The sequence below is a fragment of the Piliocolobus tephrosceles genome, chromosome 6 (genome assembly GCF_002776525.5).
Source record: "Piliocolobus tephrosceles isolate RC106 chromosome 6, ASM277652v3, whole genome shotgun sequence".
Taxonomy (NCBI): Eukaryota; Metazoa; Chordata; class Mammalia; order Primates; family Cercopithecidae; genus Piliocolobus; species Piliocolobus tephrosceles.
In genome coordinates, this window is record NC_045439.1 from 18,448,980 (window position 1) to 18,593,158 (window position 144,179).

Below are 144,179 nucleotides of genomic sequence, written 5' to 3' on the forward strand. Positions count from 1 at the left end.
AGTGATGTATTAGAGTATTCTGAGCCACAGTTGAAATAAAATCCAAATTACAGTGGCTTAAAGAACAAGAAGTTATTATAATAGGATTTGGATTGATGGCAGCTCTCTTCCACAGTCACTTAGTGGTCACTATAGAGCCATTTGGGGACAGCTCTGCCATCCTCAGTATGTGGCATCTAGAATTTTTACAAAGCTTTGCCACACCAATCAACCAGTAGAAAGAAAGGACATATTGGGATAGGTGTGAGGTTTGAGTGGCCCAAATGTAGAGGTGGCATATGTCACTGCAATCATATTTCACTGAAGAAAACTTGGTCACTTCACTGCAAGGGAGGTTGAGAAGTGCAGTTTAGCTCTGCACCAGAAATAAGGGGAGAATGGATTTTTAGTAGGTAGTTAGCAACCTCTATCATAGTTAGCCCCTTTTGCTGCTATCATCCTTTACATAAAACATATGTACATACTACTCTGGGGAGAAAACCCAAAATTTTGACCAATTATTGAATTTATCTCAAGGTCTGGGATCACCAAATGATGCTCTGGCCTCTTCTAAAGTCCAGATACAGTTCCTTAAAGTTCAGCATCCTTTGAACTAAAAGACAAGTTATCTTTGCTCCATCTGCCTATTCAATACACAAAAGTGGACTGGCTAACCACAATAAAAATGCCTAAAGAATTCCCTGGTCCAGAGCAATGATGGAATCCTGTAGGGTAGGTATTGCAAAGATCCCCAAGCCCTAGAAGAAAATGTTTTGATAGACCCTGGGTCTGTCCTCTGCAAGGAATTTTCTTCCTCATTTTCCTCTGTCTCTTGGCTCTGCCCTCCTGGAGAATATTTTTGCCCATTAGCCTCCATGGAGCCTTACATGGTGAATATTGAGGAAAATGTTACTAGGAGTTGCACATCTTCCAGAGCCCACTTTCTGCTGTTACTTAGGGTAATTTTACAGATTCAAGCTTGTGGTTTCTTGGGCATTACAGTTTTCTCAAAAACGTGATAGGTATCTGACCTACTTGTTCCAGTCAGTTTCATGTGCTTGTAAATAACCCCCAAATTCTTTTCTAGACCTGATCTAAGGTTTGTCTTCCTGGATCAGACTATCTACTCCACCGTCATGAAATCCGCAGTGAAGTCTAACATAGCCTGTGTGGCAAAGCAACTTTATTGATATTATCTTTGCCACTTGGCTGGATCTCTCTCTCTCTCTCTCTTTTTGTCTGCAAATCTTATCTTTTAGTGTTTGAGGTATAGAACCCAAGAGTTTTTTCAGCCCCAAAGAAGCTTTGTATTTTTTTTTCCACTTCCACTTTTGCTGGCAAACTAGCCAATTCTTGCTTGAGTTTATCTGTTTCCTGTAGCACTTGACTAAAAACAACAAATAGCAGTTGACTTACGCTAATATTCCCACTCTTTTCAGCTGCTTTCCCTAAAGCCACAGACTCAATAGGTTCTTGGTCTACCTTCCAAGTAATCACAGATGATAATTTTTAAAGTATTTCATCCATGGATAACATGAGGCTTTCACTGTCTAACCTCTCATAACCATTTTATTCCTGCCTTCAGTCTGAATCTAAGCTAATATCTTCTATTTTAGATGTCTGTTATGGTGCTTACTTTTAGGTATTAGTTCTCATACGAAATAAGGAAGATGCCAAACACAGGGACCCCTAACATCCAGTAGCTTACGAAAGATGTATTCCTCTCTCAAGGAGGAGGTTTAATCAGCAGCAACAGTGATACTGGTTTTCACAGATTCAGGTGTGCTAGTGAGTCTGCCATTTTCGACACCTGGCTGCCAACATTGCCTCATGGTCATCATCCCACACAGCCCAGAAAGAGGAGGAGGAGGAGGAGGAGGAGGAGCATAAGTGGGACGTTTTGATGGGCTAGGCCTGGAAGTGGTGCATTTTATTTCTGTTCACATTCCATTAGTGAGAGCTTAGTCACATGGAATAATTTGCAAGGGCAATAGGAAAACCTGCTCCAGCCATGGGTCCAGGAAGGAAGAAACAGTGGATGTTGCACCCAGCTGGTGGTTTCTATCACACACAATAATAAAGGGTGAGAACAAATTAAGGACACCAATTTTTCCTATAGGATGGCTTAATATCTCTGAAGTGTCTTCATTATATTAGAAGAATTAGAGGAAGTTGTAAGATTTATAGATGGAACCAAGGGCTGAATGAAAGGGATTTTAAAAAATCAGTGACTGGTGTCAGTTATAAGTGCTCAAGAAAGAGAAAAATTAGGATTAGATTTGATTTGCAGCAGTAGGTGAAGACGGGGAACAACTATCTTTTGGAGGTTGTTGGAGTTTTCCATTTTTAGAAGTTGAGATTTCCTTTGTTTTGAGAAAACTCATTTAAGATTTGAGAGAGAAAAAGTCCCAATAGGGAAGCTATTTTAAAGGAGAAAACAGTGCACCATTCATCTTAATATACATTTCAGAAAAAAAAGGTAATACGGTAGTGATGACATGAATTAAGATGAGTTTTAACCCAAATATACTTCTGAATGAAGAAATAATTTTTCCTTAAATATATCATTGGACTCAAATGATAGCATCCCTTATGTACTGTTACTTGTATTGAATAGTCCAGACTGTGATTCTTTTTCTGAGGTCCTGAGGTCAGATTATACCCCGTGAATGAAGGTGGGAATTTCCATGAAAGGAAATGGATACTCCCACTCTCAATCATTCTTGTGTAGAGGCAAATGAATGTGCTTTATTCTTGGGAAGGGGCCGACTTCCCTCTCTCACTAATGTGAAAGAGGGGGAGAAGTAAGGTTAAGAGGCTGAGGGATTTGGCTGTATGGGATTTGAACTAGTATTTCTTTCCTAGAACTCAGCAGGAGCTGGATGGAAATGCCAAGATTAAATTTTGGCCTGTGATCCCCGAAAGAAATTACTTTTAGTAGCACTTAGTAATGTTTTGAATATTATTTCTTAAGCATCCAATAAAGATTTTTTAGAAAACCTCTTTTATTGTAAAATGAAACACAGATACAGAAAATTCCATAATACAAAATTACAGTTTAATGAATTACTGTAGAACAAGAACTCATATAAATACCACCGGGTCAAGAAATAGACTTTATGAGCTACCCAAGAAGCCCTCCACATACTTGGTTCCTCTTCCCTAAAATAAACCGCTATCTTGGTTTTTTATTGCAACCAATTCCCTTTTTAAAGAAATAGTTTGACCACCCAATTGTGCATTCATAAATGCTATGGTTTAATTTGGTCTCCTTTTAAAATTTGTCTTGTGTCTTTTCATCTAAAATTTCACCCCATGATCCTTTTTATCCTTTGTAAAGTATTTGTCGAAGAGTTTTTTTTTTTTTTTTTTTTTTACCTATGGAGATTCTCATGATCTGGGTTTTGCTGATTATATCATTATGGTATAGTTTAACATGTTCCTCTGCCCTCTATGTTTCCTGTAAATTGGTAGTTTGATCAGATTCAGATTTATTTTGGCAAGACCATGGGTGATTGTGTTTTCTTCAGGAGGCACAGACTGTCTAGTTGCCTCCCTTTGTGTTAGCAGCTATTGCTGCTCAAGGCTTAGATATGTGAATTGATTATGAGCTGCAAAGTGGAGATTTCATTTCTTCTTAGTTTATTATCTGGAATCTTTCTATGAAGAGTCACTTCTCATCTACCATTTGATATCTGAGATAAAATTCATATAGAAAAGACAGGATGAATGCTTAATTCATTCTCCTTTGTTAGTTTTAAAGATAAAGAGTTGTTTTCCCAAATCCTTCCCCAATCATTTTTAAGGATCACTATACTAATGGATTTAAATATATTATATATGTAGCAATCCTTGGCAGTTAATATTCTCAGAAAACTCAAATTGCTCATTTTTGGCCACAGGGAGCCTCTTCTAATTGATTCCTTTTGACGTGATGCTTATAGTATGAAAACACATTTCAGGATCATCCTGTGTATTTCCTACCACTGTCCTGAAATTAGTCATATCTCCAAGAAGCCCTCATTTAAAGGAATATACTGGGTGGTAAGGATGTTTCATGTTTCTGGATTGAGTTCTTGCTTCCAGAAATGTCCAGTTGGAAGGTGAAGGACCAATCCAATTTCCCTTGCATCCAGATTGTGATCTTGAAGTGAGGTGTCTTGAATTCAAATGAATACATATGTACTGATATGGTTTGGATATGTGTCCCTGCCCAAGACTCATGTTCAATTGTAATCGCCAGTGTTGGATGTGGGGCCTGGTGGGAGGTGATTGGATTGTGGGAGCAGTTTTCATGAAAGGTTTAGCATCATCCCCTTGGTACTGTGCTCATGATAGTGAATAAATTCTCGTGAGATCCAGTTGTTTAAAAGTATGCAGCACCTCCCCGCTGTTTGCCCTCACTCTGTTTGCTCCTGCTCCTACAATGTGAGACCCCTTGATCTCTCTTTGCCTTCTGCCATGATTGTAAGTTTCCTGAAGCAGAAGTTGCTATGCTTCCTGTACAGTCTGAAGAACTGTGAGCCAATTAAACCTCTTTTCTTTATAAATTACTCAGTCTCAGGTATTTCTTTATAGCAGTATGATAATGGACTAATACAGAAAACTGACACAGAAGAGTGGGACATTGTTATAAAGATACCTGAATATGAGGAAGGAACTATGGAACTGGGTAGCGAGCAAAGATTGGAAGAGTTTGGAGGGCTCAGAAGAAGACAGGACAATGAAGGAAAGTTTGAAGCTTCCTAGAGACTGGTTGAATGGTTATGACTGAAATGCTGATCACATAGTGACATGGACAGTGAAGCCAGGCTGAGGATATCTCAGATGGAAATGAGGAACTTATTGGCAACTGGAGTAAAGATCACTTTTGCTATGCTTAGTAAAGAGATAGCTGCCCTATGGATCAATGGAACTTTGAACTTGAGAGTAATGACTTAAGGTATCTGGTGGAAGAAATTTCTAAGCAGTAAAGCATTCAAGGTGTGACCTGGCTGCTTCTAAAAATGACATAAAACTTGAACTTATATTTAAAAGGGAAGGAGAGCATAAATGTTTGGAAATTTTGCAGCCTGGCCTTGTGGTAGGAAAGAAAAACTTGTTTTCAGGGGAGGAATTCAAGCAGGCTGCAGAAATTGGCATAAAAAGAAGCTAAGTGCTAATAGCCAAGACATTGAATGCATTTCAGAGACTTTTACGTCAGTCTCTCCCATCACAGGCCTGAAGGCCTAGGAGGACAGCATGGTTTTGTGGGGCAGGCCCAGGGCCTCACTGCTCTGTGCAGCCTCTAGACACTATTCCCTGCATTCCAGCCACTCTAGCTCCCACCATGGCTAAAAGGGGCCCAGGTACAGCTGTGGGCACTGCTTCAGAGGGTGCAAGCCATAAGACTTGTTGGATTCCACATGGTGTTAAGCCTTCGGGTGCACAGAATGCCAGAGTTAAGTCTTGGGAGCCTCTGCCTAGATTTCAGAGGATATGTGGAAGAGCTTGGATGTTCAGGCAAAAGCCTGCTGCAGGTGCAGAGCCCTCATGGAGAACCTCTACTAGGGCAGTGGAGAGGGGAAATGTGGGGTTGGAGCCCCCATATAGAGTCCCCACTGAGGCACTGCCTAGTGGAGCTGTGAGAAGAGGGCTGCCATCTTCCAGATCCCAGAATGATAGATCCACCAGCAGCTTGCACCCTCAGCCTGGAAAAGCCACAAGCACTTAACACCAGCCTGTGAGAGCAACTGTGAAGGTTGAACCTTGCAAAACCATAGGGGTGGAGATGCCCAAGGCCTTGGGAGCCCACCCCTCATGTCAGTGTGCCCTGGATGTGAGACATGGAGTTAAAGGAGATTATTTGGAGGTTTAAGCTTTAATGATTGCCCTGCTGGGCTTTGGACTTACATGGGGCCTGTAGCCCCTTTCTTTTGGCCAACTTCTCCCTTCTGGAATGGGAGTATTTACCCAATTTCTATACTCTCAGTGTGTCTTGGGAGTAACTAACTTGGTTTTGGTTTTACAGGTTCATAGGTGGAGGGGACTTCCCTTTTCTCAGATGAGACTTTGGACTTTTGAGTTAATGCTGGAATGAGTTAAGACTTTGGGGATTACTGGGAAGGCATGATTGTATTTTGCAATGCTGGAAGGACATAAGATTTGAGAGGGGGCAGACGTGGAATGATATGGTTTGCATATATGTCCCCACCCAAATCTCATGTTCGGTTGTTAACCTGGATATTGGAGGTGGGGCCTGGTGGACGGTGATTGGATCATGGGGTGGTTTCTCATGAATGGTTTAGCACCATCCCCTTGGTGCTGTTCTAATGATAATGAATGAATTATCATGAGATCTGGTTGGGGTTTGTTTTTTGTTTTTTTTTTTTGAGACAGAGTCTTGCTCTGCCACCCAGGCTGGAGTGCAGTGGTGCGATCTTGGCTCACTGCAACCTCGACCTCCCAAGTTCAAGCGATTCTCCTGCCTCAGCCTCCTGAGTAGCGGGGATTACAGGCACATGCAACCACACCCAGCTAATTTTTTGTATTTTTAGTAGAGACGGGGTTTCACCATGTTGTTCAGGGTGGTCTCAAACTCCTGACCTTGTGATCTGCCTGCCTCGGCCTCCTAAAGTGCTGGGATTACAGGAGTGAGCCACTGGGCCCAGCCTGATCTGGTTGTTTTAAAGTGTGCAGCGCCCTCATCAACTCTCTCTTGCTCCTGCAACCACAATGTGAGGCACCTCCCTTCCCCTTCACTTTCCGCCATGATTGTGAGTTTCCTGAGGCTTCCCCAGAAGCAGAAGCCACTATGCTTCCTGTACGGCCTGCAGAACCATAAGCCAATTAAACCTCTTGCTTTGTAAATTACTCAGTTTCCAGTATTTTTATAGCAGTGCAAAAAGGCATTAATACATATACATATATATTCAAAAATATAAATTTAAATAATAAATGTATCAAATTCAACTTTAGAAGAACTTAACCTCTTCTAGCTTAATGTATAGCTTCTTTTCTTCCATATTAAGAATTGTGATTTTCAAGAAAACAGTGGATGATAGAATTCGAATAGGACATAATCACTCGTTTGTTTTATCCTCCATTACATACACAATGATTATTTCACAATACTGCTATCAATACTAACCCACCATAAGATTACTGAAAACAACTTAAAAATTATGTTTATGCTCTTCCCAACTTTTCCCATTTTTTAGTTATACCATAACTATATTGTCATGGTGTATAACTATTGCACATCATAATCTTGCCTTTCATACTTTCATTTAGACTTCATTCTATAAGTAGTTATGTATTTAATGCTCACTACCAGTATTCATGTTGATGCCTCTTTACATGTTGAATGTCCAAAGTTTGTTCTCTAGTGGATTCTTCAGGAAAGGTTTAAGGGAAAAATATTCTTTGAATTCCCCGATGTTGGTAATAGCTTGCCTACAGCTTTTAACCTAATCTTGAAAGTCAGTTTGGCTGGGTATGAAAACTTCAGGTTGCATTCTTTTTTCCTTCAATATCTTAAATGTATCACTTAGTTATCTTCTGGCATAAAATGTTGTGCTTGAAAAATCTGATGACAGTCCCTTTTCTTTCCATTATAAGTCTACTTGAGCATCTTCTTTTGATGCTCACTGATGAGCTTTGTTAAATACAAGAGCCTGTTCTAACATTACCTTAGGATTTATGAAAGAGGATCATGTCCAAACTTGGAGGGAACCTGAGAAGTATATGAAATGCATTATGAGGTAGTGAGAGGGGATCTACACATGGCTTTGTAGAAACAGTGGTCCAGAGCATGGATGCAGGGGCAAGAGAAAGACACCACCAGCAGAAAGTAATTTACATACACACATTCCTTGGGAATTCTAAAAAATCCACTGGGAAACTCTGAAGAAATGTAGATTTCTGATAGTTCATGCAATAAGCTTAGCAATTCTCATATTTTGAATACAAAAGGAAATAAAATATTTTTCTGTTATATGCTGCCATGTCTGGTAATAGGCTGGGCACATTGGAAAGAGGTTAGAAATGTGACTGGAAATGAATGCAAATATGCCTTCCATACTAGTATTGATTAGCTAGAATATATAATAAAACAGAGGCTTCATTAACAGTAATGACCAAAAATTTTTTTCTTAAAGAAATAATCTAAAAAGAAAGAAATAATCCCAGATTTCTGATCCTAGAAAGCTAGTAAACCAAGTTAATACAAAGACTAGCATAACATGTAGAAATGCAGGATACAATCTATAATATATAGCAATTTTTTAAAAACATGCCTGCTGAATTCACATAAAAGAAAACCTACAGGTATAAAAAATAAATAAGGAATGGGAAAACAGAGCTATAGGTCCAGAGGGTGTTACAAGCAAGATCTAACAGTTCTTCAAACAGTAATTCTCTGGTTACAGAAACTGGTTCAATAAATAGAAAAAGGGGGAAAAATATCCATCTTATTTTATGCCATATAATCTCTATACATGTGGTGAAAGCATTTGGTAAAATCCAACACAAATTCATAATAGACACTTACAACAAATTTCTTTAGCCTGAGAAAGGAGATTACTGAAAAAAGCAAGAACAAATTTCATACTTAATAGTGAGAACTGACAAGGATGCCTTCCTTGGCAATTTCATTCAGTGCTATTATTCTGGAAGTTCTAATTGGCATAATAATACATGCAAACAGATAAAAGTTAAAGAGTTATGTAAAGAAAATCAAATTTTTATTGTCTGCAAATAAAATTAATATCTCTGTAAAAATCTAAGCAAAGTTAAAGACAAATGACTAGAATTAATAAGAGACTTCATCAAAGTTGCTAGATACTAGATTATCTTATAAAAATGAATTAATTTCTCTATACCACCAATAAACAATTAAAGCATAAATTTTTAAAAATACCATTTACAGTATGAAAAATCTATTAGTGACCCAGAAATAAATCTACTAGAGATGGCTAAGATCTTGATGGAGAAAATTGTAACTTCTTATTGAAGGGCATAAAAAATTTACATGAAATAGAAACATATGCTAACTTCCTGGATGGAAAGTCAAAAATATGTAAAATCTCTCAAAGTTTATCTATAAAGTTTAATGCAATTCCAATTAAAATTACCAGAGTTTCCTCACATAACTTGATAAACTTATTCTAACATTCTGATAGAAGTGTGAAAGGCCAAGAAAAATAAAGACAATATTGAAGAAAAACATTCATAAGGGAAAGTAGACTTTCTTTACCAGATACAGGGATTTATTATAATGCTATTTTATAACACTGTTATAACACTATTCACACAGTATAATTTCTGCACTATTATGGTGCAGAAATAGATACAAAAGACCAGTAAAAGAGAATACAAAGTGTAGATACAGACTTAGGTATATACCAGAATGAAGCAATATTAGGAAAGTGTTATTGCATAGAGAAGAGAGAGTGGTTATTCAATAAATAAGTGGTTCAAAAACATTGGCTTCCTGTATGGAAAAATATAACAATATAAACTGGATATAAATTGGATCATATAAACATATAAATTCAATTGTTACCCACAGCACTTGCTAAAATAAATTTGAGACAGTGCTCTGAGTGACTATCATAGGCTCTCCCACCTATAGAAGTGGCATGCCTATCACATACATGATGATTTATGTTTGACATGAGGAATAGGGGAAAGATGGTCCCTGGCTGAAGGACTAATGTTTGCCCTGATGAAGAAAGAAGCAAGCTGTGGATGAGGAGGCTGACATCACTGAAGCTTGGCTGGCCACAGTTGAAATGTGAAAAGCTTTTAGTAGGCCATGTTGAGTTTGCAATCTCTCCTAAGAGCAAATAGAAGCCAGAAGAGTTTTCAGTGGGACAAGCACTGATTCAATTTTTAAAATATCCCTCTAGCTGCTATGTAAAGGATGAATAAGAAGGTCAGGAGTGCATGTGGAAAGACCTATCAGTTGTCCAGAGACAGACTGTGGAGGTGGCTATGGCATTATGAGGAAGTTAGACATTTTAGAAGAATGGACCTAAAATGGGATATGGTTACATGAGCAGAAATGTACCACTATCTCTTTGTATCTATGGGAACTGGCTCCAGGACTCCCTGAGGATACCAAAATCTGTGGATGCTCAAGTCCCTGAAATATAATGATGCAGTATTGGCATATAGCCTGTGCTCATCCTCCTGTATACTTCAAATCATCTTTAAGGTTACTCATAATGCCTAATACAATGTAAGTGCTTTTAAATAGTTGTTATACTGTATTGTTTAGACAATAATGACAAAAAAAAAAAGTGTACGTGTTCAGGGCAGGGGCAAACATCCATTTCTTTTTAAAATATTTTTGATCTGAAGTTCTTTCAATCCTTGGATGCAGAACCCACGGATATGGAGGGCCAACTGTATTTTGTTACAGTTCTTCCCCAATTTCAGACAGCAAGGCTAAAGCCTCAAATGAAGAGACACTTTCAAAGGTTGCAAAAGACAACAAAAATTTTATTTTGGGTAAGAACTGTAACAAAAGATCAAGTAAAAAACTCAAGTAAGGGGTAGACTTTACGCTTGGGTGGAAAGATGGAGAGAATACCAGAATCACTGGAGAGCTTTGTTCAAATTATATATATTATGGACATATCAGGCCTCCAATTCAGGCATCAAAAATTCTGCTGGGGGAAAAATTAGATGGATTATTGAGAATTTAGTATCACAGCCACAGCATATGAAAATCCAACCGTAGAGTTGGCTTAGTACTTCTAAGAAAAGGCATACTAACAATTCCTAGGGAATGGTAGGAAATTGTTGCCTTTATAGACTGAGCTCTTCGCAATTCCCAGAAAAATATTTCCTTCATTGTTTGATCTCCAGTGATCCATAAGAAAGTAAAGGGCAAAAGGAAAGAAGGTGGTAAAACTCCAAGTCAGGGACAGCTGCAAGAATACTGGAGAGGACTGGCCAGGCATGAAGTGTTGCAGCCTTGGCCACCGTGGCCGACTGCATGAATATTGTAACTAGACACCCAAGTCAATATCACTAGCAATCTCATTTGGAAATGCAGGACCTGGACTCATCACCATTTTCCCAACATCCTGTAAGTCCAGGGAATTTGTATGGAGTAAGGGAGGGTGCCCTAGGAATGACTGATGCATCAAAAACTCACGGGGTGGGAAAACTTTCTCAAAGGAAGCACTGTGATATCCCTACACCCAGCCCCACTGAGAATCATGGCTGTAAAACCTCTGTAGCCTCTTTCCTAGGAAGGGCCCTGTTGTAGGTTTTGAGTTATCCAAGATTTTTTAGAGTAACATTGAAATAGCCTACATTCATTATTTTGTAGTTATCCAGGTACAAATAGATTCGATTTGGAAGGGACCTTCAGGACCATCTAAACGTCATTTTACAGATAAGAAAATTAAGAATTTGGCTAAGGTCACATAGCAAGAGTGTAGTGTGGTATCTTTGATACTAAAATTCAGGTCATCTGCCTCCCACCTCATTACAGCATCTATCACTCACACTTCTATTCAGTCAAGCTACCCTGACCTAAGAAATAGAGCACATTCTATTTCTAACCTCCTGCTGTGAAATGCCAACTGCTTTTTCAGTCTGCATTAAACTATGGAGCTGCATCATGAATGTGCCATTGGAGAAACACAACAGGATGAATTCTTAACTTTCAGGCTCCCTATTGTCCTCATATATATTACTCCAACTCTCCACAGGGAATTTGAGTTTCAAGGGGTGAGTGAAATACATCCTGCATAACTGTTACCTCATGTTAACAATAGCTTGGGAATAAACATCCATGGATTGCAGGATGCTTCTAGTAGCTACAGCAGCTTGTTTTTCACAAGGCTTATTTCTAGAAATGGACATGGAAAGGGAAAATAACTTACTGTTGTTTGTTTTTGATCGAAAAAGTGGGCAGATTTAAAATGCATTGGTATGTGTTCTTATACGTTTGTGTCTCCTAGTTATTTCTTGCAAAACATTCTATGTGGCACCAGTCATTCATACATAGACCTGCAGTAGTGTTTCCCAAAGTGACTCTTAAGGAATTCTGTTTCTTTGAGATATTTCATGAGAGTATGCAGAGAGAGCTGCAGTCTATATCTTGCCTCTAGAAACATCACCTTTCTCATTAGCAGATAAAAGGCCTTGGAAGTCCTTTTATTTAGCCGATTTTCCAAACTTCCTTGATCATGGAACTCATGTTGACTTTTTTCATGTACCCTCCTTAGAACTCAAGTTCCACGGGACACTCTTCGGAAGTCCTGGCTTATGAGTATCCTCCAGGAGTTTAACACCCTGGAGGGGGATTTTTGGTCACAATGGCTCTCTGTAGCACCTCATAAATGCAGTTCCAGCTGTAAGCCTGACACCAAGGTGACCACCGACATCAGCAAATTCTCTTTTGTCAAAATGTGACAGTATCTTTCAACTTTCCCCCTAGTCCTGAATGTTTGAAGAACTCTCAGTGCATATTAGCCATCACCATGGTTGAGACCGAGACCTCTGCAGAGACAATCTTGATCCTCCAGCTCCCGTTTCACATTGCCCATGTCACCCTCAGCACTGAAATCCTTACCTCAAGCACTGGGAATTCAGGCCATGGAAGATTAGGAGGTTCACAGCAGGCTGCTTTGCCTTTTTTTTCCCTATTCCTTTTTGCATTTTCTTCTGGGTCTCTCAAAGGCCATCTAATTCTTCTCTGTCATATGCATAGATTTTGGAAACTACTTTGTTTCCTAAGCATACCCCTGAGAGGACTCACCCCTTACCCCCAGCAGCTTATCAAAGTATTTCCATATTTCTGTCAAACTAGTGGAATGCTCCTCCAATAAGAATTCTGATTACATTTTCCCATGTCGTTGTTACGGAAGCTGTATCTATATAAAGTGGGAAGATGCCAATAAGGGTCCTTGCTCCTTGACTGTAAGCTCCCCTATCTTTTATCTCTCTGTTGGTCTAGACATGTGGTAATCAACCCTGGTTGCCCATAACAGCCTTCTGAGCAGCCTTCAAAATACAGATATCTGGGCCCCAATTTCTGAGATTCTGATTCAAATGGTGGAGTCCATGCATCGATTTTTTAAGCACCAAGGCATCCTATTGTGTGCATATCAGAGTACAATATGACTGATTGAGAACACGGAGTCAATGGAAGTTGAAAATGCCATTCATTGTCAAATCATCATAAAGATGAAACAACTATTCTGCTGATGATACACCTGATCACCCAAGTATCTACTCAGCTATTCTGATCACCCACAGCTCTTCAGGTACAGCTTTTCTTCCAGATGCTCAGAAAAGCGTGATAACATAGTCATTTATTCCTGCTCCTGCTCATTGATCTCCAAGCTTGTGAGAATGGGAAAATAAGGAATGTTTAGGCACTTTACTGATAGATGTCCTTGGTATAATGTTACACTTAAAATGTACAGCTGGGGATGGATTTTCAGCCAGCTCCTGTGTGCCCAGTCCAGGGCACTAGTGACCGGCTTGTTACTTGTAGGCAGTTGGTACAACTCGCTCATCTCAGAGGTGTGGGAAGGCAGAGTCTATCAGAGATTGTTAATGAAGGTAGCTGCAGTGGTACCCAAAGTGAGGTGCTGAACAGGAGTGATAGGGGTAAAGGCAGCTCAGTAAGACAGGGGCAAGCAGTCCCACATCTTGCCCCTAACTCACTGTTCTGAACTGCCATCCCATCTTCCACTTCTGCCTCAGGAGCAAGTTGTCCTTCAAGATTCAGGACAAATGTCACTTCCTCACTGAAGCCTTCTCTCCCTCCTTGGTGTCTCCATAACACTCTGATTAGACTTCACATGATATAATATGTTTTCCTACTAGATTCTGAACTCCCCAAGAGCAGCAACCCATATCTTAACTCTCTTTGCATCAACAGAGCCCAACACAATGCCTGGCACAGAGTGAGCCTCAATAAATATGTCTATGATATAAATTTGCTAATAAAATGTCTGTGGTATCTATTGTCGATCTCAGAGTGAATTTAAGAAATTCAACATCTCTTACAAATCTAGATCATTCACTTAATAGGATGGCGTTACCATATTATCAGCACGCACAGACAATAAACCTCAAGCTCTGCTTTGATAATACAACTCTAACTCTTATCTTACTTGGGAATGGGGGAAAATGATGACTGAATTGGAGGCCACTAAAAAATGGTAGGGAAGAGAACCAGCCAGGTACAACATCGTTTTGTTTAATCAGAATCAAGATGAAACCTCTTTCTGCATAAAGATACTTCAGTGCCTTCTCATCCCCTGAAAATGTTAAGCATTTTCTTAAAAAGAGATTGCTGCTGTTTCTAACATGTGCCCAGGGTTCTGGGAATCAACTAACTCTGTTGCTTTCCTGCTCGCCTGTGCTGGAAATCTCAAAGGAGCTGAGGGAATCTGGGCCTTTGCTCACTTGTTTTCAGGAGGCATGGGACATTCCTATCTGGAGACTGCTGAGAGTAACTCCTCTTGAAAATTTGCAGCTAGCTAAATCCACTATGCTTTCTTACTAGATGTAATCCTGACACCCGGAGATGCTAAGCCCAAATGGCCTCAGAAGTCAGGCAGGGAAGGAGAATACTGGAGTAACACTGTGATTGGTAGGAACTGCAGCAAATGGGAAAAATGAATGCTCTGCCTAAAGATATTTAAGTTCAGAATTTTTCCGGAAGTTGACCCTGCCAAACAAAATACATCTATAGGCCAATTTATTCAGAAGGCCTAAGTTTTCAATTTGCTTATGGCCATTTTGCTTTTCTGCATTCCTACCCCATACCTCTATGTAATTTTTTTTGCCCTTGACCTGAGAGTAATTGGGAGTGAGGTGCAGGCAGAAGATGTGGCACTGGGATATGTTGTAATTGAATGTTATGAGGGCAATGATAATTACACAAAATTTTGAGTGGGATGTTTCTTAACTGCATTGAAAGACTTGCACAAGAAAACGGGAAGCTCATGACAGCCAACTGCCAAGTAAAAAAAATCTTACAAAGTCAAAGAGTTCTATGGTGACCTTAAAGGAGACTCTTATTTCCTGCAGACTGCTGAAAAGCAGGCCCAGCATCTAGTTTTCAGTGTAGCAAAGCTGCACAGGTGACTCAAGGCATAGCCCAACAGATCTCATCTGTCAAAGTTAATGCCCTGATGGGAAAAGAGTGGGACCACTAACTTGTATTAGAGAGATTTGGGTATATTATCCTGAGAATTCTGAACTCCGACATGTCCCTGAACTCCCCAGGATGGCAGAAGCAACAGATTCCAACTTGCCTGAGGGGAACAGTCTCCCCTTTTCTGGAGTCAATGAAATAACACCACTTAAGGCAGGTGCTTTGCAATATGGCACTAGTTCTCTTCCAGATCCAGTTCTCATTAGTTCCAGGCCAATGACCAGAGTCAGGTCTCAGCACAGTCTGATCAAGGAAGTGCAATCTCTGCTCCAGGAGGAAAAGTCTATACTGAAAAGGATTTGCAGGACCTGGGACACATGTGGAAGCAGATCTAGAAGGCATCGTCCTGGAGTGGGAAGACAGATAAAAGGTTGCATAGGGAGCATTTTCAACAAGGGAGAGCTCATTCGTGACTTAGGTTTCAATGCTTTGGAAACATCTCAAGATGATTCTGAAAATCTGTTTGGATGGATCCTTAAAGCTTGTACAGTATGATGGCCTTCAGTAAATGAGGTAGAGATGCTAGGACTTTCTTGAATTACAGTATTGAAAAAAGGATCAGAAGGATCATAAAGATGGGGCCATTAGAATTAATTTATTTTGTAAGATCTAAAAATCTATCACCTGGCCGTGTTCACTCAGTGAACACAGAATATACTCCATTAACCAAAGAAATACGGAATGCTGTGGTCAGAGGGAACTGACAATTGTTTAGAAGTTTAATGGAAATTATCTTTGTAAAAAGGACTGATGGTTAGAGATGTTGCCATAAAATTGGGCTCTATATTATCAGTGGGGATGACAGGATTCCAGAGTGGCAGAGCTTGGAATTCTGATAGTTGAACTATCAGAGACATGGTGGACATAATGTCTATAATGAGCACCAAGGTCAGGATGTCAATCAAAATGCCTTAATGGGGATCTTTGGTGTTGGCTAATAGACCATGGTGTTCTTAGATGTGAGATAGCTAGACTGCTGACAAGGATTGCTGACTTGCACTATTTTATTTTTAAAAATGGAGAACTACAGAAGCGTAACATCAGTCACCACAATGAAATCTGCAATCTTTCTTCCAGTTTAAAAATTTGTTAATATGTAGACCTAGAACCCACTAATTGGAAGAGAGGCTGAGTTCCCTTAAGGAATAAGGGATTTGCAATGCTATTGCAAATTTATATACACGTATGAAATATTCCTTACAATCCTTCCCCAAAGGGACCTATGGCCATTGATAGACCATTGTACACTGGGGTAGGAAGTACACATTATTTGGTTTTGAGCACTGTTAAATATGGAATCTGAGCTTTCTGATGCTAGTGGACTCAAAACTTCATCATGGAATTCCAGTTAGAGTAGGTATATGGAAGCTAGGTGATAAGTGAAATGTTAGCTCAAGTTTATTTCAGTTATTTTTCTAGTCTCCAAATACACAGTTATTTTAAGCATCTGGCAGAACCCTCCCATTGTTTCTCCAACTTGTAGATTAAGGGCCATTATGGTAGAAAGGGCTCTATGGAAACCCCTGCAATTTCTGCAATTCCTTCTCCTCCTACACATACACACATACACAAATGCGCACGCGAGCACACGCACACACACACACACACACACCTACATACACATTCATGCCCTATATGGTAAATAAGATGCAATCTGCATCCTAAAAGGAATTACGCAGATTTTCACTACCATTAAAGATTTAAAAAATGAATGTGTGGTGGTCTCATCATATCCCTATTCAGTTGGTTTATCTGTATCTTGAAAAAAACGTATGGGTCATGGCAGACAAAATGTGGTACGTTTCATGAAAAAGATCAGCACAGTCTTTGGCATTTTATATGCAGCTACTAATCTGGAAAGCACTTTGTTTTTAAGTCAGGGGTAGGTAAACTACAGCTCATGGGCCAAATATGACCACAGACTACAAAAGCAGAGTTGAATAATTATAACAGAACCATGTGACTAAAAATATTTATTGTGTGACCCTTTACAGAAAATGTTTGTTGACTAGATTTCCATCAGCAAAAATGATCAAAAGGAATTTGTCTTTACATTTAGAGGGACAACTCTACATACTTACCGTTGTGTTAACTCTCCTGTTCCCTGTCACGATATAATAGCTAGGTATTTCCATAATCTTAACCTTCTGCAGAACGTCACAGTATCATACTTTTTACTGTATTGATGATGCCATGCTTACTGGAAATGTTAATACCCTAGGTGACCCAGTAAGATACATGCATATCAGAAAGTAGGCGATAAACCCAATGAAGATTCAGGTTCCCACGATATTGGTCAACTTAGTAGCTATCCAGCAATCCAGAATATGCTAGGATAATATTCCAAAGAAATAAGCACATTGTTCTACTTGCAACTCCTACCACTAAGAAAGAGGTACAGTGCTTGGTGAGCCTTTTTGAATTTTGGTGGGAGAATAGACTGCATTTAAAAATACTGCTTTGGTCTATATTCTGGGAGATATAGAAGTTTTGCCTGGGCCACAGTTAACAGAATGCTCTGCAAGCCAGATTATTGAACCATAAAACTCAGTAGATCTAATCATCATAGAGCTCTCCATGATGAAGGAACTGTAGGAAATGAGAATCCCCTTCAAATCTGACAAAGAGTTATCTGGCTTTTGCAAACTGCCATTTCTATTGCAGCTCCTGGCCTGCTACCAGATATTTGTAGAGATTTAATGCCGGGTTATAAAATCACAAGACACCAAGTGTGAGCTGTTTCTGAGTCCGTTTAGTGTTGCTATAAAGGAATACCTGAGGCTGCGTAATTTATAAAGAAAAGAAGTTTATTTGGCTCACTGTTCTGCAGACTGTACAAGAAGCATGGTGCCAGCTTCTGTTTCTGCAGAGGGGCCCAGGCTACTTCTACTCATGGTGGAAGGCTAAAGGGAGCCAGCATGTGCAGAGATCACATGGCAAGAGAGGAAGTGAGAGAGAGAGATAGAGAAGTAGAGGTGCCAGACTGTTTTTAACAACCAGCTCTCATGGAAACTAAAAGAGCAAGAATTCACTCACTAATGAGAGAATGATACCAAGCTATTCATGTGGGATCCACTCCTCATGACCCAAACACCTCCCACTAGGGCCCACCTCCAACACTGGAAATGAAATTTCAAGATAAGATTTGAAAGGAGCAAATATCTGAACTAGAGCAAGCTGTGTGTTATTAGATCCACTAAATCATACATTGGGTTAGCACAGCAGCAATCTACATTGTGGAATGTTGTGCCTGGAAATGGGCCTGAGGCAGGTCCAAAAGGCAAGAGTAAATTGCACGAAGAGGTGGCCCAAATTTGCATGTCATCTGTTTCTATCACTTTGATATCTTTTTATCTCATCTTGCACTTAATGGTTTATAGGGGATTCCCTATGACCAAATGATAGAAGATTGAAAAAACTTCAGACCTGGCTCACAAGTTGTGTCAACAGATGCTAGTCAAAAATACGCTGCTGACATATTATAGATCCACTTAGTGGCATCTCTAAAGAGCAGTGGTAAAAGTAAATTAGCCAGCAGGAAAGTGGTGAGCAGTAAATTGGTCATCTACTTTGCATGAATGACTGGTGAAGAGTCTGGAAGGAACCAAATTAGAAAACTGGGAAATGATGATGTCACAGGAAGAGGCATATAGATTGACCTATAAAAATGGACACAAATTTTGCAGCTATTACTACCTACCAGAGAACATCTACCACCAACAGGTATCTCAGCAACCAGTGGGGAAGGCTACCTCATCATGTATGTCATTTCATCTCTCTTTCATTGACTGCTTCTATGCTGTACAGTAAGCCCAAGAAAAGGGTGGTCGCATGGCAGAGATACAGGTTTGCATGAACTCCTTCTAGTCTAGCTAATGATACTCTTGAATGCTCAATTTGTCAACAGCAGAGATTGAGGAGATCAGTCAGGCTCTTGGTATCAGGTAGATTACAATTAGACATCTTCTACTCTAGGGGATTGAGGAGGACAGAAATTTGTCCTTATAGGAATTGATCCTTAATGTGAATAGACCCTGGGTTTGCCCTTCTCATCTGTAGTTCCTCCACTGGCTTACCATCCAAAACTTTTTAGAATGCTTGACTTATCAACGTATATCTCACACAGCACTGCCATACACCAAGGGAACTCTTTTATAAGAATCAAGGTAATGAGTGCATGAAACAGGATCTAATAATTGTTCCTTGTATCCCATCACCCAGAAGCAGTCATCCTAAGAGAATGGTAGAAATCATATTAAAGGTTCATTAAGATCCCAGCTTGGGGACAACACCTGGCAGGGTTGAATGTGATCTTCCAGGATATGGCATATACATTAAGCCAATGACCAATATGTGTTTTTGAGTCCCCAGTAGCTCAATTATATAAAACTGGGAACCAAGTGATTATGGAATTTCTGTTTACCATCCTGCAACTTTAGCCTGTATTGGATTATAAATCTTAATTGTGATTGTGGATGGGAAAGAGAATAATTCTGCCAGATAAAAGGTAAGGGTCCCCTGAATTTGAAGCTGAAAATATCTGTTGAACTCCTCATGCTTATGGGCCAGCAGGGGAGAAAAAGTTAGCACATCATTAAAAATAATAGCCCCTGACTCTGCTGAATAACTAGAGTTGCCGTTCCCAGTGAGGACTAGAAGAAGCACGTCTGGAACCCAAGGATTTCACAGGGGTATCTCTTGGTGCTCCTGGGTCCAGTGATAACAGATTTGTACATAGTTTGTATTGTACCTACATAATTGTATTGTCAAAAGTTGATGTGTAATTGTATTGCAACAACTATGGCCCAAAAATGATAAGGCAAATAAAAGTTCAAGCCCCTCAGAGATGAATGTTTGTGTCATCCCACCAGGAGACCAACACAGATAGCTAATGTGCTGGCCCATAGTGAGGGAAATATAGAATTGCTGGAAGAGGTTGGAGTCATAAATTACTTATGACTTCAGATCCAGGTCCAGCTATGGAACAGAAGTTTGTCTTGCTTATCCTCAATCAGACTCTGGTGGACCATCCCCTTGAAGGGGACCTTGTGACAGATTGGATGAGTGCTTCCGCTCTTGTAGAATAGATAAGGGCAACTTATTCTCACAAAAATGGGGACCTATATTGCAGTATGGGATTTGGGTATAATAATTGGGGAAAATGGCCCTGAATAGTACAGAGGTGGACTGTATTATGCACCTTTTATGTGCTAGTTTATATGCTTTGGCCCACCGATTTCATTCAAGCTGTCACTGAGATAACTTGCTCTTAGGGCATATTCTGATCACTTGCATGCAAGCACAACCTGACATTATTGCAAGTTCTCACCTCCTTCTCTGGGGCCACCCTGATGATACTTACATAAGAACCTTGTTACACTCAAATATGTGTAATATGGAGGTGCAGGGAGTTTCATGCTCTGTGAGACAAACTTTTGACCAATTGGAGGCTGCAGCCAGTGGTTAAATTCTTCACTTTCTTTTCTCCATGATGAAATTATACAATTTCTCAGAAGATGGTCCTATGGGATTGAGCAATCAGTCATACCTAGTAGCAGTTAGATCTATAGTGCATCCTCCTATTACTCTCCCTCTTTCTCTATTCCACTCCCTTGTTCCTCATTTCTGCTCCCTGGAATTGTGCAATCTAATGCAGGCTGGGATATTATCCTACTTCCCAATCTGACCCACTTGTGGCCTTCTGGTGATTCCACTGCCACAGTGAACATTCCCTCCCACTGTACCATAACTGAAATGTGGCATCTTCTGAGGACACAAATTTCCCTGCAGCCCACTCAAATGAAGACTCCTGGCTCACCAATACCATTCCCAGACCATTCTTTCTCCTTGCTCCTTTGAAATGTATGTCATCCAACTAAAATGCCTTCTTGTCCTTCTACGTATCTTTTTTATCTGTCCTTTTCTTGCAACCCCAGATGCCACCTGCCTAGGTCAGGTCTCCACTGAATCTTGCCTGTTTGTTTGAACAGTTCTCTCTTTCCAACATCAAATAACTCTCTGCTTCTCATTTTGCCTCCCTCCACCTATTTTGGACACTAAGACAAAAATAATCTTCCTAAAGCACAAATTGGATCGTGTCATTCACCTACTGAAAACTTTTTTGTGGCTACTTATTGACTTGTTTCTTTCCAGCCTTTATCTTCTGCCACTTCCTCCCTCACCATCAGCTTCTATAACACTGAACTACTTTCATTTTCCTAAAATGGAGCCTGTCCTTCGCATGTGCTGACCCTGAAACAACCTCCCACACTTGATTAACGCCCACTTGGCCTTTTGGGTCTCAGAGGCAAGTGTCCTGGACCCTTTCGACATTGAGCTAGTAGCAGACATCTTATCCAACCTTCTTACTTAACTCTTACTGTAGCACTCACTATTTTGTAATTTTTGTCTCTGGATCCTCTGTCAGACTTAAGGCTTTCCAATTCTCCTAGCATCTAGTAAAAATCAAGCATTTGGCAAAAATTCATTGCAAGAATGTCTAGATGAATTGTTTTTCTTTTCTTCCTATTAACTTGTTCACCATCTTTTATAATATCATTAAAAAGATGAATGTACATTTTTTCTTACGTATTTTCCCAATATACTTAAAAAGTGAAATGAAATGGCATATGAACAGCATGGAATTGACTCAGACCTTTCTCAGGCAGAGTTTATATCATTGGGCTAAACCTCTTACAGTCAGCATTTAGGAAAAATAGATTAAATTCCATACATAGATTTGTAATCATTTATTATATTCATATTCCTTTTACATTTTTATATTTTTTAAATCATGTGCCATATTTTTATCACAATAGTGCATCGCAAAGCTGAACACACCTCCTCTTGAATATTTATCACTAGTGGCCTTGAATCTTATGTGATATTATAATCAGAATTTCTACATCATAGTGACTGATAGAGAATAGCAGTCTTATCTGTAAAAATAGAATCTCCAGGGAATACTGATAGCCTCTTTTCCAATAAAGTGAAATCTATTTGCAATAATAGGTGTACACAAAGAATTCCTGAAATTACAGAAGCAAACTCCTTCTGCATCTCGACCTAATTGAGATCCGTTACTCAACAGTGATCAGTCAGATTTTACTGTAAGAAGGAAGAAAACAAGGACCCTGCTGGAGCAACACAAAAACAGATAGGCTATATGTATGGTGGTTACAGTCACAGACATTTGGGTTCAAATTCTTGTTCTGTTTTTAGCCTCTCTAGCTCTCCATCTCTTCTTGTACAATGGGGAAAATAACACCTAGTTCATAATATTGTAGGAAAATTAAGTAAAATATCAGATGTGGAGTTCTCAGCACATAGTATCCTCTCAACATACCCATGGCAGCTATCACTGATGAGTTCCCGGAAACCTGGGACAATAAGGAAATCTATTACAAGAGCCTTAGGAACCAGCATCTTCAGGGAGGAATGGGGGTCAAGGAGCCAGAGGGAGGTGAGAGAGAATGAAGGGAGAGGGGTCATTTCTCTAAAGTAGTTTTTATTAAACTTTAGCAGCTCCAACCTAGGGTTCAGAATTCTAGGCAATGACCCAATAGTCAGTGAGGCAGAATAAATTGTGATAAGTCTGGTTCTATTATGGAAAATATTCTCAGCAAACTGCAGGGGAGAGATAGCAGGAAGATCCATGGCTAACGCACTGCTTTTAAAGGACTTTCATAACTCACTGGACACACAGGGATGTTATGTGCTTTTGTCTAGTCATGGACAGACAATAAACACAGTGACTTATTTGTCAGGCAGAAAACTTGATTAATTTTTTTAAGCACTAAGCAGAATCATAGGAAATCATTTCCTTAATGCAAGCCTGAAATAAATGGGAGGTTCATTTGTCACGAATTCATTTCGGCGTTCACATGGTAAAAAAATACTGCCACATGTGGAATGAGCCAAGGGGGCTTTAGAACTCTGAAATAAACATTGCAAAAAATCATGCCCATAAAAACATTAATCTCTATTTCTTATGCCCACATTTTAAGGTTGAAAAGAGCAATATAACATTAGTACTTTATCACTCTCAAATACTTTTATATCCAATATTTCATTTGCATTGAATAACAGATACCATTAGGTGGGCAGGGGAAACATCCTCCTATTACAGACAAGGACACAATATCTGAGAGGTTATCTCATTTGTGTTTTTTTTTGAGACGGAGTCTAGCTCTGTCGCCCAGGCTGGAGTGCAGTGGTGCGATCTCGGCTCACTGCAAGCTCCGCCTCCTGGGTTCACGCCATTCTCCTGCCTCAGCCTCCGAGTATCTGGGACTACAGGCGCCCGCCACCTCGCCCAGCTAGTTTTTTGTATTTTTGGTAGAGACGGGGTTTCACCGTGTTAGCCAGTATGGTCTCGATCTCCTGACCTCGTGATCCGCCCTCCTCGGCCTCCCAAAGTGCTGGGATTACAGGCGTGAGCCACCGCGTCCGGCCATCTCATTTGTTAAACGTCACGTAGCCTGTAAATGAAAGAACAAAAGTTCAAACAAACCTCATGCCTCCAAATCAAGAGGAAGCCCCAATGGACCACACTGATGGTGCTGTTAGATATGTTCACAGTCTCATGTATTTTAATGTTTACACAGGCCATTTTTAACATACACGTTTAGCAGTCAATGCCACAGGAAATGAACTTAGACCAGGGCATGTGTTTAGACATCTTATGGATATTTCCCTCAGCGGGCCCGTGACTAGAGTGTAAAAATGGATGAGAAACTGACTTCCTGTTTGTTTCTCTGTTCCCACTTTTTGTCCTTCTCCGGTTGTGCCCTGGGAGGCTGATCTTAGGACCTACAACAAAGAGATTTCTCACTGGCTTCCTGGTGGTTCATTCAGTAGGGAACTCCGGCAGCATGTTGGAGGGAGGGAGGGAGGAGAAGCAGGTGTGGACTTTTGTTTCTTTCCCTAGTTCTCATTGTAATGCCTGGCCATAGGCTGGCTGTGCCTGGGGGTCATCTGCAGGCAGACTTCTGTGCTTCCAGGTTTGGTAACCACCCTGTCCGCTTGCCCTCTCAGAGCCAGGGGCCTCAGGGTGCCCAGATGTTCTTATCCCCAGTTCCCACATCAGCCTTCTGGCTTCCCTGTACCCTGCCCATCCTTGGTAAATATCTCTTGACTAAACCTTCCTCAGAATACCTGAATTTGAGTCATCTCTCCATTGCCTGCCAGGATCCTTCCTGACATTACCTTCCAGAATGAATATTTCTGAAGGTGTCTATTATCTATGCAAAGAAACTCAATTTCTCACCATGTATAAAAGGAAATAAACATCATTTTCAATGGAAAATAATGTAGGGGACCTGTCTGATGTCACAGGTTTGTTTGGACCACACAGCCCAGAAAGGTGTAGTCGTAGAAACAGACTCTTTTCTCTCTTTCATTTGGTAACAGCATCCTGATTTTCCCTTGAGAAACCATCCTCTCTTCTCCTTACAGTCTCTGTCATTATGATGGGACCAACTCTACTCTCCAGGGCAGGCATGGGGCCCCGCCTTGGCTTATGAGAAAACTATACGCCCCTAACAACAGTGATCTATTTAAAGATGGGAAGGAACAAGGGCAGGGGAACCTTGACATTTTCCAGAGATATCAAGAAAGACACTCTCTTCCCACTGGATTTTCTAATCTGTGGAACCTAGGCTTGGAGATGCTGTTAATCATCTTTGACATCACATAAAAGTCAAAATAAAATAGCAAACAGTGGAACTGAGAGATGGTGAAAATGTCCTCCTGGCCACATAGGTTCAGCATTTGAATTCAGCCATACCTGAAAGTGTCCCTGCACTTTTCTTCCCTGGACCAGTAATCTTTTTTTTTTCTTTTGTGAGATCTGTTGTCACCTTTATCCAGAAAAGTCTACAGTAAAAAAAAATTTCTGCACCGGGAAACTTGGAATTGGGCTTAGATCTTAGATCCCTCACCTATAAAATGAGGGTTTTGTACTGGATGTTCTTCAAATGCCTTTCTAGAGCTGAACATGGAGAAGGATCAACAGTAGCCAATCTTCCAGGTCAGCTAGAACTGAGAGAAAAGTTATGCCTCCAAGTGAGCTCATTCTCTGTTCCCAGCATATTCACCGCAGCACTGCTGTCCATCCAATAAAGGACAGATATCGTTACAAATAAGGGCCCTGCCCAGCCCTGGTCAGCCCTATTGACCAGGAGAGCTCATCCCATCTTCCCACTTCAATCCAATTAACCAAATACACTATGTAATTTTCATGATACCTCTCTTAAAATCTAATCAGCACACCAAATGGCCAAAGAAATATTCAATGTCTACCAGAAGTAAAATGTGGTGCTAGTACTGTGACTGTTAGCATTCCATCTTTATGTCTATCCTCCTTGAAAGGGACTCAAAAAACCCTTCCAAGCCCTCCAAGTTTCCACCAAGTAATATCTTCCTTCATGCACTGTGGCTTTTTGATACTTTCCTCTGGCATCCATTTGATGAAAATTATTTTCATCAAAGGATGCCAGAAAAACAAATGAGTTTTAAAGTAAAGATGAAGGAAAATTTTGTAAAGTACTTAATTTCCTTGTTATTCATCCATTCATTGTTCCACTATCCAATGACCAAGACACTGTTTCTGGGTTGTTCACAGTAGCTCTATTTTCTGCTATTGTTTATTAGTTGATGCAAATTTAGCTTAAGTAAACCAGGCTTATGTAAAATCAATGTAATGGTACAGTCCTGCATAATTTGTCAGGCATTTGATGAAAGGTCACATATTTGCACAGTACATTTAGATGTGGGAAAGAAACTACCGTTATAGTGCCCTGAAAACCTCATTCCCACCATTGGTGGGGGGCGGAAAAACCCTAAATTTATGCATAGAAGATATTTCCGTGTCTGATGGCTTTTTAAAGACTTGTTTAATATCTTCTGGATAAAGACTCAATCAAGTTTAAGGTCCACCCCTCTTAGTACTGTTTCTCATCTTGGACATCCACTCACTAGATGGCACTTACCACAAGAGGTACCTCTCACAAGATATAGTCTTCCATAAGATGGCAGCTGGATGGAGAGGAAAGCTTACCTGTCCTCTTTGTTGTGAGGATGTCCATCTGCTGTTCCTCATACTGTCTTCTGGTCCCCTCTGGCCTTTGAAAAGGTCCTGTCTGTCCATTAGGCATCCCCCTGACAGAAGCTGCTGAGACCTTAGCCAGTGTAATTGGTGATCTGGTAGCCTGCTGGGGGTCTACTGTGTCCCCTCCTGTTATACTCCTTTACCTTGGTTCTTGCTAGAGCAGCATCTCCCCATGGTCTCAGCTGCCTCCTCCATGCACCCTGGGCCTTGGTTGTCCACCCAGCAGCCCAGAGGCTGCTTGACCATGGGGTCAAGTTTCCCTCCCACAGGGATCCATGGGAGGCCCACTGGCCCTCATCTCTCTTCCTTACTCTTCTTCCTCTGGGAGCAAGTGACAGTGTTTGGATTCCTTCCCTATCCCACAGCAGAGGACCTATTTCCAGTTATCTTTTCTTCTTAAGTATCACCACCATGGTACACCACCATGTCGATTTTTCTGTTCTGTTGCAATTTTACTGACGCAGGGGTTCCCTAAAAGGTGATCTCTTCCCTGAACCCCCAAAAAGGCATGAGTTCCGTCTGCCGCTCTGCTTCTGGGTGTCCTTGCTGATCTCTCTTGATATGAATCTGGAAATATGTCCTATCTCTTGCTATCGTTTTCTGTACCTCATGGCTTCTTCATAGAATCAGAAGGTATATCTACTTCATCTTTCTGTTGTTAAAAGAAAAACTTTACCCGAATTAAATTTAAGAGAGTTTAATTGAGCAAAGAACAATTTGCAAATTGAGCAGCCTCCTGAGCCAGAGTAGGCTCAGGGACTCCAGCGCAGCCACATGGTGAAAGATTTATAGATAGAAGAAAGAGACATATAGAAAATGGTGTGAGGTACAGAAACAACCAGATGGGTTACTACTTGATGTTTGCATCGTTTGAACACAGTTTGAACAGTTGGTCACCTTTGATTGGCCAAGACTCAGTGATGACACAAGAGTAGGCTACAGTCTGAGTGCGACTCCATTGAGGTTATAGTTCATAATGTACACAGAAACCTTCAGGCTGAACTTAAAATACGTAAGGAGGCAACTATTAGCTAAACTTGATTTAACACTGTCCAGCAGGGCATCACCAGGTAACATCTTCCTTCATGCTCTGTGGCATTTTGATATTTTCCTCCTTTTCCCTGGGCAATAAACTGGGCTTTCAAGATGGAAAACCTTTGGGAGAACAATCACTTATATGGGAATGGAAAATTTAACAATTTAATATCTTCTAAACAGGGCTTCTGTTACATCTAGAATACGTAAAACTCTGCTAGTTTCTAGGAAGGGAGCTGAGGATAGGCTCAAAGGGGATTAAGACGTGAATTAAACATGATTTCTGTTCTTAAATAGCTTTTAACTTGGAGGAAGAGATGGACATGAACACCATTGGCCAAGGCATGGCATAGGAACCAAATGTGGCCTGCACCACTGGGTGATGAGATCAGACAGGGGTGAAAGATCACTTAGGTCCCTTAAAAAGCTGGCTGCTTTCAGTTTGCTTCTTCCAAATTCTGTAGGTTGGAGACCACAGCCAGAACCTGATTAGCTGCAGTCTTTGAGCCTAGACATTGGCTTGAGAATTTCTGTCTCAGCAAACATCAGGTTGGGCCTGAACTTGGGGGTGGGAGGGATCCGTCTCTTCACTGGGTGGGACTGTACCTTTTTTCTGGTAGATGGCAATTAATAGGAGGTACTTAGGAAAGGGCTGCACTCTATTTGAGAACAGTAGTTCTCAAAGTGTGTCCCACCCACATTTGTGTTATCAGGGAATTTGTCAAAAACACAAATTCTCAGGCCCCACCCCAGGCCTGCTGAATCAAAATATCTGGGGATGAAGCCCAGCACTCTGGCTTAGCAAGCTCTCCAGGTGATTCTCATCCATGCTAAAGTTTGAGAACCTCTTCTAGACTCTAAAATGATGTAACTCCACACCTGCACCCAGGGCCCAGCAGCACTGGCATTACATGGGAATTTCTTAGAAATGTAGAATCTCAGGCTCCAGATGTATTGAATAAGAATCTTTTAAACTAAGATTCCTAGTTAATTCTTATAAACATTAAGTTTGAGAAACATTGCACTAGGTGATTGGACCTATATTCAACCTGGATTCTAGATCATAGGTGGACAGTATCATCTTTTAAATTATTATTGTACTTTAAGTTCTGGGGTACATGGGCAGAATGTGCAGGTTTGTTACATAGGTATACATGTGCCATGGTGGTTTACCGCACCCATCAACCCGTCATCCACATTAGGTATTTCTCCTAATGCTGTCCCTCCCCCAGCCCTCCAACCCCCAACAGGCTTCAGTATGTAATGTTCCCCTCCCTGTGTCCATGTGTTCTCATTCTTCAACTCCCACTTATGAGTGAGAACATGCGGTGTTTGTTTTTCTGTTTCTGCTGAGAATGATGGTTTCCAGCTTCATCCATGTCCCTGCAAAGGACATGAATTCATCCTTTTTTTAAAAGGTGTGTTTTCTTCTCTCTGTTCCAGAAAGGCCACCTCCTGTCAAGGCTGGGACATCTGAGAGACAGTGGTCACACCACAACTTAACTGCAAGCACACCTAAAACAGTAGCTTATTTTCTCTGACTGTTTATTCTTCTTTCTGATTTACCAACCTACTGGGTATCGGTGCAAAAAATTATTTTACTTGCGAAATTAATGATATCACCACCTTTTCTTGCTTAAACTGTCTTTTTAGGTTAACTCAACTACTTTGGGCTAAATATTCAGTCTTTCAGATATACTCCACTACTCCACTTACCCTAGCTCCTCCCATGATGGTTCTGGGGTGGGAGAGGCTTACATGACCTTGTGGTAGCAGGGCAGGGGCAGGGCTATGCTGCTCATGGGGCATGCTGTGAAAACAAGATGTGTCTTCCTTATGATACCTTCCTTCGAGATGTTGGAAAGTTATCATGCTGCTTTTATTAGAACAAGCACCTTGTTGCCATATGCTTTAAAATTGACATAACAACTGTGCAAATCTTCAATGTCTGTTAAATGAATGGTGCCCTCTGAGACATGGATTTCTTGTGCAATACTCAACCTGCACAACTGTATGCCAGTCTCTATTTTTGTACCACAGTAAAGTGCACGCATAAGGCAGAATATGGAGTTTTCCCCAGAGGCTCGCAGCTATCTTCAGGAAAAGCAGACTATTGGCATTGACTGTCCTGGCCACTCTGAAAATTCTATTGCTCTCAGGCCATGAGGATCAACATTTGTCCCTGACATCCTCATTTTGACTATTCCTTGCCTCCTCCCTTTAGACCCCTGGGGTCAGGAGCCCAGGCTTTTTCATTTCTCTGAATAATAGAAGCGTTGTTTATGTCGTGACTACTTCTCACTACCCACTGGCATCCAGAAAATTCCAAGCTTAAGTCAGCCAGGCCTGCTTCCTGAAATGATATGGGAGCCTAAGAGGTCTAAAAAATTCTTTCATTTCCCCATAATGTCTGGCTTTTGAGACTCTACTCACTAACTTTTGTGTAGCGTGACTCACAAACAATGCTAACTTGCTTTTTCTAGCTAAAATTTACCCTTTTCCTGAAGCATAAAACACACTGTTTCTGTGTGTAGGCCCCACAGCGCAGCGGTGTTTTCTGGATTTGAAAATTTAACAGAAAAGCTCTCACAAAAATTGTATTATGTTATCTGTCTCTTGTGGGACTTTATTGAAGGCTACAAGAAGAAGCCAAAAACCACCAACATTTTGAATTTTTCCTTCCAATGTGTTGATTCCAGACCCTTGATGGACATTATCTGAGTCTCGGGATATAGCAGGCAATAGTTTAACCAGCGATGGGCTGCTAACATCACAACTAGCTCTATCTTCATTGCCCTCTCCAGTGTCGCTCTTTAGCTCTGCCTATTCAACAGTCTGGAGTCTGTAACATCACCCTGACTTCCATGTTCCAAATTCCATTAGGATCCTTTAGGATTCAAGCAAGAAAAATACCAGATTCACACTAAAATAATAAGGAAGTGTATTTGGTTCATGTAACTGCGATATTCAAGACTCTCTGTATCTTTAGGCTGTAGCTCCAGTGTTGTGTGATTCCCTGAGCTCTCTTTCCTCCCATGCATTGGCTATTTCATGTTAATAAAATGGCCACAAAGATTCCAGGCATCTCATTCACATGCCACAACATCCAGATTAAAAGAAAGGGCCTTTGTCCCAGAATCTAAGCAGGTTCAGTAGCATACGCACCACTGAACCAATCATTGTGGCTTTGATTGACTTATTTAGGTACTACATGATCCATTCCTAAAGCCAAGAACCATGTAGGTCTGGAAGTCAGGCATTCCTAAAAAGAGGCAGCTCTGAAGTGTCAACTGAAACATCATGAGATGTTACATTTAGAATGGAGACTTTATATCTCATAAAGGGTTACAGCCTGCAGGGTGGTCATTTTGACAGGCTGGGAAACATAGCCTCTGGTAGAAGCCAGAAGGCAGGTACTTTGAGGGAGGGGAGGATGGAACAGGGATTTATGCTAAACAGATTGGCCAAGTATACATATTTAGCAGGTTATAAAAGTAGCTATGAATATTCATGAAGGGTGTCCTAAGGCATGTGCGCTGAATAAATATGCATGTTGCATGTTCACTTTGGGGTGGAGACTGAACATACAAATGCATTACAATTAGGCTTTGTATGTCAAAAGGTGAAGCAGAGACACAAAGGCACTCAAGTGCGCAGCCTCTGCAAACCAGCCAGAACCAGTCCGTGGTTGGTGGTCTTTTATCAAGAGAAAGTTACCAAAATCAACTTCTTGTCTAATCAAAGTTGTAATGATGGCTTGTGGAACGGAGGGGTGAAATCAGGCTGCATCTGGCAATTGGCGAGCTGTAATCATTTCAATATTTCTTATCTCGAGGCCAGTGTTTGTTTAGCTGATAGAGAAAAAGAAAAATTTTGTGGCAGGTGGAACATAGTTTATTCTTTAAGTACAGGGGGTACGTGACTTAACTCTTGCTTGGCGTGGCCTTAGGTCTTGTTTATAATTTAGTATCTATTGCCATAAAGAGTCCATTTTGTCAGTCTTATCATCTCCATTTTAACATTAATACTGGTCAGTTATTGTGTCTAAGTTGTAAAACGGAGTGGGTACAATGAGGTGTGTATAAGCTCCCATTCTGTCATGGCTAGGAACTCAGTTTTTCAGGTTTCTCTGGGGTCCCCCGGCCAAGAGGGGTCTTTTCAGTCAGTTGGGGGGCTTAGAATTTTAGGATTTTATTTTTAGTTCTCATGAGGATATACAACAGTTTGAAGGAAACTCTACCCTATGCACAAGAATCTGGGCCATTAACTGGGCTTCTACCAAGTCCTGCCCTGTGTCCCAAGAGATTCAGTAAAGGAATCAAGCAACCACTAAAAGGTTAGGCAATACTACCGTCACTGGTGACTATAAATCAAAGACCCCTTTCATTTTCTTTTTTTTTTTTTTTCTGAGAAATTTCTTACACTTTTTTATTTATTTACTTATTTTATTTATGTATTTATGTATTTATTTATTTATTTATTATACTTTAAGTTCTAGGGTACATGTGCACAACGTGCAGGTTTGTTACATATGTATACATGTGCCATGTTGGTGTGCTGCACCCATCAACTCGTCCGCACCCATCAACTTGTCATTTACGTCAGTTATAACCCCCAATGCCATCCCTCCCTCCTCCTCCCTCCCCATAATAGGCCCTGGTGTGTGATGTTCCCCTTCCCATGTCCAAGTGATTTCATTGTTCAGTTCCCACCTATGAGTAAGAACATGTGGTGTTTGGTTTTCTGTTCTTGCAATAGTTTGCTGAGAATGATGGTTTCCAGCTGCACCCATGTCCCTACAAAGGATACGAACTCACCCTTTTTTATGGCTGCATAGTATTCCATGGTGTATATGTACCACATTTTCTTAATCCAGTCTGTCACTGATGGACATTTGGGTTGATTCCAAGTCTTTGCTATTGTGAATCTGCCTGATTCTGGTGTAAACCAAAAAGAGGAAGACAATACCATGATGCCTAGGATGGAATTTCCTATAGCTTGGTGGTATGTGGGTTGGGAGTTACAATTAAGCTGACAAAGAAAATGTAGCAATGTTTTTTCACAGCACTGATTCCATGAACAGAGATTCATGCCACTGTGTAGTCTGTAACAAAAGTAAGTCAACTGATGAACAGCTTACTAAAAATTTAGGGAAGGGATATCCTAAACACATTTCTCATGAGCAAGGAATGATAGCTGGAAATTAACATGACAATTCTTGTTACTACGAATTTAAGATGGATAAAATGTCAATTGCTAATGTTTGTTCCTACTATTTTAGTTCAGCAAATGTAAAAATTATTAATAATGGCTTTCCTAATGGGAGACTCTTTCTCTTTACCCTTACTTTCCAATATAATCTTAAAGTTTTTCAACCAGGAATACAAATATCCCCAAGGGTTTTAGGAACTGAATACAGTTGGGACAAACTGTAAAATTGCAGCATTTTTAGTTTGTTTGATTAATTAGCTAATTATTTATTTATCCAACAAACAATTGTGACTACCAGTGGGAATACCCTTAAAAAAACATTGTCCTTTCTGGAGATCAGAACAAGAATTGTTTCTAAATTTTCAATTGAGGTTTCCAAGTTAAATTTTTTGTTAGTGTCAACAGTCTTGGAAGAAATACCAGAAATTTTAGAGTAATTCTGAAAATAATTCTTTTAGAAGGATGTTTACAAGCTCAAGCAAATCTCTACGAGCTTTCAATGAAATGCTGAGAACTGAAGTTAACATTTTGAACAGCACTGGCAAATCGAGTCATTGCAGAGCAAGGTTTCTTGCTTGTGTTAGATTTGAAGTTCAATAAACACACATTTCCCAGAAGTTTACACTTTTATTCTAGAGATCATACTGAATAATAATATGGAGACCTCTCCAGCTCATCCCTTTATGGCTATGTACATGGATTGCTTTTTGAACATCGAATTGTAACATTATCTGAGGAGTCACAACCTATTTTTTCAATAAAAATGCACCAGTGCTTCATAAAGAGCTTCAGAAAATTATAGGCGGAAGAAAAGTAAATTACAAGTCATTATATTTTTAAGATGTGCAAATGCTAGTAAATTAGAACATGATTGTATTGCTGTTCTTTGCAGGGAACAGATTTAAACAATTCAAAATACTAGATGTAATTTTTTAAGTGCTGAGATCTAACAATAAATTAGAAATTAAAATTATAGATATGTTGAGTTACATCTTGAATTTCGTAGATAATGATTTCATAATAGTAGACAAAAATGCAAACTGCATATAGCTTAAATGTTGTTTCTATTTATATGAAAGTTGGCCACTCTTTTCTTACATGGGTAAGATAAGTATACAAAGACATATTTTTAATGTTATACCCACATTTCTGCAAGAATTAGACAACTTAGCCTATGCTCTCTTACATATGGGTGGAACAATTTTCACAAACTTTTAAGTTTGGAAAGACATATGGAATCTAAGCCAAATGAAATGACCTGATGATTGCTGAACTTTCCAGAGAGAAGATAAAGAATAGTGCAAATGAGATTTCAGCATTTCCCCATTCATTTCCAGTTCCTGGGAGGTACTTCTTGTTTCTTGGTTGACAAAATACCATCCTGGGTTCCTCCTCTCTTCTAGAGTGGCTGATGGTGAGCTATTAGTTAAGAGGTTCCATATAGAACACGATCGCCACCTAGTGGCCACATACAAAACTCCTGCATGGCTTTTCCTGGCCAGCCACAAGTGATACAGTAAGAACAGCATCTTTGGAAGAGAAAAGAGGTAAATTAACCCCCACATCACTTCCCCCTCACCCCAGATTTGATCCGTTTTCCCATTGCAGGCTTATTCTTTCAACCTAGGTGCATTCAGCTAATGTAAGTAATAACACAAAACTAACCATGCTGCACTCCATCTTTAAGCCGTTTGAGAATAAAAGAGAAGATAGTGGTCAAATATGGTTTTTTTTTTCACTTGAGTCGAATCAGGTTTTTATATTATAAATGAAAACTAATTTTAAAATAGTAAATGTCTACTTTATTTTATTTTCTTTTCGACGGAGTTTCACTCTTGTCGCCCAGGCTGGAGTGCAATGTCATCATCTTGGCTCACCACAACCTCCACCTCCCAGGTTCAAGCGATTCTCCTCCCTCAGCCTCCCAGGTAGCTGGCACTACAGGCATAGCTGGGATTACAGGCATGTGCCACCATGCCCAACTAATTTTTGTATTTTTAGTAGAGATGGGGTTTCACCATGTTGGCCAGGCTAGTCTCAAACTCTTGACCTCAGGTGATCCACCTGCCTCAGCTTCCCAAAATGCTGGGATTACAGGCGTCAGCCACCATGCCCGGCCCTACTTTCCTTTAAATTAAATTTCTATTATTTCTCCCCAAAGGTGTCTACCTAGTAGATGTAAATAAAACGCTGTCAGAACTGGATTTTTCCAGTACAGTACTGTAAAAATGCAGTTAGAAGTTTTCTTACCATAACTCCCTTAGCAGACCCTTCTGATTGGGGGAGAAAGATGGAAGGAGGGACTGAGAGAGAGAATCTTAAAAATGCCCCCCAGATGCTGATTTTGCAAACGAGAAAATAAAAGCAACCTGATGGTGCATTATTTCAGAAGTTAAGGAGGTGATGTGTGTTCTACTAGTTGGTATTAGGACACCTTAGGGGACGTGCTGAAAGGGCCCAGGGATTTTTGTTTGTTTTTGTGAGATGGGCAAGTTGTTTGTAAGTATACTTTCTGTCTGTGTGTTGGCTGCCGAAAGTTTTCTGATTCCATGGCCGGTCACCCGATAGACCAAGACAAAGGAGTCTATCATTACAAAAGCTTCCTGGGTTAGGGTGCTATAGTAGCCATTGTGTTTCCATAGCAACCTACGGATGGGTTTATCCAGGAAAGCACAGGGGCCCGCCCATGCATAGCTAGCAGAATGATGAACATGAGGATTGGATGAAAAGAAGCATAGGGCAAGATAAATGTGTTGTAAAAAGAATGTGTGTTCTGTATTACAAATTCTATTGTAAAATCAGTGCTAATTAAAAAGAAATAAATCAACAAAGTCCATAGAGGCCTTTGGTAACTAATTATTTATTTGATCATCACATTAAAGAATAGAAATCTAATGTCTCGGGGAGTCTTATTAGCTTAGCTGGAGACAGAAAAAGGAATAAATCAGGCTGAGTGAGCAGATTTGCTCAGGATGCTCTGGGGGAGATAATGTTACATAATTTGAACCAAATGAGTTCATTCTTTTGGGTGTTTTTAAGTTCCTCTTCATCCATGAAGCCTCCCCAGACTAGGTAGAGAAAATGGAAGTTTAAAAACTTATAATCAGTCCTTTCTCTGGCCTGTCCAAGAGGTTTATTTTCAGTTCATTATATTAGAAAATAACATTTTGAATGAGAAAACAAAAAGTCAACAATTTTTAAACAAGTGATAAATGGACGTCAACCTGTATATTGATGTCTACAGTGTATGTCTCCTCAGAATCATGAACTCCTAAAAGCAGGAAGGTACTAGGGGTGAGAATGGTACACAGAAAAAGAAAAATGAAGGTCTTTAAATTACCTTAATGGATGTATTTAACCACTTGGAGAAAGTAGCAGTGGTGCCCTACAGCCAGCTCCTGCCAGCTCCCATTGCTACATTCCTACCCCAGTGTTGCTCCAGGGACTTTTTATCTCTTGGGTTGCTGTCCATTAATCCTAATAAAGATGAGAATAACTAATAATCACGAACATTTTGACAAACTCACCACAGATTACAAAGTGTTTTCACATCTGCTGCTTAAAAGCAGGTATTACTGTTGTCCCTGCATTTTGTAAAAATTGAGTGTTGGGAAAAATCACAAAAATGTTTGGAGGTCAAACAGCTAGTAAGTGGGTGTTCTGGTCCTAGAGTCCAGGTCTTCTGACAACAAATCCCAGGTAATAACAGCTAGAAGGTCTTATCCCTTCCGGAAGTACTTTCAGTTTACTGGGAAAATTTAATAAAAAACCTCAAAAGCCTTTAAAAATTAAATAACTCTCGAACGCTGAAATTTTGGAAAATTTTAGGTCGCTGCTTAGAGTGTTTTCTCTGAAATCATATAAGTATCCTGTCAACATGGTGGATTTTCCATGATAGGCTCCGATAGGAAAGATAGGCTGCTAGAAGGCATGGGAAGCTGGTTCATCTGGGAACTCATCTCACAACATCCCAAATCCATGTTTTGTTGTTAATCATGAAGTACAACGTTCTTATTAAGGGTGCCACAAATATGCATTTGCTACGTCTCTTCGTATAACCAGCTGAGGAAAAGTCCTAATAGATTCTCTATTACAGATCACTTTAATTACTATCTACATGATATATCGTATTTCCAGACATATTAATTAAGGAAATAACTCTCCTTTTTCCTTTATCATGACCTAAACCTCATGACTACACTGAACAGCTTTCCATGCATATGTCTTTATCAAGCCTAAAGAAAGAAATGGTAGAAATGAGCAAAAAAGATCACAAAGAGGGGAAAACAACTCTGGAGGGAAGTCAGCATTCGCGGGTTCCAGGCCTGGCTCTGTTTCCAACCAACTGTGTGATCTTGGAGAAGACATTTAATCTGCACCTGGGTTTCCAGATGTGGGCAACACTGGTTTTGGATCTTTTACAAGTATGCAATTCACAGGCTGCCAATAATGTATCAGTAATTAATCAGTCAGCCCAAACTATTTTCATTATTTTTCATTTTAATGAATATTTAGTCTTTAAACATATGTGTGTCTCGGAGTGCCCAGAGGAAATATTAACTAATTCTCTAAAAAGGTTATGATCAGAAGAATGCAAAGAACAGAGAATGTGCATATGTCCTCAAAGTAAGGTGGTTTTCTATTATGTACACACACCATCATGGAAGACTTTCATGGGTAATGGAGTCAGTTTGTGCACTCACTGATTTTTCAGTATGTGTCTAGAAGTTAATTATTGAAAAAATATTGATCTTTCTTATTATCTCTATATATTTTTGAGACGGAGTTTCACTCTTGTTGCACAGGCTGGAGTGCAGTGGTGCAATCTCGGCTCACTGCAACCTCCGCCTCCCGGGTTCAGGCGATTTTCCTGCCTCAGCCTCCCAAGCAGCTGGGATGACAGACACATGCCACCAGGCCAGGCCTGACTAATTTTTGAATTTTTAGTAGAGATGGGGTTTCATCATATTGGTCAGCCTGGTCTTGAACTCCTGACCCAAGGTGATCTGCCCGCCTCAGCCTCCCAAAGTGCTGGGATTACAGACATGAGCCACCATGCCCAGCCCAGTATTTTGTTTTTTAATGTGAGGGCACCACATGTTATCAAGGTATTTGCTATCTGATCATTTTGGGGGCAGTGGAAAGAACAGGCAAGAAAAGGAGAGGAAAGAAAAGGAGAAGCGTATAAAAATCCTTAAAAAATATTTTGGTGAGGAAAATGTTTACTGAGTGTCTACTTACAACTAGACAATTTCCACAATGAGGATTCCAAAGAATATGTTGTATCATGACTCTCTGGGCCAGGCATGGTGGCTCAGGCCTGTAATCTCAGCATTTCGGGAGGCCTAGGTGGGATGATCACTTGAGGTCAGGAGTTCAATCGAGACCAGCCTGTGCAACACAGTGAAGCCCCGTCTCTACCAAAAATATAAAAATTAGCTGGGTGTGGTGGCAGGTGCCTGTAACCCCAGCTACTTGGGAGGCTGAGGCAGGAGAATCGCTTAAACCTGGGAGGTGGAGGTTGCAGTGAGTGGAGATCGCACCACTCCACTCCAGCCTGGACAACAGAGTGAGACTCTGACTCAAAAAAAAAAAAAAAAGAACTCTCAAAATATTCAAATATTCTAAGATTCTAAGTCCAAAAAGAAAGATACAATAGAACTATTTATTTGTCTATACATTAAACTTCTGGTAATTTCAACTATGTTATACCCAGTTACAAATTAAAAAGAGATCAAAATAAAACTCAGAGCCTATTTCCTTTTCCTTTACATAGAAATCTTTCAAGCTCAGAGACTAGACTTTTGAACTAATGTAAACCTCGTGAGGCTTCATGAGACCATTTCCTTCATAGTTCCAGCACTTAACTCAAAACCTAGTTTATGGAATGGATTCAATAAATGTTTGTTAATGAAGCCAAGTGATGAGATAAACAAAATGTAGTATAACCATGCAGCAGAATCCTATCAGGCCATAACAAGAAATGAAGTGCTGATACATTCTATACATGGCTAAAACTTGAAACCATTATACTAAGTGAAATACGTCACAATAGGCCACAAACTGTGTAATTCTATTTATACGAAATGTTCAGAATATGAAAATCCTCAGAGACAGAAAGTAAATTAATAACTGACATGGACGGGAGAACAGGGAGTGACTCCTGAGAGCATAAGATTTCTTTGGTGGGAGATGAAAATTTTCTGAGTGTGGTGATGGTTGCACAGCTCTGTGAATATACTAAAAATCACCAAATTGTACACATTACAAAGTTGAATTTTAAGTTATGTAAATTTTGTGTCAATAAAGCAGTTATTTTATACAAGATTAAAAAAATAAAGATTTGTTAATGAATGAGGAGATTAGAAGCAGTATTCAGTAGCTGGGGTTGTTGAAGACCGGTACAAAAAATTAGGAGAACTGATGGCTGACACCCTGGAATCCAAAGAAAGAGTGAGAAAAATCATAAAATCCAGACACAAAGGAAGAAACAGTCCTACATACTTTACTGACTCTAAGGGATAATAGCACAAATACAAAAACAATTGGCAGTAGCAAATGACTCTGAGTCATTAAGAAAATATTGAACTTTGTTCAATATATGTCATTTAATAAAACTCGGGGGGGGGGCTGTACAAGGCACTCTTAAGATATTTTTATTGAACAGAATTAAAATATCATTCTGAGAACCCTTAGTGCCCTCATATGCTAGATTTCTTTTTCAAAACATAATCTTGATGATATAATAACATGTAACTTAAACCTCCCTTCCCTTCAAAACATCCTTGGTTCTACTCAAGGACCTCTAATTCCATAGTATCTTTTGTAGACACAGAAAGCATGCGTTTTCTTTGTCTTTGTGATGTATTACACCTCCCAGTGCAGAATTTTAATATATTCCACATATCATATCTTCCTGTTTCGGTTACAAAACAGTACAGAATTGGATCAGCAACACAATTTAAACTTGTTAATGCAACCGTGATTCTATACATTGTGTAAGTTCGCTTCCCGGACTTGCTGTGGTCTTTGAAGTTCACATCATGCTCTAAAATGCAGCGAATCAGCAACATCACATGAAAGGGAGTAAAGCATAAGACAAAAGTAACTGTGATGCTGACAAGTAGTTTTATGATTCTCTTCTTTTCCTTGTTTTCTGTGGCTTTATTGTGCCGCACAGCTTGGTAGACTTGCCGGTTGCAGATCAGGATGGTGACCAAAGGTATTGCATAGCCTGTACATGTCCTGAACAAGTTGAGGTTGATTTGCCATTTCTCTAAAGGGTATCTGTCATAGCATAAAGTAAAATTAGATTTTTTGACATTGCAATATTCAACAACTGTTTCATCTTCCCACAACATGACAGCATTGAAGATAGTTTCCAGTGTCCAGATGGACAGGCTGACCATGAGTGCAAATTTTCTTGTCCTTAGGAAAAAAAATTTCAAAGGGTAGACAACAGCCAAATACCGATCAATGGCAATGCAGGTGAGGAATGCTGTGCTGCTGTAAAAATTCATGTACGTGAGAAAAGCACTCCCTTTGCACAAGGCAGGAGAGAAAGTCCAGTTGTCTTTATTCCAAGTATAATCAATCCATAAAGGGAGAGTTAATGCATAGAGCAAATCTGATAGTGACAAACTGAAGAGGTAAATTCCTAGTTCACTTTCCTTCTTTGCTTGCAGGAAAGACACACATAGAGATCCAATATTGGCCGGAATGCTGACTATAATCACAAAGATGTAAACAATGGGAAATAAATAGTGATCCAGGTCATGCTGTTCTTCAATACATGTGCTGTTCATTTTTTTTTTTAAGGTAGCAATTATATTATTTCTTAGAAAGTAAACAGAAAAATCTTGTCTCGTTGTAGTTCGTTTTGAACATAGAATTCTTTTTTACTGAGAATTCTTTTTCAATTTTTCTTTGTTGTCTAAAGTTCTAATTAATTCATCAATGCTTTTAAAGGGTGGACGTAGATCAATTTTTACACAGTTGGAAGTCAAAATCCATATCAGCAGTTGGAAGTCAAAATCCAGGCTCCTGGCAGTTGGCTAAAGGGGTCAACTGAATTTAATAAACAGAAGTCCATGTGTTCATTATCACAGAACACTGACAAGCAGCCCACAAGGATCAACTGAGGCATTTGTAAGTGTACATGGAGAGTTGTCCGCAATTTGTTTTTCTTCATAAATCTCACAGTAGATTGGTGCAACCATGAATATACAAGGCTTTGTTTTCACAGAGATTGGTATTTCCTTTTAAAATTCCTTTCTTTCTGTAATGAAAGATGAATTAAAATTGTTTAGATGTTTAAGATACACAAATTCATTACAATCACGATTTTGAAATAATCCCTTTTTGTTTCATTTATTGAAGATATTGAAAATGCATTAAGCTACAGTGAAGGTGTTTAAAATGGGAAAATTTTCTTAGTGACTTCAGTAAATAAAGTCAAGCTAAGATATTTTACTTATTTCAAATAAGAATTACCTGAGGCATGGTAGATTAGAGTGAATTATATTTCTCAATGGACATAACCCAATAACACAAAACTCAAGTTAAAAAGCCATTTTAGCAGCTAAAGATAAAAAAATCTGTTATTGACACTTCTCAAAAGAAGACATTCATACAGCCAACAGACACATGAAAAAATGCTCATCATCACTCTCCATTAGAGAAATGCAAATCAAAACCACAATGAGATATCATCTCACACCAGTTACAATGGCAATCATTAAAAAATCAGGAAACACCAGGTGCTGGAGAGGATGTGGAGAAATAAGAACACTTTTACACTGTTGGTGGGACTGTAAACTAGTTCAACCATTGTGGAAAACAGTGTGGCGATTCCTCAAGGATCTAGAACTAGAAATACCATTTGACCCCACGATCCCATTACTAGGGATATACCCAAAGGATAATAAGTCATGCTACTATAAAGACACATGCACACGTATGTTTATTGCGGCACTATTCACAATAGCAAAGACTTGGAATCAACCCAAATGTCCATCAGTGACAGACTGGATTAAGAAAATGTGGCACATATACACCATGGAATACTATGCAGCCATAAAAGGATGAGTTCATGTCCTTTGTAGGGACATGGATGCAGCTGGAAACCATCATTTTCAGCAAACTAAATACCGCATGTTCTCACTCATAGGTGGAAATTGAACAATGAGATCACCTGGACACAGGAAGGGGAGCATCACACACCGGGTCCTATTGTGGGGAGGGGGTGGGGGGAGGGATAGCATTAGGAGATATACCTAATGTAAACGACGAGTTAATGGGTGCAGCACGCCAACATGGCACATGTATACATATGTAACAAACCTGCACATTGTGCACATACATGTAACCTAGAACTTAAAGTATAATAAAAGAAAAAGAAAAAAAAGAAAGAAAATCTGGTATTTGTCTGTGATTGATAAATACTTTTGCATGTGTGATCAACTGTATGGTTATATGATTTCAAATTTCTAATTTCATATGCAATCTAGGTGTATGGCATTTTCAAAACTCACCTTATTATCCAAAGAAATACTATAATAGAAATACAATAAAGTTTTAGAATTTTAAAATGTAGCAGTTTGTTAAATCTTAGCATATAATTAGACAATCCTACTTCTGTTTATCTTTTTGTTTCCTCTGTAGACTAACTCACTTTATTTTTCTTATACTTTTATAAATGAGAGGACAGAATGTTCTCAATTCTGGGTAAAATCTTGGAATCATTAATTTCCATCTTTATATCTGATGGTTTATTAGGTTAGTGTCTTTTTAAAGCTCTGATGTTATAGATTCACATAAAAATAAAGGTTCTATCCTTCTCTCCATACTGGAGTAGAGAAATATTTTGTCTATATCCCTTTGCTGCTGAGGCTTACTGGTGGCTTAGATTATTTACCTGGTGAATACCTTCACAGAAAGCTTTGTAGAAACACTATTCAGGGCACCAAAATCACTCTGTCTCAACTGTTGATTAATCCTGAGCACAAAAAGACCTGCCATCACAAGTCACAAGAATTCTACTAGCAGAGTAAACCATACGGGAGAATATATCATATTTCACTCTTAAGCAGAGAACTAAAACTCCTGAAACCTTTTCGCTTTATCAACCTGAAAAACAGGAATAAAATGTGAAAAACAGCCTTTTAAATAAATAGGGAAGCTTCCAAAGGGGGGTAAAATTCATGATGGAAGAAAGGAGGTGGGAGCTGCTATTAGGGAGGTGAGTGAGCGTTGGAGCTCTGGATGGCCTGAAGGCATACGAATCACTAGGGATCCCATTGCTAGGGATCAGAGAAAGTAGAGGCAAAGCTTGGGCCTATGCAGGTAAGAAGGGGTCCTTGACCATCCCAAACACATGGGATCCAGGAACCTCTGCTGTCAGGGAAAGGGTGAACTAGAAAACAAACAAAATAACAAATTCCACAGAAGTTTGCAGACAGTAGAGAAAAGATGGCAATTTCCCTGCGTCTGCTTGGTTTCTGTGAGGAGTTACAATAAAAAATTCTACCCTAAGTAGTAGTGGCCTGTGGGGTCCTCACTTGGAAACTGGGTCTGGGTCTACATTATTAGTTTGGTCCTGCAAACTTCAGGCCAACCTACATGTTCAACTTCATTAGTCATCAGAGGAATTCAAACTAAAATTAAAATGATATACCACTACACACCCAACAGAATAAATAAAATGAAAATAAGACAAAATATCAAGTGTTAGGGAGAAAATAGAACGCCTTGACTCATATGCTGTTGATTAAAAAACCATTTGGCACTTATGCATACCATATGATCCAGCAATTCCACCTCTAGGTATGTGGTCAACATAAATGCATACATATGTTAACCAAAAGACAGGTACTAGAATTAGAATATTCACAGTAACACTACTTGTAATATCCCCTAAATAGAATGCCCATTAGCAGTATAATAGATGAGTAAATTGGGATATAGTAACACTGTTGAAATCTATACCTCAATGAATAAATTATTGCTACATGCAATCACATGGTTGAAAATCACAAATATAATGCTGAGTGATAAAAAATGACACAAAACAGTAGGTATTACCTGATACAAACCATGCAAAGTTTATCTATGCTGTTAGGAGTCTCGGTAGTGGCTACCTTTGGGGAAAGGCTGGGTGCTGCTGGAAGAGGGCATGAGGAGGACTTCTGAGATATGGTAATGTTCTATTTCTTGATAGGGGTGGCCGGTTCCATGAGCATGCTCAGTTTGTAGAAATGCATCAAGTTGTATACTTAGGATATGTGCATTTTGCTGCATGTGTATTGTATTGCAATGAAAACATTAAAGAGTGGAATCGAAAGGCTGTGTGAGATGGCATGTAGAGCATTTTGACAAACAAACATCTGTATCACCTGCAGATGGAACATACATGCCTTCTTAAGACATTTGATTTCATTTCTATCCTCATATATAAAATGTAATTGAGAGAAACAAAACAATAAATAATTTACATAATTATGAAAATACATTCACCAAAAATAAAGGTTAACTATATATGAAAAAATAAATTCTAGGCTCCTGGAAGAAGTAGACACAGATCCCGCCTTGAACAAGTCCTCTCTAACTCAGGCCTCAAAGAATCCTACAGATGGAGTTCCAACAAATATGACCTTATTCACACACACACACATACACAAACACACACAGAGAGAAATGAGTAACTACGTGTGAGATTGAGCAGACACAACAAAGTAAACCAAATCCACAAAATTTTAGAGATAAAATTAATATATATAACACAAAATAAGTATGTTTAATAAATAGGGAAGTATGTTAAATAAATAGGGAAGCTTCCAAAGGGGGAAAAATTCATGATGGAAGAAAGGAGGTGGGAGCTGCTATCAGGGAGGTGAGTGAGCGCTGGAGCTCTGGATGGCCTGAAGGCATATGAAGGAACTCACTAGGGATCAGAGAAACTAGAGACTATGTTTAAAGAAACAAAATAAGGGATTTAAAAACATGAGTAAGGAGGAAGTGATTATTAAAAAATGACAAGCCATATTTTTAGAAAGACTGAAAAAGACTTTCTAAAAATAAAAAATATAATAATTTAAATTTAAAACTCAACACAGGGACTAACCAACTGATTAGATCCAGCTGAAGAGAAAATCAGTATATTGCAGGATAGAGATAAAGAAGTAACGCAAAATTATCAGCATGTTAAGGACAGGGGAAAACATAAAAGAGATATGGAGAAAAGGTGAAAAGGGTAGCATATACATAATTGGAATTCTATAAAGACTGAAAAGAGAGAATGTTGAAAAGGCAATATTCACAAAGATGATGAGCTTTCTAGAACTGATAAAGGAATCCTGAGGATGGATGAAGAATCCTCATATATCTTCAACCCTCATGGAATCCACAGATTTATGAAGCTTAGAAAATCTCAAATAGGATTAAAAACACAAAAATGGAAACCTATACTTAGACACATCACAATAAAATTGCACTTCGCCAAAGACTAAGGAAAAAAGAGCCAGAGAGGAAAGATGGACTACCTGTGAAGGATGGAATTTAGACGGACAAAGGACTTCTCAACCACGGTAATAGACAGCAGAAGATTAAAAGTTCCAAATTGCCAGGAAGATATACGTCATCCTATAATTATATACTCAACAGAACTAAATTTCAAGGACCAGAGGAAGAATTAGGACATTTTCAGATAAACTGCCACTGAGAACATTTACATCCAAAATCCCCACTAAAGAAACTTCTAAAGGATATAATTGAAGTAGGAAAAGGACACTAGAGTAATGTCTGAGATGCAGGAAGGATTGAATCAGCCCCCGCGGATGGGACTCTGATGCACACACAACAGGTCCAACACTAGGCTCGTGTGTCTTGGGGAGAACACCTGAATCATGAAAACATCCTCCCTTAAGACCAGGACCGAGAAAGTCGGGTAATGGGCAGTGTGTACCTCTTCCTTCTCTGTTTGTGTTACTCAATAAATAGGCATCATTTTCTTTAAAAATGGGATGATAGATTAAATGAAAAAAATGATTTTTAGAAAGGTTTATAAGGTTTTCAATGGAATACATTTCTCTAGCTGTAAAAGCATTTCCTGCCTTGATTTAACCACAAGACAGGATGGGTTGATGAAGCAGACAGAGGCCCTCTTCTCTGTAGTGACGCAGAGGCAGTACAGCTTGTGGTTATGAGCGTGGGCTCTGGAGACAATTCAAATGCCTCTCAACAGCATTCTGGGCCCATTTGTGTTTCTTCACCTCTCTAAGTTCCCGTTTTCACATGTGTAAGTTTCTAAGATTGTTGTGAGGGTTAAATGAAATGACATATGAAGCAAAGTTCCTAGCACATGGGAAGCATTCACCATAGGTTAGCTGGTAATATTGTTTTAATGACATTGGTAGTGTGCTCCAATCTTTGTGCTGTCCCCTACATTTCCTCAAAAGAAATAATCCTTAGCCACCTAGCCAGAGCATAGCAGAAAAGCTGGAGGTGCTCAGAGTGTAATTTGTATGGTAACATTTCATGTATAATATCAAGCTCTGCAGATAATAGTTGTTCATTTAATTTGGGTGGATTTGAGATTTTCATGGATAACTGTGTATAATTCCTATTACAGTATTCATATATCTTTTCAGATATTATTTTGGCTCCTTTAATCAAATTTTGAGAAAATTGTTTTTAGAATCAGAATTGAGAAATTTTGGTGAGTTTTTAATTTTTAAATTTTTACCAGATGTCAAAAAAAGACAATCTACAGTATATTAAAGTGCATCTATTCTTGAACAGCTCTGAAAATAGTACACATCATTGATGATGATCAAAAGTAAAATATTTTCCTACAGTGTTATAGAAAATGCTTGCTTTCATTTATCAGTTTAATAGTTACTTATTAAGACTCTACTATATATTTCAGGCACTGTGGTAGTCACTTATTAACTAATAACTATTACTTGACATTTATTAATACTGGAAATATCGTTCCTAACATCACATTTTTTTCTGATGGATATAAAAAATATTTACTGGACCATTGTACAGATGAGGGATTGGTGCCAGATAGCTCTAAAGTCAGGAGGTGGTAGGCTTCTTCCTAAATACTGAATCAAGTTTGCCAAAGCACTCTTTCCTGAAAAGAAAATAAAGTATGAACAACCCCCTTTTTCTATATCTATAGTTTTACCTAATTAGTTCTAAATTTAAAGTTTGGCCCTTTACCACTGCTCAAAGTAGAGGAAACCATGTGTCTTCCTCACTTCTTTCTCTCTTATAATAATTTGCATTACTACATTTATACAGCCTAAACCAGGTAGAATGTTGCGAACATCGCTGACAATTATGCCAAAGCATGTTATCTATTTTAAAATCTTATTTTATTTTTTAATCTTATACTTACCCATGTTTCTTCGGGTGATGCGTTTGTTGACCGAGGAGCTTGATAAATCTGTGCCTGCATCAAGTCAAGAAGACAAACCAACACTGCTGAGGGGACAGGAAATTGCACTCATATTTCACCACAAACCAATGAGGAAGTAGCATCTCAATGAGAAGGACGTGCATTATCCAAGTTTGAAGCAAAAACTCTCTTAAATACTTTTAAAGATGTTTCTATTTATTGTTTACTGTACTGTAATTTTTATAACTCACTTGTCTCATTGCATCTTAATTACAAGTGTGTACAGATATTATATGCCCCTTACTTAATGGAATATATGTTAAATATTTTATTTATTTCTTCATTCATTAATTCAATCATTCATTCACTCATCAGGCCAGCAGTGTGCGGGGAGATGTATACGAACTGGCTATCAACCAAAAGGAGTTTTTTTTTACCTAGTAAAGGAGAAAGACATGTTTAATAATGATTGTAATGCAATGGCAAAATGAAGAAGTACTTCAAGAGGGGTACAGATAAAATAGAATGAGCCATCTGGATGTGTGAGATAGGGGAGGATATTGTAGACAGATTCAGGGTGATGAAGTTCCTGGGAGAAAAACAGAAAAGGGGGAATTGAGGTTGAGGGGTTTAATGATGGCTATTGTGCTGTTTAAGGCTGGGGTTAAGGTAGCCAACTTCATACAGTCTTTTTTTTTTTTTTTTAGACTAATGGGATTGGATATATAGTATTTGATTGTAGAACTATTTTCTCCTTTGAGTCTCCTCTTGGAAACAGAGATGGCCAGGAGCAGTTGAACTAACTAGCTGAGACAAATGATTTTATGAAACTTGAAAATTTTATTTGAGAAAGATTTTTATTGTTATTACAGAAACTCTTGTACTTTAGCAAGTTAAAGTTAATGCCAAATCTATAAGCGGTTTAATATGAAGTGAAATTAGCTCCTATAACTTTCTTGCTATTGATATATAAAAAAGTCAGAAATATCACTTTTGAATCTTGCCCTCCTAAACTTTTATTATAAATGAAGGGAAAATATTATTTAAAAGAACATAATTGATTTGGGATGAAAACATTTGACCTAATTTTAAAAATGTAATCAGGACATTTTGAATCTGTGTTTGTAAAAGGACATTAAGGGTTGTTGTTGTTGGTGGTGGTGCTTTTTTTTTTCTTTTCTTCTCCTACCCGAGATGGAAAAGATGAGCCTGTATATAAGCAAGGCTTTTCATATTGAAGTTGATCAGGGTATATCAGGAATGTAAAGATTTTCAATACTTCCTTTGTAGGTCTTTCTTTAAGAATAATAAAACTAATACCTTACATTTATAAAGTACAGGAAAGTTTATAAAGTAATTTAGCATATAGTAAATCATAAATCAGAATAGGTTATTGAAATAATAAAAATTATAAAGTAAAAAATTAATAATAAATGTCTTGAACTTTTACAAAAATGAAAGTAATGATTTCAGTTTACTCGATGCTCTAATTCAAAATTCTCGTTTTCGCTTGGTTTTGTACATCTGCTTATCTGTGGTTTCTATACACGGGATATCTTTTTTTAAGTTCGGGGTACAAGGGCATTGTTATGTAGGTATTTCATTACTCTCATGATCTCTTATTTTATCTGAATAGACTATACTTCTGCTTTTAGGGAAAGGATATTTTTTCATGTCCATATCACATATGTATGTAGTTTGCTTTTCAAAAAAAAAGGTTGTAGTTAAGAAACATAAGAAACACAAACTTTCATTTCTCCTGATTTAACAGGAGAAAAAGCTGGAGCTGAGCTATGCTAACACCTTGCCAACTCTACACAATAAGAAATTTACCAGCTTTTAAGAAATTTGCTTCTTAATATGGAAAATATGGTAACACTGTATTTTCAATGATAGGGCTACCTTTTATAATGAATGGTTACAAATTTTAAATCATTGAGTCACTGTGACATTTTAACAACGTAACGATGAGATAAAGACAATAAGTAGTTATTCAGAACACTGCCTTAAAGGGGTTGGCATTTCTGACCAGTCCATTATTTGGTCTTGTGGTCACAAACTGGGGACCCAACACTGGCCAGTTGGGCTACTCATCGTGTAATGGGGAGGAGATTGTGGATCTACCTGGTTCCAACTTCTCTATGGGGCAGACAGTGCAAGAGTGTGTTCTACTGATGAAGGCATCCTTTGTGAGACCACACTATCTGCTAGGTGTAGTTTCACTAGTTAAAGCAGCAACTAAATACGGCAAGGTAAGTGATTTGTTTTTCTAAGCCCAGCAGAGCAAGCACAAAAGAACCAGCGACCAGGCAAGAGTAGGAGCAAAACTGCAAGTTTATTTTTGGTCACTTAAGGTGTAGGGGAGAGGTCTGTCCACCTCCGGCAAAGAAGGCCGGCAGAGTCCCCTCGGTGGGGCTCTGGGACAGAGGTCCTGCAGTCCCCACATCCCGACAGGAGTGAGAGACTCAGGAAGGCCTGTGGGACCCTGGCCGAGAGTGGCTTTTCTAGGAGTGGGAGGGCAATAGGTGGGGCACGGGCGTGTCAGGGGGCGTTCCACAGGTGCCACCAGGTAAATCTCGGTCTCTTCGGATTGACGTCACCTGGCGCATGCCCAGTTGGTCTGCACCCTCCCTGGGCGCCGGCTGCATTTTCGCAGGCGCAGGAAAAGCTGGTGAAGAAGAACCTGGAAGTGTGCCATCCTGCCTCCGTTCGTCCAAACAGTAAGATTTTGAAATAATGCTATATTTTCCCAGCCACATTTCTTTTCACTCTAGCCCTGCCCTGACACTATCAGTGAACCATTTTGCATTTATTGCCTCGAGGAAATTTCTGGCACAAGCAGGGAAAAAAAAGAAGACAATGTGAGTTTTGAGCTTCAAAAGATTTAGGGAACTCAAGGCCATGGAAAAGACTGAGGCACAGACACTACGCTTGGGAGAATATGTGTTGAAATAAAGTAAAACTTCCCAGCCCCCAAAACTGAAAAAGATTGTCCTGCTTGGTGGGGGTTGGGTTTACCGTTGCGAGAGAGGAAGTATGTTCAAGAGCTTAGATGTGGTCAGTGCTTGAGAAAGGGGCCCTGCATCTTGATTGCTGTCCTCACTTCCAAGCAAGCCCTGAGGTAGGGGTGGGTGACAAACACCCTAGATGAGTTGTGTGATCTGCGGAGGAGAGTGAACCTGTTCCTCATTTCCACGGAGAGACTCAGGAGTATGTACCTGAGAGACCTCACTGTTGTAGTTGGGTATGGTTTGTTTGCCTTTACAAAGCTGGTGTTGATTTGATTCCCAGTGTGACAGTAGTGGGAGGTGGGGCCCAGTGGGAGCTGTTTGGGCAATGGGGGTAGATCCCTCCTTAATGGCTTGGTGCTGTTCTGAAGTAGTGAGTGAGTTCTCTCTCTGGATTAGTTATCTCAGGAATAGATTAGTTCTCCAGAGAGTGGGCTGTTGTAAGTGAAGGGGTGGCCTGCCCCTCCACACCTGTGGGCGTTTCTTGTTAGGTGGAACAAGAGACATGAGAAAAGAAATGAGACACAGAGACAAAGTATAGAGAAAGAAAAAGTGGGCCCATGGGACTGGTGCTCAGCATACAGAGGACCCACGCCGGCACCGGTCTCTGAGTTCCCTTAGTATTTATTGATAATTATCTTTACCATCTTAGAAAAAAGGGAAGTAGCAGGATAATAGGATCATTGTAGGGAGAAGGTCAGCAGTAAGACATATGAATAAAGATCTCTGTGACACAAGTTTAAGGAAAAGTGCTGTGCCTTGATATGCACATGCAAACATCTCCATAAACCTTTTTAGTGCATAAAGAGCAGCATTGTGCTAGCAAGTCCCACCTTTCACCCTAAGGCGGTTTTCTCCTTTCTCAGTAAACAGAACATACAATCGGGTTTTACATCGAGATGTTTCATTGCCCAGGGACGGGTAGGAGACAGATGCTTTTCTCTATCTCAACTGCCAAGAGGACTTCTTTCCTTCAATACTAGTCCTCCTTAGCACAGACCCTTCACGGGTGTCAGACTGGGGGACGATTAGGTCTTTCTCTTCCCACGAGGCCATATTTCAAACTATCACATGGGGAGAAACCTTGGACAATACCTAGCTTTCCTAGGCAGAGGTCCCTGCGACCTTTGGCAGTGTATGTGTCCCTGGGTACTTGAGATTGGGAGAATGGTGATGACTTTTCACAAGCATACTGCCTTCAGGCACTTGTTTAACAAAGCACACCCTGCACAGCCCAAAATCCTTTAAACCTTGAGCCACCACAGCACATGTCTCTTGCAAGGACAAGGTTGGGGTTAGGGTCACAGATTAACAGCATCTCAAAAACAGAACAAGATGGAGTCTCTTATGTCTACTTCTTTCTATATACATATAGTAAGAGGCTGATCCCTCTTTCTTTTCCCCACAGTAAGAGCCTGGATACCTCTCTGGCCCTCTTTGCATGTGTCCACTTTCCTTTGGACTTTCTCTGCCATGCTGTCTCACACCATATGCAAAAATTAACTCAAAATGGGTTAAGACTTACATTTAAGACCTGAAACTGTAAAGCTGGTAGAAGAAATCATAGAAGAAAACGCCATGACATTGGTCTGGGCAATGATGTTTTGAATATGGCCCCCAAAGCACAGGCAACAAAAGTGAAAATAGACACATGGAATTACATTAAACTAAAAAGCTTCTGCATATCCAAAGAAACAGTCGACAGAGTAAAGAGACAACCTACAGAATGAGATAAAATATTTGCAAGTCACACATCTCAGGGGTTAATATCCAAAATAAATAAGGAACTCAGCTCAATAGCAACAAAATAAATAACCTGATTAAAAATGGGCAAAGGAGCTGAATAGACATTTCTCAGAATACATATAAAAGGCCAACAGGTATATTAAAAAATGCTCAAAATCACTAATCATAAGGGAAATGCAAATTGAAAACATCACCTCACACTTGTTCGAATTGCTGTTATCAAAAAGAGGAAAGAAGATGTTGTCAGGGATATAGAGAAAAGGGAACCCATGCACACTGTTGGTGAGAATGTAAATTAGTTTAGCCATTGTGGAAAACTTGCAGTTCCTCAAAAAATTAAAAATGGAACTACCATGTGATTCAGCAATCTCGCTACTGGGTATATTTCTGTTGGAGAGCATTGTAACAGATGTTTCAAAAATATTTTGAGTGGTGAGAACCTCTTGTACAGTCATTTTCTTCATGCCTGGGGCCTGGAGCTAGGTGGATTCTAAAATTCTTTTCCTGGCAGGAGTGCAATAAAGTAGGTATTTGCAATCCAAGGAAGAGTAGAAATATCATAGGTAAAGCAGAGGAGGACAATACAATTTCCTGGAATTCCTTTATTTGAGCAAATCTATGCTGTAACAATTACCAGCAAAAGGACTACAGGTGGTGAAGGCAGTTTTTACAGTGGAGAAATGCAGACACAGAGACTGACACTTCTTTGCAATTATCACATCAGCTTTGGATCATAACCTGGTGTGTCCATCAGGGTTCCTTGCTGCAGGTAACAGAAACCATCTGTGGGTAACCTGAGAAGAAAATGAATGACTCAGAAAGAAAGAAAGCAGGATATGGAACAAATCGATGCAGAAACTTCAGAATAAGACTTGTAAAATGGGTCAGAGTCAAAGGACCAAAAAGACAGCCAGGTCACTCTGTCTGAGCATTCAGGTGAGAATGGCACTGCTTGATCACGCTGCTTTAGGTATCTGAGGCCACCACTGATGAAGCCTTTATGCAGCTGCCTCTTCTGGACTCTGATATGGCTCTTGTGGGATTTCTCAACTGTGCATACATCTAGTTACTCTTCCAAGGTCAAATTTGCAGGTTCAAGGAACTGATTGAGAAAGCCTGGTCATTGTCAGAGCCTGTACTGCTAGGGACAGTAAGAGAGAGCATCTAGTTCCTTTACTTCTGAAGGAGGCAGAATTCTCCTTCACACCAAGATTCTCACTATGAGGAATCAGCCACACACGACATGGATTTGGATGACTGTAGACAACAACCCAGCAAAAAGAAAAATTGAGACCAATAGAAAGACAGGAATAATCTGTTTTTGCAGAATTAATTGTGGGGAAAGCAGTAAACTCAAAAGTTATACTATAGTTACATAGGTATGTCATTTGTTATTTATATAAGCACTCATATAACACATAGGATGTGTGGGTCACTCTTCTAAGTGCTATATAAATATTAGCTTGTCCAATGTTCACATTAATGTATTGCCATCATTATCTCTATTTTATGGATGGGTAAATTGAAGCCCAAAGAAGTTATGTAACTCAACCAAAATTACACTGCTACAAAGCCATTGGAGAAAGATTTGAAGCCAGGCAACCTGGGGCTCCAGGGCCAATATTCTAACTACTATACTACATTGCTCTTTGCTATAGAAGTTTTTATTTGAAGTTATACTTAAGAAAATGTTCAGTAAGCAATTTATAATTTATTTTATTAGGTGGATTCTGTCCTCTGAATTATTTTCATTTTGTTTATATAAAATTCTGAATTAATAGAGCCTTATAACAAATTCTAGAGAGAAGTCACTGAACAGGGCAGTGTAACTAACAGTTGCAATCAAGAAACATGTCCAGAGTTGAAAGACCAGACAAATGGCAGATGTTGAATATATACTGAAAGGAATATAAGTCATTCTCCCATAAAGACACATGCAAGTGGATGGTGATTTCAGCACTATTTGCAATAGCAAAGACATGGAATCAACCTAAATCTCCATCAATGGTCTATCAGTGAATAAAGAAAATGTGTTACATATACAACATGGAATACTCTGCAGCTATAAAAAAGAATGAGAAGCCGGGTGCTGTGGCTCACACCTGTAATCCCAGCACTTTGGGAAGCCGAGGCGGGCAGATCACGAGGTCAGGAGTTCGAGACCAGCCTGACCAACATGGTGAAACCCCGACTCTATTAGAAATACAAAAATTAGCCAGGCGTGGTAGCACACACCTGTAATCCCAGCTACTTAGGAGGCTGAGTTAGGGGAATCGCTTGAACATGGGAGGTAGAGATTGCAGAGAGCCGAGATCACACCATTGCACTCCGGCCTGGATGACAGAGCAAGACTCTGTCTCAAAAAAAAAAAAAAAAGAAAAATTAGATCACGTTCTTTGCAGTAACATGAATGGAGCTGGAGGTCATTACCCTAAGAAGACTAACACAGGAACAGAAAATCAAATACTACATATTCTCACTAGTCAGAGCTAAACATCGAGTACATAAGGACACAAACAACAACGAAACAACAGGCACTGGGGCTGACTTAAGGGTGGAGGGTGGGGGGCAGGGGAGGATCAAAAAACTACCTATCGAGTACTATGCTTATTACCTGGGTAATGAAATAATCTGTACATCAACCCTAGGACATACAATTTACCTTTGTAACAAACCTGCACATGCACCCTGAACCTAAAAGTTAAAAAATATAGCAGATGTTACAGGACAGTTCGAGAAAACACTCTACACTCTTATGTCCCAGGAGATTCCTACTTTAAGAACTCAATTATACTGGAAGGTCAAAGCTCTGGGCAATCCAATAAATATGCACATCAGGTCCTCTGATAACCCTGGGTTCTTAATGTACATTAGCTATGATTTGTCTTTAGTTCAATTCAACTAATATTTATTGAGTACTTAGCATAGTTTGGGCGCTGTGCTTAAGATGTACAAATAAGAAATAAACCTGGCCTCTGCCCTAGAATTTCTGACAGCCTAATACCAAAAACATGGAATCAACCTAAATGCCCATCGATGATAGACTGAAGGGGAGGTAGACTGATTTATAAAAGTAAAGCCTTTTCCTGAAGTGAGACAACAGACTACTATCCTACTGTTTCATGACAGTCTTGGGGAAAGAAAAAAGAAAAAAAAAATTCAGACTGCTGTTAGAGTTTATCAATACATTTTCATCAAAAGGCAAGATCTCTGATCCCTCTCAAGAGACTATTTGATTTTGGTCACATTATTTTATTTAGAAAAAGGAGCGATGTGGGGTGGCTGAGGTGTAGTTGTGATACTTAGAAAAATCATCGTGTTTCCTTTGGCAGACCATTTACGAACACTGGAATGGTACCGAGGTCAGTGTGGCCCCTGAGCAACGATAACATGCAAATTCGTGAAGTGTTTCAGATTAAACAGAGAGACAGAAACGCTGTCATTTAAAATCTGAAAACCGGGACCTTCCTTCCTTACCGTCTTATCTCACAGACCCTGATCCACAGATGCAAGGGAAACTAAGCATATGATCACTTGTGGGATAACTGTCATTTTTCTTTATCTCACATTGTGAGCACATTTGAGGGCTGTGCCCAGCACTCCAAGGATCTCTGTCAGCTTGTATTTATTGGCCTTTTAATAGAAACCTTCTTGCCTCATGTCTGGTCTCATGAATATAGATCAGAAATTAGAAAAAAAGATATTTATCTGGTAAGCAATTTCTTTGGTAACTGAACTAACAGGAACTACTGGGACTTCCTGGGAGTGAGGCTACCTTTTCCCTTAGAATTTGTTTCCTCTTTTGTAGATTTCACACATTGCTCAAATATTTGTGGCATGCATTCCAACTACAAGGTGCAGCTGAGGGCGGAGAAAAGGGAAAACTTAGTTGGGCAGACAGCTAAAGTTGGTCTTTGGTAAAATTCTTTTAAACAGAAAGACAGCCTGAAAAATCAAGCTACAGGCACAAATAGAGTGGCCTGGGGAAAACTCAGGCAACAGCTGCACTGATAAAGAAAGGAAGGCCCAGCATAGAAGCCTTTTGTTCTTTGTGTGATTAGCAGGTTCCCAGGAAAAAGTTTCTACCCTTTTTCAGGCACATACATGGTGGGCTCTGTGGGAACTTGCATGGGGGTGGAGAGGGTGCTTACCTAGAACCCACCACAGTGACACAAAAAAGAGAAGCTGAACTTTATCCTTCCCAAGACATACCCACAGCTGCACAGATAAGGGGAGTTGCACAGATAGCTTTACAGTAAGTTACACGAACAGCTACAGAGATGAGAGGAGTTTCTTATAAAAGCTTTTGGATTCAACTGTAATAGTGGCAACCCATCTGGGACCCCTCTCCACTGCAGACAGCTTTCTTCTTTCATATAATAAACTCTCTCTTCAACATCACTCTGGTGTCCACATCCTTCTTTTGGTTGTGAGACAACCAGCTTGGATAACACCTCAGACAATGAGACCACTGACCACTGACCCGTTTGACAATGATGTGCTACAGGATGGTGTATGCTGGATATTCATACATCATCATGCAACTTCCTAACTTTATGTGTAAGGTAGTTTCCTCTGTTATCACCTTGGTATTTCCCATCTAGTCACGGTATTACACGGGTCTTATGCGCTTGTTAAGAGCTGATAAGAGAAGCTTAACATTCACTTGATCGAATGGTTACTATGGCTTGTATCCACAGGAGCTCCAGCTCATGCTTAATATATTGTGTAAGAACAAATGGATCAGAGTAAATTCTGTAACAGTAAATCCACAGAACTGGAAAATTACTGACTTGCATCATAAACTGGTTGCAGTGGGAAGGCAGAGAGTTCAGATTCGTGTTGTACTGGGGAAAGAAGAAACCAAAGAAAATAAGTGGTTCATACACAGGGGACTATTTAACTGATCCAAGCCAGAAGACTACTGAGGGTGAAGGGAGCATTATCAATAATTACGTTCAGACAAAAGTTGTGACTGTCCTTAGTAAACCAGGATAGATGTAATTTAAAAAGAAAGAAAGAACAAACATAGCTAATGTACATTAATAACCCAGGGATATCAGAGGACCTGATGTGCATATTTACTGGATTGCCCAGTGTTTTGACCTTCAAGTATAACTGAGTTCTTGAAACTTAGATTTAGGTTTGTGGTTAAGGGGCAAAATAATCAGATTCCAAACAGGGTTCTGCAGACAAATCCCACAGGTCCTAAAGTCTCTGGGTCTTTTCCTTGCCATTGTGGTATCTTAGGGGCTTGTGTAGGCAATGACAACCAGCTCCATACTTCTGCTAAGAGAAATTTGGGGATCAGAAAATCTTTCTCTGCAGCTCTTCAGAGTCTCTTTAATTTTCTTCAATAACAAGGAAATCAGAAATCTCAGGACAGTGCTGGATGTGGCAGAAATTCCAGGGCAATTCACAACTTTCCTACCAATTTAGAGTTATCTGTCTGGAATCACTTCAACTGACAGTGGAAGATAGTTTACAAAATTGTAGGGGAGGCAAAATTTCACCTTCATCCCTGTAGGGTCCCAGCAGGGCCCTAGTATTAAATTGATTTAAGATATTAAGACTGACAGGAGAGAACCACACGAATTTGTTTAAATGGCACGGGGGGCCTCATTAAAAAAACCAAACAAAACAAAAACAAACAAACAAAACCTAAAGCAGCAGTTAAGAGTCAATTGCTTATAGAGTGAAATGGACAAAAAACAATAGGTTGTGAAACATAAGGCAAAGGGGCTTGCGCTAAAGTAATTAATTGGGTAGAGAAGTGACTAGAAAGATAGGGATTAACAAATTTTGTTTGGACAGATTTCCCTCGACTTCAACTTTCTGTTCTTGAAGATAAGAATGTTATTTTATAGAGAAGACATATTTCACATGGGAATTTCATCTCCTCCTTTTAAGACACATAATATCCATGAGAGTGATCTTGCACCTGCTGTTTTTAAGTGCCTTTGATTTAAAATAGTCAATATGCCACAGCAGCATATTTTGAGGTGATATATTATTAACTCCTTCAAGGCTAAAAGCCTTGAATATGCCGGGGTAGTTTCCAGACTGGAGAACCTTCTCAGCTAACATTTGCCACTTGTGGAATGCATTCAATGTACTGAGTGCTTATTAACTTTTCTCTCAGTCCCTCACTGCTGCTCTTCTCGCCTCATCTCATATAAGGGAAAACTCAGGCTCCAAAAGCAAACTGATTTCCACCAAGATAACAATGGAACTGGGACCTGGGGTCCAAGCCTGGTCCTCGCACAAGGTAGATACTCCCTGAGATGCTGGGCAAGAGCCATGGTAGGGCCACTCATTGCCCTCTTCCCTGGGCGGACCTTGGACATCCACCTTCCCTGCGTTAAAGTGCTCCACCAGGTGACGTCGGAAGAGAAGTACATGTGAAATCCCGTAGCTGACCACAGACAGGCGAGGAATAACAAAAAGCTCGCCGCTTCCTTCCTCAATTTTGCGCCGGCTGCGTCAGTGGCCCTTGACCCGCACTCAAAATGGCGGCGGCGGCGTCAGCGTCGGCGGCCTCCCGCCCGTATCTATCGTGGCGGCGACGGGACCCGCCTCCCTGGGCGCCGGAGTCATGTGACCCACACAATGGCTGAGTGGCTACTCTCGGCTTCCCGGCAACGCCGAGTGAAAGCCATGACGGCCGCCGCTGGTTCGGCGGGCCGCGCCGCGGTGCCCTTGCTGCTGTGTGCGCTGTTGGCGCCCGGAGGCGCGTACGTGCTCGACGACTCCGACGGGCTGGGCCGGGAGTTCGACGGCATCGGCGCGGTCAGCGGCGGCGGGGTGAGCGGCGACCTGCGGGGATACGCGGGGGGCGACAAGAGCCCGCCCCGAGAGGCACGCCCCACAAACCCCCGCGGCGTTGCCCTGCGTTTCGACCCGCTCCACCTTCGGTCGCACTCTCCTAGGGTTCCCCTCAGCAGGCGGTTGGGGCGGGTGCCCTGCGGGGCTGGGGCGGGTGCTTTCTCGTTTAACACGAACCACAGAGGCAGTTAGGTTTGAACGAATGAGGATCCGGAGGTCCAGAGAGTAAAGTGACAGGTCTAAGCAGTGAAGAAGCCGGGGCTGGAACCCTAGTCCCAGGCAATGGGGCCCAGGCTGTCTTCATCGCGGAGATGGCAGTCGGGCAGCGTCGCTCCAGAAAGGGCCAGGGAGTGCGGGAGCGTCCGTGTGCGAAAGAGAACGCCCCAGCGGGATACTTTGGCTGTGTCTCTTCCTTTTGGGGGAGTTGGTGGGTGGTGGAGTCGTAAGTCCCGGGCAGTTGTTAGTGCAGGGTAAGGATGGGCTTCTCCAGAGAGGGTAGCGCCGAATAGGATGTTGTTTGGAGGCAGGACTGGTGCCTCAAGGTGTCTTTAAAAGGAATATAAGCGAGCGGCCTGAAACTACCAGGTACTCCCTCTGGGCCCACGGGCTTCATGGTGGCCAACCTTTGGGTGAGAAGGTTTTTGTTTTTTGGTTTTTGTACCCGAAATTACATCTAGGGCTACTTTTTTGAAAATGTTAACGTTGAACTCGGTATTTTGGGGTTGAGATGGATGGAGCTTGCATCCGTACATTCAACTCAGAACAAGCTTGAATGCCTGCTGTAAGGATGACCTGCTTGGTACTCTGACCACATGATATAACCTGCTAGGGGAAATTTTTTTTCCCCTGGAGTTAGCTGATCCTTTTTGATTTTTATGTTTTTATTCCCTAATTTGCAATCTCTCCAGCAGTGCTGATGTGTGTTTCAGGGGAAACCTGTGGGTCGATGAGCTAATGCATTTATTCTTTGCTACTACTATTCTCCTTTTTATGTCTTTGGTCTAAACCTGAAACAGCCAATATTTCATGAAATGGGGCCCCATCTTTTTTATAGCTTTACTTGTGATACTAAATCTAGCGTGAGAGCTTACCGAAAAATGGAAGTCTTTGTTTCCATTAGATTTATTAAGCCCAGTTTAAAATTACTAAGATGAGAAGAATCATTTCATAATTCAGAGTAGGAAACTCCTATCTAATCTGATAGAATAGACAACAATTATTAGTATCCCTGTATAGTGCATTACTCTTCGTAGGAACTCACTAAATAATGAAAATTCTTGCAACATTATATTTGCATACCACATTAAACTTCTTTGTGGAGTCCTTGGTCCCTAGCCCAAGTTGTGGCAGTAAGTGTTTAGAATGCTGTCATTTAATCTTTATGTCAGAGAGGGAAAGCAGTATGGTACACTAAATAATTAAGAATGTAGGGCTGGGCGCGGTGGCTCACACCTGTAATCCCAGCGCTTTGGGAGGCCGAGGGCGGCGGATCACAAGGTCAGGAGATCAAGACTACCCTGCTAACACGGTGAAAACCCGTCTCTACTTAAAATACAAAAAATTAGCCAGTCGCGGTGGCATGCGCCTGTAGTCCCCAGCTACTTGGGAGGCTGAGGCAGGAGAATCGCTTGAACCCGGGAGGCAGAGGTTGCCATGAGCCGAGATCGCACCATTGTACTCCAGCCTGGGCGACAGAGTGAGACTGCGTTCAAAAAACAAAACAAAACAAAACAAAACCCAAAAACCAAAACCAAACAAAACGTAAAGAATATAGACTAAAGAGAAGATTGCCAAGAGTGTATTCTGGGTTCTGCCACTTCACTGTATGACCTTGGCAGGTTATCTATTATAACTCCTCTCTGTCTCACTTTCTTTTTTTGGGATACAGTTGTACTTGCATGGTAGGAGCATCGTGAGGATAGACCTAAAGTACTTAGGATGATGTCTTGCACATTACTGATTTTGGTGAATAACCAGTTTCAGGGATTAGGGAAGAGGAAGTTATTTCAAGGCCACTGGATGATGAAATGTTCCCAGGGCTTTTTTCCTGGGCCTGTAAACAGTTCCAGGCCTCATTCAGGCAGTGTGGTTGGTAATCCTGTGATTTGTTATTGCTTGATGGTGCATTTTAACATTTGGTTATATTGCCTTTGACTTATGCTGTTGTGTTAGGTGTGGCTATAGGTTTGCAATAGCATAATTGGTGTGTTTGCCTAAAGCCGATACTTTCTCTGTTAAATGTGGGAGTGCATAGAGGGCAAAATAAACCCTAGACAGCAAAGCGCACAGTTTTAATGGCATAGTGTAGGACAGGAAGCATTGTTTACCTAGGGTCAAGGATATATTAGTGTGCCTATACAGTGTTCATTTAAAGATTGCCTATTTTGATATTGGAGTCCCTGCTAGGTTGTAAGCTCTTTGAGAACTATGTATTTAAAAAATTTGTATATATAACACTTGCCTTTATTGAGAACTTACTATGTGCCAGGTAATGTGCCAAGTCCTTTACATACGTCTAATTTTAGTCTTACAACAGCTGAATGAGTAAGATAGCCCACTTTACAATAATTTGCCTATGATTATATAGCTTATTAATGATGAAATCAGGATACAAACTCCATTTGACTTAAAGAGTCAAATGGAGTTGTTATGTTGCCTGTACCAGTGCAACAAAAGACCTATAAAATATTTAATAAGTGTTTATTGAATAACAAAGAATGAGTGTACGAACTTGAATAAGATTCAGTCCATGTCCTTACGGAACTAAGAGCTGAGTCTGAAAAGTAAAGGAGTGATGAGGATGCAGGGTTCAAAGTGTTATAATAGAGATATGGATCTGGTGCCAAAGAAGCCCAAAGGAGAGGCACTTAAATCAAATCAGTGAGCAGGGTCAGAAGGTATCCTTCCTTGAGGAAGTGGAATTTAAGCTGAAAGGTGAATTGGAGTTGTCCAAGAGAGGATGTGGGGTGCATTCCAGGCATAAGAATAGAAAACATTGTTTGATACACCTAGATAGAAGGTGTGAGAGTGATAAGGGGTAAAGTATCAGGGTTAGGAACTGAATAATTAAGGGATTTGGGTGCAAAATTGAGCAATTTGAACTTTATCCTGAAAGCTTTTGGGGAAAGGAAGATCTTAGCATGTTTACACAGAAGAATTTCACGATTACATTTGTGTTTTGGGAAGGTTGCTCTTGTAAGTAGCATGGGAGATAGAATAGAGGGAGAGGCAAAGGGGATACCCTGAGACCACTTAGGCTTTTCTCATAAGTGAGGAGGGCCTAGGTAAGTCAGTGGGGTTGAAGAGGAGAGAAAGGATTTGAGAGCTATTAAGGATATCTTGGTGATTGAGGGTGCATGAGACGTTGGACAAAAGGTGGCCCAAGTTTATGGTGTAGGCAAGTGTTCCTTACTGAGACAGCAAGCTCAGGAAAAGGAGCAGATAGGTGCAAAAATGCTCTGTTTGGTTTGGGATATATTGAGGTAGATGAGAAGAGTGACTAGAGAGCAGCTCCATGGGTCTTTGCCTCACTGGTGGGGACTGGGGATGTTTTGGGTGTGAGAACAAGTAGATATGGGCACTACCAGAATGTCAGTGGTAGCATATGTGAGAATATAAAATAGAAAGTTAAACCCCATAAAAGGGAAGTATTTTGTCCCTGTCATCATACACATACCTGGCAAAGTGTCAGCAGTTTGAACCTAGGACTGTCTGGTTTACAGGCCTGAGGATGTGCTACTGTTTCATGCCAAAAACCGGCCTCTTTTTATTTATTTTTTTATTATAGTGCCTGCCAAAGGATAGATTATAGGTCAATTATTGGTTTTGTGATTTCTTTTTTCAAATAGTTTTATGCCATGGCCCAGGCATGATGCAGTATTGGTCCCTGCACTGTCCACTCTTGTCTTTCCATGCATTCTGATGCCACTCTTGGGTTAAGTTTCCTTAGTACAGCCTGGTCTGGAGATTATTGCTAGTTATTCTTAATAGTAACAGGTAGAATTTATGAGAATGGGGAAAGTGGTGCTTCCTTTCAGCACTGCTGCTTGTGATGTTTTTCTGGAAGATGTTAAGGGGAAAAATTTCCTGACATTCATCCCTCTCATCTTAGCCCTGAGATATTGTTGCCAGTTGGTCTCAAGATAGAAAACCTGAGTTTCAAGATAAATTTGTGATTCTGAGGTTAGCAACTTTACCTCCCAGTTAACTCTCATCCCAGAAGAAGAGAACCTTTTAGCTGTTGGACAAACAGCAGCCCTACTTGCCCAGTGATTGGCACAGAAAGGGCAGATAAGCAACTTGTGAGGCGTTTTTCCACAGCCTGACCTTGCCCGAGGCTAAATATGTGTATACCAGGTGGTGTGCATGAACACTGTAGACAAATATTCATGATTGGATTTCTTTTATTCATACTTTTAAAAACTTATTTTTTTAGGCAACCTCCCGACTTCTAGTAAATTACCCAGAGCCTTATCGTTCTCAGATATTGGATTATCTCTTTAAGGTAATGAAAAAATAATTACTTCTTGATACCTGTGATATTTTAGAAACTGTAGGGCGAATTTCACCTATAATTTATTAGCCTCAAAATTCTAGTTTTTGAAAAAATGGCGCATTACTTTTGGAATAAATTGCTATTTGAAGTTTTACTTTTGTTTTTGCGTCTGTAAAACCTAAGGCAGTAATTAGTAATTGTCTTGAAGCATCATACAATACAGCACTATGTTAATACTGTTAATTCTTTTCACAGCCGAATTTTGGTGCCTCTTTGCATATTCTAAAAGTGGAAATAGGTGGTGATGGGCAGACAACAGGTAGGAGAATTTGGGACATAGGATTTCTCCCGTCAACATTTTAATCTATACCTCACCATATGGACTGTGATTTCAGAATATGTGTAAACAGTACCAACACTTTTGAGATTGATTGTTGCTTATTAGAGTGTTCCTCATTTTTAAACTGTAATTATTTTAAAATATTATATAGAATATGGTCCATCTAAAACAACATTCAGACTTTAAATTGCTTATTTAGTTGAAGTAATCGGTAGTAAACAAATCCACAGTTTTCTAAAATCTATATATACAGGACAGAGCATAGGGACAATTTTGAATTTTATTGAGAAGTTAGAAAGATTTTAATTTTATGTAGAGCATATAAAGTGCTATTAACTTAAAATATGTGGTAAAAATGTATGTAACCAGTGTTTCAGAGATACAGCTTTTTTTTCTTTTGAAAACAAACTTTAATCACTAAATCTTCAGTCTTCATTGTCACATTTTGATTGGCTTTGTGTAGTCCATGTTATCAATTGGCAGTTTATAGGCCTTTTATTTTTCAGGAAGAAGAAAAAAATTCTATGATTAGATATAGCTTATTGTTTATAGATCAGATTCCATTATAATGAACTCTAGTGTATCTCCTGCATACTTGTATTCCTGCTAGTGATTTGGAAGTAATTCTTTGTTGAACAGATATGTCTATGTAGTGGTATTAGTGTTTATGTTGAAATAAAAAGTACAAAGCAAAAACAAAAGAAACCCCTATAACAGAAACTTTCCCCAAGCTATTGCATTTTACTGTTAAAACCTTTTAGGCAGAATTGACAATGATGGGCTAATTTCACTTGCTGAAGCTAAATTAGAGGTAGAGATACATAAACAGGCAGTTCTTGTGAATTCTGATGTTTACCTCTAAGAAGAAATGCGCAAGGGCCTCTCGGAAGGCCCTACTTAGCAGGGGCAGATATTTGTGAACCGTGGGAATATATGAGGACTTTAATAGCAGTTACCTGCCTCAGTGCTAAGATAATGTAACCTCTACTAACTGCAGATATTAGTATAGAATTTTGTTATTCTTAGAGCGGATATGTATACTTATTCCTCTTTTTTTTTTTTTTTTTTCCTCAAAACTCTTCCTATATCAAGAATTATTATAGGCTAAAGGTGTGGGTTCTGAGAACAGGGCTCAGGAGCCTGGGGATTCATATCCAGCATTGATAAGCTGAAAGTTGAGGTAATGAGAACTTAAAGTTGGACATGGGGATTTGAAAACCAGAGAGAGAGCAAAAGCCCAGAAGAATGAATACTGAGAATTTTTTGTTATATGAGGTGATAACATTTCTCTCAGTACTGCTTATAATAGAAGGTTGTAGTTTTATTAAGACTTTTACAATACTTAAGATAATGAAAAAAGGATGAAATAATGTGCTTTTATCATCCATACTTAAGTTGTATAAGATTACAATTTGCCCAACTTCAGGATTAGAACTGGAATACTGCTTTTGTGAAGTGGGTGTCACGGGTGGGAGTGGGGAGTGAGATGGTCCTAGGAAGTACCATTCGTGGATCATTACTTCCGTTTTTGCTCTCCTCTATTCAGATGGCACTGAGCCCTCCCACATGCACTATGCACTAGATGAGAATTACTTTCGAGGATATGAGTGGTGGTTAATGAAGGAAGCTAAGAAGAGGAATCCCAATATTACACTCATTGGTAAGAAATGAAGTTTGCAATGCTTCTTCAGTCTCTTTTCCTTTAACTTTTAAATTCTGGATCATGTTGGTGGAATCTCTATTAGTACGGAAGTGCTCGTAATGTCATTAATACTACCAGTATGCTACCAGCAGCAAAGCATGTGTCAGGGGTGATCCTTTCTTTGCCCTTGTATATTATGTTGAATCCTTATAATACCTGTGAAGTAAGGCATGATCTTTCCATTTGGCAGGAAGAAGCAGTAGAGGCTTAGAAAAATTATGCCACTGACCTAAGGTCATAGACAGTTAGTAAATGGCAAAATCGGTTTTAGCACATAATTCCATGTTTCTATGATGCTAAACTACTTTTCTTCACAAAATCTGTCATCAGTATTCATAAAAGGGTAATAGTATTCACAAATCTGTCATCAGTATTCGTAAAAGGGTAATACTATGCGGTAGTACACCTAACTAGTTACACAATTGTATATTACATGTAGTAGTAAACCCATTTTTAGAAAAGGTACATACAAAAGTGTTTTTTGTTTGTTTGTTAGTTTTTGAACTTCAATAATGTACTGGTTACTGTTCTAGGGACTCAGGAAGCCAATCCCATCTCCAATCCCTGCATCTGTGGAGCTTAGGTTCTATTGGAAGGATCATTGGCTAGTTGCTTCAATGGGACTATGTACATTTCACAGTTCTGTGAGAATGAGTACAGAGCCTGTGAAGTATTTCAAACATCAGAGTGATGGGATACTTTCATCACTTGAAATGAATTTGATTTTTTGGAACAGGCTTAAATTCAAACTAAGTTAAATGAAATTAATGATTCATTTTAAAGGCCTGATTTCTAGTTATTTAAAAAATAATTTTCTCAGCAATCAAATTAAAGGATAAGAGTAATATTTTCTAAGTTAAAAGAAATTAGGAGTAAGTATGTTCTTTATAAATGGGCTTTTGTAAGAGATTCCAGAAATGCTGTTTGCAGTAAAAGCATCACTGAATTTAGCAAATATCCACTAGACTGCTTCCAAGGTCAGACCTCATTTAAATGTAGAAAATATGGCAGGCAAAACCATGGCCTAACAAAGACTTACACATGGTAGGCCTTCAGATTGCATTTAGCATTTTATTGTTTTCAAGAATTCTATTACTTTAATGTCACATGTCTTATGTAATACACTTGGGTGTTCCTCCTGAGTTTTGAAAATAAGCATTTTGTCATTTTTATTTTTATTTTTTTCAGTGGCGAACTAGTTTGGTAATATATTTATTGCTGAGGAACTTAACTGTTGAGCTTATTTTAATATATTAGCAATTTAAATTTAGAATTATAATATGTACTTTTCTACTCTTCTCATCTTTTTACTTAAACATAATCAGGGTTATTGGAAGAATATGGACTTATTTGATGTGTATCACTTAACAAGGGTATATTTCTCTATGGATTCATTGTCATTTATATTGATATAAGAACAAACTAGTTTTGCTACATTACATTGCCTGACTGATTAATATTGTAAGGACCCTTAAATTATAAGAAGATGTGCAAGTGAATAATAAATTTGTGTTATACATAACTCAAAGGAGTGAGTAGTTTGGAATAAGCCTTTTAGAATTCTTTGGTTTGGCCTCAAAGAACAGAAGTTGAATATTGAACATTCCAACAGTGAGTGGAAATGTTAAGTTAAAACATATGGTACATTTCTTTCTATCTGTAAGGGTCTTGGATAGAGGTGTTTATATTTGTTATTTTTCTTTTGCCTGGAAAGAACATTTGAAATTATGGGACCTGACTCTAGGGATCAATAAGGAATTATAGTGTCTATAGATTGGAAAGGATTTAAATAATTTTTACATGATATGTAAACTTTCCTTCAGTCAGATCTGTGTTGGTTTTTTGCAAGTTGAATGCTTTTCTTAAAAAAAATTTGTTTTATTTTCAATAGCGCCAGCACCGTTATACCTCCTCTATCTTTGCCTCCTCCCTTCTCTCTGCAGGGTTGCCATGGTCATTTCCTGGATGGCTGGGAAAAGGTTTTGACTGGCCTTATGTCAATCTTCAGCTGACTGCCTATTATGTCGTGACCTGGATTGTGGGTGCCAAGCGTTATCATGATTTGGACATTGATTATATTGGAGTTAGTAATGTATTTAAAATATGATTCAGTTTTGGACATTTATTTGTAATTTAAAATATTATTTGGTTCTAAGGTACTTTTTGACTAACCATTTTATGTCATGAGACTAATTTGTTCTACTGGTGTCTGATAATAACACAAGCTAAGTACATGTGACCTTTAATTGCTCCCCTTTGCCCATCCCAATGTCGCCACTTTTGAAAACTGTACTAAGTGTATACCTCCTTCCTCTGAGCTGGTTTTTTTTTTGTATCAACCCAACTCAAATTCTCCTTCAAAGCTTTCCCTACTTTCTCTGGTTCCTACAACAATGTTGTGTTTTCTAGACAGCTTATGGGTTAGTCTCATTTTATTCTATTGTTGTCTTAAGCCAAAAATTGGCAAACTTTTTATTTTTTTTTATTTTTTTATTTTTTTGAGATGGAGTCTCGCTCTGTTGCCCAGGCTGGAGTGCAGTGGCCGGATCTCAGCTCACTGCAAGCTCCGCCTCCCAGGTTCACGCCATTCTCCTGCCTCAGCCTCCCGAGTAGCTGGGACTACAGGTGCCCGCCACCTCGCCCGGCTAGTTTTTTGTATTTTGTAGTAGAGACGGGGTTTCACTATGTTAGCCAGGATGGTCTTGATCTCCTGACCTCGTGATCCACCCATCTCGGCCTCCCAAAGTGCTGGGATTACAGGCTTGAGCCACCGTGCCCGGCCTCAAACTTTTTATTAAAGGGCCAGAGCATAGATAGTTTTGGGTTTGTGGGCCAAAAGGCAATATTGAGGATCTTGAGGTAAATTTTTAGCCATTTAAAATGTAACTATTTAAAACTAAAAGCACCTTTAGCTCTCAAGTTGTAAAATTACAGATGATGGGCCAGATTTGTCAGGCTGGCTGAAATCTGTGTCCACCTGTCACAAACTGTTATTTAACACCTTAACACCTTTTAAGGATTTAAAAAGTATGGAAAATGATATCATGTCCAGCTTGTCTGTTGGCTGGGTGGAGGCATGCCTCAGGCTGCATCATTCCCCACAGAGCCTTAACATACACATACTGGGTCTCCATAATCAGTTGCTTATTAATATACCATCAGTTAAAACTAATACATAAATATTTTCATGCAATCATGACTTAGATTATCAGCAAACAATTACCTCCTACTGTATTGCAGGAACTGTGACTGTAATATTTTAGGGCTACTAAGATTAATAAGCTCTTGTATTCAGTAAGAGAAGTAGACACTGGAACATATTAACTGCAATACTACATGGTGATACAGGGCATGAGGATGAGCCAAGGGCATGAGGATGAGCCAAGGGCTGGAGGAAGTCAGAAGAAAGAATATACTAGTTTTTGCTGTCCTTTTCCAAATTATGACTGAAAATTAGTTTTGAGAACTTTCCTCTTTTTTTTTTTTTTTTTGGCACTGTCGTCCGGACTGGAGTACAGTGTTGTGATCTCGGCTCGCTGCAACCTCTGCCTCCTGGGTTCAAGTGATTCTCCTGCCTCAAGTAGCTGGGATTACAGGCACCCGCCACCATGCCCAGCTATTTTTTTTTTCTTTTTATTAGAGACGGGGTTTCACTATGTTGGCCAGGCTGGTCTCAAACTCCTGACCTCGTGATCTGCCCACCTCAGCCTCCCAAAGTGCTGGGATTACAGGAATGAGCAACCACACCTGGCCAGAGAACTTTCTTAAATGTCAGGACATTTATAACCCATAGTGAGACTAAATGTAGGTTTGGTCTAACAGCTTTCTCTTATGGTACAATCACAAGTAATGGGTGATTCACATCTTGTTTAGACTCATGATAACACATGCTATGGTGAGGAGCTTCATTGATGAACTCTTTCCTGTATCGTTGGAATAAAAAGACCTGCACCTGGATTCTAGAATCATCTCTTGTTATTAACAGTTTTCTCAACTGTGGAGTTATGGAAGTTCTTTCAATTCTAAAACCCCAGGCTTCATGACTCTAAACCTAATAGATGTATATATGTTCCTTTTATCCATCCTCATTCAGAGTTTGCTTTTGTGACTAGTGTATTACTGTGATTCTCTGTGTATGCTTAAAAATATGCCTTCTATACAGTATACATATTAATACTTGGCTTTCAGGTGTGCCTATAGGGATCTTGTCGTAATTGTTGTAACAGTTTCCATATCTATTAGTTCTCCAATGCCTAGTATAGTCTCTGGCACACATTGCACTGTCAACATGTGTTGAATGAATTAATGAATATTCCATTGTTGAAAATCTTTGGAATAAATTACTTTTTGAAAAATACCCATGAAATATTTTAAGGTTTTTAAAAATTATATTTTAATTTTAAAAAAGTTACGCTATCTTATAAGTATCTATAAATTCTATGGCAGGATATCCCATAAAGTTAAAAAAATGGCTTATCAGATAATATGAAAGATGATGAGAGAAATGGTATCTTAATGATAATCTACTTTCTGACATTTCATAACTTTCAATTCATACTTTTTTGACTTTTTGTTTTGCAGATTTGGAATGAGAGGTCATATAATGCCAATTATATTAAGGTATGTACAACTTCAGTATCTTTCTGTCTTTAACTTTTTAGTGGATAATTCCTTGTAGTTCGAAACACAGAAATTAGTAGAAAATTTGTGTTGGAAACACCATATTTTTTATACTACAGTTATTTATTTTGCTGGTTGTGACATAAAATTCAAGCAAAATCTTAACAATGTTTATATTCCTGATATTAAAGCATGTGTAATTCTTTGTGAGTCCTTAATTACCTTTGTCTAAAGAATTGTGTTGAATTTTTCTATTTTAAAACTCATTAGTTTTGGAATTCTGATGAATTTTATGAAACAATTATATTGTTTTAGACTTTTAGGACTTCAAGAAATGTAGCTGTTTTTTCTTTGTCTTTTATCAAAATTTATGGCATATATTCTAATTCTTGTTTTCTGTTGGAGTGTGTTATAGTACATGTTTCTCTTTGTGATTAGCAAAGAGGTGGCAATAACATCTGCCAATTGTGTTATTTTTGAGACACTTTTCCTAACTATTTATCTCCATTTATTCTCACATCCTTACCTATGAGGTAACTACTATAATTGTTATTTTCCAGGAAAGGAAAAACAGAATAATAACTTCTGCCATTGGAAAAAAATGGCAGTTTTACTTTTCAGGTGGAGCTATTCTCTAGTTTACTTTTCACTTCGTTTTGTCTTGTTGTATGTATCTTTTCTCCAAGAAATATAATTTTGGGACAATATTTTATTTCAGGTTTTTAAAAATTTTTATATTAAAAATATTTTGTTTTTATTTCCATAGGTCTTTGGAGAATAGGTGGTATGGGTTACATGAGTAAGTTCCTTAGTGGTTATTTTTGAGATTTTGGTGCACCCATCCCTGGAGCAGTATACACTGAACCAAATTTATAGTCTTTTATCCCTTACCTCCTTCCCATCCTTTACCCCTGAGTCCCTAAAGTTCATTTTATCATTCTTATGCCTTTGCAGCCTCATAACTTAGCTCCCACTTATGAGTGAGAACATACGATGTTTGGTTTTCCATTCCTGAGTTGCTTCTCTTAGAATAATAGTCTCCAATCCCATCCATCTTGCTGCAGATGCCGTTAATGCATTGCTTTTTGTGACCCAGTAGTATTCCATTGTATACATATACTGCAGGTTCTTTATCCACTCGTTGATTGATGGGCATTTGGGGCTAGTTCCAAATTTTCACAAATCCATCAATCCTGCTACTGGGTATCTACCCAGAGGCAAAGAAGTCATTATACAAAAAAGATACTTGCACATGCATGTTTATAGAAAAAAATTTCTTTAAATTGGGTGTTTTATGTTCTTAAGTAGATAAGGTTCAATACATTTCTTTCATATCTTCATTCAGTTAATCATAGAGCATTTATTTGCTCAACACTAGTTTGTCAGGCATTGTGCATATGGTTATAAGGATAGAGAATGTGGTTTTCTGCCCAAAAGGATTTTTTGTATTGGGGAGGGTGGTATAGAGTCAGATATATACCTACAGTTCTTAGAAGGCACACAGAGGAGATGACAACTCTGCCTGGGTTGATTGGGAAGTCTTTTAGAGGAGGTGATGTATAATTTGAATGTTCAAGAAGGGATGGATGGGAACTCTCCAGGTTGCTAAGGAGGGGCATAGCATGTGCAAAGAACTGAAGATTGAGAGGTAAAGGGATATGGGAGAAAAACAAGTCATGAAAGATGGTTTAAACAACAGAGGAAGAGTGGGGGCACTGACCCCCATCAGTAAGCTGAAGTATTCACTGGAATAATGGCTTTTTTTTTTTTTGAGACGGAGTCTCGCTCTGTCACCCAGGCTGGAGTGCAATGGCACCATCTTGGCTCACTGCAACCTCTGCCTCCCGGGTTCAAGCAATTCTCTGCCTCAGCCTGCTGAGTAGCTGGGATTACAGGCGCCTGGCACCACGCCCGGCTAATTTTTTTTGTATTTTTAGTAGAGATGGGAATTCACCATCTTGGCCAGGCTGGTCTTGAATTCCTGACCTTGTAATCCACCTGCCTTGGCCTCCCAAAGTGTTGGGATTACAGGCATGAGCCACCGCACCCAGCCAGTAATAGCATATTTTAATTAATCTGTAGTTGTAGGGGTGAAGAAGGCATAGATTGAGAAGATCTGTTGCAGCCAGAACTAGGTAACTCAAGGTCAATTCCAGGCTGAAGTATGCTGGTGAGAGTGTGCTGGTGGGAGCAGAATGGGTTGGGGAGATGGGGCAGTGGAGCTACTAATAAGATTGGAGCACAGGGATTGTAAGTGGAAAGTCATGTCTGCTGTGAGCACAGGTCTGATAAGAGCAGTCAGTGGACAGAGCAGAAGTCAAGTTGGTGCATGTATAGAGGATAACTCTGTAATCAGGTGGATGGCATTGCTACAGTATCTTCATAGTGAAAGGTGATGAACTTTTTAAATACCCAAATTTGACATTTCAAAGCTTATGTTTTATTTTCTTGTGATTATACATGTGTCTCTCTTGTGTTCATTTGAAGGAAGCATTAAAAGTATTAGTTTCCATTTTCTTTTAAACTAATGAAATAAGCCAGGGCTGTATTTTATTTTATTTTAACTTTTTTACTATTAAGAATCTGTTGCTGACTCCAGTGCATTCTAATTCAACTAACCTGGTTTGAAAGACTAACTGTTGCTCTAAAACACATTTTCAGTGTTTCAGACACTTCAGACTTCATTTCCTTTTCTCTGAACCTTTAGTTTTCCTGCAGTAAAATCTCTCAGGATACAAAACCTTTTTACTTTGTGTTTGCCATTTTTTTCCAGCAAGATTTTATTGGGATCTGTGTTCCGTTTGTTGAAATGCCTATTGCAGGCCAGGTGCAGTGGCTCACGCCTGTAATCCCAGCACTTTGGGAGGCTGAAGCGCTGGATCACCTGAGGTCAGGAGTTTGAGACCAGCCTGACCAACATGGTGGTGAAACCCTGTGTCCACTAAAAATTCAAAACATTAGCTGGGCATGGTGGCAGATGCTTGTAATCCCAGCTACTTGGGAGGCTGAGGCAGAAAAATCGCTTGAACCTGGGAGACAGAGGTTTCAGTGAGCCGAGATCGCGCCATTGCAACTCCAGCCAGGGCAAAAAGAGCGAGACTCGTCTAAAAAAAAAAAGAAATGCCTATCACAAAGAGTTCAGTAATGACAGATGAATGTAGGTGCTCAGATTGGATAATTTTAATGAATATACATTCTTTTTGGGATAATAAGATGACCCCTGGAAAGAATAAAGATTTTTTTTTTTTCCTTTTCTTTTTTTTTTTTTTTGAGATAGAGTCTTGCTCAGTCACCCAGGCTGGAGTGCGGTTGCGAGATCTGGGCTCACTGCAAGCTCTGCCCATTTGTTTTTAATAGCAGAAATAAATATAATACAAAAGGAGCAATTTATATAAAGATGACAAGGGTATTGTTTCTTTAAAGTTTTTTTTGTTTGTTTTTGTTTTTTGCTACTAGTATTTATGATTTATCCTGGTTTTCAGTGGTGTTCTTAAGTTTTCTAAATTGTGTCTAGAAAATCTCATCTAGGATCTGAGGATAGTGGATGGAAATGGAAGTATGGGTCTTTGGACCTTCATTCAGTTCAACCAGAAGAAGTTCCTTTCCATTTATCTTATAGAGAGCTTCTATTTAAGCTTTTTTTTGGAGGAGAAAGTTCCAGAACAAAAACATAATCTGAAAATATGTTAGATAAAACTGCTCAAAAGAATGCTGCTATTCATGATGACTTTGGGATGGAAACTTATTTAGAAATCATAGCATGAGACTTGCAAATTTTGGAATGTTATTCAAATACACTGTATAAAAAAGTAAGCAGTCTTACTGGGATTTTCTAGGACTAGGACTAGAAAGACTAGATCCATCCATAGTGAAAAATGCAAATTTGACTAAGTTGCTCTTCCTCTTCTCTGTAAGAAGAAAGAGGCGGGGCTCAGTGGCTCACGCCTGCAATCCCAGCACTTTGGAAGGCCAAGGCGGGTGGATCACCTGGGGTCGGGAGTTCGAGACCAGCCTGACCAACATGGAAAAACCCCCATCTCTACTAAAAATACAAAATTAGCCAGGCATGGTGCCTGGCTGGGATTCCAGCTACTCGAGAGGCTGAGGCAGGAGAATTGCTGAACCTGGGAGGCAGAGGTTGCAGTGGGCCAAGATCGCGCCATCATACCCCAGCCTGGGCAACAAGAGCGAAACTCCCATCTCAAAAAAAAGAAAGAACTTCAGGGTGATGAAATTCAGGATTGATCTCCTGCTACAGGGATAGAGATTCTCAATCCTACTTAATCTTGAGAGTTGGTCTTGGTTTGCTATGAAGGATCTGTTCATGCTGCTTCTAGGGTGTCGTAGGACTCAACTGATCTAGTTTGAAAGATGAAATTAGATTGCCACCTCTAATTTTCACCACGTTTTCTAAAATCCTATAATATATCTGTTTTAAGAAACCATCTGTTGAAAAGTATTACCATGAATTTAATTGGAGCTTTTATTATTTGCATCTTAAAAGAGCACATTAATTGGAAATTCCCCTAGGTCAGAGAAGTTGGAATGTGAAGAGAGAGCTTGTGAAATTCTTTGTTCTTTCTTAATTTCTTCAACCAGTAGTATTGGGCATCTGCTGCTATGTGCCAGAGATTTCCGAGTCCTTGGGGGTATAGTGGTGGGTTTATTTGTATCCATTCATCAAGAACTGCTTATGGTATGAAATCTGATCTTCCTAATCCTGAGTAAAATGATGTCTCCTTTTCTCTGCTCTTGATTTACATATAGGCAATCCATACGTTTTGGTATGTTACTTTCCCTTTGATTTTCTAGTACGTCCTGTTAGTGTTGGTGTCCTGTTGAGTGTGTTTGCCATCTAAGGGTGAGGACTCCATCTCATACTTCTTTTAGAGTCTTCTTGGGGTCCAAGTATTGAGTACTAAAATAGGTGCTGTTTGTTTGATTTTATTTCCCGTTAGAATTTATCTTGTTACTTTTAATTTTGTGGCTGGACAGTCCTACAGGTAAATTTTACGTCCTCTCCTGTTTAATAATGGCAGAATATTTGAAGACATTGGAAAATACTTAAAATGATAAGTTAAAGCATTTTGCCAAATGGTATGATTAATATGTTACCCATTTTATTATTGTGTCTGCATAGGAAACTTCCTGGAAGAATGCATAGCAAAATAATAGTGGTTATTTCAGGGTAGTACTACTTGATTATTTTTGTTTCTTTTCCCCTGCATATTTCTATGGTTAAATGTAATTTTAAAGTTAAAGTGAAAATCCTCTAAAACGTTTTACCCCTTGTGTTTTTTTTCTTTTTACATTCCTAGTGAAGTAGGTTATCTTAATGATAATGCTTTTATTTTCCGTAGGAGGCATGTTTCTATTGAGAAAATATAGTATTGAAATGATCATCCATGAGGTCAGGAGTTCAAGAGCAACCTGGCCAACATGGTGAAACTCTGTCTCTGTTAAAAAATACCAAAATTAGCTGGGTGTGGTGGCGCGTGCCTGTAATCCCTTTTACTCAGGAGGCTGAGGCAGGAGAATCATTGGAGCCTGAGAGACAGAGGTTGCAGTGAGCTGAGATCCTGCCACTCCAGCCTGGGCGACAGAGTGAGCCTCTGTCTGAGAAAAACAACAACAAAAAAGCTATTATCCAGATTGCTGATTTGTAAAGATACTTTATCTTGATCATAAATTCAACAGCTAAAAATCCATTTGTATCCTTTTGTATTTTCTGTTTATTACTCCAAAAGATATTAAGAAAAATGCTGAACTCTCAAGGTCTCCAGCGAGTGAAAATCATAGCAAGTGATAATCTCTGGGAGTCCATCTCTGCAGCCATGCTACTTGATGCCGAACTCTTCAAGGTGGTTGATGTTATAGGGTAAGGCATGTTTTACTTGGAAAACTAGCAGTTTCTAATTGCTTGCTCCGTTCTCCCCATTTGATTACATTCTCAGAAGGTAGCTGTCCTGTATTTACTTATCTGAAGCATGCATGGCTCATGGTCCATTACTTTCTCTTTTAAATGTATTTTAGGATCTTTCTGTGACAAACATGTATTGATAACTTTTAAAAAATATATTGATGTTTGGAATCATAAAACAGAGCTTTGTTTTAGATTAAGGGGCAGAGTAATACCTGTATTTAATTTTAGAAATTATAAAGGCAAAGTTGTGAAATTAATTTCTAACTCTCAGATATTCTGTGGCTGGAAGTTCTTACATGAACACTTTTGTAAGTGGTTCATTATGGTCACTGATGATAACTTTTGTCATGCCTTCTTAGTAGTATAGTTTTGACCCCTACCCCTTATTCCATTTCTGCCTTTTAGCCCTCTGGGCCCTGACCTCATTGAGTTCATTTTTTTAAAAAAGTGAATTTACATTTTTCCTACCGTGACACAGGATATAAACATTTGAAAAATAGAATATGTGTGTGTGTGTGTGTATGTATGTGTGTAGAATTTGTTCTTTATCCAGTGTGAACATTGATTGATCTCTCCATATGCTTTATTTTTTTAATGAATAATTTTGAATGTACACAAAAATAGGCAGAATAATACAGTGAATATCTTTGTTCTTACCACTCAGCCTCCGAACTGTGAACCCATGGCCAGTTCTTCATCCATGCGTCTATCTACTCCTCTTCCCTTCCTGCCTACATTACTTTGAAAGAAATCCCAGACATTAGTTCTTCCATAAAAATATTACTGTGTGTCTCCAAAGATAAGGATTATTTTTCTACTTACCATAAACAATACCATTATTATACCTAAAATGTAATAGTTTTTTATATTAAATATCCATTATTATTATTTTATAGTTTTCTTTGATTGAATCTGGATCCATTTAAAATTCATACCTTTTGATTGGTTGATATTTAAATCTGTTCTATAGGTTCTTGCTCTTCTTTCTTTTTAATTTGTTGAAGAATAGGATTGTTTGTCTTATAAACTTTGTGTCAGTCTGGATTTTACTGATTTCACCCCTACATTTAATAACTTGCTCATCTCTCCTTTTTCAATGGTTTTTGAAATTGGTGAAGGTGTAGTTAGGTTAGATTTAGGCTTAATTTTTTTTTGCAAGATAAATAAAATTTCTTCATTATATTTAAACATTTTATACATTGAAATTAAAATTAAAGTTTTGCTGTTGTTAAAACTTTCATAAATAGTTGAAATCTTGAAGGAAAACAAAGTTGTGTTCATCTAAATGTATTTTCTTAATATTAAGTGAAAGTATGGGTTTTACTATGTCTTCATGAAGGACTTGGATATGTACTTCATTTTTTATTGATATGGGTATTTTAATGTAATGAATTTTCCTCTGAGTACTGCCTTAGTTTTATCTCATAGGGCTGTTTTATCATTAATTTCTAATTTTATTGCATTGTGGCCATTTAATACCAAATGTATTATTTACAATTTTGGGGGAAATTTCTTAGGAGCTTATTTCTAAAAATCTGAAAAAAACTTTCACATTTTTCTTGACTATCTCAAGAGCATATTTTGACTTATTGAGATGTATTCTTTATTAGGATACAGAATTGAGTTTATACCATCTACCTTTTTGATTATATTGTTCAGGTGTTTGGATCTTAACTATTTCGTCCACTTGAACTGTTCAGGGCTACCAGGTGTGTTTGTTTCCTTGCGTTAGTGAGGTCTGTTTCTCCTTTCAATCTTAGGCAGATTTTGCTGTGTGGAAGCTTCTGCTTTGTTATTTGGTACATAAATACTGATGAATGTATATCTTCATTATGATTTATTTCTTATCATTAGAAAATGCCATTCTTTGTCTTGTTTAAAGCTTCTTGGCCTGAATTCTGCTTTCTGTGTGATTAAGAGATCCCTGCTTTCTTTTTCATTAGGATTTGCCTAATATATTTTTGCCCTTTTATTCTTTACCTTTCGAGGCCATTTTCTTTTATGTGCATTGCTTGCAAATAGCATAGAGTTAGATTTTGCTTTTTTAAAGCTCCTCTGAAAATCTTTATATTTTAATCAATGAGTTAAACTCATTTTTAAATATAACTGATGTTTGTGTTTTCTATGCTATTTTGTTGTCTTTTGTTATTGAATAATTTATACTCTCCATGTACTAATACAAGCTATTCTGCTATGTGATTTGTTTACTTTGCACTTATTTAAGGAGATGTTTCTTTTGTTATTTAGCAAGTTTTGTTTTTTGTTCTATCAATTATATTTATACTGATTTATACAAGTATTTTCAACTGAGAATAATTTTGCCTCCCAGGGGGACATTTGGCAATGCCTGGAAATATTTTTTTTAATTGCCACAAATAGGTACGGTGGTGCCACTGGAATCCGATGGATGGAGGCCACGAATGTTTCTAAATATCCTTTAGTACACTGGATATTTTTCCCATAACACAAAATGATCCAGCCCAAAATATTAATAGTGCTGAGGCTGAGGAACTGCTTCATACTAATACTCTTGGTTTCCTCTTCATTTAGTTATTGTCTGTTGGTTTACTATGAGCAATACTACAATTATTTGATAACTTCTTCCTCTCCTTTTCTCCCCTACCATGGAATTTTAATTACTAGAATTATCTTAGTTTTAATTTTTGTACTCTTACATGAACTTACATGAACTTAAGCTTCTACTATATTGATTTGACAGCTACAAGTTTTAACTGTTTACTGCCAGATAATCTGCAAACTTAGTTTACATTTCACCTTCTTTCCCTCTTGTCCTATTTCATGTAGCTATATTAATTGTACTTTAGCCAAGTGTGTAATATTTATATATAATTTAATTACTATTTCTTTTAATCTAGCTCTACCATTAAACATATTAAATGCTCACCTTCAAGTCTTTTGCCGAAGTTTCTCCCTCAGTTTCTTAGATGTCAGAAGTGTAATTATCTATTAAATGTCTCAGAAAGTGCTAATGGAGACAATATTTCTTCATGTGTTTAGATGTTTATTGATGTTTATCTATGACCTTTATACCTGAAGGACAGTTTGACTGGATATAATCCTTTTTTAATCCTTGAGTATCACAAAATTTGCTCCATTGGTTATTTACATAAAACATTGCTATTGAGAATTTTGACTCCAGAGATATTTCCTTTTCCTTATAAGTAACTTGACACAATTCCTTCATGTCCAAATAATATTTTTATTCATCTTTAAAGTTTAGTTGTTGTATACACTTTACCCATTTCCAGATATATAGTATATGCTCTCTTAATGTCTATATTTAAATATTTTCTTAGTAAGGTTTACTTAAGTTATAAGCTAAATCATTATTCCACTCCATTACTTTGGTTTTCTTTTTTGATGTCCCAGTTATACATCTTGCTCTTATTTGCATAGCCTTTATTTTGTATTTCTCTGAATTTTTCTCTACCTCTTTATTTACGTTTTCTATTATTTTATCCTTACTATTCTATATTCCTTACTGTGTTTTCCACAGTGTCTGTTCTCTCTAATGTTCCTTCTAGTTTAGCCTTCATTTCTAAAATGTGTTCTTTAAAATAATTCTTCTATAATTCTCTCATTTTAATTTCCTATATCGCTAACAATTCATCTTTAACAAATTTTTAATTGAAGTATAGCATACAAACATACATACATAAAAGTGCAAAAATCATCAGATTATAGCTTAATGAATTATCACAAAGTGAACATACCTATGTAACCACTACCCAGAAAACTATCAGTGCCCAAGAAGCTTGGTTATTGATATCTCCTCTTGGAAAGATTTTTCCTTGGAAATCTTTCTAATCATTAACCTCTGTTTTTGCCTTAAAGATAACTACTAATCTGACCTCTAACACCGTGGACTAATTTTGCTGGTTTAAAAACTTTATTTAAATGGCATGTTATAGTAGCTGTTATTTCAGTCAATATTATATAAATGAGATGAATGCATGTTGTTATATATAGAGGTAGTTCATATTTATTGTTTAGCATCCAATTGTTGGATGCTAAGTGTAGTATACTACAACTTATTTGTGTATTATTTTTTAATGGTCGTTTAGACTGTTTCCAATTTTTGGCTGTTGGAATTTTGTTCAGGAGATATTTCTTGGCTCACGTCTTCACAGGGAGACTATTCCTTCCTGCCTCATTCATGTTGTGCTTGGCCTGTGCTATATCTGAAGACTTTTCATGTTATATTTGGCCTATGCTATATCTGAAGATTTTTGTTTTACAGTTACAGTACTTTCTAGAGTCTATTTCTGCTGGGCCCCATTCTTACTGACTGAAAGTTGTTCTCCTTTACACGAAGTGTTCCTGCCTTATTCAACTTGGATTCTACTTCAAACAGCTTATTTTCATGATGAAGCTCTGTCATTCCTCATTATTTGCTACCTTCTCCTGAAATTGTTATTGCTTAAACCTGTGTTGTTCAATACAGTAGCCACTAGACACGTATGTTTAGGAAGCACTTGAAATGTGGCTTGTTTGAGTTTAGGTGTGTTATAAGTATAAAATACACACTGGGTTTTGAAAATTGAATATAAAAATATTATTTACAGTGGTTTTACACTGATTACATGCTACATGATAATATTTTGGGTATATTGGGTTAAATATATCATTAAAATTATGTTCTCCATGTTTTTCTGCTTTGTAAATTAAATTAAATTTTTTTCATTGATGTGTTTTATTGTGGTAAAGACCTTTGCTGGTTTTTAATGTGGCTGCTAGACAATTTAAAATGATAATGTATGTGTGGTTCATATTATATTTCTACTGGACAAATCTGGTTTGAACTCTTACGGTATTGGGTTTGATCTCCTAGTGAATTCACTGTTTTGAGCATTCTCCCCTAACTTCAAGCCTGTGAAGATGTTCCCATCTTCCTGAGTTGGTCTTCTGTTCTCCCACTTAGGATAGGGTCTGCTCCTTCTGTGTGAGTACCAGCCAGTCCCCTTTCACTTCCAGTTTCCATATACCATCTGCTGATCCTGGGCCATTTCTGATGCTGTGAGGCTCCTGGGGAGAGTCCCTGTCACCTGGTTTGATGGCAGTGTTATCTGTTTTTCCTTTCCCTTATCTGGTTGGTCTGTTTGATTTCAGGAGGAGTACTGAGGAGCTTCAGAAACTGGCCTGCTGTCATGTTCTGCCTTGGCCAAAAATTCTAATTTTTTAAAGTACAAATATGTTCCTCTGTTAGGATAAACTATGAAGTTGGTTTACTTTCAATGATCTTAATTTTGTCTGTAATTGAAGTTTGAAAAATAATGCTATGAAATGATGGAGAATGTTTGCCAGCTTATGTACATTAAAAAGTTATATTCTTAAAGAGCCTTTACGTTTTGTTGCACTAGGAATAAATATATACATGGAGAAAGACCCAGATTTTAGTATTAGTTCTGCCTTTCTTTGCTCAGATCATGTAATAAATCATTTGGGTTTTGAATGTAGTAACAGTTTCATTTTCTGAATGAAGGATATACCACCTATTCCTATAACTTCAGTAAAGTTACTTTTTCATTTTATAAATATAATATGCTCATTATAGAAACTTTGGAAAACGTAGAAAAGTATAAAGATAGAATTTACTCATAATCCTAACATCTACTGCTTATTGGTAACATGCTAGCATATTACTTTCCAGGATTTTCTTTAATATAGAAATATATTTTAACCAAATACACCAAACATACATTTGGCAACTCGACAGCTGGATGACAACTAGATGAGTATTAAAAATTAACATTTGGCTGAGGTAACAAAGCTGAATTTCATGGAAACAGAATGAAGTTGTGGGATAGAAGAGTAAATCTAAAAATGTAGTTTTTTGAATTTATATTAGTTAAAAGACTAGTAGCCAGATTTTTCAGGTTGGGTGTTATAGTGCCAGAACAATGATTGCTTAACCCTGTTAGATGCTAGATTTCTGTTGGTATCTTTGTAGTGTAGATTTGCAATACTGAATAGATGCCTCTTTTCACCTGAGTTTAGTGACTCAGTAAAATCTTAGTGGAACCTCGTTTTTCTCTAATACTTCTTTTTATGTTCTCCAGTATATATTGTATATTATTTTCTTACTCATGAAATCCTGGAATGCCAAATTGATATTGTGCCCTAATTCATCTTCACTAGGTATAAAGAATTACCAAATAGGATTTTTTTACTAAAAGATTTGTGATCTAAAATGGAATTAAATAACTAAAAAATAACACAAGTATTCACAATCATTTTTTTGATGTTATAAATACTACTATACCAAACTACAAAGATTAGAATTATGGTATAACTTAATCTCCATTATTTTGCTTGTATTTTTTTTTTATAAATAATTGTTAAACTAAAAAGTAGATGCCCTTATTCCTACAGTTATTTAGCTAGTGTGCTCTCTTATTGGATTGTCAATCTATTTTCTATTTTCTATTTAAAATTTATTAATTGTCTTTATTCTTATAATCAGTACTTCCACAGTCATCATTATGGGAGTATTTTACTCTTGCAGTAATGAATATACATTTATACTTCCACTGACTGACACCCCTCCCATCGAATGATAGGATGAAGGAGGCATTCATTTTCTGGGGCAGTTTCTCACCTGCTGCACTATTGATACTTTTAATGACCAATTTTTTTGTTGTAGGGGTTGGTCCTATGCATTGTAGGATGTTTAGCAGCATTTTTGGCCTCTCTTCACTAGATGCCAGTAGCAAATATCCTCGACCCCAGGTGAGACAGTTGAAAAAATGTCTCCATATAGTGCCAAATATTCCCTCCAGGGACAAAAATCATCTGGGTTGAGAGCCACCTCTGCTCTGATACAGTAATTTCTAGTTTTCCCAAGGTAGTTTATTCTTTTTATTCAAGAAATAACCATTTGTGGGTATTGATTTTTGTTTTGTTTTGTTTTGTTTTTGGCCTGGGAGTAAATGCCAAGCTATCTTTCTGTGTTCTAAGGACAGGAGTAGAGGGGAGAGTACTACTTTATATAAAGGTTTCACTAATCTTATTTTTGGCCTCCTCCTCACTCATTTACTATTGCCCCAAGCTCCTTAGCTTCCCCTGGGAAGTCTGAATCTTATCTTTACTTCATTCTCCTCTTGGGGTGTTCTAGGCTGTGGCCCTCTCTGCTTCCTCTATTCTTCAACATGCTTCCATCCACTTTGTGAGTTCCAGAAATAGACTGAAATTTCCTATCTGTTGATGATTTTCCTTCCTATCCGGTATGCTGTTGTAGGTTTATCCCCTTTTGTTTTATTTGCTGTCATTTTAATGGCATGCTGAGACAGAAGGGCATAAAACAGATGCTTACATCCATTACCTACCTGGAAGCTACCCAACTGTTTTAAAATAGAAAACCTTGGAGAAGACTTGTGTTTTTATACACTCAACAAATATGTATGTATATAAGTGCCACATTGTGACCTTTTGTTATTGACTCCCACCCTTTTTTTTTTCTAGGGCTCATTATCCTGGAACCCATTCAGTAAAAGATGCAAGGTTGACTGGGAAGAAGCTTTGGTCTTCTGAAGACTTTAGCACTTTAAATAGTGACACGGGTGCAGGCTGCTGGGGTCGCATTTTAAATCAGAATTATGTCAATGGCTATATGACTTCGTAAGTTATTAAAAATCTTTTAGAGTTTTTATCACAAAAAATTTTAAAACACAAGAGTTAGAAAAAAGTGGACTTCCTTATTCTCCCAGCCTAGATTCAATGATTGTAAACATTTTGCCTTGTTAGCATCCTCTATTTTTATACCTGTACTTAATCTACATCTAATTTTCTGTATTTGAATATGGTCTCTATTAAATAAAGTCTGGTTTATTGAGGTATAATTTATATGTAGCAAAATACATGCAGCTCTCTGATTTTTGACAAGCTACATATATTTTTAATAATTATATAGTAAATAGTATATGTAAGGACACTTTATCTCTAAATATTTTAGCGTGTGTCTCCAAAACATAAGGATATTCTTCTACATGATCACAGTATCATTTTTTCATACATGAGAGTGTTTTTAATACTCAGTCTATATTCACATTTTCCTAATTGTTCCCCCAGAATGTCATTTGTAGCTTTTTTTAAGAAAAGGAATAGTCAAACACACACATATTGCATTTAAAAGTTACGTCCCTCAAGTCTGCTTTAATCTAGAGTAGCTTCCTTATTCCTCATTTTTGATGACAGTGATCCATTGAAAAGACCAGGCTGATTGTCTTGTGGACTGTCTGCTTCCCAGCCTGTCTGATTGATTCCTCATGGCATCACTTAATGTGTGTAATCTTTTGTTTAAAAACAGATGTTCTTAAGGGAGAACACAACTTTTTATATTCCTAAGGGAACCATTTCTTAAATGCTTTGAAAAACACTTTAATTGTGAATAGATTGCAATTAGCTTTCTAAACAATGAACCACATTTTGTTCTTAAATTTTGTTCTTTTTTGTTCTGAAAAATAGAACAAAAGCAAACCAATATTTATATATTTATCGTGATATTAATATAGGTTGCTATATATTGTATTTGTTCTTTTTCTTCTCTTTGTGAAAGAAAAGATACTTAAGGAAAGTTTGGTTATAACTTAAGTTGGTCTTAAGGTAAGGCATCTTCATGGCAGAGAATTTAGAAAACTGAAGATAGGTACAAAGAAAGAAGCAAAATCACCTACCTACAGTCTTATGATCCAGAGCTAACTATCCTTAACAATTTTAGTGAATGTCCTCCTATTTTATATTGGCATGTATACATTTTTAATACAAAATTGAGACCATACTATAGAATCTGTTTAAAAAACTGCTTTTCACTTGACATGACATTAGGAACTTTTTCTCACATTTACCTATATTTCTACTTCATCATTTTTAATGCTGTAAATGCATTTTAAAATATTCTGTTACATAAAGCACCATTTCCCAAACTTGCCTTAAGAAGCACGTGAGACACTTGTTATACCTTCTCCTTGGCAGCTGCCCAGACATTGTGAATGAGAATCTACAGGGAAGGCTCCTGGGGTTCTGTCCATCTAGTCAGTGTCCCCAAGTGATTCTGATGCCACACAAGTGGGGAAACACTGATGTGGAAAATATATTATTCCTTATTGAATATTCTCCTCTTTTTAGAATTGGAAGTTGTCTCTGTTTTAATTAATAGCTTTGTACAAACTGAAATCATCAATTGTATACCAATATATTTGTACATACCCATGACTATTTTCTTAGGCTGTATTCTTAGAAATGGAGTGGTCAGAGATATATAGATTTTGAAGAGTTTTGTATGTATTTTACAAAATGCCCTCCAGAAAGCTTGTCTTGAGTGATACATCTATCATAGCCAGAAAGGATACAACGCATCTTGCAAACCATGGGCAAAATTACAAGAACTTAAAATATTCACTAATAGTAAGGTGTTTTGAAAATTAGGACTATTAGTTCTACTTTGTATTGATAGAATTAGAAGGCTTTGATTTGCTAAGAATGTCAGTCTGTTTGTTAATGCTGGATGAGGACTTGATAAAAAAAATAAAATTCTGTGGGTAAGCTCTGTGCTTTTTTAATCTGTGAGAGACTCAACAATACCAAGTCAAGAACTTCCATTTTGCCCTTGGATTTCCTGAGAACCAGAGAGTCAAAGTTTTAGGGGTTAGCACCTGCTAGTCCTGACTGTTAGGGCCTGATCATCTGAGAAAAATGGGCCACAAAGCAGATCAGCAGTTGGATCCAACTACTACTTGTAGATGAAGTGGAATCATATTTAATAGCAATACTACAGCCCAGACCTTGTTCTGTACTCTTCCTATGCATTAGTACATTTAATCCTTACAAACTCACATGAGAGAGATGTAATTATTATCCTCATTTTACAGAGAGGTTAAGTGGTGAAACCATGGTTTAAACCCAGGCAGTCTGACTCTAAGAATTCTCAATTGTAAAACTTTGGAACAGTTCAGAGTCAAGTTCATAAAAATTATGTCATGAAACTGGGGCATTAAGAAGGCTGACTGTTGAAAGTAGGTATGCACAAAGCCTTTATTTGTATTTGACTCAAATTTGTGATGTGTCGGGTACTAGTAAGGCATGATTTGTCTTCTGGCTATACCACTTTCCAGTAGAAATCTTGCACATAATACATTTGTATTTTTTATCATGTGATTCACCATTAAAAATATTAAAATGTACCCAACACTGGATTTTTCAAAATGTGAATAAATTTTCTTATTTTGGGTGATCCTTTTATTGTCATTTACACAGATGTGTATTACTATGATAAAGTCTTTTTACTCCAGATTTTTAGACATTTACATTTTTATCACAAGTTGTCTTGGTGTTTCTTTTTTATCAAACACATCTTTTAGCACAATCGCATGGAATTTAGTGGCTAGTTACTATGAACAGTTGCCTTATGGGAGATGCGGGTTGATGACAGCCCAGGAGCCATGGAGTGGTCACTACGTGGTAGAATCTCCTGTCTGGGTGTCAGGTATGGTTCAGTTCCATCTCTCACTCCCTAAATTCTTCTCTAAGAGACAACAGAAAAACACTTAGAGAAGATTATATAAACTGTGTGTCTATGCGTGTTTTAAGTATGTGATCTAAGCAAGATTTGCCAGTGTTTTATAAGAATATTTTGGGTAACTAGACTACTCTCTGATTATTGTAAGACCAGGCTTTTAGAAAAGTGTAGGAGAGGAGGAGAGAGAGAGGGAAAGGAAGAGCTGTGTAGCGATAGAGACAGAAATTAATAATCATCTAAGGATATAATTACAAATGATGATAATTGCTAATAAAATTATGTATTTGTAAACAGAGTATCTAGAAGTCTTAAGATTAGCTTTGGAGACACTTTGTTCTTTTATATTAATATAGTTTCAATTAGAATAGTATGCTAGCAAAATCAAAGGTAGATGATTAAAAATACTATATTTATTGAATCATCAAATGAATTAAGTAAATATGAAAGTTATGTGAAATATGGCTTTATATTGTTCCCTAAATCTGTGAAATGTGGGTTGTGAAAAGGTAAATTTCAAAATAGGTAACAATATAAAGCTTATAAAGATTTCAAATGAGCATATACTGAAGATTTTATGTTACCCATATGATACGAAGGATCCTGGCAGATGGCAGATGTTAGAAACAGTTCAAATGAAAAGTCAACATAGCACACATTTTTGTAGTGTAAGGGAATTGGAGATGAATTGTCAATGGTGGTAAGTTGGGTTTCCCACAACAGGGAAGAAATTAATTAAATTTCTACCAGACAAGACATAATTTACATAGCTCAGAGACAATGAGCAGGGCTATAGATAATACATCCATTTTTTATTGAAATACAAAAGTTTCGGTACAGTATCATTCCTTAGTCACAAGGGAAGTTGAGATTATGCAGGGATGCATGGCATAGTGTTACTTTTTCATGAAGAGATATAACCATACTAATAGTGAATATAATTTAAACAAAATAACAAAATCTGTTGCTGAATAATGTTGAAATTTTTTCTGCAGTTTTTTTTGGTAAAATATTAAACATTTATGACCACTTTGTTTAAAAATCCTAACAATCTTTCTAAAAAGCTAATTTCTTTAAAGGTAAAATCCTTTCAGAAGAAAATTATGAATTTGGAGTGAATTTGTTTTTATTTTAAACTTAAATTTGGTGGTTTTCCCTTTTAGTTGTGCTCTCCTAAGACAGATTTGTAATCATATTAATCATGTAATCATGATATTATTCTAAACTCCTTAAATTGTCCTCCCAACAATATGAGAAAATTAAGGTTAGACTTATATATTAAACTTGTATATTCTAATATTGAGAATTATATGAGAAAATTAAGGTTAGACTTGTATATCAGCCCCTTGAATGTTGAAATTGTTGGCCCCACATTATCTAGATGAACTAATGCTCTTAATGTTGTGACTTTTCCAAGGGTTGGGACATGGTATATTGCTTAGTGCATTTTCAGGACGAGCTTAGGAGGTGACCAATAAATGTACATGTGGTGGAAATAAATATGTTTGAAACCATAAAGTTAGTTTCTGAAATTCATTATTAACTTTTTTTAACCTTTTTATTGGTAGCTATTTTAGGATGGGTTAAATAGTGAGGAACTAAGGTTGCGGGGGAATAACTATTGTGTTCTTGAAAAAAAGACTGATCATATTCTTGAACTGACAGGTTCATTTATTTTTACCTATCATTCCGGGAATCTTCTTGCAATTGTTTCATTTATCTAGATTAATTATTTAAAAATTTAAACACGAGGTTGACAGATACATTCCTCCAAAATAGAAAATAGCTTGTTTGAATCAATCAGACCCAAACTGATATACAGCTTTTTTTTTTTTTCCAAAAGAAATACTATTATTGCCATTTTTATCTTATTTCAAACTTTGTTTTTCTATAGCTCATACCACTCAGTTTACTCAACCTGGCTGGTATTACCTGAAGACAGTTGGCCATTTAGAGAAAGGAGGAAGCTATGTAGCTCTGACTGATGGCTTAGGGAACCTCACCATCATCATTGAAACCATGGTAAACTTTTGTTGTTGCTATTGGGTTAACTCACTTCTTTACTATTGGAAAAATAACATTATACAAAACTGAATGCTTTTTTTACATGTAAATACACAAACATACAGACAGATGCCAAGATCTTACGGCTTTTACTTAAAAAATTTTAGCCATGAGTCGTAAAACGTAGCACACAACTCACTGATTTATACAAAATAGTCGGCTCTCATCTTTTCTCCACTTTGTTTCTGGCAATTGGGACAAAATTAAGGTTACCTATTTACCAATATTTGTGGAGAAGACCTTCACGACCTTCCCTTGCCCCGATATGTCATCTTATGGAGGCTGTGACTTTTTCCTTTTTCATCCTCAGGTTGTTTTGGGTTGTTTTGGGGAGACCTTAAGTCTGTTGAGAGCAAGGAGCTTAAAATTCAGATGATTGAGGGGCTTGAGTAGGAAGGGAATAGGTCTGACAGGTGGACAGAGGCATGGGAAGAGGTAGGAGCTTGAAGGTGGACATATCAAGGATTCAAGAGAACTGAATGAAAGAATGAAGGTGAAAAAAGGTGGATGGAGAAGCAGAAGCAAATGGAGAGAAGAAGTCTTAGAGGTACCAGTTTGGGGAGATCTCGAGCTTCCCAAAGAGGTGAATTAAGTTCCAACAAGAAGGAGGTAAACAGAATGGGAAGTGCATATAGTCAGCAGGGCTTATGTGAAGAAGGATTTCTAGCAATTAAGTTCCCATGGGAGAAGTAAGATCCAAAACAGAGAACAGAGTAACCTTAAAAAATGTGTGTGTGTGTGTGTGTATGTGTATCATATCAGGTTCTGAATGTCAGCCTACAGTTTGTCCAACTCCTGACCATAGACTCTTAAAAAAAATTCTTTCAAATAGCCTACCATCAGGTTTGAGCCAGGACAAACAGTAAATATTCCTGGCAGTATTGATTTTTTAAACCAAAGGTATCTATTAAGTGACTCACAACGCAACCCAATAAGCCTTTTATGTCTTACCATGGATGAAGAGGATTCTCAAAAGAGGGTGTAAAAAGATGCAGCCCTCCCAAAATCTACACTTGATCACGGAGAAGGGGTGAGAGCCGACTGTTTTGTATAAATCAGTGAGTTGTGTGCTATGTTTTATGACTCCTGGCTAAAATTTTTAAAATAAAAGCCACAAGATCTTGGTATCTGTCTGTATGCTTATGTATTTCCATGTAAATACAAGTTGTGTGCTATGTTTTGTGACTCATGGCTAAAATTTTTTAAATAAAAGGCTGAGAAGTGATCCTCCAAAGACCTAGAACCACTCCCAAGGATAGTCAAAAGAAAGACCCAGATAACCTCCCTACTCCTCACTCCCCGTCAGAGCTGACAGTAGTTGGTAAACTAGCTGCAAATGGAGTGCAAATCACATTTTTGTCCGGTTATACGGTTATACTCTTGGGGCCCCCACCTTGAAGTTGGCTGCCTGCATACGCAAAACTGACAGCTCACACATCCCTGACAGGTGTGAAGTCAAGCCAGGTTCTCAGTGCACAAAATGAGACAAATAGGAAAGCAATAGCTGACCCTGGGAGGGAAGGGATCTACAGGTAATGAGTACCCAAAACTAAATTTATATAAGAGTCACAAACCAAACAAATGTTTTTCTTCTGCTAGTCTGAATTTGGAGAGGGAGGGATGAGAAGTTTTTTTTTGTTTGTTTGTTTTTAAGAAGTTTTTTTTTTTGTTTGTTTGTTTTTAATTGTCTTCTCTTAATCGAGTACTTCAGGCAGAGACCCAGAAGAGCAGGACTTGGTGAGAATTCTTAGCTTTCTGCCAGCTTTTTGTCCATGTCTCAGGATCTCATCTGCAGGCTCGTAGAGTGAGTAGGCATCTCATCTTCACCAGAAACTGTCTTCAGAGATAAGGAATATAGGGAGAGCACCTGTTGAATGAGGGTCTTACAACCTGCTTCAGAGGAGAAAGGAGAAGGTCAGAGAGTAAACTTCCTGCTTCTGCATTTTTCTCAGATTACTTCACTTTAAAATATTTGGGGGCAGTGTGTCTTGAACCCCTTCATGGCTGTTAGGACTAATGATGTGGATTAACATGTGTGTACAAGTTTTTCTGTGGACGTGTTTTCAGTTCTCTTCGGTATATATGTAGGAGTGGGTCACATGGTAACTATGTGCAAAAGCTTTTCAGTTTGATGTAATCCTTTTGTTTGTTGTTGTTTGTCTGTTGCTTTGTCTGTGCTTTTGAGGTCTTATTTAAAAAAATTCTTGCCCAGCTCATTGTCATAAAGCACTTTCCCTTTGTTTTTTTCTAGTTTCATAGTTTCGGGTTTTATATTTAAGTATGTAATCAATTTTGAGTTGACTTGTGTATATTGTGAGAGGTATAGGGGTCCAGTTTCATTCTTCTACATGTGGCTGTCCATTTTTCCCAGTGCTGTTTATTGAAGAGACTGTCCTTTTTCCCAGTGTGTATTCTTGGCACCTTTGTTGAAAATTAGTTGGTCATAGGGCATGAATTTATTTCTGGACTTTCTATTCTGTTCCATTTGTCTGTGTGTCTGCTTTTATGCCAAAACCATGCTGTTTTATTAATAGTTACTATAGCCTTTTAGTATATTTTGAAGTCAGGTAGTGTGATGCCTTCAGCTTTGTTCTTTTTGCTCAGGGTTGCATTGGCTGTTTGTGGTCTTCTGTGTTCCTATATAAATTTTATGGTTGTGTTTTCTATTTATGTGAAGAATGTCCTTGGCATTTTGATACAGATTGCATTAAATCTATAGATTGCTTTGGGTAGTGCGGCCGTGTTAACAATATTAATTATTCACTATATTTTTGTGAGTTATCTTTTAGTGATTATTCTAGGGCTTACCATATACATCTTAACTTACTGGACTCACTTCAGATTTAAACTAACCAAATTCCAGTAGATTATGCTGAATTCCCTTGTTGGTCTGTTCCCTTTCCCCTTTTTTTTCTATTATTAGCACACATCTCACAACACTGCATGATGCAAACTCAGTAGGACGTTGTTACTTTATATATAAATTTATGTTTTTAAACCAATAACATGCTGTTTTGGTTACTATAGCCTTGTAGTATAATTTGAAGTTAGATAATGTGATGCCTTCAGATTGTTCTTTTTGTTTAGGATTGCTTTGGCTGTTTGGATTCATTTTTTGGTTCCATATGAATTTTAGGATTGTTTTTTCTAATTCTGTGAAAGATGATGTTGGTATTTTGGTAGGAATTACACTGAGTATGTAGATTGCTTTGGGCATTGTGGTAACATTTTCACAATATTGATTTTTCTAATCCATGAGCATGGGATGTATTTCCATTTGTTGCATCATCTATTGTTTCTTTCAGTAGTGTTTTGTATAATAGTTCTCCTTTTAGAACTATTGGTTCTTGGTAAAGTATATTCTTATATATTTTTTGTAGCTATTCTAAAAGAGATTGAATTATTGATTTGATTCTCAGCTTTGTCATTATTGGTATATAGCAGTGCTGCTGATTTATGCACATTATTTGTGTACATTGATTTTGTAACGTGAAACTTTCCTGAATTCGTTTATCAGGTCTAGCAGTCATATATCAATAGAGCAGAATAGAGAACCCAAAGATAAAACCAAATACTTAAAACCAACTGATCTTTGACAAAGCATTCAAAAATATAAATTTAGGGAAAGGACATCCTATTTAATAAATGGTGCTGGGAAAATTGGATAGCAACATATAGAATAATGAAACTGCATCCCTACCTCTCACCTCAACATATACAGAAATTCACTCAAGATGGATTAAAGGCTTCAATCTAAGACCTGAAACCATGAAAATTCTAGAAGAAAATCTAGGAAAAATTATTCTGTACATTGACCTAGGCAAATAATTTATGACTAAGACCGCAAAAGCAAATGCAGCAAAATAAAAATAAATAAATGGGACCTAATTAAACTAAAAAGCTTCCGCAAAGGGAGTAAACAGACAACCTACGGAATGGGAGAAGCCATTTACAAATTATGCATCTGACAAAAGACTAGCATCCAGAATCTATGAGGAACTCAAACCAGCAAGCAAAGTACAAATCCCATTAAAATGTGGCAGGTGACATGAATAGACATTTCTCAAAAGAAGATATACAAATAGCCAAAAAACAGATGGAAAAAATGCTCAACATCACTAATCATCAGGGAAATGCAAATTAGAACCACAATGAGATACCACCTTACGCCAGCCAGAATGGCCATTAAGAAACGTCAAAAAACAATAGATGTTGGCATGCATGTGGTGAAAAGAGAGTGCTTATCCACTGCTGGTGAGAATGTAAGTTAGTACAACCTATATGGAAAACAGTGTGGAGATTTATCAAAGAACTAAAGTAGATTGATCTACCATTCATTCCTGCAAACCCACTACTGGGTATCTACCCAAAAGAAAAGAAGTCATTGTATCAAAAAGTCGCCTGCACACATATGTTTGTTGTAGCACAGTTCACAATTGAAAGATATGGAATCTACCTAAGTGCCCATCAACTGATGAGTGGATTAAAGGAAATATATATATATATATTTTCATGCTATATATATATATATATGGTATATATATATATACCATAAAATACTCCAGCCATAGAAAAGAATGAAATAATGCCTATTCCTTTGAATGTCTTACTTTTTTGTGTGTTGTTGGAAACTGGATCTTATATATAATATATGGTAGCAACTCACGTATAATATATACTAGCAACTCTGGGCATTGATCCTCTCCCGCTTAAGGCTTGTTGTTGTTTATTTATTTATTTAGTGATTTGCCAGAGTATTTTAGTTCAGTCTGTTCCCTCCCTCTCCCCCCATACACACGGTAAAGCCTGAAATGTTGCTCCTTGGAGAATGTGGCTTTGGGCATATCCACAGTCACCCTGGGATGACATTGGTTTTTCCAGGACTCTGTCTGGTTCCTTGATCACACCTCACTATAAGTTACACTAACTGCTGGTGGATTTCTGTATTGTTTTGAACAATGCCCTGGCGGCTTAAATTGTTGCAAAGATTGATCCAATTAAATTCCAGCTCATTTTCAGAGGTGGTTTGAGGTTAGTGTTTCAGTTTTCTTCTGACCACAGGAGATTTTTTTTTTTTTTAACTGTCACTTTTTTTCTTTTTCTTTTTTCTTTTTTTTTGTTTCTCAACAGGATGCTAGGCTGGGCTGTGGTTTAGCTTATGCCTATAGTGAAGCTACTGGTCTCTTATTTTCTTTTCACCAAAACCTCCATTATATTTTAGAGCAACATTAGTCTTAAACGTCTCTATGCTCTGTGTCAAATATCAATTCCTTTAAGAAAAGGTTTGAAGCTATTTCATGCCTTGCCTCTCCCCTTAGGTAAATCTCTAATCTCTAGTGATGTCACCTTTCTTATTGTTGAAATGTATGCGTTCTGTCAACCTGATCTTTTATTAGTCTGGCTAGGTTTTCAACTGTTTTGATCTTCTCAAAGGATCAGCTTTTGGTTTTATTATTTTCTTGTGGTTTTTAAATTTGTTTTTGTTTAATTGACTCTTCTTTGCTCATTATTATTTTCCTTGCTTATTTTGGTTTTTTGTTTATTTTTATTTTTCCTTTTTTTTAAAAAAAATTATTTCCACAGTTTTTTGGGGAACAAGTGGTATTTGGTTACATAAGTTCTTTAGTGGTGATTTGTGAGATTTTGGTGCACTCATCACCCAAGCAGTATACACTGAACCCAATTTATAATCTTTTAAAATTTGCTCCTATTTTTCTAGTATCTCAAGACAGAAGCTGAACTCTCAAATCCTTTCTTGATTTCTAATCTAGGTATTTAGTACTGTAAATGTCCTCCTAAGTATTGTTTTAGTGGCATATCACAAATTGTGATATGTTGTGTTTTCATTTTCATAAAGCTGAAAATTCTAATTTCTCTTTTTATTTTGTCTTTGATCTATTGATTATTTAGAAATTTGATAGTTTGTAAATATTTTTTACTTTTCCAGAAGGTTTTCAGTTATTCATTTCTGATTTAATTCTATTGTGGTTAAAAAAGTACTTTGTGTGACTTGAATCTTCCTGTATTTATGAGGACTTGCTTCATGGATCAGAGTATGGTGTAGTTTGGTCAATGTTCCATGTGCACTTGAAAATAATTTGCATCCTGCTATTGCTAGATGTAGTCATTTATAGATGTCAAGGTACTTTGTTTGGTAGTGTTCAAATCTCTTATATCCTTGCTGATTGTCCATCTAGTTGTACTATCAATTACTAAGAGGTAGGTATTGAAATCTCTGATTATGGAAGTAATTTTTTAATTGTCTGCCAAGCCTGAAATAAAACTGTGTACAATAAGTGTTCTGTGACTGTGGAATCTCTTAAAGTAGGGATTATATCTCATACTTCTTTTGATTCCAGCCCATAGTAGTGACTATTTAGTAAAAAATGATGGCAGTGTAAGAACTATGTTACATATATTTAGCTGACCTTAGTGTGTATTTGATATCTATGTATACTATATATATACACATCCATTATATATATATATATTTTTTGTACTTCTTACATGAGAATGAAAGTTATGTGTAGAGATATCTTTTCAGTGAAAACAGCCTTGCTTTTGCTTTTTATTTGATGTATTTTAGTTGGAAAACAGTTATAACAAAAAATTAATCTGCCTGCCATATGTTTCTACAGTTTAGCTATGAATTCAAAATTTGATCCAGTTGAAATGCCACTGACCTTTGCATTTGACTAGGAACATACAATACACATTCAGTAAAGATAATATTATAAGAAAGTCTTTAAAAATATGAAATAAACTCATATTTGTTATCTAGTGTATGTTAATTTCTGTTAATCTTGGGCATTAACTATTGAACTTTTTTTCCCCTAAGGTAGCTTATACATCATTTGGATAATGTATGTGATTTTTTTTTTTCAGAGTCATAAACATTCTAAGTGCATACGGCCATTTCTTCCTTATTTCAATGTGTCACAACAATTTGCTACCTTTGTTCTTAAGGGATCTTTTGTAAGTAAATATGTTTAACTTTATTTTGGTTTTGATTTAAGAATTTGTATATTCTATCACAGGTCAGTAATTCTTAAGTGAAGCCTCATATTATGAACTATTAACAATTTGCATATGAATTGACAGAGGCCCTGGTGTCTTCTATCTTCTGACTTGCTTTAATCTAACAGGACAGAAGCCAGTAGGAGGTAAAATGCTCTGTGACTTTGAGGAACACTTACAAAAGTCACTTGCCAGAAAGTTGTTCTTGGTAATAGAAGCATTGTATGGTCTAGGGAACTTTCAAGCATTGATATTTACAGTATACTATGCCAAAAATATTTATAAAAAGTACCAGATACTTGTTATTTCTGTGAATTGTTAGGTTTGAATTGAGAAACTGCAGTACCCTTTCTGATTACTAATGGCATAAGAATTGTTTTTTAATACCAGAAAGTTATTTTAATGTAAAGGTTTTTACACAGGTACAGTAATGAATGTTTTTGAAGCAGACACTGTGATTTTTTAATCATTTGCCAAAATTCTTTAGTGTTTAGAGAATAAAGTATTTGCTTGAACAATGTTTTCCTATTTTTAAAAATATTATTATTTAATATTTGAGGTGGTTCTCCTGATAAATAGAGATAATATTGTCATTGGTACATTCTTGCTGGTACTGAGTTTGGAAATCCTCAAAGAGGATGTGATGAATTACTCAGCCATGCTTTTTTGTCTTTTCTTTACAGAGTGAAATACCAGAGCTACAGGTGTGGTATACCAAACTTGGAAAAACATCCGAAAGATTTCTTTTTAAGCAGCTGGATTCTCTATGGGTAATTTTAAAGTAAATTGTTGTATTTTGGGTATTACAACAGTAAAACAGTAAAAGGGAACAGAAATTGCATTAATTAATAATTTTTATTTTTATAAGTTTGTGTGTTTATAGATGTGTTCAGCTCTTAGACATTTAGTTTGTCTTGGTGGATGGTGATGCCATCACCTGACTGCCCAGGTCGGAAATTTAAGTCCCATTTGAGACTCTCTATCTTTCCCAGTCACCCTCTGTATCCCACCAGTGGTCAAATATAGACGATTGTATCTGCAAATTTCTCTTACTCACTCCTTATTCTCTGTTACCACCGTTACTTCTTGTTTCAATTCTTCATTATCTCTCTCCTGGATTTCAGAAACTGCCTCTTGTTTTTCCAGTCTGAATTTCCAGGTCACCCATCACATTGCTACAGAGTGAAATGTCAAAAATGCAGATCTGATTTTTGTGACCACGGTGCTCAGATGACCTCAGTGATTCTTTTCTTAGAAGTTCACATTCCTTAGTGTAGCACATGACCCTCATTATCCTCCCAGGAGGTAGAAGACTGGTCTTCTTCCTAGATGTGTGTCCTACTAAACTGGCCTCTCTTCACAGACTAAACTTACATTTTTCAAAGCGTAGCATGCTTGTTGATTTACCTCTGTGACTTTGTGCATACTGTTTTCTTTGCATAGAATGACTTCTCCTCATCTTTATCATCTTTTGAGACTCAATTTGAGTGTCTCTTGCTCTGAAGCTTCCTCACCAGTCTTAGCTCATATTCACCTGGGGCCATGTACTTACCTAGTTAAACACTTGTCCTGCTCCACAAGACACCTTGAAGACTGAGCCTTGCCTTATTTAGCTTTATATCTCAGGTGCTTCCCACAGTGCTTCATCCATGGTGGTTTCTGGGGAAAGGTTTCGAAGAATGAATTGACCCAAACAAGCACATTATTTCACTTAATTGACACAAGTCTACCACTTTTTCTGGTTATTATCAATGTTCTGATAACCAACTAGTCACTAATAGTGATAAAACACCTTGTTATATATTAAGTTCTGAAAAAAACGTTCCTACTTTTTGTGTAATAAATTGCTAGGAATAGCATAATAGAATTGATTTTCCCCATAAGAAAAATAATGCCATTTGGGGTTATTCTTCAACCTGAATATAACATCAGGTATTTCATAGATCTGATCATCAATTTACCATTAAAACAAGGATAATAACTCCTTTAATTCAAAGTAGGAAAAACCGGTTCAAATTTCATAAAATGGGCATAGATTTAATGCCTTCAGTGATTATGCAAAGGATTCCAGTGTCTTCAGAGGTCTACATTTAGCATAGAGCAGCTTTGATATTGGGAGAGTTTCCCATTGGTCACACACGGGGCTTAGCACTTTAAAAGCATTATCTGGTTTAATCATCACAACAGCTCTATGAGGTATGTATTTTTTCCTCATTTTGTAGATGAGGAGATTGTGGCTTAAAGAGATTAAGTTGCCAAGATCGTAAGTGTGACATAAGCCTAACTTGCTAGTTAAAATATATATTGAACATAAAATGAGCAGGGTTTTCCTCTCTTAATTGTAAAAGGATTTCTGTGATGAACAGCTGGGTCAACAGTGATATTTTATGGAGTTTTCTACCTTAGTAAAACTACTGAGAGGGAAAAAAGCAGGTCTCTTAGTTGCAGGTATTGAATATATCCAAGCTTTAAGGAGCTTACTGTGTAGTGGAAAAGAATAGGCTAATAGAAATAGATTTTGAGATTATCTAGTCCTTCCTTCCATGAAGTAAGGTTGTTTAAAATTATAAATCATAATTTTATAAAGTTTTCTAAATACTTAGGAAAAAATGATTCCAGGGGCGTTGGTATTGGTGAGTTTTCCACAAATGTTTAGGAAGTTCTAACAGAAATGATTTGGACTTTTCTTTAAGCTAATTTTTTACAAAAGCTATTTTGTCCAGTCTTGAATACAGTAGTGTCTTCTTTTTCAGCTCCTCGACAGCAATGGCAGTTTCACACTGAAACTGCAAGAAGATGAGCTGTTCACACTCACCACTCTCACCACTGGTCGCAAAGGCAGCTTCCTGCTTCCTCCAGAATCCCAGCACTTCCCAAGTACCTATAAGGATGATTTCAATGTTGGTGAGTATTTTTCACTAAAACTTAACTTTGTCTCTATATTTAACAGTAGTGTGTTGATTTCTACCTGTCATACTGGGTGCATGATGGAGTGGCTGTCAAAAGCACATTCATTTAGCTCCTACATCTCAAATGTGGTAAAAGGAGGGCTAATTTTTTATATTACCTTATGGTAAATCTATATTTGAGGACCCTGTATTTTTCAGTTTCAGAAAAAAATATAGAGTTCATTGTTAGAATGAAAGTTATAATTCTAATTTGTTTTTGGTGAAACTTAAACTTTGTAACTTTGCTACTGCCCCATTAGCCATGACTGACACCTTCCTTCTGTGTGGAGGTTAAGACACATTTATATGTGTCTTTCCGCAGTGCTAGTGAACTGAGTGCTTATGGGCAGTTATGTTGTCCTTGGGTGATCCAACTCATATACTATCCTGTGCCTCCGAGTTTTTTATTGAGCTCTCTTGGTTTTCTAGGAAAATCTATCCTAAAGTTGTTAGAAAAGTTTTTGGTTATAGGTGATTTAGGAAAACCACTTGGAAAAAAGTTAGAAGATATGGTCACTGTAGTTATATTCCTAGTCAGTAAGTGACAAAATTTGTTGACTAGTTGGTAGTGTTCTATATGTTTATGGGTCTCACAGACAGGGTCAGGTGGCTTTGTAATCTGCTCCTACAGTCTGTAGCAGGAGAGTAATAGGGAGGGAACTGGCATTGCTGGAGCATCACTTGAACCTCCTGTTTGCTGCAGAGCTGCTTGTTCCACCAAAGATGGACACTCCTATCACCCTTTCCCAGTCACTGCTGCAGGGTCTCACCTCTCTTTCTCAGGAAATGATCTAGTTGGCTAGAGTAGAAGGCCTTTTGGACTGTGTAGTGGAGTCCTCTCAACTATAATATAGATAACGGTGACCCTCAAGGGGAGCTTGGTGGTTTGTTTTTCTCCAGCTCTTTGAAATGGCCTCTTAGATAAACCCATTAATTTTGTGAAACATAGGTCTTTAAAATCTGTTGCTTGGTTGGTTCTCTGTTAGCAAAGGTGACTTTTGCCTTCAGTAAGTGAGGAATTTGTGTGGGATATGGCCTAGTTAATGAGATTGAAGAACTTCTGCCAGTACCAAGACCAATCTTTTGTGACCCTGAAGACCAAGAGGCAATTCCAAACCTTCAGATATAAAATGTAATACTTTATGAGCTACAATATAAATTTAAAACTAAAGTTAAATATTATAAGCTAGGCTCTGGAGATACTTGTTAGGGTTCTAAATGTCTCAAATGAGGTAATGAATGCAAAAACATTTAGAAAAGCATGAGGTATAAGAGCTATAAGATATTACAACCAAAATTTCTCCTCTACAGCATTCATTATTGTTAAGACTAAAATTTAATTTAGTAAAACTAAAAAGGGATTGATAACTTAGGCCCCAAACTGGTTTTTGCTGCAGTTTAGAAGTAGAAGAAAATTTGTAAATTTTTTGCTTCATATAGTAAGCTTTTCTTATGCTCTTTTGGCAGATGATCGTGACCCATGGTTTGGAACCTTGCTTGACAGATATTAGAAATAATAAAGCTATCCCTTATTTAGCCCTTGCCAGATGCTGGCTTATGTACATGTTATCTTTTCTTTAATTCTCTTGTCCTCCTGCAAACCTAGAAATGAAGAAACTTTAGATGCAGGGCAGTTAAATAACTTGTTCAGGGCAACATACTGAGCTGGAATTTGAACCTAGGTCATACTTACTTCAGAACTCATGACCTTTCCTCTACACCAGATGCCTGGATTAAGTATTATGCAGCACCTAAATGTCAAATTCATCATCTTGATATTTAGTAATGATGATACAAAAATTAATATATCTTTATTAGACATAGGCCCTAAACTTTGGTTTAGATTTTATTTATTTATTAAAAACTTTCAGAAGTGTTTCAGACATACTGTAAAATATCAGCAAGGAGAACTTCTGAAGGATTTGATACTAAACAGAGAATTTCTTATATTCTGAACAGATTACCCGTTTTTTAGTGAAGCTCCAAACTTTGCTGATCAAACTGGTGTATTTGAATATTTTACAAATATGGAAGACCCTGGTGAGCATCACTTCACGCTACGCCAAGTTCTCAACCAGAGACCCATTACGTGGGCTGCCGATGCATCCAACACAATCAGTATTATAGGAGACTACAGCTGGTAAGATTGATGTTCTCAGTGTGGGTCTGGCTGAAATACCCTTGTAATATTGTCAGGTACATTTTGAAGTGAAGAGCTTTCAATAGTCCTCCTTGTTCAAGAACCTAATAGATGTGTAATATGTAATATTAAGGGTTGTTGAATATTATGGTGATGACCACAAAGCTGCAAATTGTTTTGCTGCCTCAGTGTCCTTCCCTCATCTTTGCCCTATTTAATAGTGATTATTACAGGAACAATTTTATTTCAGTATAAAAACTGAGGACTTTTGGACCCAATTATAATTTAATATTTATTTATAAATAGACGGATTTGTGAGGTGTTTTTAAGTTTTTGTTTTGCTGGAGAGTTGATTTGTTGATCTGGTATTGCCATCTGGTGGACTAATCATAGGATTACACCATCTTAGCCTTATTAAAAAATCTATTTACCAGGTGACAGTAGATGGCAATAGTAAAAAGCAAATCAGCTTTAGTTGCCTAGTGAATTTAACTTTTTATTTAGTCATCTGGTAAAGAGACAAGTTATATTATTCACATAAAATATAATGCCAAACTAAAACTTTCCCTTCCTCTTTAGTTTAGTTACAGAATTTCTATGTGCTGACTTATTATACCTGTCTTATGTGTTTCTTTTTCATTTTTTCCTATAACCAATATGATTCCACTGTGGGAAAAAACAAACAAACATTCCAGGTTTAGAGCTAGTACTAAGAATACCAAGCCACCAAAAAGCCGTATCCAAAGCTTGGGAACTGGAGAGGGAATAGAAAAGACTTCTGAAAAGGGCCTTGAATTGCTTGTCTGTGGAGTGTGCAGGAAGTGTTTATCCCTCCTGAAGTGCCTTACTCCCCGTTAGAAATCCTGATTCTAGTCCCAAGCTCTGACATAAGTCTCAAGAAACTTTCAGTTATCCAGAGTCCCTGGAACTCTTATAACACCAGGAAGAGTCTTGAAGGTGCAGTGAAGAATTCTTCTTAATTTAGGATGACATTTGTGGCTTGTGTTTTTACATAGCAGAATTTCTGCTTGTGCCATTGTCTCTGAGGAGGAAACTTTACCTAGATTTTCCGATTATGGCAGTGACTCCACTGTCGTGGCATCCTCATTTGTGACGATGGTCTTATTGTAAGTCCAGTGGCTGGGTTTAAGTATCCAAGGCATGGGTCCCATTGTTTTCATCTCCAGTTTTGAAGTCACCATTGAAACTTTTTTTTCTGTGATGTCCCGTATACCCTATGTACTTGAATACTATAGAGGGCTCTTTCTAAACTCAAACTCAATCTTATTTCTGGCTGGGACTCCAGAAAGATTGAGAAGCCCCTTAATTGTAGCATAGAAATGAGATATAGCACCGTTCAAAGATTTACTCCCCCACATCTTCATATATTTGAAGATTTTACACAATTTAAGTAGCAATACTCAATTTTTACTAGGATCTATTGCAGTGGGTAAGGAGGTAGGGATGAGGGATGGGGAAGGGTGTAGAAGAGGAAGAGAGTGACACATTCTGAAAGGAAAGGAACCAGGAAGTCACAATTATGCGTGTCAAGAAAGGACTGCCTTCATCTTTCTGAATCCCTGTTTTCATCATGTTATTCCCCTGCTCAGGAAGATGCAGTGACTCTCCCCTGCTACCTGTGTTTTCCACTTCTAGGTCTGATTTCCAAGACCCTTTATAATTTGGTCTCATCTATTATGGGTTATTTTCCAGTATTCCACCCTCTATTTGAGGCAGCCAGATCTGCTCAGAGATCCACACAAATCCCTTGTTCATTTCTGTTGTCTGGCTGCTGTGCCCACTTATTGTGGGAAAAGGAGGGAATAAAAATTGGATAATAGTAGGCACTTTGATGGATTTCCCACACAACTACTTTATGGTGGAGGTATCGTTGTCCCCATCTTGCAGACTGAGAAACCGCATCTTTGGAGTAAGATTTACCCAAGATTTCACTGGTAAGTGGCAGAACCAGGGCTAGAAGCCGGGTCTGTATGACTCACTAGCCCATTCTCTTTGGAGTATATCTCACAGCCTCATTTTAATTGTCTTCTTCCTAAAGGTAGGAAATGGGAAATTTGTCTGGTTTATCTGTGGTGTTATTTTAGTAAATCTGCTCTCAATGTGTGCACATTACTCACAGTTTTTAGAGTTGTGTTTTGAGTAGAACTTCCTCTCTTATACCTAGATTTAGTTATTTACCAGCACAGTAATTTGATTATACCGGGTGGATTGTAGTGTAACTGGCTGCTTCTATCTTGATAGTGAGCATTGGTTGGAATTCTTTAAAGACAATCACAAAATTACCTTTCCCTGCACACAGCTGAACTCTCTTTTTGATCAAATTTGTCTTATATACTGGCTAGTTTTTGTTCTTTCAGCACTACTGAGAGATTGTGGCTGTGGAAGAATAAACCACACTTTTATTCTATTTCATTCATTATCTATGAAATTGCCTGGCAAGTTCTGATGCAAGAATCACTTTTTCTGGAATGTGGTATATAAAAAAGGAAAAAGTTTGGTCTTCTCTCATTCCAACTCTAAATGGAATAATTTTATGGTGCTGATGGTATTTGTAGCACTTTCAAACTTATGATGAACCAGAAAGCAGGTAAGGGATATAAGAACCAGTGTTGATTGCTAGTGGTTTCATGCTGGTGATAATCTATGGAGAGAAAACTCCCTCTGATGTCAGAGGACATACAAGAGAGACTGGGCTTGAGTTACTCAGCATTTGATCTTCCTGTAAAGTAGCCCAGCTCTGCTTAGATAATTAAGTGTGGATTGTCCTCCCTGTGTACCTGACGTAGGTACTTTTGTAATATTTTCCTTTACATAGTAAAATTTCACTGTGCAAAATTCACTGATAAGACACAAATGTAAAAGCCATATAATTCTAGATCTCATTCCCCCCAACCCATTTCTGGAATAGATTTATTGGTGTTTCCAGTCTTATGTGAGATAGTTGCTTGATTTGTGTGCAGACTTTCTTTTTTCTTCCTACTTGCAGTAGATACTGAGTAGGAAGTAAAATATTTTCAGAGATCATGTTGGTTTGGGGTGGTTGTAGCATCCCAGAAGGAAAGTGTTGTACCTGGTAGTATTTGTAAGAGGAAACCTGGAGGAGAGCTCACTGTAAAAGCTCAGTCCCTGGACAGCTGAATCTTTTTCCCATCTTTGATAGACTGCTGTAGATCAGTGAGCCTAGAACCAGGATTTTATTGCTTCCTTATAGACAGATACTTCATAGGGGAAAATGGTCCTCAAAGTGGCATTCCTGGATAAGCAGCATCAGTATCACCTGGGAATTTGTTAGACATGCAAATTCAAGGGGCTGCCCCAGATTTACTGACTCACGCTGTGGGGTAGGACCAGTGAACTGAGTTTAAGAAGCCCTCATGGTGATTTCTGTGCTGTTCAGGTGTGAGAAGCCCTCCTAGAGAGTCAACTCTGCGGTCTTTGCAGAGAAATAATTTTAGATCTTTTCTTCTGGAGTTTTAAAGTTTTGTTAGATTTAAACGTAAAAATTGGCCCCGGAATAGCTTATGTTCTCCCAGAGGCTCCTAGCATTGCCTTAATTACCTCTCTTTGTTGCTGGAAATTTGAATAAACATTTTCCCTCAGAATTGTGTGGAACTTTTTACTTTTTATGTGTTCATAGACAATAGTGGCTTTTTAAAATATTGTATCCTTAAGATGAGAAGTTGTTTTATTGTAGAAAAAATATTTTCTCAGGAAACTTAAAAATCATAACTATTATTGTCCAGTAATCATTTAAATAGGCAATGAAATGACTTAAGTCATGTAACATTTAAAACTGTTGTCAATAAAGATTCTTGAAGCCCATCTCTGCTACAGGCTCAGACTTAGCAAATCACATTCTCACCTCAATTAGAAGTTTGTGAAATGACTTATCTGTACTGTGTTACAAAGGGCATATTTTAAGAGTACTAGTCAACCGTTTTATTTTGCAGGACGAATCTGACTATAAAATGTGATGTTTACATAGAGACCCCTGACACAGGAGGTGTGTTCATTGCAGGAAGAGTAAATAAAGGTGGTATTTTGATTAGAAGTGCCAGAGGAATTTTCTTCTGGATTTTTGCAAATGGATCTTACAGGGTTACAGGGGATTTAGGTAAGTGACTTTTTTTTTTTTTTTTTTTAATACCATATGACTTATAGGCTATGTTACTTTGAGCACCTACTTGTTATTTGTGGGAGTGATAAAAGAGTTCATCCCAAAGTGTTCAGACATCTAATTGGGAAGAGATGTAACCAAATACCAAATAGTTTACAATTATAGAAAGTTATTTAATTCCTAGAGATGCGGGCAACTCTGTGGAAGGGAAAATAATTGTACAAAGCTTTTTAGGGTATTGTGAGGTTGAACTGGGCTGTGAGGATAGGATTTTGCATAGATAGTATCAAAACCATCTGAGGTAGTGGTGGTAGGGGGAGAATGCTCAGGAGGCACCATAAATAAAAGCAGGAGTATAAGAATGTTGCTGCTGTACTTATAGGGAGAGGAACTGATCTGTGTAAAATGGAAAAATCTCATTTTTGAATTTAGTTAATACTTGAAAATAGCTTGACTTTTCTCAGTCATCTTTACAGCCTTTGTGTTAGGTAGGATGATAATTTTATCCAGAATAGGTGCTTCAAATATGTTCACATTGAACTGTGTCCACTTCAGATTGGTTTTGGTATACACCACTCCTTTGAAACTAGACCTTACTAGTGGTGACTTTTCTTGATTCTCAGTCTCTTGACTTTCCTCTTACCTTAATTTAAAAATATCTCTTTTATAGTTTGCTGCTCTTTGCTTTGACTCCATAAATAAAATAAGAATTAAAGAGGAAGTAGGTAGTAAGGATATTAGAACAAGAGTTACATACTCATAATATTACCAATCTGAAGTTACCTCAGTGATATTGAAATCAAAAACAGAACCAGTGAGGTTAATTGACTTGCCTAATGACTCAAAGCTAGTTAGTGGCAGAACTGGAACTAGGAATTTAAATCTGTGTCTGCAGTCCCCACTGTCTGTTTTAAACTGCCTACTTGAAATTTTATCCTGGGGTTCTCATAGGCATTCAAATAACAGTAATTCCAGAAATTAACTTATTATTTTCTCCCTCTAAGTGAATACTATTACCATGTAACCAATTTGACTGGTTGGAAATTTTATATTCTCTCTCTCTCGTCTTCCATATTCAATCCAGTCATGTATAAATATGTACTTGAACTATAGACGCTAACACTTCATACTGTCACTGGCTTTTAAGTTTATTTCACTGGTTCTGTTGTGAGCTCACATATAGCATATAGCTTAGAGTAGGATCTCAGTATATGCTATTAAATGCATGGCTAAATGAAAAATGTTTTGGCTTAACTCAGTTGTAGATCTGGGAATGAAGGGACAGCTCTCTATTGAGGCTGACTTTACTACATACAGATGACACTTGAGAACCCCACTGAATTAAATGACTCTGTGATTGAGAGAGATCTCAAAATTATATCTATTAGGATAATCTTTTTGTGTTACAGCTGGATGGATTATATATGCTTTAGGACGTGTTGAAGTTATAGCAAAAAAATGGTATACACTCACATTAACTATTAAGGTAAGTATTGCTGATTGGAGGATCTGGAGGTAAAATACTCTTTTGTTGTGCCTTTCTAGAATTTTCTGTTATAATAGGAGGGGGAAAGTGTGACATATAATGAAGAGAGACAAGGAATCTGCCTTGGTGCTGGGAAGCCACTCATCCCTCGGGTGGTTATGTGTGTGAGGGTAACCTACGTGAGAACCATCAGCAGTTGACTTTATCGGGTCACTATTTTTTAAAAAATTTGATTTTGTTTTTTAAACTGAGGCATAATTGATAAAGTTAATAATTGAACTATTTTTTCAAGTTTGCTTGAACCAGGACTGTACATGGAGCTTATAGATGTAAGCAAAGTCATATACATTTATGTTTGATGGTTAAGAATAATTTTCTTTTCAATTATAAGCATAGTTTTTTAGAAATTGGTTTCCATGAATATTTTTGTCAGAGAAAATACCAGATTAATTTTAATATAATAGAAATATAAAAATATTCCTCAGAATCACTGGGTGATCATGAGTTACTGCTTGACAGTGCTTCCAAGGGATGCTGTGCAGAGAAATTTTTTGTGTATAATATGCTGGTCTCTCCCAAGATAGCTCCCTCACAGTTTTGTTTAGGGTGCGATAGAAATTAAAAATCAGATTCCAATAACTTTGGAATTTGTTCTCTCCTCTCAATCAACCACCAAAATGACAGCACTAATTTTTTTAGCATTAATAATAATGTATATTGAAGATTTGTTTGGATGTAGCATAGATTATTTAACTATACTACACTAGCCAAATTGTAGCCATTTTATAGCAATTATAATAATATTCACTATTATTTAATTTGAAGATTTTTTCAAACTCATAGATATGATTTGTATTTCCTTGATAATTAGGGAGCTTGCACATGTAATGTTTATTGGCTATTTGTATTTTCTCTTCTCTGAAGTTGCCTGTTCACTTCTTTCTTCATTTTTCTATCGTGTTGTCTTTTTCTGGCAAATTTGTGTGAATTTAATATGTATTCTGGATAGTAACCCATTGTCTGTTACATATGTCACAACTGTGCTCTCCCATCTTGTGTATTTTAATTTTGCTTATGGTATTTTTGATGACTCTAAGTTTTATATTTTGATACTGTCAAATGTTTTACTTTTTATTCATTGCCTTTATGTTTCATGTTTTAAATAAGGCCTTCTTGTTTCTCAAGGTTAGGAACATTTTTACCCCAAACTAAAAAAAAGTTCAGGATTTATTTATTTATTTATTTTTTATTATACTTTAAGTTCTAGGGTACATGTGCATAACGTGCAGGTTTGTTACATATGTATACTTGTGCCATGTTGGTGTGCTGCACCCTTCAACTCGTCAGCACCCGTCAATTCGTCATTTATATCAGGTATAACTCCCAATGCAATCCCTCCCCCCTCCCCCTCCCCATGATAGGCCCCAATGTGTGATGTTCCCCTTCCTGAGTCCAAGTGATGTCATTGTTCAGTTCCCACCTATGAGTGAGAACATGCGGTGTTTGGTTTTCTCTTCTTGTGATAGTTTGCTAAGAATGATGGTTTCCAGCCGCATCCATGTCCCTACAAAGGACGCAAACTTGTCCTTTTTTATGGCTGCATAATATTCCATGGTGTATATGTGCCACATTTTCTTAATCCAGTCTGTCACAGATGGACATTTGGGTTGATTCCAAGTTTTTGCTATTGTGAATAGTGCCGCAATAAACATACGTGTGCATGTGTCTTTATAGCAGCATGATTTATAATCCTTTGGGTATATACCCAGTAGTGGGATGGCTGGGTCATATGGTACATCTAGATCCAGATCCTTGAGGAATCGCCATACTGTTTTCCATAATGGTTGAACTAGTCTACAATCCCACCAACAGTGTAAAAGTGTTCCTATTTCTCCACATCCTCTCCAGCACCTGTTGTTTCCTGACTTTTTAATGATTGCCATTCTAACTGGTGTGAGATGGTATCTCATTGTGGTTTTGATTTGCATTTCTCTAATGGCCAGTGATGATGAGCATTTTTTCATGTGTCTGTTGGCTGTATGCAGAGAGGATTTATTTTTATGTGTAAGTTTGTAATACATCAGAAATTTATTTGTGAATTTTAAGGGGAAATATTGAATATAATTTTTTTTAAATGGATAGCCATCATTTATTACAATAGACTATCCTTTTGCCCATAATTTAAAGGCCAGCTTTTTGATGTAACAAATCAGCACATGTGCATATACTTGTTTCTGAGCTTTTTTCTGTTCTCCATATTGCTGTTTGTCTATTATTATCCAAAATCACACTTTTAATTGGTGTTAACATTCTAAAGGCTTTGATGATACAGTTACTCCCTTGCTTCCTTCAGAGTTTTCTTACCTGACCACTTGATAGAAAACATAGCCGCATCTCACTCTCTAACTCCTTTCTGTTGCTTTATTTTTCTCTAAAGGTTTTGTCCCAAGCTGACGTCACACATAGTCTGTTGATTGTTAATGTGTTTTCCTACTCCCTTCACTAGCACATAGCTCCTTTAGTAACAGGCCTTTCTCCATATTCCTCACTGCTGGCTCTGTAGCACCTAGAAAAGTGCCTGACAGCCAGGCAGAGCAAGAGTCCAAATAATACTTGGTAAATGAATGAATGGATATCTGGTGGGGCAACTTCCTCATTGTTTCTTTTTCAAAATTATCTTTGCTATTCCACTATATATATTATTCGATTTGACTTTAAAAAACAAACTTTCAATTACTTGAAAAATGGTGCTGGTATTACATTAAATTTATACATCAATTTGGGAAAAAATTACATTTTTTGAAATAATAATGTGTTTCCCCATGAGAGAACATGGGAACAAACGCATGCTATATTTCACCATTTATTAAGATTTGCCACTAGGTCCTTCAGTTTTATTTTTGCACACCTTTGATTAAGTTTGTTTTAGTAACTTTATGAGTTTTTTTGAAATCGTGAATGAGATTTAAAAGATTTTCTTAATTTTCTTCAGGTACTTGGCATACCTGATGAAAATGGTAACAGGACTTATTGAAAACAGCTGTCTCCTGCCTCACATCCTGTTCCTTCTTCTTGACCCCCATTCTGTGTTCTGTACTTCTGATACAGCCACTCCTCACTATTCTAGCTGTTTTTTTCTGGTGTGTCTTTAATATAATGTGATTCACTACTTTTAGAAATTGGCTCTTGTCTTGCTACTAGGATGGATGGGACTTTGCTGGCTTGCACCCACCTCAGTCCCCTACTCCTGTTATTTTGTGTTTCTTCAACTATGGGCACTCTGCTTCCTCTTGAATCTCAACTTTGCCACATACTCTGAGGGTCTTCTCCAACTATCGGCAGTAAATAGTAGTCTGTCAGGCACCCATTGTCACTTGGACCTGGCTTAATTTTTACATGCTGCTTATCCTTTAGCTCTCACTTTGTGTGTGTGTGCGTGTCTGTCCATCTCCTCCTACTAGAATATAAGCTGCATAAGAGCAGGGACCTTGTCTTTCTTGTTCGTCTTAAATTCCCAGTGCATTAAACAGTATTTGACATATAAATCTTCTTTGCATAAATGAAAAAAAACAAAACATCATCTTCTATGTTGCCCATATGCCAAATTTCAGCTAATGCGAGGATTTTGTCACCGACTGTCAGCCACCTGTTGAATTTTTCTCAGCACTTGTCAGGTGACGTGTCCCAGCTCTGTTGCATAGTGGGTAGCACAATGGACTTTGAAGTCTACTGTATTCTACTTGCAAGTATTTTATATTGCGCAGCTTCAATTTGCCCATCCATTGTATCATGAAGAACACTTTTCTTATGAAGATTCAATGAGAAAAAAAAAATATATATATATATATATATAGTACCTGATATGTGGTAAGCACTTAATGAGTCAAGTTAATATTCTTACGAGTAGGAGTGTTTGGAACCAGAAGAACAGCATTAATATTTCCTCACTAACACATACTGAGACTTCTAGCAAGTTATTCCACCTCTTTGAGTATCTGTTTCCTTATCTGTAAAATGCAGATAACTGCTCTGAGGTTGTCTTGAGGGTTAAATGTGTTACATTCTTACATTCAACACATTTTTATTCAGCCCCTACTATATGCACTCTACTAAGTCCTAGGGATACAGCAGTGAATGAAATAGACAAGATTCCTGCTCTCTTAGAGCATATATTCTTCTAGGACAGGAGTTGGCAACTTTTTCTGTAAAGGGCCAGAGAGTAAATATTTTAGACTTTGTGGGCCATGTGGTCTCTGCTGGCACCACCCAGTTCTGCTGTTGTAGTGAGAAAAAAGCTGTAGACAATATGTAGATGAATGGATGTGGTTGTGTTTCAATAAGATTTTGTTTATTAAAGAAAAAGGTCATTGGCATGTAGGTCATAGTTTGCTGAGCCTTATCCTGAGATAGTAAACTTGTAAATAAGTTTATAATTATGAAGTTTATAATTATGAAATAAGTTTATGATTATGAAGAAAAAATAGAGTCATAAGATAAAATAGCTCTGTTACCCTGATTTTTTAACCAGGGAGGTGAGGAAAGAGCTCACTGAGTGGGTGGCACTTGAGTACAGACCTGAATGATGGGAAGAACAATTTGAGCAGACCACATGGCTGGTTCAAGAGGCAGGTGTAGCTGACATTTTGTGAAGAGCAGCCTGGAGGCTGGGGTGGCTAAGCCTGGGGAGGCAGGAGAGATTAGGTCCTCTCAGGTTTTGTGCTTAATGTGATTTGTGATATGAGTCCCTTGGCTCAATGTTAATACTGAGTGTTTGATGGCAGCAGAAGATGTTCAGTAAGCACTTCTAGAGCTGAAGATAGCTGTGCAAGTCTGTAGTAACAGGAATGTGGCTCTGAATTTGGAGCTAAGTGACTTGGAGCAAAAATCTGTGACTTTGAGTTTTAATCTATTAAGCCTCAGTGTTTCCATGCATAAAATAAAAACAACTACATTAAGGTCCATTACATTATCCTTCTAAGACTTAAAAGCAGATTTATTCTGGTTCTTGGCCCAATGCTTTGAATTTTGAGCTCTTTACCTTTTGAGAGTAGCTAGTTTTAATTGATTGGCTGTAGTTAGTATGCTGTGAATATATGCTCATAAATGTACTATCATAAAGATAATAAGAGCTGAGATTTATTGTTTACCATGTGCCAGGCACTGAGCTAAGTAGAATGGCAAGCTTCTGAGGAAGGTGTAATTTTTTCTTTCACTGTCAGTAACCAGTAAGTAGCACCTTATAGATGCCTCCTTTCTTCCACCCACTGCACCCTACTCCATCATCACTTTAACTGATGGCTACTGTTTTTTCAACTTAAGGGTAGGAGCTTCATATGGCTTTGAAGTGATATTCTGTTCATGGCAACACAACCCAAAAGCTAAGGTTAATTATTTTTCTTCTGGCTGGGCAGAGGATCCTTAATGAAAACCTTAGAGAAGCAATGAGGTAGAAGCAGATGTTTTGGCTCCAGCACAGTCCTGTCTGAAGAGTTGGTGGCTGTTAGCCACAACACTTGTACATGTGACTACTTATAAATAACGTTTTTTTAATTTTAATGAGCTTTTGTCTAAAACTTTATAATAATGCATGAAAAGTTTTGGGTTTTTGTTGGTTTTACATTTTCGTGGAGCACAGGAAATATTGAGGTATTCCTTGTACATTGGGAACAATTTAAGTAGGTAGGTAAGAATTTCTTCCCGGAGTTTTCTTCTTTATTTTAAACTTTTGCTCAAACTTGTGGATTTGTGTTTTGCTGTGGTTAAGTCTTGAGTGAGAAGTACATTTGCTCCACTAAGTAGTGGGCCATACGTGATCAAGAAACAGACTTCAGAGGACCATTTTCATATGGTTTCAAGGAATGTGTTTCTTTCTACTCTAGGGTCGTTTTGCCTCTGGCATGCTGGATGACAAGTCTCTGTGGACAGACATCCCTGTGAATTTTCCGAAGAATGGCTGGGCTGCAATTGGAACTCACTCCTTTGAATTTGCACAGTTTGACAACTTTCATGTGGAAGCCACACGCTAATACTTACAGGGCGTCATAGAATACTCTGGATTTTCTTCCCTTCTTTTTGGTTTTGGTTCAGAGCCAATTCTTGTTTCACTGGAACAGTATATGAGCCTTTCGAGGCTAAAAATAATGAAGAGTAAATGGGGAGAGAAATTTATTTTTAATTTATCCTGGAAGATTTCATTAGAATTAATTCCAAGGGGAAAACTGGTGAATCTTTAGCATTACCTGGTGTGTTCCCTAACATTCAAACTGTGCATTGGCCCTACCCTTAGGAGTGGTTTGAGTTTGAGTAGTACAGACCTCGAAGCCTTGCTGCTAACACTGAGGTAGCTCTCTTCATCTTACTTGCAAGCGGTCCTGCAGATGGCAGTAACTTGATCATCACCGAGGTGTATTTATGCATGCTGACCATGTGTCCAAATGAGCCGATGTCTTCAGCACAAGATGATGCTGCCATAACAGAAAGCTGAAGAGCACTGGAAGTAGCTTTTTGAAAACCACTTCAACCTGTTATGCTTTATGCTCTAAAAAGTATTTTTTTATTTTCCTTTTTAAGATAATACTTTTGAAATGCAGGACATGATGAGTGGGATGATTGAAAAAATGCCTCTTTAATAAACTACCTCTAACGCTATTTCTGCAGTAATAGATATTAGCAGATTAATTGGGTTATTTGCATTATTTAATTCTTTTGATTCCAAGTCTTGGTCTTGTAACCACTATAATAACTCTCTGTGAACATTTTTCCAGGTGGCTGGAAGAAGGAAGAAAACCTGATCTAGCCAATGCTGTTGTAGGCATTTCCTCTGCCTCATCTCACTGTGCTGTGGTCTGTCTTCACATGTGGCACTGGTAACAGACTCACACAGCTGATGAATGCTTTTCTCTCCTTATGTGTGGAAGGAGGGGAGCACTTAGCCATTTGCTAACTCCCAGAATTGGATCATCTCCTAAGATGTACTTACTTTTTAAAGTCCAAATATGTTTATATTTAAATATATGTGAGCATATTTATCATGTAGTATGATTTATACCAAGCATTAATGTGGCTCTAAGTAGCAAATCCGTTATTCATGTGGGTAAAGTAAATCTAGAATTATTTGTAAGAATTACTCATTGAACTAATTCTACTCTTTAGGAATTTGTAAGAGTCTAACATAGGCTTAGCTACAGTGAAGTTTTACATTGCTTTTGAAGACAAGAAGCTAAGTACTAGAATAAATAAGGTTACAGAGAAAATTTTTCAGTTAGAACCAAGTGATTTCCAGCTGATGTATCTAATATTTTTAAAACTAACATTGTAGAGTCATGATTTATTTACAATAAAATGTTCCCACTTTAAGTATGCAATTCAGTGAGTTTTGATAAATGGGTATACCCATGTAACCAACACTCCAGTCAAGTTTCAGAATATTTCCATCACCCCAGAAAGTTCTCTTGTATACCTGCTCAGTCAGTTCCTTTCACTCCCAATTGTTGGCAGCCATTGATACGAATTCTATCACTATAAGTTAGTTTTCTTTGTTCCAGAACATCATGAAAGTGGCATCATGTACTGTGTATTCTTATGAATAGTTTCTTTCCGTCAGCATAATGATTTGAGATTTGTCCATGTTGTGTGATTCAGTGGTTTATTCCTTCTTATTTCTGAAGAGTTTTCACACATTGTATGAATATACCACAATTTGTTTCCTCCCCACCAGTTTCTGCTATTACAATTAAAACTGTCCACATTTACAATCTTTGTGTCAAATATATTTCTATTTCTTTAGGATGAATACAGAGGAGTGAAATTTCTGGGTCTTATGTTAATTGTATGTGTAACTTTATAAGAAACTACCAAACTGTTTTCCAAAATGATGGTATGGTTTTACACTTCTATCAGCAATGTTTAAAAGTTCCAGTTACTCTGCATTCTTGTCAGTGCCTCGTGTTGTCATTCTTTTTAATTTTAACCCTTAATTGTGGGTGTATAGTATGTACATTTCTCTGATGACTAAAGCTGTTGAGCATATGTCATGGACTTAATAGACATTTATATACTTTGTTTTATGTAATATCTATTCAAATCTTTTGCTCATCTAAAAAAATTCTGTTGTCTTTTCTATTGAGTTATAAGAGCTCTTTACATCTTCCAGATACATGTTTTTTTTATAAAAAAAAAAAAAACAATGTTTTGAAAATTATTTTCTCTATTTCTACAAAGAACCTGATGGAATTTTCATTTTGATTACATTTAAATTATAGATATATCTGGAAAGAACTGATATCTGACTAATATGGACCCTTCAAATCCATGAGCAGTTACACCTTTTAAAAAATTTTATTTTACTTTAAGTTCTGGGATACATGTGCAGAAGGTGCAGGTTTGTTACATAGGTATACATGTGCCATGGTGGTTTGCTGCACCTATTGACCCATCCTTTAAGTTCCCTCCCCTCACCTCCCACCCCACACCCCCCAACAGGCCCTGGTATGTGTTGTTCCCCTCCCTGTGTCCATGTGTTCTCATTGTTCAACTCCCACTTATGAGTGAGAACATGCAGTGTTTGGTTTTCTCTTCCTGTGTTAGTTTGCTGAGGATGATGGCTTCCAGCTTCATCCATGTCCCTGCAAAGTACATGATCTCATTCTTTTTTATGGCTGCGTAGTATTCCATGGTGTATATGTATCACGTTTCCTTTATTCAGTCTATTGTTGATGGACATTTGGGTTGGTTCCATAACTTGGCTATTGTAAATGGTGCTGCAATGAACTTAACGTGTGCATGTGTCTTTATAGTAGAATGATTTATATTCCTCTGGGTGTATACCCAGTAATGGCATTGCTGGGTCAAATGGTATTTCTGGTTCTAGATCCTTGAGGAATCACCACACTGCCTTCCACAATGGTTGAACTAATTTACATTCACACCAACAGTGTAAAAGCGCTTCTGTTTCTCCACAGCCTTTCCTGCATCTATTGTTTCTTGACTTTTTAATATTTTTATTTTGACTGGCATGAGATGGTATCTCATTGTGGTTTTGATTTGCATTTCTCTAATGATCAGTGATGTTGAGCTTTTGTTCATGTTTGTTGGGTGCGTAAATGTCTTCTTTTGAGTAGTGTCTGTTCATATTCTTTGCCCACTTTTTGATGGAGTTGTTTGTTTGTTTCTTGTATATTTGTTTAAGTTTTTTGTAAATTCTGGATATTAGACCTTTGTCAGATGGGTAGACCGCAAAAATGTTCTCTTATTCTGTAGGTTGCCTGTTCACTGTGATGATAGTTTCTTTTGCTGCACAGAAGCTCTTTAGTTTAATTAGATTCCATTTGTCAATTTTGGCTTTTTTGCAATTGCTTTTGGCATTTTCATCACGCAGTCTTTGCCCATGCATATGTCCTCAGTGGTATTGCCTAGATTTTCTTCTAGGGTTTTTATGGTTTGGGTTTTACTTTTAAGTCTTTAATTCATCTTGAGTTAATTTTTGTATAAGGTGTAAGGAAGGGGTCCAGTTTCAGTTTTCTGCATATGGCTAGTCAGTTTTCCCAGCACCATTTATTGAGTAGGAGATCCTTTTCCCACTGCTTGTTTTTGTCAGGTTTGTTGAAGATCAGATGGTTGTAGATATGTGGTGTTATTTCTGAGGTCTCTGTTCTGTTCCATTGGTCTATATGTCTGTTTTGGTACCAGTACCATGCTGTTTTGGTTACTGTAGCCTTGTAGTATAGTTTGATGTCAGCTAGCCTGATGCTTCCAGCTTTGTTCTTTTTGCTTAGGATTTTCTTGGCTATATGGGGTCTTCTTTGATTTCAGACTAAATTTAAAGTAGTTTTTTCTAATTCTGTGAAAAGTGTCAATGGTAGTTTGGTGGGAATAGCATTGAGTGTATAAATTACTTTGGGCAATATGGGCATTTCACGATATTGAGTCTTCCTATCCATGAGGATGGAATGTTTTTCCATTTGTTTGTGTCCTCTCTTATTTCCTCAAGCAGTGGTTTGTAGTTCTCCTTGAAGAGATCCTTCTCATCCCTTGTTAGCTGTATTCCTAGGTATTTTATTCTCTGTGTAGCCATTGTGAATGAGAGTTCATGCATGATTTGGCTCTCTGACTGTCGGTTGTTGGTGTAAAGGAATGCTTGTGATTTTTGCACATTGATTTTGTATCCTGAGACTTTGCTGAAGTTGCTTATCAGCTTAAGGAGTTTTTGGGCTGAGATGATGGGCTTTCTAAATTTAGAATCATGTTATCTGCACACAGAGACAATTAGACTTCCTCTCCTCCTATCTGAATACCCTTTATTTCTTTCTCTTGCCTGATTGCCCTGGCCAGAAGTTCTGATACTATGTTGAATGGGAGTGTTGAGAGAGGGTATCCTTGCCTTGGTGTCGGTTTTCAAAGGGAATGCTTCCAGCTTTTTCCCATTCAATATGATATTGGCTGTGAGTTTGTCATAAATAGCTATTCTTATTTTGAGATATGTTCCAGCAATACCTAGTTTATTGAGAGTTTTTAACATGAAGGGATGTTGAATTTTATCAAAGCCCCTTTCTGTATCTATTATCATGTGGTTTTTGTCTTTGGTTCTGTTTATGTGAGGATTATGTTTATTGATTTGCATATGTTGAACCAGCCTCGCATCCCAGGGATGAAGCTGACTTTATCGTGGTGGATACGTTTTTTGATGTGCTGCTGGTTTCGGTTTGCCAGTATTTTATTGGTGATTTTCCTGTTGATGTTCATTAGGGATATTGGCCTGAAGTTTTCTTTTTTTGTTGTGTCTCTTCCCAGTTTTTGGTATCAGAATGACGCATCATACAGTGAGTTAGGGAGGAGTCTCTCCTTTTCAATTATTTGGAATAGTTTCAGAAGGAATGATACCAGCTCCTCTTTGTACCTCTGGTAGAATTTGACTGTGAATCCATCTGGTCCTGGGCTTTTTTTGTTGGTAGGCTATTAATTAGTGCCTCAATTTCAGAACTTGTTATTGGTTTATTCAGGGATTCGACTTCCTCCTAGTTTAGTCTTGGGAGGGTATATGTGTCCAGAAATTTATCCATTTCTTCTAGATTTTCTAGTTTTTTGCATAGAAGTGTTTATAGTATTCTGTGATGGTAGTTTGTATTTCTGTGGGGTCAGTGGTGATATCCCTTTATCATTTTTTATTGTGTCTGTTTGATTCTTCCCTCTTTTCTACTTTATTAGTCTAGCTAGTGGTCTGTGTATTTTGTTAATTTTTTCAAAAAACTAGCTCCTTGATTTATTGATTTTTTGGAGGGCTTTTCGTGTATCTTCTTCAATTCTTCTCTGATCTTAGTTATTTCTTCTGCTAGTTTTTGGATTAGTTTGCTCTTGTTTCTCTGGCTCTTTTAATTGTGATGTTAGGGTGTTGATTTGAGATCTTTCTCACTTTCTGATGTGGGTATTTAGTGGTATAAATTTCCCTCTTAACACTGCTTTAGCTGTGTCCCAGAGATTCTGGTATGTTCTCTTTGTTCTCATTGGTTTCAAAGAACTTCTTGATTTCTGCCTTAATTACATTATTTACTTAGGAGTCGTTCAGGAACAGGTTGTTCAATTTCCATGTAATTGTGTGGTTTTGAGTGAGTTTCTTAATCCTTAGTTCTAATTTGATTGGACTGTGGTCTGAGAGACTGTTACGATTTCAGTTATTTGGCATTTGCTGAGGAGCAGTTACACCTTTTCATGTATTAAGTCTATAATTTCTCTCAGCAGTTTCTGTAGTTTTCAGCATACAGATCTTGAAGATGTTTTTTATTAAATGTATACTTAAATATTTTATGTCTTTGATGCTATTGTAAATGGTGTTTATTATTTGTTGCTCATACATAGAAACACAGCTGATTTTTGCATATTGACCTGTAGTCCTGCTCCCTTGCTAAATTCACTTATTAGTTTAGCTTTTTTGGGGTAAATTCTTTAGAATTTTCTACATATATAATTATGTAATCTGTGAATATAGACAATTCCGCTTTTTCCTTTTCAATATTTCTGCTGTATTTCTGATGCTTTTGTTGCCTTATTGCACTGACCAGGACTTCAAGTACAGTGTTGAGAAGTGGTAAGAACAGATGCATCAGCCTTGTTCCTCATCTTAGGAAGAGTCTCTTTCACCATTAAGTGTGAGTACTGAATTTGTTAAATGCTTTTTCTCTACATCTAACGAGATAGTTATACTGTCTTTCTTCTTTATTCTGTTAATGTGATATATCACATGGTTTGATTTTCAAATATTAAAGCAACTTTGCATTCGTGAGATATGTCATGACCAAGTGGGGTTTATTACCCTTTTTATGTACTGGTGAATTTAATCTGTCAATATTTGGCTAAAAGTGTTTGTGTCTGTGTTCCTGTGGAATATTGATCTAGTTTTATTTTCTCCTAATGTCTTTATCTGGTTTGGTGGCAGGGTGATACCTCATAAATTCAGTTTGGAAATGCTGCCTCCTTCTTTATTCTCTGAAAGTTTGTGAGGTTCTTAAACCTTAGAATGCATCAGTTATGTCAGTCAGGGTCTGATCAGGAGACAGAAACCATGCCAGGACCAATCTTATGTTAAGAATTATTAATTAGTAATGAGATTAGCCACTAAGGGTTAGAGAGAACTCCAAAGAATACGGGAAGAGCAGATGTAGAGACCAGTCACTTCCTAGGCTGTGGCAGGGTACTCACAGGGCAACAAACTTGGAAGAGATCCTCCTTACATGACTGAGGCTCAGATCTCACTGCAGATGATATAGTGTTGATATAGTGTGACCCTGGAATGGCCTAGAGTTTGCTGAGATGCTGTGTGCTGGGGCTGGCAAGTGGGAAACTGTCTTCTGGGGTATGTGTCAGACTCATTGGGAAGCTCCTCCTGGAGTGTTGCTGAAACTCACTAGGAAGCCACCCTTTGTGATGCTGGTGACACTTTCAGGGAAACTACCTGCAGGGTTGTTGTTGAAAATCCCTGCAGAGTAAGTGCCACTGGTTGTTCCAGCTCCTACTGGAAGAGGTGCTTCACTGAGTGTCCCAAATGTTGCTTGCTAATAGCCACATGCCACAGAAGCAAGAAGGAAAAAGCACACTGGGACAGAGAAGAGAAGCTCCTTCCTCCTGCAGTGTCCCTTTAGTAACCTCTGTTGATAAAACTTAAGTATGCCACCTGACACAGGAGAAATGTTGACAAGACCCAGCTCCAGTATCATAAAGCAGGTCAAATGAGTGGGTTTGAGGCTGAGAAGCTTTAACAGATATAAGGCTGTCCCAATTTTTCTAGTTTTTGTTTTTTTTTTTTTTTTTTTTTTTTTGAGATAGAGTCTCACTCTGTCACCAGGCTGGATTGCAATGGCACAGTTTCAGCTCACTGCAACCTCTGCCTCCCGGGTTCAAATGATTCTCCTGCCTCAGCCTCCCAAGTAACTGGGATTACAGGCGCACACCACCATGCCCAGCTAATTTTTGTATTTTTAGTAGAGTTGGGGTTTCACCATGTTAGCCAGGGTGGTCTCGATCTCCTGACCTCGTGATCCACCCACCTTGGCCTCACAAAGAGCTGGGAGTACAGGCGTGAAGCACTGCGCCTGGCCAATTTTTCTGTTTCTTATGTCCGTTTTGACAATTTGTCTTTTAAGGAATTTGTCAACTTCATCTAAATTATCTAATTTATTGGCATAACATTGTTTAAAATATTCCCTTATTTTAATGTCTATAAGACATTCCTGATATGGCCAATTTGTGCTTTCTTTTTATCTTACTTGGTCTAATTAGAATTTTGTCAATTTTATTTATCTTTCAAAGAACCAGTTCTAAATTTCTTAGACTTTTTTCTGTTTCACTGATTGCTACTTGTACCTTTATTATTTAGTCTACTTTTGGATTAAATTTACTCTTATTCTAACTTCTTCAGATGCAAGCTTAGATCTTCGATTTTAGATCATCTTTTTAAAAATATGTTAGCATTTAACACTAAAATTTAAACATTTATTTAGTTACATCTCACATATTTTAATATCCACGTTCTAATTTTCATTCAGTTCAGAATATTTTCTAAGTTATCTTGTACTTTTTTGAACTTTGTACTAATTATTGGAGAAGTTCAGTGTTTAATTTCTAAGTATTTGAAGATTTTCCAGATAATTTTTTGCCATTGATATTTAAACTTAATTCTGTTTTGATTAGAAAATATGTTGTGTTTCCTTTCAACTATCTTAAATGTATTTAGACTTGTTTTATGACCCAATTTATCTTAGTCAGTGTACCCTTAAAAATAATTTGCCTTCTGCAGTGATTGGCTGTAATGTTTTACAAATATTAATTAGGTCATGTTAGTTGATGGTGTTGATGTCTGTGATTTACTGATTTTCTCTCTACGTTTACTGTTAATTACTGAGTGAGAAGAGTTAAGATCTCCAAATACAGAAAATGTGTGTTTTCTATTTCCCTGTTCATGTTCAGTCTGAGAGGCTGATTTTCCTGGGGCATTCTAGCTCTAGTCTAGCCCTGTTCTTAAGGCATGGAATTCCCTGGGAGCTGAATGAGTTCTCTCCACTATATTCGTTCACATCTTAAATGTCTTCTAGCCCTGTGATAATTTTGATAGTTGTTCAGCTAACACTTTCCTGATTATTCTTTGGCCCAAGGGCTTTCACACTGTGAATGCTTAGTTTAGAGCTAAAGACACAAATAGACCGACCCCCTCTGAGATTTCTGAACCTCTTTTTCTACATAGCACCCTTCTCTCAGATACTCGGCACTGCAAATTTCAGGTGCTGCAGCCTCTTTGAACTCTAATCTTTATCTCCACAGCTCCACAAGACCCATATACTCTGCATTTCCCCTCCCTGCACTGAAATCTGGTAAATAGCTCTAGACAGAAATGGGGGATCACAAAATTCACCTCATTGATTTCTCCGTTTTTCTCTGATCACAGTACTGGGCTTCCTGCTGTCTACTCTCTGAAACTGTTGTTTACAGTGGGAGGACTGGTCCAGTTGTAGTTTTTATTCTCTCAAGGCTGGAAATGGAACTCTCCCTTCATTTACTTGAATACCTGGCCATCATGAGTCTTTTTTGATTTTTTTTTTTTTTTTTTTGAGACAGAGTGTCACTCTGTCACCTAGGCTGGAGTGGAATGGGATCATCATAGCTCACTGCAGTCTCGAACCCCTTAGCTCAAGCAGTTATCCTGTCTCAGCCTCCTGAGTAGCTAGGAATTACATGTGTGTGCCACCACACCTAGCTAATTTTTGATATGTATATTTTTTTTTTTTGTAGAGATGGTGTCGTTTTCTGAAATATTTTGACACTAAGACAGTCCCCAACTTATGATGGTTCAACTTAATTATTTTTCTTTTTCTTTCTCTTTTCTTTTTTTTTGAGATGGAGTCTCGCTCGTCCCCCGGGCTGGAGCGCAGTAGCGCAATCTCGGCTCACTGCAAGCTCCGCCTCCCAGGTTCATGCTGTTCTCCTGCCTCAGCCTCATGAGTAGCTGGGACTACAGGCGCCCGCCACCATGCCTGGATAATATTTTTTTGTAATTTTAGTAGAGACGGGGTTTTGCCGTGTTAGCCAGGATGGTTTCGATCTCCTGACCTCTTGATCCGCCCACCTCAGCCTCCCAAAGTGCTGGGATTATAGGCGTGAGCCACCACGCCCAGCCAACTTTTCAACTTCATGATGCTGCAAAAATGATACACATTCAGTAGAAACCATACTTCAAATTTTGACCTTTTCCTGGGCTAGTGATATACGGTACTATACTCTCCTGACACTGGGCAGTGGCAGCAAGCAGTATCTCCTATCAGCCATGTCATCCTGAGGGTAAACAACAGATATTCTATAGTGTACTGTGTTGCCTATGTTTTTTGAAATAATTTTGCCCAACTACAGGCTAATGTAACTATTCTTAGCACATTTAAGGTAGGCTAGCCTAAGCTATGATGTTCATTCAGTAGGTTAGGTGTATTAAATGCATTTTCAACTTGATATTTCAACTTATGATGGATTTTTCTGGATATAGGTCCATGGTACGTTGAGGAGCATCTGTAATTTGCACCACATATTCATCATCATAATTTAGACACTGTTTCAGCTGGTAGCTGTATTTCAAGTAGCTTTGAAGTATTTGGATATAAAGAATGTCTTATACTTCTACATTCCCTGTGTTGCTGCCCACATATTAATAGGTGGTCATCAAGGACTTGATTTTTGATCAGGTTTGATTAGATAGGCTGTACTGGTAGATGGCTACCAGTAACCATGAATTGTATTAATTAAGTAGACTCATCAGAGCCTCTAAGTGAAACCACTTTGTAAGTGGCCAAAGTTACTTTACACACTAACACCACCACCTGGAAAAGCACCATGGTAAAATTACTGAAGTTGAGTCCTAAAATCTGTGTTGAATGCCAGACCTGCTGCTTATTTTTCTGACTTTGGTTGAATCACTGAAACTGCTCTTTCTGTAAAACAAAGAAATTAGACTGGATAGTCACTGAGACACCTTCCAGCTCTTACTCTGTAATGCTGATTTAAACATGTGTATTTTTAAAATTTAATTCAAATATTTAACTAGGTTCAAGTTGCTTAACAGAAGAGGTTTTTTTTTCTTAGTAAGATTTGCCACGTATTGTTTGCCACACTGAAAGATGACCAGACAGTGCCTTGTATGTTTAAACCTTGGCCAAATGGCTTCATCAAATGAAATTATTTTGCAAATTGATTTAACTTCATTAAATATATATATATATATATTTAATATATATGTAGTATATATGTATATATATTTAATGAAGTTAAATATATATATACACACACACACACACACACATAAGCTTTATAGCAGATTCCATTCTCTATACATGTGACCTGCTTAAAAAGGACCATCTTTTATTATCCTCACAGGTCTATTGGTAGTATTTTAAACTATGGGGGCCAAGGGGTCCAAGCATTGTGATGTGATTTACGCCACTCCAAATCATGAAGGCAGGATTTACAAATCATAGTGTTCTACAGCCTTTGCTCATAGATAGATTTCATCCTTATACTTGATTTTTCTTCTGCTTTGTTAGTGTTTTACATTCACTTGAAAGAAAGCCTGGCTTTCTTTGTTTGGAATATTATAGTTGGATCATATTATACTGAAAACAGCACCTCTGTTTAAGTCCATAGATAATTTGGAATTGTTCTGAAGTGTTTCCTCCCACTCTTTCTCCCACTCCTCCTCCTCTGTCTCCTCCTCCGTCTCCTTCCTTCTCCAATAAAACTGAACTTGATGCTCCATAGAATTGGTAATTGCTATTCAACTAGGAAAAATGCAAGCACTTTGAGGGACTGTGATTGACTGTTGAACAAGATATTTGAAGTGATTTTTTTCCACCAGGTTATTTATAGTTTTCACGTTCAGTGGGGGAGAGAAATATAGAATTAAGTGATTTGAAAATTATATTGAAGAGACAGTTTATTACTTTCTGCATCTGTTTAACAGAATATACTAAATAATGTTTTTGCATTGTATGGTATATATTTAACAGGATGTGGGTAGTATTTAAGACCATGTTAAAGATTTTATATGTGAGGTGATCCCTTGTCCTTTGGAAATCAGCATAGGCTTTGGCATCTCTGAGTTCATTACAATGCATTTACTACTCTATTTGATAAGCAGGCTGTCTGCCACTCAATTAGAGACCCTATTAGCCACAGGGAGAGGATACAAGTTCCTTAAATGTAGGTAAATAATAACTTACCAGTATATAGATGGCACTTCAATGTGGGGATCCCAGTGGCATCCCCCTAAGCAGCATTGCACAATATCTGGCCCTGAGGCTCACAGGGTTCTTAGCTACCTATGATACTATGTGGTAGCAGTGGGAATATGGTCAGAAACTTTGCAAATGGAAGGTCTCAAGGTATCTCTCCTCACCTGCCTGTTTCTAATGACTCTGGAGACTAGCTATATGCTTGACTACTCCCTAGGTGGAACTAGTAACAATCCCAGAATAATTCGCAATTTTACTGTAAGACTGAGTGAGTTGAAGGTCACTTTCTCAGGTGAAGCCCCTGCTATAGTTTTGGGTATGGTTTATTTGTCTTCACCAAAGCTCATGTTGAAATTTGACCACCGGTGTGGCGGTGTTGGGAGGTGAGGCCTAGTGGGGAGGTATTTGGGTCATGAGTGGGGGACCCATCAGGAATGGCTTCATGCTGTTCTTGCAGTAGTGAGTGAGTTATTGCTCATATGAGACTGGATTGGTTCCCAAGAAATGGATTCATTTGGGTTTTTATAAAGTCAGGATGCCCCTCAGGTTTGGTCTGTCTTCATGTGTACCCACTTCCCCTTAGACCTTCTCCACCATCTTTTCACACATCATGAAAGCCCTTACTAGAAGAAGAGCGGATGACCATGCCATGATTCTTGTACAGCCTGCAGAACCATGGGCCGAATCTCTTTTCTTTCTAAATTATCCAGCCTCACATATTCCTTTATAGTAACACAAAACTGACTGAAAGTCTTCTTTCCCTCTTGTAGGTTCAGGCCACAGACCCTCTAGAAGTGTCTTTCCTCTTATATAGCTTGTGATTATCTTTGCAAATAATTAAGATTTGCAAATAAAACTAAGATGATGTGATGGTTAATTCTGTGTGTCAACTTGCCTAAGCCACAGCACTCAGATAGTTGGACCAATACTATTTTAGATGTTTCTGTGAAGGTGTTTTTTTAAGAAGAATATTTAAATCAGTAGACTTTGGATAAAGGAGATTACTCTTCATATTGTGGATGGACCTCCTCCAATCAGTTGGAGGCTTTAATGGAAAAAGACTGACCTCTCTGTGGAGGAATTCTGCAAGCCGATGGTTTTTGGACTTGGACTGCAATTTGGTGTCCAGCCTGCTGGCCTACCCTGTAGATTTTGGATTGGCTACATGCATTAGTCTGTTTTCACACTGCTAATAAAGTCATACCCAAGACCAGGTAATTTGTGAAGGAAAGGGGTTTAATTGACTCACAGTTCCACGTGGCTAGAGAGGCCTTACAATTATGGCAGAAGGCAAAGGTGAAGCAAAGTCACATCTTACATGGTGGCAGACCAGAGAGCGTATGCAGGGGAACTCCTATTTATAAAACCATCAGATCTCATGAGACTTACTCACTACCATGAGAACAGCATGAGAAATACCCACCTCCATGATTCTATTACCTTCCACCGGGCCCCTCCCACGATGTGGGAATTATGGGAGCTACAGTTCAAGATGAGATTTGGGTGGGGACACAGCCAAACCATATCACTACACCTCTACAATTCCATGAGCCAATTTCTTAAGGTAAATCTCTCTTTCTGTCTACACACACGCACACAGACACACACAGACACAGACACACACACACACACACACACACACACACACACACACACCCTGTTGGTTCTGTTTTCTCTGGCGAACCCTGACTACTACAGATGTCTTTGTCCTAAAACTCTGACTACTACAGATGCATCTTGAAATTATTAAATGAAAGATAAAATCTATTTGGAGCCCTGCATTACATTTTATGATAAAAATATAACTATCTTAGAGCACAGGAATTTTTGGCTGTTTTTGTAGAGGGTAGAAGAATGCCTGGGAAATATTCAAATCATAAATACTTGTTGAATGAATGTTGAATAAAAAACTTGCAATTAGTTTAACTGTGATGACATTTTATCCCCAGCAGTGTAAAAGGTGTAAAGATCCATTAATTTAGTTGTCTAAAGAAGATGCTTATGGCTTGCTGGGTTATAGTGATAACTTAACTAAATTTTTAAAACAAATAGTGACTTTTGAAAATTTCTCTTTTGCATGTTTCAATAGCATTTTACCTTCAACATATTTCTTTTTAAAATTGCTGCTCATTAGGGGGAAAGGACTTGACCCTTCCCATTTAAGGAGACTTGCTGGGAAAGACCAATGTGTATGTCATTGACCAGAACTTAGTAGAATTCTAGCCAGAAATTCACATGAGAGGCTGAGACATATGGCTTTTCAGCTGGGCACATCAACACTTCAAATAAAACTTGGGCTGAGTTACTAAGGAGGGAGTGGAAAATCGATGTTGAGGTAGGCAACTAACAGCCTCTGCCACAGAGTGCTATTTTTGTTAATGTTATTTAAAATCTCAATCAGTGGACAAGCATTTTACCTAGTTGTTGTCATTATTAATATACTAAAGCTGGCAGACCTGAATCATCATTGTTTTTAGGGAACAAACAAAAACCACACAATTTAAATTATTGAGAAGTGTGAGAGCTGGCAGAGATCTTAGAACAAATTGGGCACAGCTACTTCATTTTGCAGAGGAGAAACTAAAGCCCAGAGAGGTAAAGTGGCTGAAGGGGTAATGAAATGCCCTGGGGAGACTTCCTGAGAGCAGAAAGATAGTCTTCTGAGGCTGTATCTACACACTCGTAGGCCCTGTTATTTCAAGTTTAATCAAAGGAAGTTATCCAGCCCTTCAGTGCTGCATGGTTTCTGCCCATGAAACGTCACTGTACTAATACCTGCCATTTGGGAATCAGCATGCTCGAGTAAAAGTTCGTGAATTCTTGCTGTACCACTTAAACTATGTATTTTTAGCAGTGAATGGATTGTTCCCATTCTTAGCATCTGGAAATAATAACAGCGGGAATTTATTGAAAATTGGTTTATAAGCTCCATGAATGCAGGGATCAAGTTTGATTTCACGCGCCACTGTATCTGTAGTGCCTAACACAGCCCTTGATGCGTAATGCATAATCCAACAAATAAATAGCTGTTGGTTGAGTAGATGTAGTGTTTATGAGGTGGCAGACATGGTGTTAAGCACTCTTCATGAGTCATCTCATTTCATCCTTGTAACAGCCCTCTGAGGTAGATAATATTTGAAACTAAAATTTGAAAACATGCCCATGGATAAAAACATAGTGAGTGTTGCGACTCGGGCTAGTCTGTCTGACTCCATCCTAAATTACTAGGGAAGCTGGAGATTTTGGGGTTGAATATTGTATGAAACAAATAAAACTTCTCTTAGATTAATTATGAAGAATTTTAAAAGCCTGACTAGTTGATGTGTTATCTAGCACCAAAGATAATTAGCTTAACAAAAAATGGAAGAAAAAAATAGGAAAAGGCTGACCTGTTAGATTAGTGACAGATTCTTGGGTATTTTGGGGAGGAGTGGGATAGGGTTGAGTGGAGAAGTGTTCACCCTCTCTTGTTTGAGAGACTTTCTTTTGAGCCATGTGTTAAATTTGAAAATGCTGTCCTGAAGTGTTACCAAATCTGGATCATGGATGAGAGACATTGAGTCTTACTCCCAGGATCCCAGGATTTATTTCCATGGTTCTAAGTGTGTGTGTTTTTTTTAAAGGAAATGGTGACTCTGTGTACAACAGAGGAGAGCAGTGAGCTGCAGGGATTTCCTTTCTGTGGTTTCTGGGCCCTGACCTTACTTTTCTATGTCTCCTGGGAGAGAGCTTGTCTATTTCTGTGTACATGTTTTTGTTATTTGCTGCTGTTGTTCCTAAGGTATTTCTATTGTCATAAGCCTGTCTTGGGAGGTGATGACAGTGTGATCCTGTATCTTAGACCCCTACAGAGAGATCCAAGTCCTTGTGTCTGGGATAGAATCCCCAAAGCAGGCCTGTGGGTCAGGCATAGCTTAGGACCCTTGTCTTTGAATGGTGGATGTGGGCTGGAGACCATGTGGCCATATTCCTCTGAAGGCTTTGTTTTTTCCCCTCCTGTTGTATTTCCAGAACCTAGTTGTTCTAACTCTGGATTTATGTTAGAATAATCTAAGGAGGCTTAAAATATTGATTCCTGGGTTCTACCAAAGAGTCTGGGTTGATTAGTTTGGTGAAGGGTCAAGGCATTCGTATTTAATTTTAGAAGCACCCCAGGTGAATTTAATTGGATAGTCAGAGTTGGGAGCCATTCTTGTAGCCTAACAAGCCCCCTGTCCCAAAACCATGATTTTTATTTGCCTTTTTCTCCTGTTCCGTATCTTGTGTCATCTAGCATTAGGGCTTCTGCTTCTGCTGGATGGCATTTCTAATTACCGTTAAAATCTGTGCATTAGATTGAAGTCAGGAGGACAGGTAAGGTGAAGTTTCTATGACGAGCACAGAGTGAGATGATATAATAATGATTTGTCTTTTTAATTAAAAATCAATGAATAAACAAGGAAAGAAATAATAAAAATGAAACAAGTATGAGCTAGAAAAGGTTTATAGATTTTCTGTAACCAGTAGATCCAAATACAGATAATCTGTCAAGAAATAGAGAAATTAGGATAAATGAATGCTTTTCCTTTAAAAGGCTTTAATAAAAAAGAAGGTCTCAAAAAGAACTGAAAAAAAAAATGAATCTGACCAATTGTTACAGAAGAAATTGAGCCAGTTATCATAAAAAATCAGGCACAAACAGTTTCCAGTTGGATAATTTCAAATTTTTAAGGATCCGATGGCTCTTAGGCAGTTTGAAAGTGTTTCGGAACAGAGAAAGTGAGCCTTCTGAATTATCTTTATGAAGCAAGCATAACATTAGGATAAAGAATGAGTGAGAATGGCACTTGAAAACAATTAGCTATGCAATGTAATCTTTTATGAGACTATTGATATGAAAATCCCAAATAAAGTACAAGCAGAAACAACCTAGCAATGAATAAAAGGATAGCACCACAGCCAAGTGAGGTTCATTTTAACAAATCAGAGATGGATCCATCATGGAAATCTTGTGGAATTCTCTATGTTGATGGGTAAAGGAGGGAAGAAAGTGTTGATTACAACAGATGTGGCAAAGGCATTTTATAAAAGTCAATACATATACTAGATAAGCAGTAAAATAGTAACACATCATATTTGGGTAATTTCTATGAATTATTTCCATTGTACCTAATGGTGAAGCACTAGAACAACTTTTTAAAGTTAGAAAGAGAAGAGGATACTCACAGCAATAACCACTATTATCTACCATATGTAACAAGAGATTTAGAGCACTAAGTGAACAGTGCTTTCCATGTGCCGTGCAAATCATTTAATCCTCCCCAAACCCTGCAAGAGAGATACTATTATTCCCATTTACTGATGAGAAAATTATAGCACAGAGAAGTAACTTGCCCAAACTCACACTACTCAGAAGTGGCAGAGCTCAGATTTGAGTCCGCCTACACTGTGCCTCTAGGAAGAAAATTGATGATAGGATACTTGAATAAATGAAGATTTGATGATAATTTTGAAAGGATGGTATTTTCTCTAAGTTTATTTATGGATTACATTATATTGCAATTATAATTCCAATAAGATTTTCTTAACTTAAAAATAGTTTTAAAGTTCCTCTAGATGAATAGACATTAAAGGATAGCCAGAAAAATTCTATAAAGAAGTATAGTAAGAAAGGACTTAAAGTTGTGGTAATGCAGTGAGCACGGAAATGGCCCAGGAATAAACCAAAAATGGAGGATATAGAACAGGTGTCAACAGACTAAGGTTAGCAGAGGAGAAACTAAGGCCCACAGAGGTACAGCCCCAGTCAACATTTACATATGATCTACGGCGACTTTCATGCTGCAACAGCAGAGTTAAGTAGTGACAGGGATCATATGGCTGGCAAAACCAAAAATATTTACACTCTGGTCCTTCACAGAAAAAGTTTGCCAATCCCTAGCACAGAATAAAGTCCCAACTTAAGTGAATTTAGAAGGCACTTAAAAATCAATCAGGGGGCTCTTGGGGCAAGATGGCTGGCTAGATGCAGCCAGGTGGAACAGCTGCCACCGAAGGACCTGGAAGACTGGTGCACTCCTACCATCTTCAGAGGGAAGACATTGAGAGTGGATCCAGAGAAGACACAGAAACGAGCTGAAGTGGGAGGGAGCTGGGAACCCTGCATGGGTCTACTGCACAAGGGGAGGGACTGGTTCCTGGCCCTAGATGACTCAGGGAGAACGGGTGGGTGAGTTGAACTGGTAAGGAGTAAGTTACTCTTGCAACAGGCCTCTGGAATCCCTGCATGAGGAGACCTCTGGATAGCCACGGACACTTGAGTTGGCAAGGAGAGCTACTCGGAGAAATGGTAGGGGCAGCACTCCAGCCAGTGAAGAGCCCAGAGGGTTTGGTGTGGAAGCGTCTATAGTGGAACGTGGCTGATGCCCATCCCCTAGCCTCCACTTGCTCCCATAGTTGACTTTAGCTGTAGGGGAACTGTCGGACCTGAACTCTGCAGGGCAGTGCTGCCCATCAGGTGTGGCTACTCCAACCTGAGCAACCCTTGGTCTGCTGGCCTCTCTCGGGGCCCCAGCCTGGCTGCCTCTGCTGGCAGTGCAGCCTCAGGTGCCCTGGGGGCCTGCATCCCGGCTCCTGTACTGGCAGACAGTGCCTGAGAGGAGACCTCCAGCAGGGCGTCCCCGTGGACCCGCATCAGCCCGCCTGCTCCCTCCTTCACTGCAGCTCACCCAGCCCCGATCACCCGCCACACGGCTTTGCTGGCGCTCGTGTGCCCCCACGGATCTTACCTTCCCTCCCTACCCCACCGGTGCGCATGTGTGACTGCACCCTGCCCTGCCACTGCTGCCAGAGAGTGCCTCCACTCCCTCATCGCCCCCGCCTCCCGTCTCCCGCTGTACCTCCACTGCAGTTTGAGCCTTGGCAGGCACACAACCCTCCAGATCCACCTCTGCCAGCGTCTCATGCCTGCACCAACACTGCCCTCAGAGTGAAACTAAGGATGGAGAACAGCAGACCCTCTCCTGCCCTGTGCAGCCGCCTTCGCCTGCGTGAACACGACCTGCGCCCCAGCCGCGTTCCACCACCATCACCAGTGCAGCTGTGTGCACAGTCACCCGCAGAGACCCCATCCCCGGAGTCGTGCTGTCTCCATCTCTGCTGTGAATGCCCGCATAGAGGCTGGCACCCTGGCACCTGCTAGCACCCTATTGCAGTCCTTGAGCGTGTGCTCTGCCGGGCTGCTGCTGCTTGCTACTGGCACAGGCAAAGAGGACGGGATGGCTGCTACCGTCCTAGGAAAAGCTTTGGCTGGCACCATCCATCAGAGTGCTGGGACCAGCAGTCAGGGAGCCCTTCAGCAACTCCCTCTACCCCGCAACACACACCAGTGCAGTGGGGTCCTAACCTCCAGGAACCAGAGAACAAAGTTGAAGCCCTGTTTTGGTTTCCCAGAGTTAGAGCGTGCAGTACAGGAGTTGTGAACTGAGCCTTGGCTCCCTAAAATACTCCAGAAATGAAGCCAGTCAACTGAACACACCTATGCCACAATCAAGCCCTCAAGATCATCAAATAGGATAAAAGAAAAAAGAAACCCACTGAAAGGACAGCAGCTTCAAAAATGGAAGGAACATCAGCCCACAACGATGAGAAAGAACCAGTGCAAGGATTCTGACAATTCAAAAAGCTAGAGTGTTTTCTTTCCTCCAAAAGACTGCGCTAGTTCTCCAGCAAGGGTTCTGAACTGAGTTGAGATGGCTGAAATGACAGAAATAGAATTCAGAATATGGATAAGACTGAAAAGCATCAAGATGCAGTACACTGAAACCCAATCCACCAAAGCTAAGAATCACAACAAAATGATACAGCGACTGACAGACAAAATAGTCAATATAGTAAAGAACAAAGATACAGCATACCAGAATCTCTGGAACACAGCCAAGGCAGTGTTAAGAGGGACATTTACAGCACTAAATGCCTACATCAAAAAGTTAGCAAAATCTCAATTTAATAACCTAACATCACTACTAAAAGAACTAGAGAACCAAGAGTAAACCAAGCCCAAAGCTAGCAGAACACAAGAAATAACCAAAACCAGAGCTGAACTGAAGGAGACTGAGACAAGAAAAATCATTTGAAAGGTCAACAATTCAAGGAGTTGTTTTTTTAAAAAAATTAATAAAACACATCACTAACTAGACTAATAAGGAAGAAAAGAGAGAAGATCCAAATAAACACAATTAGAAACAACACAGGGGATATTACCACTGACCCCAAAGAAATACAAATAACCATCGGAATATTATGAAAACCTCTATGCACATAAACCAGAAGATCTAGAAGAAATGAATAAATTTCTGCATGCATACATTCCTCACAAGACTGAACTAGGGAGAAATTGAATCCCTGAACAGACCAGTAGCAAGCTCTGAAATTGAATCAGTAATAAACAGCCTACCAACCAAAAACAGCCCAGTACCAGATAGATTCAAAGTCAAATTCTACCAGATGTACAGAGAGGAGCTGGTACCATTCCTATTGAAACTATTCCAAAAAATTAAGGAGCAGGGACTCCTCCCAAATTCATTCTATGAGGCCAGCATCATCTTGATACAAAAACCTGGAAGAGACACAACAAAGAAAACTTCAGGCCAATATTTTTGATAAACATTGATGCAAAAATCTTCAACAAAATACTGGCAAACCAAATTCAGCAGCACATCACAAACAGCTTATCCACCACCATCAAGTAGGCTTTAGCCCTAGAATGCAAGGTTGGTCCAACATATGCAAATCAATAAATGTGACTCATCACATAAATAGAACTAAAGACAAAAGCCACATGATTATCTCAGTAGATACAGAAAAGGCGTTAGATAAAATTCAACACCCCTTCATGTTAAAAACTTTCAATAAACTAAGTATTGAAGAAACAGTCCTGAAAATAATAAGAGCCATCTATTAAAAACCCACAGCCAACATTACAATAAATAGGCAAAAGCTGGAAGCATCCCCCTTGAAAACTGGCACAAGACAAGGATGCCCTTTCTCACCACTCCTATTCTATATAGTATTGGAAGTCCTGGCCAGAGAAATCAGGCAAGAGAAAGAAAGAAAGGGCATCCAAATAGAAGGAGAGGAAGTCAAATTATTACTATTTGCAGATGACATGATTCTATCTAGAAAACCCCATAGTCCTGGCCCAAAACTCCTTAACCTGATAAACAATTTCAGCAAAGTCTCACAATACAAAATCAACATAAAAAATTGCTAGCATTTTTATACATCAACAGTCAAGGTGAGAGCAAAATCAGGAATGCAATCTCATTCAGAATTACCACGAAAAAAATAAAATACCTAGGAATACAGCTAACCAGGGAGGTGAAAGATGTCTATGATGAGAATTACAAAACACTGCTCAAAGAAATCAGAAATGACACAAACAAATGGAAAAACATTCCAGACTCATGGATAGGAAGAATCAACATCATTAAAATGCCCAAAGCAATTTATTGATTCAATGCTACTCCTATCAAACCACCACTGACATTCTTCACAGAACTAGAAAAAGTATTTTAGAATTCATATGGAACCAAAAAAGAGCCTGAATAGACAAGGCAATCCTAAGAAAAAGAACAAATCATGCTACCCAACTTCAAACTGTACTACAGAGCTACAGTAACCAAAATAGCATGGTACTGGTACAAAAACAGACACATAGACCAATGGGACAGAATAGAAAGTCCAGAAATAAGGCTGCACACCTACAACCATCTGATCATCAACAAACTTGACAAAAACAAGCGATGAGGAAAGGACTCCCTATTCAATAAATGGTGCTGGGATAGCCATATACAGAAGATTGAAACTGGACCCCTCCCTTACACCATATACAAAAATCAGCTCAAGATGGATTAAAGACTAAAATGTAAAACCCAAAACTATAAAAACCCTGGAAGACAAACTCTGGAAAGCAATAACATTCTGGAATAGGAATAGGCAAATATTTTATGATGAAGATGCCACAAGCAATTGCAACAAAAGCAAAAATTGACAGTTGGGATCTAATAAAACTAAGGAGCTTCTGCACTTTAGCAAAAGAAACTATCAACATGGTAAACAGACAGTCTACCAGATGGAATAAAATTTTTGCAAACTATGCATCTGACAAAGGTCTAACATCTAGGATTTATAAGGAACTTAAGCAAATTTACAAGAAAAAACAACCCCATTAAAAAGTGGGTGAGGGACATGAACAGATACTTTTCAAAAGAAGACACACATGCAGCCAAGAAGCATATGAAAAAATGCTCCAGATCACTCATCATTAGAGAAATGCAAATCAAAACCACAAAGAGATACCATCTCACACCAGTCAGAATGGCTATTATTAAGTCAAAAAATAACAGATGCTGGAGAGGTTGTAGTGAAACAGGAACACTTATACACTGTTGGTGGGAGTATAAATTGGTTCAGCCACTGTGGATGCCACAGCAATGTGGCAATTCCTCACAGAGCTAAAAACAGAACTACCATTTGATCTAGCAATCCCATTCCTAGGTATATACCCAAAGGAATATAAATCATTCTATCATAAAGACACATGCATACGTATGTTTATTGCAGCACATGATTCCATGTCTTTGCTATTCACAAAGCGATATTCACAATAGCAAAGACATGGAATTAATCTAAATGCCCATCAATGGTAGACTGGATTAAAAATTGTGGTACATACACACCACAGAATACTATGCAGCCATAAAAAGAACAGTATCATGATCTTTGCAGGAACATGAATGGAGCTGGAGACCATTATCCTTAGCAATCTAATGCAGGGACAGAAAACCAAATACCACATGTTTTCACTTATAAGTGGGAGGTAAATGGTGAGAACACAGGGACATCTACTGGAGAACAATAAACAGTGGGGCCTACCTGAGGGTAGAGGGAGGGAGGAGGAAGTGAATCAGGAAAAGTAACTAACGGATACTAGGTTTAATACCTGGGTGGTGAAACAAACCCCCATGACACGAGTTTACCTATATGACAAACCTGCACATGTAACACTGAACTTAAAAGTTTAAATAAATAAATAAAAAATAAGCAGGACTGTTGATTATGGCAGTTGTCTTATTCTCCAATGCATGCAGATTGCAATTAGTAAGTAATAAAGAGAAAACATTGCTTTTGTAAACTTGGGAATTACAAGTTTTTTCAGGAATGTTATAAACCAGGAATCACAAAGAAAGAATTTCAAAATATTACTATAAACATTATTTAAATGCAGAGAAGCAGTGAAAACAGTATTGATAGACAAATGACAAACCTGGAAAATATTCATAAGATATGTTTAGTGTGATTTAACATTTAGTGTTCAGTGTTCAGTTATGGATTATGGAACCCACTCTGGTTCTTTATGTAGGAAATAATTTAATGTACAGAATTAGGTAATTATTAAATAATTGTAAGGGCCAAAGGAGAATATTGTCAAACTGGCCTCTCTGCCAAGCCAACTTGCTGCTCTTTTCACCCAGGAGGCTGCTGAGGAGGCTGTGATCTCTTCTGTTGGTCATTGTCTCAGGGCCACAGCTGTAAGCCACAGATCAGGAAGCTGTGGCCAGAACTGTTGGATCATGGGCCACACCAAGCCCTTTGACTCCACAGCAGCAAAAGTGAGTAACATATGTGCCTCATGGACTGACTTTCTCTCTCAAGGCTCCTGCCATTATGTCCAAGTTGTGGAATAACATCACATTTGAAGTGTTAGCTGCAAGGGAGTCTGGAAAATGTGGGTTTTACCTCTTCTGGAATGGGAGGTTAGGACAGGTGCTGAAGGAGCTAATTTTCTCTACTTCCCATAATTTTGCACACTAGCATGTACATAGTGAGAGCTGTGAAAAGTGAATCAGGAAAATATGAACACCCTTATATAAAAAGCAGGCAAAGGAAAAGACAGGTGACTCAAAGAAAATCAAGATGTCAGTAGAAAGGAAGGGCTGTGCAACCTTATTATGGCAAGAACTGCAACTGAAATCAGCAATGACAAATCTGGTATTGTCCAAGATGCGGGAGATGAGGCACTTCCATACCACTGTAAACAACGTTTGTAAACCTTTGTAAAGGGCAGAGAAAATAATCTGATTGAATAATCCCACTACAAGGAGTATCTGCTAAGGAAGGAGGTAACCCATGAGGTTGAGAGGAGGTATATGCAAGCATGTCTATGAGACTATTGATTGTAGTTGCAAAGTTTTGCAAACAATCTAATTGTTCATCAAATTAGATTAAATATATTAGTAAGGAAATAAATTATTTACTTACTGAGTAATTTATTATTTACTTACTGAGTAAATTTATTATTTACTTACTGAGTAAATAAATTGTAGCACATGTACACCACAAAATATTATACTGCCTTTGAAGAAGAGTAGCATTGCTCAGAGATGGTATCATGGGTCAACTAAGTACATAAACTTTTGAAGCAGAGTGCAGTTGATTCTACCACTTAGTAGCTGTGTGATCTTGGGAATTAATCTTTTATTTTTTATTTTATTTTTTTGAGACGGAGTCTCGCTCTGTCACCCAGGCTGGAGTGTAGTGGCCAGATCTCAGCTCACTGCAAGCTCCGCCTCCTGGGTTCATGCCATTCTCCTGCCTCAGCTTCCCGAGTAGCTGGAACTACAGGCGCCCGCCACCTCGCCCGGCTAGTTTTTTGTAATTTTTAGTAGAGACGGGGTTTCACCATGTTAGCCAGGATGGTCTCGATCTCCTGACCTTGTGATCTGCCCATCTCGGCCTCCCAAAGTGCTGGGATTACAGGCTTGAGCCACCGCACCCAGCCAGGAATTAATCTTTTAATGCATCACTTTTGCTACTTGTAAACCAGAGACAGTAAAATAGGCATAATCGTAACAGATAGTAACTTACTTGGCTGGAGTATTATGAGAATTAAATGAAGTTATACAATATTTTCTTTTTAATTTTCAATGAATATTAATTTTTGTTATGTTTATTGCTAAAGATTAATGACCATAGCAATTTTGAGTAATGTGGTTTCAGAAGATCAAATACAGTATGATCCCATTTGATATAGAAAGCAGTGTATGTATGAGCACGCACACATAAATAAGTGTGTTCAAAATCCTAACAGAGGTCCTCTTTGAATGGAATTTCAGGTGATTTTACATTATTTGCACTGTTCTGTATTTGTGTATGTATAAGTACATGTGTTTATGATGTGTCATGTAGCATTTCATAAAAGCTATTTTAAAAGTTATTTAAAAGACAAAAGGCCAGGGTTGGAATTCTCTCCTTTTATTATCTGGACTAAAGTAAGACACAGCCTCCACTGGCAGACAGGGCTCCCAGGTCCCTGAAGAGAAGCGGAGAGTGTCAGCCAAGCCTGGAAACTCACTCCACTGCAGCAGGGAGCCTGGGCTCTCCTAGCAGGAGTCAGGCACCAGCTCAGATCACCATGGCAACCATATGGAAAGTTAAGAAGTTTTGAAGAAAGAAAATGCCTCTCTTTATCATTAATCACATAAAAATAAGAAGCTTTTAATTTTAATTTTATATTTTTTGACAGCAACCCTCTTAACTCCATCCCCAGAGTCCCAGAGCAAGAATTCCAATCCTTTGACCGTAGGTCCAAACAACAAATGGATGATTTGGCATATGAGATCCTTTTATAAACAGTCCTCTTTGGCAGGCTTTTCTTGTTCTGATGACCTGTGGGCTCTACGGAGATTATTGTTTAATAAGCACGTTGGAAATGAGCAATCCAAATGAGTGGTCCCTTCTTCAAAACAGAATTAGGAAACCTTTGAGTAATTTGAAAGTTGACTTGGAGCCTGAATGAGGGGGAACCCCTGCTTCTGCATCTCTCATGGGTGATGATTTAGCTCCTGTCCGACTGCTCTCCTGATAGGTGTCTGTCCTCATCCAGAAGACGAAGGAAGCATCCTTCAGACAGAAGCTAAAGAGAGATAACAAATGCTTTCTAATGATTATAACTATATAGAAAGCAGGCTATATAGTTACAATCATTAGGAAGCATTTGTTTTGAGCCCAAAATATGCTTTTCTAAAACTTTCATCAACTAATTCTGATTCCAGATCGGAATCAACTCTGAGAAGGTCTAATTCTTTTTTTTTTTTTTGGATCAAAAAAAGTTTATTCTGAATTCTTTAATTTAAAAAAATCATACCTATGAGGTGTGCTACAGGAATTCAGATACAATAAGTTGCATATAAAACCCGACCTCATTGCTCATTGTGGTAAAGCAAGGATGATGAGAAACGCACCTCAGAAGCAAAAACACGCACTTCACGGGTGCTCCGGGACCCAAGCCCCGAGACATGTCCACGTGACCTTCTGGAAAGACACACCGCCCACCTGACTGCACGACAGGACTGGTCCAGCCTCCCGGCTCCTCAGGAAGGAGGTGAGTAGAGAAGGTCTAATTCTTATCCCACTCCAAAGTCCTTTGAATAGATAAAGGCCACTTCTCAGGACTGTTTGGGAAGAAGTATGTATTCTCTCTGACAGGGGATTTTAGGGGTTCTTTGGTACTAGTGGTGTAAAAATAAATCGGACACTTCCGTTTATAGTCTTGTTTGAAGAACTAATGTAGTCTCTCCTCACCTCTCCCCTAACATTGTCCTTTTGATCTAATTTGTCTTCGAAAGTCAGGACAAATGTCATGCCTATGTGTTTCCGGTTCTCTGAAGAGAGCTGCTTGCTCTGTTGCTGCTCATTCCCCCTGCGGTGTGAGGATTTGTTTCCAGATCCATTTCCTTCCTTAAGCCAACAGTCACTCAAGGGGGGATGGGCACAGCATCCACCTCAGATTCTTCAGTGCCTGGCCTGCTCTGGGATGTCAAATGTACGGTGCTACTGGTACAAAGGGCAGGGAGACAAGGCCCTCATATCTGGCATCATTGTCTGCCAGTGCAGCCCAAGATGACATTCATTTCCTGATCTGCTAGTGTCTTAGTCCATTTTGGCTGCTATAACAAAATGCCATACATAGTTTGCTTAAACAAGAGACGTTTACTTCTTATGGCACTGGAGACTGGAAAGTCCTCTATTGAGGCACGGGTAGCTCCTGTGTCTGATGTGGGCTCTCTTGCTGGCTTGTAGACAGCTGCCTTCTCACTGCATCCTCACCAGCTGAACAGAGAGCAAGCTCTCTGGCGTCTCTTCTTATAAGGGCACTAGTCCCACCATGAGGTCCTACCCACATGGCCTCAGCTAGTCCTAATCGCCTCTTAAAGGCCCTGCTTCCAAATACCATGGGGGTTAGGGCTTCAGCAGAAGAGTTGGGGGAGAGGGCCGGGTGCGGTGGCTCACGCCTGTAATCCCAGCACTTTGGGAGCCTGAGGCAGGCGGATCATGAGGTTAAGAGATCGAGTCTATCCTGGCCAACATGGTGAAACCTCGTTTCTACCAAAAATACAGAAATTAGCCAGGCATGGTGGCGGGTACCTGTAGTCCCAGCTACTTGGGAGGCTGAGGCAGGAGAATCGCTTGAACCCAAGAGGCAGAAGTTGCAGTGAGCCAAGATCGTGCCACTGCACTCCAGCCTGGCAACAGAGGAAGACTACATCTGAAAAAAAAAAAAAAAAAAAAGAATTGGAGGAGGGGGTACTTTCATTTTGTAACAGTGAGAATGTGGTTCAGCTGCTGACAGACCTGAGTTATCCTCTTTTATTACCCAGTGAAATGTCATGGACCTTTGAGAGCTCCAACCAGAGACACACAGGGGCCTCCTGTTGGCTTTACCCAGATTTTCAGTGCAATGTTTTTGAATTTTAATACTCCCATCCGATTTGGTCTTAAGCTGTTAGGAACAGTGTAACAAAGCCAGGTACGGTGGTTTACGCCTGTAATCCCAACAGTTTGGGAGGCCAAGGAGGGCAGATCACCTGAGGTCAGGAGTTTGAGCATGGTGAAACCCCGTCTCTACTAAAAATACAAAAATTAGCCAGGCATGGTGGCATGCATCTGTAATCCCAGCTACTTGGGAGGCTGAGGCAGGAGAATTGTTTGAACCCGGGAAGCAGAGGTTTCAGTAAGCAGAGATCATGCCATTGCACTCCAGCCTGGAAAACTCCTTCTAAACAACAAAAAAAGAATAGTGTAACAGGCGGGGGTAATGTGTGAAGTGGGGGTGCTATTTGCCCCTAAAATTGCCTGCAAAGCCCCACAGCTGAGACCCAAAGGTACTAAGCACCCCATGTCCTGAGTTCAAAGAAGTGTCAGCAGTTGGACCTGTCCCATTTAGGCATGTTTTTATGAGAGACACCAGTTAGAGAACTGGCCCTATCCCTGTTGCCCCAGTTCTCTCCAGGTGAAAGATGGCTGATCAACCTCATGAAGAGAAAAGTAGCCTCTAATGGGGAAGGTATTGTTGATTGTTGAATAGAGTGACTATTCCTTTTCTCTCTTCCTCAAAATAAGGGTGGGAGGCTCCAAATCCACAGAGGGTGCCTGAACTATTCTCAGCTACCCTCTCTTGGGAACTAGTGGTCACCTGTTGTCTCCTCACCCAACCATCGAAGCTTCTGGAGTGTAGAGGCAGGGACTGGAGAGAGAAGATGGAGCCCAGACACGGCCCTGGAGAAGCTGCTCACATTGCATGCAGGCATGGTTGAGACCTGTGAGCATCCTGTGGTTCTAGTGAATGCCCAGGAGGCAGAGCTCTCTGTCTTATAGGTCTCCCCCAAAAAAGAGTTGCCTCCTGGGAGAGGAGTCCCTGAGGTCTCTGGGGGTGCTGAGGAGGTAGGGAAAGCACAAACCCAGCAGGGTTTATGTCAGGGGTACTGTGCAGCAAGGAGGCTCTGCAGACCCTTCTCCCTCTGAGAATCCACAAATGTGTTCCCGAGGGCCCCTTACACATAAAGTGGACTGGTGTCCAGGCAGGGGTAAACAAACAAATAGAGGCAACCAACAAAATGGAACTGGCAGACTGACCAGAGGCAGCTTGGGAGTTGGCATCCAGGCCAACTCTCTCTATCCTTCTGCCCCAGCACCACAGCAGTGGGAACCAGAAAGAGAAAGAGAGAGAGAGAGTGAGCCAAGTCCCTCTGTCCCAAGTCTAGTCTGCCTGTGGGGAGGGATTTGAACCAAACATGAGTTTGCAAAGCTATAATGAAGACAAGTCTTTAAGAACTGGAATTACACTGTTTTAATAATTGAAAGTAACCAAGAAGTGATGCAACTGGGTTGAGATATTACTAAAATCCCCTTTCTTCCAGTAGGGAGGTGTTTGCAGAGCAGACTCTTTGCTGCAGGAAAGTTCTGGGGAAAGTAAGACCATTTTATTTTTATACCAATAAGTGAAACCACCAGAGAATCAGCTTCTTTGAGTATTGTATTACACCATTCTTATGCTGCTATAAAGAAAGAACTGAGGTTGGGTGATTTATATATACAGAAAAAAAGGTTTAGTTGACTCACAGTTCTGCAGGACATATAGAAAGTATTGTGCTGGCATTTGTTCCTGGTGAGACCTCAGGAAGCTCCTAATCATAGTCAAAGGTGATGGGGGAGCCAGCATGTCACATGGCGAGAGGTGGAGCAAGAGGGGGTGGGGAGAGGTGCCAGGGTCTTTTAAATAACATGTTTCACATGAACTCAGAGCAAGAACTCACTCATTACCATCAGGGTGGCACCAAGCCATGACCCTAACACCCCCCCACTAGGCCCACCTCCAACACTCAGGATCACAGTTCAACATGAGATTTGGAGGTGGCAAACATCCAAACCATATCAGGTATGTCTATAAACAATCCAGGAGTCCACAGAACTGTGACCTCATGGAAGGCTGCTGGGAGGCTGGTCACCTCCCCATTTTTAGAAAGTTACCTGGGAGTCATCAGTCTGGTGAATGAGGCTGAGAATTGACAGCTCCCTCCTTACTGCAGGTATGAGGCATCGCGATGGTGTGGAAGAGGCAGGATCTGACTAAGGGAAGGAGATTCATCAAGAGTGTACGATGGAGTTACCCAGCCAAGCAGCTAGGATGAGACATGTCCCTGAAACAATAACCATTTGGAAGAACTTAGGATTATAGGAAAGTTGGAAAGCCTGTTCATTCATCCATCCATCCACCCACGTGCCTCCCACCCTGTGTTTCTCTTTTGCAACATTTATCACACACGCATAAATATTTGTGTAACTCTGGTTTACTGTCTGCCTCCTGCACTAGACGATATGCTCCCAAGAACACAGCCATGTCTCTTGGGCTCCACACTAGATCTCCATCCCCAGCCCAATAATGAGTGTGTGGCAGGCACTCAATCAATATTTATTAATTGAATGGATAAATGAACACTTAATCGTGGTCATTAAAATAATGTTCTTTAAATTGCCAGCTTTATTGTAAGCTAAATGTCATAGTCTCAGTAGGATATGATCCAAAATAAGATCACGTTTCTAAGTATCCATATTGTAAGCTCTATACTGTCTTGACTATAGAATTCTAGTCACCAGAGTAATTCTAAGAGTTGTCTGAAGGGCTGTCTCTCAACTGTGCTCAAGACTGGTTCTCTCCATTGTTCTCCAGTCTGCCTGTAACATGCCCACACTGCTGCCTCACTTCCTGGTGGGCCTTAGGGGGTGCCTCTCCAGGAGCAAAGCTGCCCTGTGCTCATGTCCCTCTCTAGTACCCCCATTCTGGCTTTGGGGTGAGCATGAGCTTCTTTCTCCCCTTTGCCCTTTCATCTCTAGCTTGGACCAAGTTTGTCCTCTAATTCCTGGTAGCACTTTACAGACCCCAAAACCACAGAGAACAACTTAAAGCCTCCATTAGTCACTATATACAAACTCCCAAGCTTAGGACTATCTCATATAGTCTCTCTTAGGTCCACTTCCCTGCCTACCTCTAGACTAGACACCACAAGTGAAGGACAGCTCCTCCTCCAGCACTGAGAAGACCCCAGGCACCTTCCTTCCTTAGGCTCAGAACACACTTCCCTTAGCACTCAGAGAGAAGCAAGAGTTTGTGGGCGCTTTTGCTGTTCTTATTTTTTTCCTTTCCTTAACCTAGAGCCCATAGCTCTGCTGAAAGAAACCCCCGATGTGCGTTATTTACTGAAACAGTCTGGAACATCAGCATTCCAGTTCCTCCACACAGCTCTTCCCCAGGGGTAACATGTGGAAACTGCTTATGTGGGGTAGTTTTCCTAAACCAAAATATGGTCTTCCCTGCAAATAAATTCAGACCTCCTCCCTTAGAAGGCAGAAATCATTTGCAGGATCAAAAGTGTTTAATCCATTTTCAACGAAAACCATCCCATTACCTTATTATTATTACAATACTTGTCTTTTGCAGGACATTCACTTGGATGTCAAATTCTAATACTTTTGTTAGAAATCCAGTCACTGTTTTGTACTTTTATCTCACATTCATTTATTATTTGTTTAACAAATATTTATTGAACATTTTCGAAGTCCCTGTTTTCATGGAATTTACATTTGAGAACAGGGATCAACTGGCCAACTTTTTCTGTAAATACTGGACAGTAAATATTTTAGACTTTACTGGCCATACAATGTGTTGCAACGACTCAACTCTGCCATTATAGCCCTAATGCAGCCAGAGACAATCTGCAATGAGTGGTGCAAGAGAAAAATCTTGCAATGCATGCTTGTCAAAAATGGCAAGACAGATTTTATTCAAGCTACTGTAGTAAGTAAGAGGGACTTCAGGATAGAATTGCTCAGTTTCAAGCATAGCCCAATGAGGGGGTTAGGGGATGGAAAATTGCTAAGAGAAACTTGATTAGACATCAAGGGAAGAAGGATTCTTGCCAAACGAACCTAACAACAGAATTCTTAGGACTTAGATATCAAGGGTGAGGGGTGAGGAATTTGATCAGGTATCAACGATGGGAGGATTTTTGTTAAACTGACTTAGCAGGATTCTTACTAAAACTGGGCTCTGGAGGCTGAGGGCAGGGAGGCAGGCTAAGGTCAAGCCCTGGTTGAGAAGTGGGCTCAGAAGAAACTGAAGTTTGGCCAGGGAGACAGTCTTTGTGAAGGGGCATGCATGTCTTCCAAGAGAATTTTATTTATAACACAGGTGGTGAGCCTAGGGGCTGCAGTGTGCTGACTCCTGTTCTGGACTATACAACAGATATATAATATGGCAGGTATGACTAAGTGCTAAGAATTAAAAAAAAAAAAAAAAGAAAACGATAAATAGAAAGGGCCAGATCGTATAGGAATTTATGCTGCATAAGATAAGAAATCCTTGGAAGGTTTGAACAGGGAAGTGGCTTGATTTGACTCACAGAAGATGTGGCTACTGTGTGGAGCACACTGCAGAAGGTATGGACACTTGGAGGCCAGCTGGGAGGTGACTGCAATGATCCAGTTGCCAAGACATGGTGGTTGGTACTGAAATGGTAGTGATGAATGAGGTGGTCAAAAGTGGTTGGATTCTAGATACAATTTAGATGGTAGAACCAGCGGGCTTTGCTGATTGTCCAGATATACGGTATATGAGAAAGAGCTAAGTTCAAGGATGACTCTAAGATTTTA

The 144,179-nt window shown here is 38.5% G+C and overlaps 2 protein-coding genes and 1 long non-coding RNA gene across 3 annotated transcripts in view; 2 read left to right on the top strand and 1 right to left on the bottom strand.

Moving 5' to 3' along the window:
- Positions 1-38,994: 38,994 nt before the first annotated feature.
- Positions 38,995-47,005, bottom strand: GPR65 (G protein-coupled receptor 65). Its single transcript, XM_023205389.1, has 2 exons — positions 46,915-47,005; positions 38,995-40,788 (listed from the first exon to the last, which is right to left on the bottom strand). Exon 2 carries the CDS (start codon positions 40,313-40,315, stop codon positions 39,302-39,304), a length of 1,014 nt encoding a protein of 337 aa, XP_023061157.1. The 5' UTR covers positions 40,316-40,788; positions 46,915-47,005; the 3' UTR covers positions 38,995-39,301.
- Positions 47,006-57,732: 10,727 nt separating this feature from the next.
- Positions 57,733-113,651, top strand: GALC (galactosylceramidase). Its single transcript, XM_023205387.1, has 17 exons — positions 57,733-58,472; positions 62,929-62,997; positions 63,244-63,307; positions 64,875-64,988; positions 66,974-67,113; positions 69,612-69,650; positions 75,398-75,528; positions 83,056-83,211; positions 85,950-86,074; positions 87,999-88,126; positions 95,054-95,143; positions 95,869-95,955; positions 97,939-98,089; positions 100,093-100,273; positions 104,245-104,408; positions 105,821-105,897; positions 111,777-113,651. Exons 1-17 carry the CDS (start codon positions 58,278-58,280, stop codon positions 111,921-111,923), a joined length of 2,058 nt encoding a protein of 685 aa, XP_023061155.1. The 5' UTR covers positions 57,733-58,277; the 3' UTR covers positions 111,924-113,651.
- A 24,133-nt stretch (positions 113,652-137,784) lies between these two features.
- LOC111538191 overlaps positions 137,785-144,179 on the top strand; it is a 25,233-nt gene continuing 18,838 nt past the window's right edge. Inside the window, exon 1 of the long non-coding RNA XR_003309674.1 lies at positions 137,785-138,075. This is a non-coding gene — a long non-coding RNA (uncharacterized LOC111538191). The remainder of the gene's footprint in view (positions 138,076-144,179) is intronic.

Excerpts from the sequence above, each read along its gene's own strand:
- GPR65 (XM_023205389.1), bottom strand. The coding sequence starts at position 40,315 with ATGAACAGCACATGTATTGAAGAACAGCATGACCTGGATCACTATTTA.
- GALC (XM_023205387.1), top strand. The coding sequence starts at position 58,278 with ATGGCTGAGTGGCTACTCTCGGCTTCCCGGCAACGCCGAGTGAAAGCC. Across the intron at positions 100,274-104,244 it reads ATTATAGGAGACTACAGCTG|GACGAATCTGACTATAAAAT; the intron begins GTAAGATTGATG and ends TTTATTTTGCAG. Across the intron at positions 104,409-105,820 it reads CAGGGTTACAGGGGATTTAG|CTGGATGGATTATATATGCT; the intron begins GTAAGTGACTTT and ends TTTGTGTTACAG.